Here is a 104068-nt window from a genome sequence, read left to right as displayed (position 1 = left end):
CACCAAGGACTCTGGAAAGTGCTTCTTTAGTGCTTTCTCACTTAATATGCCTTTCATTTGTATGTCATTATCCTAATAAAATGAAAAGAGTTCTATTATTTTCATTTTATTAAGTGAGAATGTGTTCCACTGCAATACAATCAGTCTATCTGTGACATTAATCTTATTAGTCAATTGGGTAGCAACTAGCTCCATAAATTTATGTGTCACTTCTTTCAGCAAGGACTCTGGAAAGTGCTTCTTTAGTGCTTTCTCACTTAATATGCCTTTCATTTGTATGTCATAATTTGATGTTCAAATAAGTTCCTGGGTAATGATGAATTTTGAAAAATTTCTAAGTTGGTTACCAACTAAAATTGTGGGTGTTGGGGGTTTAATATTTCTTCTCGGAGGTTCAGTGCCTCTAATAGATAAGGGGTAGGTCTTTTTGGTTGCAAAGGGGAAGAACCTGTTGAAAGTCTTCCTACTTTTTGATCAAGTCTGGGGAAAGAAGGGCTAACCAAACTTACGGGAAATTCAGTTGTTGACAGGGATTAAGTCTCTTTAAAGCTAGTAAGTAGAAGGTATTTTTTTCCATACATGCTTTGGATGTCTTCTCTGATCTTGGACAGGAGTTGTTGTTCTGGAGGGTGTGTTGGAAAAGTTTAGGTGAGGTTGTCTAGTCTCTTTTCTCAGAGCATTTGCAATTATAGGTACAGGAATATTTTTCTCCTGAGCTATTTTTATAATCTGACTTCTTTGTTTTTTATTTGGCACATAGATTTCGGTTTTCAGAAAGGTGTGAACCACCACAGTTTGTGCATTTTGTAGGGTTTTGGCAATTGATTTCCAAGTGACCCCTCAAAGTACAATTTTTCCAGACAACATATGTGGCAAATGGGCAAAATTTTTGTGTGTGCCCTAGTTTTAAGCAATGCTTACATTGGATTGATTTTTCATCATATTGTCTAAAGGCAACTCTTCCCCCAAATATGAATAACTTTTCTGGTGAATATTCTCCTTCAAATACACACAGAACTGAGTTGCTAGATACTACTTCATTTTAATCATTTCTTTTCTTAAGTCTTGTTGTTGACTTTAATTGACAGTTTGACAGGGTAATTATCAGTAAGGCCTTCTTGGATATCAGTATCTCCATATAGATTTGATTCATTATAAATGAGTAGCCTAGTTTCTTTTGAAGAATTTGTTCTTTTGGTTTGCAGGTTACTGCCATGTTACCAATCTGTTTCAGGTCCAGCAAAGGGGTCAGACAAACTGCATCATTTGCAAATACCTCAGCTTCTCCATTTCTAATAATGAATAGGTCAAATTCCCTGCTCAATTTCTTAAAAACATTCATTCTAAGAAAATCAATGTGTTTTTTTTTTTCAAATTTTGGGGGTGGGGTATTTGTATTTGTCTGAGCTGGTGAGATTACTACAGCAAACATTGGGATGGATATTTCATTACCAGGGGTTGGGGCTGTTGAATCATCTGAAGTTGTGGATAGTTTAAGGCCATCAACCTTACTTTTTTGGTATTTTTTTTCTTATGTTTTTCGACAACTTGGAAATCATCCCATGCCAGATGGTATACACTATCTGGTAATTGACAATTTAGGTCCCTCAGCTGGGGTTATCCTACAGAGATCATTGTACCATCACTAGAAGTGGATGTACTTGATGGCAGTCTACATTTTTTCGTTACAATTTTTCGATTCTCCATGTTTGTAGGGTCTGGGGCATGAGAAGGAGAAATAGCTGCATCACTCCAGGGAATAGCCTGGTTCCCTTCCCTAGAGGGGTCAGGTGGATCTTGTTTAGATATCAGTCACAGAAAATCAATATATCTAAAAGGCAGTACACCTATTAAATAGAAAAAAGATAATACTTGATGAAAGGCAATCCTTTGGGTGTTCCAACAATAATATATTTGATAAATATATATAATTGGTCTATCCAACTATTTCTACAACCAATATCTATTCTATTTGAAATTCGGGGAATTCAAAAGTGCATTTTGTATGCTCTTTTTAAATATGACTGTATGTAAAAAGTACGTAAATATGCTCAAAAGATTCTAATTGTACCTGTAACATTCATTTCCCTTCTAAGATCACCTGTAGACTAGGTTGGTAGATAAAGGTTGCTGTTCTTCCCCTAGAGAGGGTTGTGAATCTCTGGGGTGCACCACAGGCACCTTCTCTGTCTAGAGCTCTTCAGGAAGAAATCCAGTTGCGTGGCCTCACCGTTAGTAGAAGGGTGGTAACGGCCTTGCCATCCTAACCTTGGAGGACGCCGGCTAACACGCAGAAGGATTGCCGTCGGATTGGGGACCCGTCGGTTAAATATTTTCCAACGAAATGATAGAAATGGCAGAAAGAATTAAAACACCAACTTTGGCTACGGCATTCCCAGAAAGTGATACGTTGGAGGCTACGGCGACCCCGACGAAAAGTGAACTAGCCGACCCCCTGTTGAAACATCGACAATCCCTAAGTGTGGGGTGCATGAACGTATGTTCATTGAAATGCCCTGCGACCCGGCCCTTCATTGCTGGTGAATGTGGAAGATATTGCATAGACATTCTGTGTGCATCCATATCCTAGCTAAATGGACATTTGGAAGATGAGCCCGTCTCTGCCCTTAGTGGAAAATCCGAATCCCCCTTTTTCAACCCTGGTAACGCAGGGGTTGGTCTCTTCCTCAGTACTAAGGCAGCAAAATCTCTAGTTGAGTGGCAGCCCATCTCACCTCGTTAGGCTAAGGCCCGTCTTAAAGTACCCTGTTCAACATCATTGTCATCTCAGCCTATGCACCAACCAGAGCCCCGGACGAAATTACAGTTGACGAGTTCTGAGATGCCCAGACCCAGTCATAGAGAATAGTCCCAAACCGTGATCTACTCATCCTAGGAGTTGATCTTAGCGCCCATGTTGGAAGCCGCGAGGCAAACCGCGAAAGAGCTGTTTGAAGATTTGGATGGGGCGACAGGTGCAAGTGTGGAAGGAGACTCGTAGAATTTGCCAAGCAGCATAATCTTGTATTGACAAATACGTTGTTTCAATACAAACCATCCCAGAGGGTCACCTGACGCTTTCGAGATGGAAGAGTTCAATCGCAGGTGGATTACTTGCTAATATCCTCCCGATGGCGAAGCTATATAGAGAACTGCAGAGCCTACCGTGGAGACGACACAGGAGAAAAGAACGGCTCCGATTATATGCTGCTAAAAGCTTCCCTGACCATAAAGCTTGCCTTCAGGAAACGAAAGCAACCTCCTCCGAGATACAATATAGCACGTCTTCATGATGAAGCAGTCCCAGAAGAGTTCCGCTTGTAATTATCGATCCGCTTTGACATCTTACCCGTGGACGACGATAACGAACCAACCACCATAAAGATAGAAGACGAGTGGAGGAAGCTCAGAGACACCTTTAAAAAAGACCTTGGAAGGCTAAATTGGAAGCGGGAAAAGTGGATCTCAGAAGACACCATCAAGCTATTAAACCAGAAACAACAGACCGGAAATACCAGGTCCACAGTGTTCAAAACAATGAAAAAAGAATGCCATAAATCCGCCCGCCGTGACAGACAACGCTACTGGGACCATGTGGTAGCAGATATTCAGAAGGATGCTAGTCTTTCAGATACCAGAAGGCCTTACCAACTACTAAAAGAAGTAACTGGGAAAAGAAGAAAAAAGATCTCAACTGGAGTAAGAGGCGAAGATGGAACGCTTCTGTTAAGAAAAGATGAGATAATCGCAAGATGGCAGTACCACTTCCAGAAGCTGCTGAACCCCAGTCACAACATCTTTTCCACTCAAGCCCCTCCCATTAATAGCGCCACTGCACTCCAGCCAAGCAACCCTAACCTTAAATCAGTACCACCAAGTCAACAAGCCCCATACAGCAACGTCAATGCTCACCCTCGCTCAATACAAGAGATCAAAGAGGTAATCACGAAGCTGAGGAATCACAAGGCGCCAGGCACAGATTCTATCCCGGCAGAAGTCTACAACGCTGCTCCTCTTGTCGCTGAGAAACTACATAAGCTCTTCTGCTCAATCTGGTCTCCGGAACGGTTTCCCCAGGAATGACAAGACTCAGCTATACTGCCTGTCTTCAAGAAAGGCGACCGCACTGAATGTAAAAATTACAGAGGGACTTCACTTATGAGTATTGCGGCAAAGATCTTTGCAATGATTCTCCTTAACCGATTCTGCAAAGTCTATAACGAAAGTACCCGCCCCAACCAATCTTATTTCCGAGATGGCATGGGCTGTATTGACCAACTCTTCACCTTCAGACATATTTTTGAACATAGAGCTTAGAAACGACAAATCCCCATCGCTATCTTCATTGATGTCGTTACGGGCTTCGATTCATTCATCAGGGAGGAATTTGGGTGGCAATGAAAGAGGACTGTGTCCCACCTTAGATCATACGACTCATTCAGGCTTACTATCAACACACACGAGCCTGCATCAAGGTGAATGGCGAACTTTTCCGCTATTCGATATCGACTTTGGTGTGAGGCAAGAATGTATACTCTCTCACAAACTATTCGAAGAATAGTATATAGCGAAGAAATTCAATGCCGCACTGCATCAGCTTCCGCTGTCTTTGCACAGCTGTGGAAGCCGCTATGGAAAAGGAAAGAAATCCACCGGAAAACAATAATTCTTATTTACGATGCCCTCTTCCAATCAGTCTTACTGTACGGCTGTGAGACGTTGCCCTTAAAAGTCACCGAGGCACACGCGCTCAACACTTTTGAACACATATGCCTGAGGAAAATATTGGGGTTACGACTCAGCGACCGAATCCCAAATACGATCATCCGCCAACGATTTGACCAGGAGTACGATATCACATCTATTATTCAACGCCGCCGCCTGTCCTGGTTCGGCCATGTTTGCGGAAGACCAACCGAGACTTTCACAAATCAAAGCCTACGCTGAAAACCAGCACCTGATTGGAGGAAACGACACGGAAGACAAGCCAAAACTTGGCTTAACACCGTCAAATTTTACCTAGAGTCGATTGGCCAATTCCGGAGACATTGTCACAGATGAGACCCTTCATGGCTTGAAATTATCACCCCACTAACCCAAGACCATAATCTGTGGAATTCAACAGTATGCCAGATCCCGTCGCCAGGGAGAGCTACATAGCTTGTGTCCTGATCCAGGTACAAGTAAAGTAAGTAAGTAAAGTACACAGGGATTTATTAGTTGACTTATAAACTGTTAGACGTCTCCCAAGAGTCGCAGCTTTTCTTTGTGGGAATAAAACATTCCCCTGGATAACTCCTCTGCCATGGCCATATAAGTTTGGGCTTTAGGTTCTATTTTTCTGTAAGTCATCAAATTTGTCGTTCCAAGCTCCAATTAGTAAGAAAGTTTCTTCATTCGACTATTTCTAAGAGTCTTTACAAGCTTCTTTATCTTTCTTCGTAAGTCCCATGGCTTTCTTTTCAAATCTTTTGTGCCGTAAAAAAACGGAAAATTTTAACGGCAGTTACAGTCTACATAACCCAGTTTTCCGTCCCAGTTTTCCAGAAAACGCCAAATGTAGACGTGGCTTTAGTCGTAAAAGGAATCCTTTAAAAATCGCAAAAATGTTCACATAGAAACGGTTCATTTCAGCCGTTGAAGTGCAAAAAATATTATGAGCTACTTAAACAGCATATGCATAGGAATTGGCTAAAGTAACTTCTAGAAGCCAAGAAAAATTTTATAAATTTGCCATTATATTCACACGCCAAATACACCGTCATGCTGCATGGTAATTTCAACGCCCAGTACCAAATATGATTATGCAATAGTGACTCATCGGGAGGCAGATTTTTCCTATTAGAGAGAAGTTTTAAATATGTTCAAAACACCTTGAGTCACATATCATTAAAATCCAAATAAACAGACATGTCTGTTCAAGCCCTTTTGAACTCCACGGTCATCTTTTATATAACTACACACGTAAACTCGAGGAAAACGTGACACAAGCAGCAACACTCAAAAATCTATAGGGTAAAGAGACTTTTTTCAGATACTTTAATCTCTTGATTTTCAATAAATGGTAACGTTCTTGTAATGGTAATGGTCTTGTTTGTGTTTTCCTGATGACTATTGTGGTGGTCAATAAAACTCAGAAATCGCAATAGCATACCTTTTAACTCAGTGTGTGTCACATAGTTAAAACAGTTTTGTTCTTTGAGTATAGCAGAACAGAGAGAAGTTCGGACCCAGTTTGTTTGGAGAAAGACGAAGAGAAACAACTGACAACTGCTTCATGCAAACACTTTATGGCTTTAAATTAGACACAGTTTGGAGGCCTTAACTAGCACAAGATTTGAACAATGAAAGTCTCAATGCATGTAAATGGAAGTTTTTTTTTGGCTTTCTTTCTCCATTGTAACGGGCAAAGGTGTCACAACAAGGGAGGGGGGCAGCAGCCTAAACGTTTTGAGTCTCATCTAAACGTTTTTGAGTCTTCATGCCCGTCTCGGGAGGCTAGGCATGGCCAAATGACGCCTAAAAAGGCATCCTTTTTTTCTTCCGCCTTTTTTCAGGTATTGCTTTCATAAAACCAAAGGTCTATCTGATCATTGAACCTTGATGAAACCTGAGATTTGTTGGTGGAGGGTCGAAAAGTTAATTTGAATCAAAATTCAGCGTCCTGGCTTCAATGCCTGCTAAATTTTAAAGAAGTCTTGAGAACTTCACCCTACATTAGCTGCTTGTCTGGCTGGGTGTTTTTATGCTTATATTCCATTTTTTATAACCACATCGAAAAAGCGCACGACATGGATCCAGTTTTAACAGAGGGTGAGCCAACATCGTCAAATACTGTTACGCCTTCTGAGCCAATGGAGCCATTAGCGAGGGAATCTATACCGTATCTGAGCCAAATTGGAAGTGTGCGATTCGGACGCAAAGCTAGCTGATGGTGAACCGTTTTTGCCAGTAAGTGTGTCTATTTCCTTCGTTTTACCACCGAATTCGGCTCTGTCTCATCAATTAAATGTCATGAAGTCACATTTGTTCCAGCCGACACCACCTCAAATAGAAAAGCCTAGCTTTAACCTGGCATCGATTTGATAACGGAAACCTACCATTGAATCCGTCTTACGATTATGGATTACCCTTGAAACTAAAGGAATGACAGTAAAATCAATTCTTTGCAGCATATGCATCATGTTTTCCAACGGAGAGTCGAAGTTTGTTTTTGGATTCACCAAGGTATGTCCATGAGAAAATCCAGGCACATAAAAAGTCGAATGGACATGTCGCTACAGCTCAAGCATATGCTCAAGCTGAAAAAGGTCGAGGCATTGGATGGTATATAAACAGCGCTTTGGCCAATGAACGGAAACAACAGATCTTGCAAAAAAAAATCAAGTACTGAATCCTTTTTCCCAGGCTGTAAAGCTGTTGGGGAGACAAGAATTACCTTTTAGAGCACACGGCGACCAGGAGAGGCTTGAGATTCTAACAAAGCTGGAAATAAACCATGAAAAATTGGTTGAGGTCATACTTTTGCTCTCGAAATATGGTGTGCCTCTTAAGGAACCTCTGGAAAAAGCAATAGAGGATAGCAGAAAAAGGGAATCAAACATGGATGCGAGCGAAAAATCTGGAAACAGAGCTAAGCATAATGGCTCCATCGTCACTTTTCTTTCTAAGACGACTGTTCAAAAAGTGATAAGGAACATTTTGAAACCCATGCGGAGAGATATAGTGAACGAAATCGGCGAAAAAAGATACAGCATCCAAATGGACACACCTTAGGACATTGGGGTTATGGACCAGGCTTCTATCGTGTTAAGATATGTAAAGGGTGAAGAAATTCACGAACGGACCTTTGCTGTCATACTTGTACAAGATTCCAGCAGCAAGGGTATGAACAAACTTTTACAAGCCAAGATCAAAGAGCATGGACTTAAGCACAAAACAGAGCTGGGGAATCGTGTGGTAAAGTAAGTTTATGGTTTTAAAGTGAGATTATAGTAGATACCTTATTATTCCCTTTCTAGGGGTATAATTATGGTCCTAAGGTAAGTAAAGTTTGGTAGCGTGCCTTAAGCTTTGACCTGACTAATTTGGCCTACCAACTGGGGTTAATCGAGAGACTTAAATAACGTTGTGTAAAGGTTAGGTATATAATACTTTTATTTATGCAACACACAACGATATAGGGTCTGACAATATATACACCTCTGGGACTAGTTGTCCCAGGTTATCAATAATTATAATAATAATATGATACGATATAATATAATAAGACATTTAAACACTTACAATATTTGAACCACAGTTCATATAATTATCCAGTATGATCATTCTCTATCTCACCCATTATAAAAACCCGGACCGAGGTGCGAATGCTCCGGAGAACGTTTTTGCAGATATAAACATAAGCGAAGTCAGAATTAGCGGGAATGCGGGTTAGTCTGTTTCCGATTGTTTCCAACAAAGTACATGGAAACAATTGGAAATAGACTAACCCGCATTCCCGCTAATGCAGAAATAAGTGGAAGGAGCTTTTTGTTCGCACCGAGAACGAAGACCAGAAATGATCTGCGATAAACTTACTGGATAATTCTATAAACTGTGATTTGAACATATAATCCAAGGTATTTCTAAGGTAGCAAAGGGACAGAGGTTTGCCTGGCAAGTGGATTAGAGCCAACTCAGTCTAAAAAACCTGAGTATATATATATATATATATATATATATATATATATATATATATATATATATATATATATATATATATATATATATATATATATATATATATATATATATATATATATATATATATATATATATATATATATATACAACTGTATTAATCCGGCCAATTGACCCACTTAGCCACGGAAATGGTTATGTGTGGTCATGGAAAATGGTCTGCCTTGGCTTTTCTCTGTCTACAATTAGCCATGTCTTGATGCAACCTATGCAACCTACTCCAAAATACTTGAGAACTTCAATTCAAAATCAACGGACTCGTTGATTGCCTCCTTCCTTAACTGTAAATAAAAACCGAAAGCTTACTGTGTCATTGGCGTTTAACTGAAAACGAATTATATTAGAAATATGTTTTTTTCCAATTGAAAATAAAAAAAGATTACAGTGAAATAAATTCTTGAATGGATGGATCTTTGAACAATTAATATCATTATACATCAAATATTCAATTTGATGTTGTTTATGCTTACCAAGACTGTTCAAGACGCATATAGTTTTCATTTAAGCGCCAATGACGCAGTAGGTCTTAGACTTTTACAATGAGAGAAGGAGGCGATACCCAAACTCTTGTTTGTAGTGATTTTTGTTAGCTTCTTGCTGAAAGCTCATCAGTTCAAAATGTTACTATAATTGGTTATGTTTGTTGGTTGTTGATTGTGGGCTATGTTTGGTGGCTACGTTTGTTGGTTTGGATATGTTGGATAATAAATAGAGTTACTAGCCAACGCCGCCAATGCCACCCCTGTTTCTATTTCCCATGATGTTTTTTCTATTAAAAACCTCAGACGCCCATTTTATAAGAAACCTTTTCTAAACATGCTTCCCAGGTGGTAGATGTAATGGCGGCACACACTTTAAGGCCAGCGCATCTTACGTAATGATTGCGCAACCATCACTGTCACGTAATACATCTTCAATATTTTCATTTTTTTCGCCCGAAACGCTCAAAGCAGTTAAAAAAACACGACAAACGAAAAATAAAGGGTAAAAGAGGCTTATCGTAATACATACAAAAGATTCATATATTACAGAAAGGTGATGGGGTCCAAGCAACTAGTTCCAGAGAAGAGGGGCTTGATATTAGATGCAAATTTATATTCGATTAAGAACTTCTAAGGAAAATACCCCGTTTTCTTTGAGTTAAACTTATGAATATTTCACAATATCCTGACGATATACGGCTACCTCCCCCCCCTAAGAATCATTTTGAGAGGGCGAGCTTATATTAGTGGAATATTTAAACCATATTAAGAGTTTTTTTTAAGAATTTTAACGAAATACATCGTTTCTTAGACAGGAATGTTAGATTTCCGCCCCCCTCTGCCGAAAAACTCAATTACTACCTCCCGCCTTACCTTTAAGCTCTATAGTGTACTATGTCCACGGCAACGCATGCAACAGTGCCACGCTATTACTGCTCTGTGGCACTCCTCTGACATCAACCCCGTCTCCCCCAAGACATCTTTCAGGCATTTCTTGTTAAAAATCATACTTCAACCATTGATTCCTTGTTTTCACAAGCCAAGCCCATCATAATAGCCTCCGAAATACTCCACACCACCATGGCATTACACACCAGCCCCCTCCCCTCCTTCATCCACATGGTACCATCCCCCCACCCGCCTAGGACATCTCCTACCTTTTCGCTCCGAAAATAAGCTAGTGAGTCTAAATTAAACAAGTTTTTTTTTACTTGAACATCAAGAAATCACCCATTTCTTTGCTAGAGAGTGATACTCCAAGCAATTCACCCCACAATGCCACACTAATACTGCTCTCTGGCAACCCTCTAACATCGCCCCATCTCCCTCAAGACACTTTTTCAGTCATGTCTTGTTAAAAATTATGCTTCAATTCTCTGATTCAAATTTTTGCAATCCCAAACCTATCACAATAGCCTCCAAAACACGTCACACCGCTGTGACATGACACCCCTCCCTCTATCATCCACACTGGCACCAGCCCTCATCATCTTTTGAGCATTTTCAACCCTTTCTCACTGAAAAAGCTAGTGAATTTAAATTAAAGTGTTTTTTTACTTGAACACCGAGAAGTCGCCCATTTCTTTGCTAGAGAGTGATACACCAAGCAATTCACCCCATAATGGCATTACTGGACTGCCACCCCAGTTATCGCCCTATCCCACCAAGACACTTTTTCAGTCATTTCTTGTTGAAAATTACACTTCAATCCTCTGAATCAATTTTTTGCAATCCCAAACCTATCACAATAGCCTCCAAAACACTTTACACTACCATATAATTACACAACAGCCCCCTCCTCCTTCATTCACGTGGCACCATCCCACCCCCACCTCCCTAGGGCATTTTCAACCTCTTTGCTCCGAAAATAAGGTAGTGAATCTAAATTAAATGGTGTTTTTTGCTTGAACATCGAGAATTCGCCCATTTCTTTGCTAGAAAGCGATACTCCAAGCAATTCACGCCATAATGCCGCATTACCACTGCTCTGTGACACCCCTCCGACATTGCCTCATCTCCTCCGAGACATCTTTCAGGCATTTCTTAGTTAAAAATTATGCCCTTAAATCCCGTGATTCAAGCTTTACAACCCAAGCCCATGTTTACAACCATGCAACTGAGCCCGTTTAACTGAACCATCATTTAACAGAACCCCCCGATTTTTGCATAGCCTCCTTTTGCCTCAGTCCTCACGTAACCCAATGGGTATTTTTTCAGCAAAAATATCAAAGCGCGCAAAGGGGAAATTTTATTTCGAGAAATTATTGGTCCCACCCACCCCTGGCAGGGTTCCCGGGATTTCAGGTGGTCCAATATTTCTTCAGTATTGGCAAGATTCCTACTCTTTTTTGGTGCATTGTTTTTCTGGAAGATTCCCAGGATTTCCGTAACCAGGTCTAATGTGGATGACGCCATCGTATGTGACAAGCTAGCCTCCAGGAACCCATGGGGGAATCCCCGAGCACTGTGCACACGTGGGAGCAGCGTAGTAGCGGCTCTCATCTTACGCAACAAAACCTAATGGGAGAGGTTGGAAGATAAGTGGGTCATCTTGCGAGAAGGTACCCAAACCGTTAAAAGATATACTTATGTGCCAGAGCGGAATGACACTGCGACACTGTTTTTACACACATCTGAGGGCAATTTTAACTAAGGACATGCTAGCACTCGAGGATTTCTTAAACAATTATTTAACATATTTTAGGAGTTGGACTCAGCATATTGGAAGCGCCAGGAATTAAAATTGATATTGACTATAAATTACAAATCTAGTTAAAAGTACCTTTAAACCAAGACTGAAGTTGGAGTTTTACGCCCCCCCCTCTTGCCCCTCCTAGCAATCATTTCCAGAGGACGGATTGATATTAGAGCTAATTTATAGCTAAATTTCATTAGTGCATGTTGGCTGATTTCTACAATTTCTTCTTGATTTTGTCTTATGAATTTCTCAGGCGTTCCTTGTTTTGGTAATGATTCCAGAGGTTGACCATCATTTTTACGCTTTGCCCCTGATTTTTGTGATGGTCTTGATTTATATGGTTGCCGCCGATCTCTATGGTTCGCTTTTGATTTTTATGAATTTTTCAGAGTTTAATTGTTTTGGTGATAATTGTTCAGAAGTTCACTGTGATTTCTACACTTAGATTATGTTTTCGATGGCATGGTTATCTTTTCTGTTGTTTGGTCCGGAGTTCAGGAGTTGACACTGTTTTGTAGATAAGCACCTTATGATTTTTCTTGGAATACACGGCATTTCTTAGCTTTAATATTTCATAGCGATAAGGCATAATCGGAGGTAAAAGAAGACTAAAACTTATATTCTATTTATAACTCGCCTTTCCCTCTTCATGCTTTGTAAGAACGTCAAGGATTATGATTTTGTTTACCTGGAGCATCAGCCTTTCTTGGGTTTAATGTTTCTTCACAATAAGGCCTAATCGCGTTTGGTGGGGGTAAAGGAAGACTAAAACTTATATTCCTTAAACGCGCTGTTTTCTGCTAGACCTGGCAGGTTTTCCTAAACACTAACAAGTTTTCTGTTAGAAGTAGCAAGTTTTTCGTAACACTAACAAATTTACTCTTCAAAGTAACAACTTTTTCTTAATACTAACACAGATTTACTTAATACTACCAAGTGTCTTTTAGAACTAACAGGTTTCTCATAATAGCAAAAATTCTTTTCTAATAGTAGCAAGTTTTAAGTCATAGATAACAAATTTCTCTTAGAACTAACATTTTTTTGTTTATGCTGATATGTTCTCTGTTAGAAGTAACAAGGTTTTCTTACCAAAAACAAGGTTTCTTTTCGAATTAACAACTTTTACCTTGAAACTAACAAACTTTTACTTAACACTATCAAATGACTCCTGGAAATAACACGTTTTTTCTTAATAGTAACAATTTTATGCCAATGCTACCAAGTTTTCTGTTAGAAGTAGCAACTTTTTCTTAACACTAACAAATTTTCTCTTCGAAGTAACAACTTTTTTTCTAATAGCAGCAACTTTTCCGTAAGAGATAACAAATTTATGTTAGAAGTAAGATTTTTCTGTCTATACTAACAAGTTTTTGTTAGAAGTAGCAACTTTTTTTTAACATTAACAGATTTTGTCTTTGAAGTAACAACTTTTTTCCTTAATACTAGCAAAATTTTTCTTACTATCATCAAATTTCTGATGGAGGTAACAGGTTTTTCTTAATAGTAAGAAAGTTTTTCTAATAACACCAAGTTTTCTGTCAAAGATAAAGATACTTTTCTTAGAAGTAACAATTTTCTGACTAAGCTAACAAGTTTTCTGTTAGAAGAAGTATTTTTTTCTTAACACTAACAAATTTTCTCTTCAAAGTAACAACTTTTTTCCTTAATAGTAACAAAGTTTTTCTAGTATCAACAAGTTTTTCCTCAAACATAACAAATATATCTTAGAATTAACAATTTTCTGCTAATACTACCAAGTTTTCTGTTAGAAGTAGTAACTTTTTCTTAACACTAATAATCATTTTGTTAACACTAACAAATTTTCTCTTCGAAGTAACAACTTTTATTTATAATAGCAGCAAGTTTTCCATCAAAGATAGCGAATTTATCTTAGAAGTAACAATTTTCTGTGTATGCTAACAAGTTTTCTGTTAGAAGTAGGAACTTTTTCTTGACATTAACAAATTTTCTCTTTGAAGTAACAACTTTCTCCTTGATAATAACAAAATTTTACTTAATACTATCAACACGTTTTCCGTCAAAGATAACACAATTTTTTCTTAGAAGTAACAATTTTCTGACTAGGCGAACAAGTTTTCTGTTAGAAGAAGTAAGTTTTTCTTAATACTAACAAATTTTCTCTTCGAAGTAACAACTTTTTTCCTTAATAGTAAAAAAGTTTTTTCTAATAGCAACAAGTTTTCTGTCAAAGATAACGAATTACTCTTAGACATAACAATAATCTGTTAATTCTACGAAGTTTTGTGTTAACAATAGCAACTTTTTCTTAACACTAACAAATTTTTTCTTCGAAGTAACAACCTTTTTTTCTAATAGCAGCAAGCTTTCTATCAAAAATAACCAATTTTTCTAAGAATCAACATTTGTCTTCTCATAGCAGAAAATTTTCTGCGAGAAGAAGTAGTTTTTTCTTGAAACTGACGAGTTTTCTTTTCAAACTAATTAATTTACTCTTTATACTTATAGAGTTTTACTTAACAATCTCAAGTATCTCTTGAAAGTAACAGATTTTTTATAATAGCAAGAATTTTTTTATAATAACAGCAAGTTTTCTGTCAAAGATAAGATACTTCTCTGAGAAGTAACAGTTTTTTTTTGTCTATGATAACAAGTCTTCCGCTAGGATCAGCAATTTTTGCTTAACAGTAAAAAATTTTTTCTTGGCAGTAATAGCTTTTTCTTTAGTACTAACAAACTTTTACTTAATACTATCAAATGTCTCTTGGAACTAACAGGTTTTTTCTTAATAGTAACAATTTTTTCTATTAGCAGCATAACCATAAAACATAACCAAGAACCAACAATCATAACCATCAACCAGCTTGTCTATTATCCTGACCATACTCCATTTAATTACATGCATACACATGGGAAGCCTGCCAGGGTTGGGAATCTTGCCAGCTGGAAACAGGGCTCCCGTAGGCATCTTGCCAGGGCTGCCGTTGGAATTTTGCCAGGGGTGAGAATTTTGCCAGGGCTGTCACAGGAATCCGTGGAGGGCTGTCACAGAATCAATAGATACGATACTACTGTTATTATCTTCTATTTTTGTTTTTCTTTTTTTCAATTTTTTTAGTTTTGATAACGATAAAATGCTATTTTCTCACCCTTTCTAATATGTATCTTATCTTTTATTATGACCCACCATGGCTTCAGCATTATAATATTGTCATTACTTAAATTAGATTTAAAGTTATATGGGAAACTGTTTGATTAATTTGAGTTTAAATTCAATTCCTATTAATAGCTAATTTACTTGGATAACGTGGTTGATTTAATATTTATATTCTGGTTTTAGGAATACCTTGAATACATTATACATAACAATTTTGGTTTTAAACTTTCACATTTTTTTTTCAACACAAAACATTTAACATATTCTTTCAATAATATAAAGCCATTTATGCTACATGTGACACTTTCTTTGATATTTCCTAAGCCTAATTTAAGTTCTGAGTTTATCTCTCTTGATGATTAATTGGTAGAAGAGTTATTTATACTGCATACAATTCCCAAAATAATAGTTGACCAGTTATGGTTTGGTTTCCGATGGTGTGAGCTGTTGGTATCAGGGTACAATTGAACTGGCTTTGAAATTTGCTACCTTCCAAAACTTGTCAAAAAAATTGATTGAAAATTGGCTCCAAAAAGATGTAACAAAAATTTTTTTTCCAAAAAAAAAAACTAAGCCAGTATCTAAAATCAATTTTTACATTAGAATACAAATAAAGCAAAAATTGTTACATATATAGTAAAAAAGCACTCAATTTTGTATATATAACTTTATTTTTTTTGTTAAGCGAGTGGTTAATTACTTTTAATTACTTTTTTCTCTTTTTACTTTAAACACAATACTTACTTTAAACCCAACATGTTAATTTAATGTACTTCTATTGGTAATTTATACTACATAAGCTATGTTTTTACATAACTTAATTGTTTAAAAACAAACAATGATTATGTACCCTTACAATTTAATATTTACTTCAATTTTTATTCTCTGTGCCAATTTTAAATGAATCCAATTAGACATATAATCCGATATATTACTAAGCGGAACTACCGCACAGAAATACATTGTCTGCTGTTTCTCTTATACGCTAAAAATAAGGCTTTTTTCGAAGAGCGATATAATAACAGCTCTTAGGGGCTATTCACTCTTTTTGTAACGTTATTTTACAAAGATAAATATTGTATCTGCTATTTATATATGAAGTAAAAATCTTCCCTAACAAATAGAATTATGCACTATAACAGAGAACTGTGACTAGCCGTTATTTAAGGGCCTAGCAACAGTTCTTACAACACGACTTGCTATTAAAATTTAACGTATGCAATTTTTACAATAAAAATACCATTATTATTAAATTTTAGCAAAATACATTTATAACTAAATATGTTATCAACACTAGTTATCCTGATTATATAGGTTAATTATTCGCATTTTGTTTTAATATTTGTTTTCCAACTTTTCTTTTGTTCTATCCTGAACACACTTGTCTCAGTAATTGCTTTCAGCTTACTCTATGTCCGTTTGTTTACACAAACTTTTTAATTCATTTTAATTCTTTTAGAATGTCCGGTAAGTGAAACAGTTTAATAACGCATTTGCCTGTCATCTCTTTTTTTCACCTTTAATGTCCATTTGGGCCAAGGCTTAGCATACAGCTTAGATTTGATAAGCTCAAAATTTAGCGATTCGCCTTTTTACCTGTTATGACTCTGTCAATTGACTTGGGCTTGTACTTTAAAGTATGCTTTTCACGGCTGCTTTTGGGTAGCTCCTTATAACGTTGCTAGGTTCTCTTGTCATCGGCTACAGCTAAAAGGACTATTATGAACCAGGACACACAATAATTAAATATTTATAACCAAACTTTTTATTTGTGGCTACAGTTTTCTCTTGGGTTCTTTCCTTTATCAAAAAGGTGGCCCTACTGCAAGGAATATATCCTTGCCTTCTTTTTTACGTACGGTAGTTTATTTTAATACATATAAGCGATATAACTGTTTTCGTTTGAGCCTCCCAGACGTTTGGTAAACCTGTCTTAAATTTCAACTTCAACTTCGGTTTTTTAGTTTATCCATGTGTCTATTAAAATTGCTTATGCCATGTTAGTCGTTTTTCAAAAAACGACTTCCAACTGAAAAACATAATTTTCAACTCTACCTGAAGCATATCTTCAGTATTTCTGTTTAATCACGGCCAGGATTAAACCTTTGGTCACTAGGTGCTTCCCTAGCACAATATACCACTTATTTGAACTAATTTAGTACAAAAAGCTCGTACTACTCTCGTTTGGTCAGCTGAATATGCACGCATACCGCAGTTTAGCTGGCTTCGCTCAATTCTTTTACTTCACTTCCGTCTGGCTATCAAGAAATCTATGATTATTTACTTCAGTGAAGCCTCAGGTTTTTTGTAAGTCTTTTTCAGCTTTGTCAGTACCATAGGTCTTTTCTAAGCCTATATTTATATTTGTCCTGTTTTATTCACTAGATTTTCATATTTATCAAATACTCCCAACCAGAAGTGTTTCTTAGCTTTCTCAAATCGCTGATGTATTTTTTATTTTACTTTTACTTTACTTTAAATTGTTATTAATTTATAATAACTATGTACAAGTATAATTTAATTTATAAGTAACTATATTGTATGTACATACAATACTATGTAAACTATGTACTATGTATATATATATATATATATATATATATATATATATATATATATATATATATATATATATATATATATATATATATATATATATATATATATATATATTGTTTTTACAGAATTTGCTCGGGCTAAGATCCATATTATATATACTTGTACAGAGTTGAATAAGCATGTATACAAAACCACTGCCTAGATGAACAGATTTAAATCCCCGTTTTTATATATATTTTGGAACTTGGCACTTTTTATTTCAATCTTAATTATTACGTCTATAAAATTCTAAAGTATTTGGCAGATTTTATGAAAGAACTAATCTCTTTAAAGCGGAAATACTCCTTTGATAACAAATCGGTAATGTGATAGTTTAAAATTTTGTGCTTAAATAATTGATTTTTTTTTCCCACACTAAGTTCCCGACTTGTGAGGATGGCTGCAGAAATTTGGGGTAGAGTATAATTTAGTCTATTCTGTTCGCAGCTGTCTTGATCTGTTGGTGAAATTCTCCGGTTGTATAAAATTTTGTGTTTGGCTTAATTTAGTTACTTTTGGAATTTTTTTCCTTTAAGGATATGATCATTTTCATCCTTTTTTACAAGTTTTTTCATAGCTTTTTCCCACTTTTTTCCTCTTGTAAATAATTTGGTGGCTTAAAATTGTAGCAAACCGTGGAAAACATAACAGAAGAGCTCTTGGGCTCTTGTTCTCGACTTTTTCTGATCATTCCGTGCTTTATTTTTTGGGTGTTCATTCTGTTCTTAAGCTAAAGGATTTAAAAAAGATTAATATTACATATTTCAAGTTTTTCAAATTTCTTCTTTTTCTGCCACCATGGACTAGAAATCGGTATCTAGTTAATAATTTTTATGCTACGGATGTAACTCAAAAGCTCGGTGTCTTACACAAAAAGCTTTCTGCAGATGCATTTTGTAAATTTGGCCCTGACCACGGTCTTTTACAGTTCTTTTCATAGTTTAATTTAATTGCTAGTGTTTGTTGAGTTTTTTTTTGTTTTGTTTTTCTTTTTTTATTATTATGTACTCCACTTGTACTACTTTTTGTTAGTTGTGGGTAATAAATGATTGATTGATTGATTGATAGCTACTTATACTGAAATTTCAGCCATTTTGTACACATATCGCGAATAATGTAAACCCTGGCTGCATTTCCCATTAATTTTAATTTTTATTCCCGTCACAAAAAAATTAAAAAAAAACAAATGTATATATATATATATATATATATATATATATATATATATATATATATATATATATATATATATATATATATATATATATATATATATATATATATATATATATATATATATATCTATATATATATATATATGTTTGTGTGTGTGTAATTTAATATACATATCAAAAGAATTGCCTTTTAATGCTGATTCTAATTATATGTAATTTATTTAGTTTAACTACACCCATCAAAAGTTAAGAGTCTTAGAATTAGAGTTAAATAATTACAGCGAAATTTGAAATCCAGTTCCGGAAACATTTTTAGCGTCTAGCCTAGCTATGACGTATCTTTAGCTGATTTTGCCTCATTTTCGTAGACAGTTCGAATATCTGTAAATTATGTCTCCTGAGGGACTGTATGCTTTTTGGCTTATTAACATATGGATAAACAAAATGTAAGAGGTTTGTGCAGAGTCTTTTTACACGTTTTTTTCCCAAAGATTGTTATTACTTTATTTAAATATTAGGCGAATGGATGCAGTGCTTTATCTACCCTTTTCAGTTTGCGTTTCCTCTCGTTAGTTTTGCATTCCTAACTTTACTTTTTCGCCTTGGAATATTGACAAGTCTTCCTTTGGTTTCTATAGTGTGGCTTACAAGGTTCAGAGTTTGAGCGTTGTTTCGTTGTGTCATCAAATGTCTATAATCTCTAACCCTCTTGACGTTTCGCCTTTTGCATTAACGATTTGGCCACTTGCGCTGCCGAAGTTGGAACTTGTTGCTAATTTTGGTTTTTTAACCGTTCTCCATAGCTTTTCTCTTAAAATATTTTTCTTTGATGTACCAGGTTTAGACATATCCGTTTCTGTAGAAGAGGTGTATGTTTCACAGGCTGTTAGCTCTCATCTTGTAAATGGTGTTTGTTCAGCAAGCCATTCCTGTGTTAAGACTGCAGGCGAGTCTAGCGTATGAAATTTAGACAATTCTTGTATTTCCTCCAATTATTCTTCTTCTTTGGACTTAACCTCTGGTTTTATCTCTTGAACCGCTAGGTTGTCTTTGGACTTTTTCCTCGTAACTTTCATCACTACTATCCGATGGGCATTGAACATTAGCCGTTTTTGCGTTTGTAGCCAAGACAGGGCCAAATGTTCCTTCCACTCTTCCCAAGTATTGTGGTCGTTAAAAAGGTCATAAAATTTACATGGTCTCCTCATATATACTGGTGCAATTGTTTCGTCTCTTTTTTCATCTGAAGAAATAGGCTCAGATTTCCATGGTTTTGAGAAAAATCCTTTTTTCATTCTGTTATGGTGTACTACTTCCTCCGATCTTCTATCTTGGTGCTTCAAAATATACGTTAAGTTATTTGGCAGCATTTTTACTATTCTAAAAGGTCCGTCCCATTTCAGTCTTAACTTTTTTGTCCCTTCTAAGTTGGTTTTTTGTACATAAACCAGGTCTCCTAAGCTATAATTAGTCTTATTTTGACTTATCGTGTCATATGTTTCTTTTTGTATTGTCTTTGCATCTTCTAAATTCTCTTTAACGTGCTCCATAGCTTTTTTTCATACGCATACTCATTTTTTGGTTATATTGATCAAGATTATAATATGTTCTATCCTTTTGTATTTCATCCATGCAAATTGTGGGATCCCTCAAATATTGTAAAAATATGGAGTTTATTTAAAAAAAAAACATGAGTAAGCCGTATTCACTGCAAAGACTACAAAAGGTAAATGGCCAGCCCAATTTTCATTTTCCTGCCTTGAATGTATCCGTAGCATATACGCTAGCTCCCTATGCTTTCGTTCAATTTTTCTATTAGCGGAAGCCATATATGCTGAAGTGTACCAGCGTTTTATACCCAAATATTCTCTTACTTCGGCTAGTATTTTTCCTCTAAAGCATGGGCCATTGTCATTAAGTAAAATCCGATGGAAAATCCTATGTTCTAAAAACAGACGGTTTACTAAAACATTTACTATAGTGCCGGTCTTTTCCTTTTAAATTGGGAAAGCGTAAAAATATGAATTGAAATGATCCACTATTGATAAGACAAAGCGATCCCCTTTTTTGGAAACTGATAAACCTTCCCCTGCACCCCAAATGTCTATAGAAACTAATTCTCCTACCCCTGAAGGTGTTGGGTTTCGGCCTTAGGCAACTTTGGTGGCGACTTTTGCTTGGCACATTCTTGACAGCCTTGCATGAAGGTTTTTACTTTTGAGCACATTTTTGAAAAATAAAGATTTTCTTTTATTCGTCCAATCGCCTTTGCTTCTCCCATGCCGCTTATTGCATGTGCCATCTGTAAAGTTTCTCCTTCTAGTGATTTTGGAAATACTGGAATAATTTTTATTTCATATTTTCTATACTCCTGGGGCGCTCTGTAATATCTTATCAAAAGATTTTTACTCTCATCTAGATCAAAATTATCTTGGTCTTTCAGAAAACGTTTGAAGTGCTCAGAAAGCTCTTTTCCTTTAGTAAAACGGATTTCATGGCAGAACAAGAATCATCTTTATCTTGACGTCGCAAAATATTTTCATTAGATAATAATTCCGCATCGACAAAGTCGTTTTGGATGGCGGTTATCAAATTTCCTTCCGTACCAGGGTTCCGTGATAAATAATTTGGTAGAATAATTGTACGGCCTTTCTATTTTGACCTTGGGTGTTGTTTACTATTTGATTTCTAGACCTAAATTCAGGAATATTATTTGGTGCCTACCAAGTATTATTTGTTCCCTGCCTTCTTAAATTCCCCCCCCCCTGTGTTCTGATTTGGTGTCTTTTTTGTATGTCGGGCCTTCCTTCCGTATTATATGCCAACAATCTGCCACATAGTGATTCGGTATGCCACAATAATAACAATTGAATCTTCTCCTAAATTGTTCGTTGGTTGCCTGGTTTTTACGAGGTGTATAATTACTTCTATAATTTTTTTTATCTTTCTTTGTTGGTTCTCCTACTATCTGTATTTGGTTGCGGGGTGCCCATATTTTCTGTAGCTACTAGCCGCTAACGACTCAAGGTCGTGGTATCTGTCGGGTACTTCCATAGACGACGACCCTTGGCTTCCGTTGCGCCTTTTTGGTTCACGATTTGGCTCCCAAAAGCTCACACGTTTTTGCCCCCCTTCCATTGTTTATAATTTCTTGCTTTTCTGTGCTATTTATTGACGTTTGATCAAACTTTTTCATAGCCTCATCAATTTTTACCTCTGTTTCTACTAGGTTTATAGCCTGTTCGAGATTTTTGGGTTTCCGTGATAATATTACCCTTAATAACTTTTTTGGTAATCCTCGTGTAAACGTATGCAATTGTACTCCTGTATCGTCTTGTCACTTCCGCCGTTTTCTAACTGTAAGCATACAGACCGACAAATGTTGGCTGAATATTCCCTAATACTAGTTGAGGTATTGAATGTAACTGTCTCGGTTCTTAGCCTCTCGGAAACACTAGTTTCTATGAACCTTGATTTAAAAGATTCTATTAAAGTGCTGATGTCCTTGGCCTCTTTTTCCTTAATTGACTCAAAACGTTTAAGCACGCTTCCCTGAAATCTAGCTGCAACGCATTGATCTTTAACCTTATAGTCAAACGCCTCAGTTAGTTCATCAAAAATTTTCAATTTTTCGATGAACTCTTCGACATCCGAAATTCCCGTGTATTTCAGTTTAATTTTGGCAATTTCAAGCACCGTTGATAGGGAAGTCATTTTTTCATCTGGTAAAGCCATTTCTGTTCCAATATGCAATGTTTATTTAGTCTTCTCGACCCAGTTTTCCCGCAAGCCACCAGCTTTTGTAAAGTGAGTTTAAGGTTGTAAAGTGAGGTTATAGTTGATACTTTATTACTTCCTCTATAGGGTTATAATTATGGTCATAAGATAAGTAAACTTTGGTAGCATGCCTCATTCTTTTACCTGACTAATTTGGCGTACAGACTGGGGTTAATCGAGAGACTTAAATAACGTTATGTAAAGGTTTGGTATATAACACTTTTATTTTTGCAACACAAAACGATACAGGGCCTGACAATATATAAACTGCTGGGACTTGTTGTCCCAGGGAATCAATAGTTATTGGAATACTGTGATACGATATAATATAATAAGACACTTAAACACTTACGATATTTGAACATATAATCCAAGGTACTTCTAAGGTAGCAAACGGACAGAGGTTTGCCCGGCAAACGGATTAGAGCCAACTCAAGTCTCAAAAATCTTAGTATATATTTGAAATATCAACCGCATTAATCCGGCCAATTGACGTACTTATTGAGAAAAATGGTTATTGAGCAAGTTCCTTTCAAGCCCACACATTCTAGGATGTGTACTTTTATGTTAATAGAAAGTGGTATTTCAAAACTTTGCATTTTGTCTTTTGCTTCTTAATATTTATATTAAAATCAAATTCTGACTTAATTATTCGGCTTTACTACAATCGTTTAACGGTACTTCTAACATCAGGGGTCAATTTAATGGACTTCATTCTCAGATTAAAAACCGTGTTCCAGATTCAAACCGTGTTCCAGATTGGGTTTATATCATTTGCTACAGTCACGTTCTAAACCTTTGCGTTGTTGATTGTTGTACTGCAGCAGAGGTGAGGAATCTCTTCGGCACCATGAACAAAGTTTTATCTTTCTTTGATGATTCAGATAATCGAATGGGCCAGTGGTCATAACAAGTAAACACCAAAAAAGAAACACAGTCGAAGTTGTAAAGGTTATAGAAAATTGATGAAACTCGTTGGTGGGAAAAGGATCACTTGTTTGTTTGTTTTCCTGTGACGATCGCCTGTACTTCGATGCAGTGCACGTTTTGTTTTCAGCGAAAAAAAGCACTTTTTTCATTCATAAGCTTTATTTGAAGGCGACTCACTGCGGACTAAGTTTAAGGAGTGATTGACTTGGACTCGAAGCTGAATATGGAGGGGCTGATGTGCAAGATTAAACTTCCTGCAGTTTGTGCAACAATTACATAATTTGAGTATATTGCCTGTTTTTAAGGCGAAATATGTGCTCATGAGCTCATACTTCAGTTTTTCTGGTGTACGAATATCTCCCGACGATTTTGTTTTCTGAAATCAGCTATGAAAGATTCTTCAGCAAACTGAAGTTCATTAAGACAAGATTATGAACCACAATATCCGATTATCTCTTGGAAGCATTCTTGTTGTGTGAGTGGGAGCTGCCTGATTCAGTGCAGTTTGAAGATGTTATAGGAAACTTGAAAGGAAATTACAAGCCTTTGCATCGTTTTTGTCAGTGCTGTAGTTTTTTTCTCTTTTAGTCCAGTTCTTGGAGAGTCACAAAAATCTCAGCGGTGTTCAACATCCTTCTGAAGACGATAAATGCCGTGAACAATCTTTGATCGAGATTTCTGTGATGCAAGACGAAAGCTGAAAAATTTATACAGCTTAAAATACGTTGTCAGTCTCCCTTTGTGTGAAAACCAGAGCAAAATCGAGTCCAACCGGGCATCAGGGAGATCTGGTGCAAAAAACAATTAGCATAATCTATCCTTTTCCTATGGTAAACCTTTTCTTTTACTTACCGAATAGTACTAGTTTGCCTGGCGGTGCAAATTTTGGCACAAATGGCGCAGAGCGCAGTTTCAACTCATTGCGGAGTGCAGATTCAACTCATAGAAAACCGCTAATGTATTACCAGCAGCACTAGTAAGAAGCTTGCCCTCGTTGTCAACTATCAGCTTTACGCTTGTATTATCTTTGAGCACTATCTTCTCGTAAAATTTTACTCTTGCTCATCCACTGTTAAAATAGTTGAATATTTTCGGTATTCCAAAGAAATTTAATCTATCACTGGTATGACAACACACATATGCGTTTCCAATAATGTCTCTATTAGTGCTGGTTTCATAGTTCAGATAATCCTCTTTGCGAGCATTCAGTGCTAAGATAGCTCAATCATGTACACACACTCTGGAGATAATTCATATTCACTTTTACCCATAATACAACTGTTTGTTCTACCAATGCGCTATTAGCACTGATTGAAAACGTACAATAAACTAACTTGTATCCTTAAAAAAATATTCTTTTAAACCTACCTATTGGCACCCCAGAGGCAGAAGTGGAAAGATCAATTTTATGATAACCATGCAATATCTTTGAGCGCTAGCTTCGTTGAAATGTTACTCTTACATTTCCACCGTTATCGCACAAGATTTTTTTTTATCATTCCATAGAAATTAAATATATCACTTATAAGGAAAGACACACTTACATTTATCCAATTACGTCACCATTAGTGATTGTTTCATAGTTCAGTTATTCATCTTTATGGACATTCAATGTTATGATAATCCATCATTTGTAGATACTTTCTAGGGTGTAATTCACTGTATTCATTTTTAAACTCTATGTAATGCCCTGGAAAATGTACAATGTTATCTTGTTTTGTCTCAATTAGCCCATCATTAAATTGAGTAAATGCTTTGGGGGCCGCGATGAATAAGGTTCTTCAATAATCCAAGGCTGGAGAGTTCTATTTCATTATATTATGACAAACCACTGAAATTAAAGCAAATTTGTATCAACAAAATGTTTGAAACACTTATATAATAATATATTTGGCTTCCAAGAACACAACTCAATGGAATTAAAGCGTAATGTTTTTTTGTATAACAAAAAGAAAATGCTTAAGAAATAATATGATTGGCTTGCAAGAATACAAAGAAATGAAAATAAAGCACAATTTATATCAGAATAATGTTTGGTAACACTTAAAAAAAAATATGACTGTTTTCCGAGAACTCAAAACCAATGGAATTGCAGCACGCTTCTTATCGAGAAATGATTAAAAATGCTTAATGAATAATAATTGGCTTCCGAGAACATAAACCAACGGAGCTAAAGCATAATTTTTTTTCGAAAAATGTTTGAAAAGGCTTAAGGAATAATTATGTTGCACTTACAAGAACGCAAGCCAATGCAGCTAAAGCATAATTGTGTTGAAAAAATGTCTGAAAAGTCTCAAGTAATAGTATGATTGGCTTGTGGGAACACAAACGAATGGAATTAAAACCGTTTTTATCAAAACATTTTTGAGAATGCTTAAGGAACAATATGATTGGCTTCCGAGAACACAAACGAAAGGGATTAAAGCACACTTTTTATTAAAAACTGTTTGAAAATGCTTAATGAATAATGTGATCGGCTTCCGAGAACAAAAACTGATGGAGCTAAAGCCCAATTTTATCAAAAAATGTTTCAATATTCTTAAGTAATAATATAATTGGTTTCCAACACCACAAACGAATGGGGCTACAGCAATATTTTTATGGGAAAATGTTTGAAAATTCTTTAGAAATAATATGATTGGCTTCCGAGAACACACACCAATGGAGCTAAATGACAATTTTATCGAAATTTTTTTTGAACAGGATTAAGGAATAATATGATTGGCTTCCAAGAACGTAAGCCAATGTAGCTAACGCATAATTTTGTTGAACAAATGTCTGAAAAGCCTCAACTAATTGTATGATTGGCTTGTGAGAAAATAAATGGAATTAAAGTCACTTCTTATCGACAAAATGTTTGAAAATGCTTAAGGAATAATATTATTGGCTTCCGAGAACACAAACGAAAGGGAATAATGCACAATTTTTATTGAAAATTTTTTGAAAATGCTTAATGAATAATATAATTGGCTTCCAAGAACACACACTGATGGAGCTAAAGCACAATTTTATCGAATCAATGTTTGAAAATGGTTAAGGAATAATATAATTTGCTTCCGAGACCACAAATGAATGGGGCTAAAGCAAAACTTTTATTGAAAAGTGTTTGAAAATGCTTAAGGAATAATATGATTGGCTTCCGAGAACATAAACCAATGGAGCTAAATAACAATTTTATCGTAAAAAATTTTTGAACAGGGTTAAGGAATAATATGATTGGCTTCCGAGAACGCAAGCCAATGTAGCTAAAGCACAATTTTGTTGAACAAAATGTCTGAAAAGCCTCAACTAATAATATGATATGGCTTGTGAGAACACAAACCAGTGGAATTAAAGCCACTTTTTATCGAAAAAATGTTTGAAAATGCTCAAGGAATAATATTTTTGGCTTCCGAGAACACAAACGAAAGGGACTAAAGCACAATTTGTATCAAAAATGTTTGAAAATGCTTAATCAATAATATGATCGGCTTCCGAGAACACAAACTGATGGAGGTAAAGCACAATTTTTTCGAAACAATGTTTGAAAATGGTTAAGAAATATTATGATTTGCTTCCGAGACCACAAATGAATGGGGCTAAAGCAAAATTTTTATTGAAAAGTGTTTGAAAATGCTTAAGGAATAATATGTTGGCTTCCAGGAACACAAACCAATGGAGCTAAATGACAATTTTATCGAAAAAAAATTTTGAACAGGGTGAAGCAATAATATGATTGGCTTCCGAGAACGCAAGCCACTGTAGCTAAAGCATAATTTCGTTGAAAAAATGTCTGAAAAGCCTCAACTAATAATATGATTGACTTGCGAGAACACAAACCAATTGAATTAAAACCGCTTTTTATCGAAAAAATATTTGAAAATGCTTAAGGAATAATATTATGTCTTCCGAGAACACAAACGAAAGGCGCTAAAGCACAAATTTTATCGAAAAATGTTTGAAAATGCTTAATAAATAATATGATCGGCTTCTGAGGAAACAAACTGATGGAGCTAAAGCACAATACTATCGAAATAATGTTTGAAAATGCTTAAGGAGTAATATGATCGGCTACCGAGAACACAAAATGATGGAGCTAAAGCACAATAGTATTGAAAAATTTTTTGAAAATGCTTAAGGAGTAATATGATTGGCTTGCGAGAACACACACCAGTGGAGCTAAATGACAATTTTATCGAAAAAATGTTTGAAAATGCTTAAGGAGTAATATGGTTGGCTTCCAAGACCACGAACGAATGGGGCTAAAGCAAAATTTTATCGAAAAGTATTTGAAAATTCTTAAGAAATAATATGACAAGGCCGTATCCATGGGGAGGGGGGGTTTACCCGGTTTGACCCTCCCCCCCCCCCCCCGAAAATTTTGACCGAGTCGAAAATTAGTCTAAAAAAACCTGTAAAGACAAAACCGCAGGATGTTAGACAAAGTCTACGGGAAAAAGTCGGGTAACCCCCCCCCCCGAACAAAAATCCTGGATCCACTCTTGTAATATGATTGGCTTCCGAGAACACACACCAATGGAGTTAAAGCACAATTTTATCGAAAGAAATTTTGAAAATTATTACAGAATAATATGATTGGATTCCGAGAAAATAAACCAACGAAGCCAAAGCGCATGTTTTTATCGAAAAATGTTTAAAAAAAAAGCTTAGGGAATAACATGATTGGCTTCCAAAAACACAAACGAATTGAGCCAAAGCATAATTTTTATCGAAAATACATGTTTAAAATTGCGTAAGAAATAATTGGTTCTCGAGAACACAAACTAATGGAACTAAAGCACAATTTTGACCTTAAAATGAATGAAAATGCCTAAGAAACGTTATGATTGGCTTCTGAGAACACAAACCAAGTTGAAAAATGCTTGGAAACGCTTAAGAAAAGATATAATTAACTTCTGAGAACACAAACCAACGAAGTGCAAGCACATTTTTTTTTTTTTTTTTAATGTCCGAAAAAGCTTAATGAATAATATAATTTGCTTCTGAGAACAAAAAGCAATGGAGCTTAAGCACAATTTTATCGAAAAAACGTTTGAAAACGTTGAAAAAGGAATAATATGATTATTTACCAAAAATACAAACCAGTGGAAATGAATCGCACTTTTCAGCGAGAAAATAATTGAAATTGCGTATAAAAATAGTATGATTGATGTCCAAGAAAACAAACCAATGGAGCTAAAGCACAATTTTAGCCAAAAAATTTTTGAAAAGGCTTAAGAAATAATATAATTGGCTCCCAGAAGCGAAAGTATGTTCCCCAAGGCTATTAATATTGACATGTATTAAATCACAGCTCATTACCAATGAAACCTGATCTCCCCTGAATTCATATTAAGCCAAAGTTTATATCTCCTGAGAACAGGAGCTCGAGTGCTTGTGTCACTGGCCATTCGGTTAGGAACGGGGTCATTGGCGTGGCTCTGTAAACTCAGCCAGAGTCGACTCAGCTCAAAATGGGTACCTGGAGAATTCTGAAGCTAAACACAAGAAGTGTCGGATAATTCGGGAACGACCATGCATTGCACTTCTGGCTTAAGGTGGAAAATCAGAAACTTGCGCACCTTCACTACGGAGACTATTGGTCAGCATGCTAAAAAGTTTTTCTCATCTTAGTCGAGTGGTTAGCCTGCAAGACTCAAAATCTTGAGACCAGGGGTTTTAGTCCTGATGTTGGTAGTTATTTGGTTAGGAACAGTGGTCAATGGTCTGACCCTGTAAGATCAACCAGAGTTGACCCAGATCTAAATGGGTACCTGGAGAAATATGGAAAAAACATGGGAAGCGTCGGATGATTTGCCTCTAACCACGTATTGCACTCCTGGCCGAAGACTGAAAAGCAGCAGATCAGTAACTGTGCTACGCAGACCTTTGGTCAACGTGCGAAAAAGTAAGGAAGTAAGACTTTAGTTTGTATTTAACAAATAATAGAACAAAATTTAAATATTTTGGTGCAGTCATTGTTCTAGCTGGAGCAGATTCTGCACCAGCTTCTATTTGTCGTGGGCAAACTGCAGCTGGTTAAACCTCACTGGAGCAATTGAAAATATTTCAGCAGTAACAACCAGACCCGTCATTGAGAAGTGACACTCGGCTGTTGCGCTCGTGGCTGGTAGCCCATGAACCAATCGTGCAAGGGATGACCCAAGTGGGATGCACTCTCTTTGATCCTTCCAGAGTGCTTGGCATTGGTTTTCAGTTTTGGACGGCTTTGAACTGTTTAGTGTTGATGCTTCATTCGTTAAAGTTAGGTACTAATAGACTTGTTTTCTAACTGCTTCCTTTGCTCTTGTAAGAACTATGAGTTTCTCTGATGAAGAATGGAGTTCCGCCAAAATTTTATTCTGAGACCGTTGTTGTGATGATACCCATGCCTAAGAAAAGAAATTAAACATTAAATCTTGCAGTTCCAAGAAGAAATTCAAGTCTCTTATTGGTATTTCACGATGAATCAATTTGCAAACAAAAGAAAGAGGAAAATGCTTAAAAAAGCTCAGCGAAACCTGTTCAAAATGCGACAAAGCATATACCCTAAAATAAGAAGACACAAAAGAATTCAAAAATATAACGAGATAATAAAAAATTATGTTTCATGACCATTTTTACATTCATGGAAGTTGAAAGAAAGAACTTGCTTCAGTACACAACTTTTAATTGTGAGCAACATTATACCACTCATGTCTTGCGAAATTTTGTGATACTCTATTAGCGTATTTAAACAGTTAATTAAGGTCAAACAATCAGCTGGTGTCTGCAGGTAACTTATGCAGTCTTTGTCTCAAGTTTACATTATAATTGCGGTTTCAAAAGGCAAACTCGAAAAGGTCTTAATGTCACCTGAAGAGACCTTACCCCACTTAAGATGGCGTATTTAGGATTTTGATTTGGGGGCCCACCCAATGAAAGCTATCAAAATTCATAAACCTTCCAGCAGCCCAGTCTGCCACTGTCTGTTCAGACTCATTATATTAATTACTTAATGTCTTTATGTCTATTTATTGTACCTTACTACAAAGTCTGTTCACATTGTACTACCATATGAATGCTACCACTGCTACTGCTATCAATAATAATGCTCCAAAAGCTCCTGATATTACTTCTGGTGCAATGGCTGCAACGATTGCTAATACTAGGGGTATTTGTAAAACTTTTGAGGAATAGTGAGGGCGCTGTTAATCTGAATCGAATCACTGTGTGTGCATGTGGGTTATGAAAAAGGTAGATTAGCATTATTCCAGCAGCGTCTTAATCTGAAACTTCCAGTCCTCCAGCTTTACTATAACTTTAGAAACTGCTTCTACTACTACTATTGCTACTAGTACTGCACCTATTCACGGCTTACTAGAAATATTATATACAGAAAATCGTTAATCTGAACTAGAGTTTAGATTGCAGGGTATACTGTGCAAACGTCAGCATATTACATTCAAATAGGCAATGGTCAATTGTTTAATTTTGTTTATATTACAATGTCTGCAAAGAGAGCACGAGGGAATTGAGCCGCTTGAATTAGGAAACTGATACGAAAACGCCTGAAAATTTAGCCCATTTAATTCAGACCGAATTCCAGGATAAATTTTAGAAAGGTGCTTATTGGGGAAGGGAAAACAAATTGCTTTATTCTTATTATTTATTTATTTATTTTATTTATAACCCACTGTACAATAATGTAAAATAGTGGAGTAATACAAACACAAAAAAAAAGAAGAAAAAGAACAACGACAATCTAACCACAAATATAATCACTAATAAAAAAAACGGATAAGACTGTGATGTGGGCCCAACCGAAAACTAGCATCCTGACTGATCTTCGCTTGCACCATTTCAAGCGAGGACAGAATTTCTGTTGCACCATAACGACCAACAAGGCGCCTATTGCGCACAGCAAGCGGCAAATATAATAGGAACTTACAATATCTAAAATAATTAACCTTCATTTGTTTCAGATCATGCTTAGTAAAAAGTGGATACAGCCCAGAAGCGGATAAAATCGCATGGTCACAGAAACTACAGTAGAGTTTAGCAAGACCATGCCTATTAAAACGTCCACGGTTTGCAACAATTTTCCCATAACCAGCTTTAAGCTTATCCTTCGAATCACAAATAAATTTACGTCGGATACTTCCTACAGATTCACAAATGGAAATACCAAGCCATTTAATAACAGGGACCCTAGGTACCGTAAAAGTATTGCAAGCAAGGGGAGTAGCAGGGGGATTAACAGCGTTAAAGAGTAAATATTCACATTTCAAAGTATTTAATGATAGGCCTATTTCACTAAGCATAGATCCCACCATGCTAACATTCCATTCAAGCCTCCTTTTGGAACGACTAATCAGGAGGAAGTCATCAGCATATGCTAAATAAGACACTTCCGAAAAACCAAAAAAACAACTGGAGGGACTCTTATTAATCACACTCGAAATACAAGCATTAAAAATATAAGGCGAAAGAACTCCTCCTTGCCTAACTCCGCTTTTAACAGGAATATTTCCAAAAACACCTTCATTCGATTTCAATCTAACATATGAATTCGAATACCAAAAACGTAGCAGAGAAATAATCGATGGGTTTATACCAAGCTGATGTAAAGAATAAAAAGCCTGAGGGTGCACAACACTGTCGAAAGCTTTAGATATGTCTAAAGCACATATATGTAATAATTGACCTTTCGTTTGTGCATCCTTAAAAGGAGAGCAAGCACCCGATGTGCATAATGACAAGAAATCCCCTTTCTAAATCCAAACTGATTAGCATCATAATTCACAAAATCAATAATATAAGGAAGAAGCACATATTCAAAAAGTTTGCTAATATTGCAGGCGACAGTAATAGGCCTATAAGAATCACATTTATTTACATCTTTTCCTCTCTTTACAATTGAGGTAACAGTACCACATAGGAAACTATCAGGCACTAAAGAACAACAAAGACACATTTGAAAAAGTAGCTGCAAATGTTTTACTAGTTCCGGAGAATCTTCCCGTAAATGAAAAACGCTTATACCATCAATATCAATAGACTGAGACTTCAGCCGCCTGATCGATTCAGTAATTATATCAGCTGACACAGGAAGGACGTGCTTTTGTTGCATTTTTCCTGGAAGGCACTTAGCAAGGAGTTGGGAATATCGGCTATGTACAGCGAAATTAACACGGGAAGAAATATTAGAATAATGTTGGATCCAAGCTGATTGCGGAATATTATCACTCTTATAATCAGTAAACTTAGAAGAATTCGTCACAAACTTCCACTCTTTCGAACTGTTTGGAAAACTAACTCCAGCTTCACGAACTGACCGCAGTTGTCTTTTATAAGCTGTTTTCGTTTTAAGTTTAATATAAAAAACAGTACCACGAGAGGGATGCCCACAAGCAATCCAAATACGTAACCATAGCTTGGCCCGATTTTTCACTTTTTTCAAAAGAGGGTCATAATTCCAAACAAACTTTCGCTTGTTTGACCAAATACGTTCAATTGAGACAGCTACTTGTTCGTTTTTTTTCAAACATAAAATGATTTGATGATAATACGTATTCAATTGCAAACGAGCACTAGGTGAGCTAACTCAACAACAGAGGAGGTTATAAGGCACATTAATGGTACTCTGCAGGCTTGCAAGCGTGGCCACATATAAAGGCCAATCCCAACGATTCCAATTTCGCCGTTGAAACCACTTTTTTTTTACAGATTGGGGAGCATTTATTATTAGTTTAGATGTGACTGACACACACAGAGATATGGGAATGTGATCAAAATCTCTTTCATCTTCATCAACATGGACAGTTGAAGTTGTAACACCAGCAGAGCATACACAGTGGTCAAGGTTAGACCGGGAGCCGCTGGCATGTATGTAAGTAAATGGAAGATCTTTTGTCAGAATCCGGAAACCAAGGGGGAGGCACTCGAGCAGTGAATCGGATCGGGGGAGGATATTGTCATATCACAGTTCATGTCACCCATTAGTAGCCAATCATAACCAAGTTTCTCAATACCCGATACCAAATTTTTCAGTTTTTTGCACGCTTTAACAAAATGGGTGAATGACGCAAGATCATTCTTATTATGCGGCAAATAAACATTGACTAGTACAAGATGACCAATCCTGACGGCTAAATAAATATCATCAGATCCGTAACACTGTGGGGAAAGGGAAGAGAGTTTCCGATTCAGCACGCAAGCCAATCCACCGGAGGAACGACCACGAGTTCTTCGGGCATTTGTAGAAAAATCAATGTGGCCGGGGCTACGTCGAAGGAAATTTACGCTCACAGCCGGCAATAAATGTTCTTGAAAAAGGACTACGTCAAATGTATCAAGAAGATTATCAATACAAATGTCCTTATCTTTGGTCTCATTATTATTAAAAGAACAAATAGAGATAGGCAAAGATATCTTTTGGCAATACCTTTGGTAGCAATAGCACGCAACTTGGGACATCGCAAACTATATGACACATGGTCTCCACCGCATTTAGCACATTTAGGGGACAACTGACTGGGAGAGTCCTTTGATGATTTGTGGGGATCAGAGCATCTGGAGCATTTCACTACTGGGCTTCTGCAATTGTCAACTACGTGGTCAGGAGAACGGCATCTATGGCAACAACGCGGGATCTGAAAATACTCAAAAACGCGCAAAAATTCATAATCAACTTTTAATCCAGTTTTAATGGCATTGATCTTAGTTGCAACATCTGCAAACGAAATTCTGAGTGCATGGGAAGTTCCAAGCCTTGTTACGTCAGAGACTCCAGGGTATTTAGTAAGGCGAGAGATATCGTAATCAGTGCCTATGCCCTTTAATAGACCAAAATATTTCTTTTCGATAAGTTTGGCTTTAGAGTTCGCTAAAACTGAGGGCACAGCCTTGCAAAAATCATTCACGGCCACATTATCAATTCTTACAACAAGTTTATCGTTAGACGACCATATGCTGCTAATTGCCTCATGACCGGAGATCTTGTCAATTACCTCTCTACGTTTTTCTGGGTTATTCAAAACCTTAGGCACATTCGAGATAACAACTGTGGCTAGATTATCATTCGCGGGGACAATAGGTAATGCCGGGAACTTCATATCATAATTTGTGAGTTTAGAATCAATAACTTCTAGAGTTCGGCCAATATTATTAATCTTGGTAGCTAAGCGTGAATATGCTACAGCCGGTATGGTAGGAACTTCGGTTGGAAGTTGGATCACATAAATAGGAATAGTTATGTTCTCAGAATCACATTTCTGGATTAAATCAATCATATCTCTGATATTGTTTCTAATTGCTTTATTCCCAACGCGCTTAGGACAACAGTCATCTGGAACTGTACCTGAATAAAGTTCAATCTTTGCAGTTGAAACGGCCGAATTCTCGAAAAAATCAACCGCATGACTCACAATAATATCGTCGTCAATTCCCGCTTCGAAATTCACTTGGATAAAGTTCAAAACAGGCGAATAAACATACCTGTCATTATCGCTTGCAACACTCATAGTCCGCTTTAAACCGGTTTATCTAAGCAGGCAATTCACATCACGTCTTGTCTTGGCAAGAGCTAAATGAATTATGTAACATTACCTCTGATAGTCTCCATCGATATATGTCTCCAATAGGAATTGGTATCCCACTGGCCTGGTCAATATTTAGAGCATTTTTTGCAACTTTATCCGCCTGATGGTTACCAGTTACACCTGAGTAGCTTGGAACATAGTGAAAGTAACTTCTTGTGCCTCCTGAAGCAAGAATATCAATAATGCTAGGACAATATTGTGTGGCTATATCCATCTTATACTGAGAAGCTGAGTACAGCAGCTATAGGCTTGACAAAGAATCACAATAAACTAGAATATTTTGTAATTTATGAATCAAAGGTTGATTATTCATAAGGTACTCTAAGGCCATGATTATTACATTTAACTCTGCAGATATTAAAGACATATTATCATACATTCTCTTACTCATTGCAACATTAAGGTGTTACTTCTTCGTCTTCTATTTCACACAGGCGGGCTTCTCAGTTGATACTATTTAGCCCTTTTCCTTTTGCTTCACTCTGTGGGCTACAGAGCTACTGGCTTGGTTGCCTCTTATTTATTAGATATCCTCAGATATCTTTCAGTAGGTCTTTTGACCCAAGGAGTTCAAATATAAGATGATAGATATCGATTTCTGTGCTCTGTGTGCAGGTATAGTTGGCTAGGCTCTTGGCTGATAGTGAGATTTTGTGGTGTTTAAAGCACTTTAACAGTTTACAATGCAAGGTATGCTGTGCAGACGTCAGCGTATTAAATTCAAATAGGCAATGGTCAATTGCTTCATTTTTCATATTACAATACCTGCAAAGAGGGGACAGGGGAACTGAACCACTTGAATTAGGAAACTGATAGGAGAATGCAAGAAAATTTAGTCCATTTGTTCCAGAACGAATTCTATGATAAATTTTAGATAAATCCTTATTGGAAAAGGGGGGAAGAGTAGGATTATTCTTATCAAACATAATATCTGATAGTCTCCATCGGTAAATATCTCTAATGGGGATCGGTCTCCCACTTGGCTGGTCAATATTTATAGCATTTTTTTGCTATTTCATCTACCTGATGATTACCACTTATACCATAGTGGCTAGGATTATACTGAAGATAAATTCTTATACTACTTGAAGCAAGATTATCAATAATACTAAGACAATGATAAGTATCAATATCCAACTAATACTGAGGAGCTGAAGACAGCAACTCAAGGTTTGACAAAGAGTCAGAATAAATTATAATATTATTTGAATTAGCAATCAAAGGTTGGTTTTTCATAAGGTGTTCTAATGCCATGATTTGACATTTAACTCTGCAGACATTATAGATACATTATTGTACAATCTCTCACCCATTGCAATGTTCAGGTGAGGAAGGAAAGCACCACTTGCTACCTTCTCATTCAGTTTGGACCCATTAACAAAAATTTGGAAATGTTTTTTATAAGTAATTGTATTAAGTTCAGCAATTTTTTTCTGGACAAAAGCGATGGGGGTTAAATCTTTAGTCCACTTTGAGAAATCAGTATTTATTATGGGAAATGACCAATTCCATGGAGGGGATTGGGGGAAAGTAGGTGCAATAGACTTTGAGGGTACAGAGAAATTCTTCTGAATATTGGCATACTCATCTGCAATGCCTCTACATATGGCTGGATTTCTTAACCAATTATGTAGGGTGTGTGAGCTATTTGATTCAATTTTTGTAAGATGTTTTATCAAGGGAAAGCTACGTCTCTCCCTTATTGTTGTTAATCCACTCTCCATAAGCAGAAACTTGGTGCTTGTGGGTTTCCTAACACCAAATATGAGACGTATTATATCATTTTGTATTGTTTTAATGTTTTGCATCTGGGTGTTTGCACATGCACCATAGACGATGAGCCCAAAGTCAATATGGGGTCTTATATATGACTCATAAAACTGGAGTTAGGTTTTCTCCTTACAGCCCCAGGGTGTGGAAAGAAGTCTTTTTAGTATACTTGTTTTTCTATAGCATTTTTTATTGTGTTTGAAATGTAGAGGTGGAAGTTAAATTTTTGGTCAAGCATGAGACATAGGTAATTAATATGATTATCATCTGGAATAGTTGTTCCATTTAGAGTTAGTCTTGCATTAACATGATTTCACTTTCGGTGAAATTTGATTATTTTTGACTTGGTGGGTGCAATGGGTAAATCTGAATATTGAGAAAATTTTTCAAATTGGAAAAGTGACTTTTGCAGCTTTGACTGTGCAATCTCAAAAGGTGTTGCCCGATGACCATAGAACCAGATCATCAGCATATTGTAGATTCATGTGGGGGAGGTTCATGTCCCAGAGATATAGGGCAAAGAGGAAGCAGCTGAGGACTGCTCCCTGAGGAAGGCCTTTGGTTATTGTCTTTTGGGGTGTAGAGGCTGAACCTACACAAACAATGAAACTTTGCAATTCTATGAAAGATTTTATAAAAGATACTAGCTTGGGGAGTAGTCCAAGGTTTGCAAGTTTATTTAAAAGGATTTGGTGGTTCACATTGTCATATGCCTCTTCTAAATCTAGGAAAGCTACAAGTAGGACATTTACTTTTTGAGAATGATTCATTTATTGCATTTGTTAACAATATGAAAGCATCTGTTGAGGAATGGTGTTTCCTGAAACCAGTTTGAGTATGATGGATCCTATTATTATTTTTAACAGATCAGAGACGTTGACAATAGACCATTTTCTCCATTGTTTTTCCCATCCCAGGATTAATCAGTATAGGCCTATAAGACTCGGAGTTGTGTTGGGGTTTATTTTTCTTTAGGATTTGTAGGAGGGACGAACATTTCCGGATAGTGGGGAATGTAGATGAAGGCAAAGCATCACTATAACAATTTGAAGTTCCTGTTTGTATGAAGGGTGAGATTCTTTATCCATGTAGGGTGTATATTGTCATAGCTGCTGCTAGTTTTGGTCCTAATATGATGTATTGCATTATTCAGTTCCTGGATTGAAAATGGTCTTGTTATACACTTGGATCCTGGGCGAGGTTGGTAACTTGAGTTCATAAGAATTGGGGAGGTTTTGCTGCAATTATTTGATTTTAGCTTATTAACAACAAGATTGGCAAATAACTTAGCTTGTTCATTATCATTGTCGTAACGGGTATTATTATGTATAAGCTCATACAGGAGTGGGTTGGGGGAAGTCTTTTTACCCCAACCCAATATGTTGCTTATGGAATATGTGGCTTATTACTTTATGTATAATTGGCTCATGTGTTTCTATGGAGAGATTATTTGCAAAATTATTCCAGTAGTTATATTTAGCATTTATTATAGTCCTATTTAGATTAGATTCTGCTTGTAATTTTTTTTAGACATGTAGCAGGTGATGTTTTTTTTAGGAGTGTTCTCCTAGTTGCCTTCTTTGTTCTCCATCTATTTTGGCACTCATTTGTCCACCATGCTTTGGGAAGGTGTTTGGGGGAGGTTTTCCTGGGTGTTGTCCTGGGGTTTGTATGATTAGCTGTATTTATTAACAAAGATGCCAAAGCTTTAGCATGTGCGTCAGCTGTTGAATTTGAAATGCATGAATTTTGGGTGAAACTTATAATTTCATCATTTAGCTTATTTTCGAACATAGGTCAATTTGCTTTAGTGTTATTATATTTGGAGGTATGTGATAGAGTTTCAGCAGGTTCATTTAGGGAGCAAACTATGGCAAAGTGGTCAGTACATAGACTATCAATTTTGCTTACATAAATTTTATTCAAAATATTTAATGACATAATTTGTAGGTCAATTGTAGAGAAACTGCCACTTTTGGGGTTAAAACATGTATTCAGGTTTGGAGGGGTAGCAACAGCTAATTCATTATTATTTGAAATCATATGCTTAATGAACTTACCAGCTTTATTTGCTGGTTTATTCCCCCACAAAAGGCTGTGGGCATTAAAGTCTCCACAAATAATGATGTATTTCAACATTTTAGAATTATTTATATAACTGAAGAAATCCATGGCATCTGTAGTTAGGCCATTAGGGTTATATAAGCTTATAATGTAAGTTTTTTTTATTATTCACCCAAACACTGATACCAATTGAATGAACATCAGTTACAAAATCTGAAAAGTTGATGCCACAGGGTTTTATATTATTATTAATTAACAAAGCTACTCAACCCCCTTTTCTCTCTGATGATCTATGCTTTCTCATGATAGTAAATCCCAGAGACTTAATTTGTTGATTTTGGGCTAAATGAGTTTCCTGGAGGCAAGCAATATCAATGGATTTATTATCCATAAGAGATATTAGTTCACTTTACTTATTTTCTGTAAGTGATCTTACGTTCCACTGGAGCATTGATATATATTGTGTTATTGGTTTATTTTTCATATGACTGTGTATCAAGGATCAGCTTTGGTAATAGTAAAGCAAGATCTTCTTTTGCTTGAATGAGCATAGGATTAGTGATGTAGATATTTGCCAATTCAGCAATGACTGTTGTTTTCTGTAGTTGTTGTATATTCATGGCCTGAACTGCATTACAGTTTAGAATGAATAAGCATATATTTGAGGTTTGCATATTTGGTTGTGTATCCGGTTTGTCAGTTAAGGGATTAATTGCTGGTAGTGTTTCTGGTTTGTTTCTTTTTCGGAAGGGGGAGGCCAGACCGACCCCATCTCACTGGACGAGGAGGCTTGTTGGCTTGGTGATTCTTTCTGATAGGGATAAGAGCTAGGGGGCTTAGAGGATGGTGTTTTGTAAGGGGTACTTGATGCATTTGTAGTATTTGACTTAGGAGTTTTGGTTGATTTCATTATGGGTTTTATTTGGTGTGGTTGGGCAGCATTTGCTACCATAGCTACAGAAAGGTATGGAATAGCCTTCTTTGTTGCTATTTGGAGTGTTAGTGCTCTTTTCTTATATGCAGGGCATAGTGATTTATTGGTAGATTCCTGTGGGCCTTTATAATTGATACATGTAGGCTGAGTGTTGTTGCAAGTTGTCAACTCTTTACGATGGGAGCCTTTACAATTACTACATGCTTGGAAAATTTAATTGCACTTGTTTGTTGTGTGTCCCAGTTTGAGACACTTCTGACACTGGATAGGTTTTGGCTTGTATTCCTTGTGCGGTTTGATTTGCCCGAATAGGAATAATTTTTCTGGGATATTAATTTTTTCTTCAGTGTAAATAAGAAAGATCTACTTGTTTTTAGGCCATTAGAGTTGGGTTTACCCAGTTGGCTGGCATCTTCAACAGGGATTGTGTTACCAGCCCTATCTGAGAGCCCTTCTTTTAACTCCTGAATAGGTATTTCTGGGAGAACATTACAAACTACTAATTTTGTTAGGGATTGTTTTGGGTTCCATGTAGATGAGTTAAGCGTGGTATTCTGAAGGGAAATTTGGTTGATTATTATATCAGCTGATTGCTGATCTTGGACTGCTATAAATGAAGATCGATCACGGTTAATGTTAAGAGAGAACATTGATTATAACAATTGAAAATTGCAACCATTATTACAGTAATCTTTGTTATCTCAAAAGGGGTTTTAGGAAAAATTTTGAGGTAAATACCTAAGTTTTGGGAAGGAGAATCTTGGGCAAGGGGAGGGGAAATGTTTTTGATTGGGGAGATTTTTTTCCTTTTTTAGGAGCTCCTAGAAAGGGCCTCTTGAAACCTGTTATCATCTATAGTTACATTAGCCCCAACACTGATCATTGTCCTATTCTCAGAATTTGAGATATCATATGAGCTTTGTGATAGTGAGCTTGACCAGCCAAGATGGGGAATAAATAGATCAAATTCATAGTGTTTGGGGTGGGATTCAGGGGAACTTTTTTAGGGGGAGGTCTTTGCATTGCCTGTTGGAATAAGCTTTAAGCTAAACAAGAAAGGATAGTACTATGATACCAGACCGTCTGCACCCTACTATGGGGAAAACTTCACCATCCACAAAAGAAACACCACAGAATGGCCCTGAGGAGGATTTTGAGTACGATTGGTTCGGTACAACTACTGATAAATCGAGACAAATAATTCACAAGAAATTTAGTTGTAAATTTCTTGAAGTGTTGCTGTTATTTCTTTCTTCTATTTAACAGCAGGCGGGCTTTTCAGTAAAACTATTTAGCCCTTTTCCTTCTGCTTCACTCTGTGGGCTACAGAGCTACTGGCTTGATTGCCTCATATTTATTAGATATATTCAGATATCTTTCAGCAGATCTTTTGACTCTAGGAGTTCCAATATAAGATGATAGATGTCGATTTCTATGCTCTGTGTGCAGGTATAGTTGGCTAGGCTCTTGACTGATAGTGGGATTTTGTGGTGTTTGAAGTATTTTAACAGTTTAGAAAGCAAGGTATGTTGTGCAGACGTCAGCATATTACATTCAAATAGGCAATGGTCAATTGTTTCATTATTCATATTACAATGCCTGCAAAGGGGGGACAGGGGAATTAACCACTTGAATTAGAAAGCTTATAAGAGAATGCAAGGAAATTTAGTCCATTTGTTCTGGAACGAATTCTATGATAAATTTTAGAAAGATACTTATTTGGAAAGGGGGAAAGGATAGGATTAATCTTATTAAAATTAATATCTGATAGCCTCCATCGGTAAATATCTCTAATTGGGATTGTTCTCCCACTTGGCTGGTCAATATTTATACCATTTTTTGCTATTTCATCAGCCTGATGATTACCACTTAAGCCAGAGTGGCTAGGAATGTACTGAAAGTAAGTGTTTATGCCACTTGAAGCAAGATTATCAATAATACTGAGACAATGATAAGTGTCAATGTCCAACTTATATTGAGGAGCTGAGGCCAGCAACTCAAGGCTTGATAAAGAGTCGGAATAGATGATAATATTATTCAATTTTTCAATCAAAGATTGGTTTTGCTTAAGGTGTTCTAATGCCATGATTATGGCATTTAACTCAGCAGATATTATAGATAAATTATTAAATAATCTCTCGCCCATTGCAATTTTCAGGTGAGGAAGGAAAACACCACTTGCAACCTTCTCATTCATTTTTGACCCATCAACAAATATTTGGAAATGATTTTTATAGGTAATTGTATTAAGTTCTGCAAATTTTTTCTGAACAAAAGCAATGGGGGTTAAATCTTTATTCCATTTTGAAAATTCAGTATTTATTATGGGAAATGACCAATTCCATGGAGGGGATGGGGGGAAAGTAGGTGCAATAGACTTTGCTGGTACAGGGAACTTCTTTTGAATATTGGCATACTCATCTGCAATACCTCTATACATGGCTGGATTTCTTAACCAATTATGTAATGTGTGTGAGCTATTTGATTCAATTTTTGTAAGATGTTTTATCAAGAGAAAGCTACGTCTATCCCTTATTGTTGTTAATCCACTCTCCATAAGCAGAAACTTGGTGCTTGTGGGTTTCCTAAGACCAAATATGAGACGTATTATATCATTTTGTGTTGTTTCAATTTTTTGCATCTGGCTCTTTGCACATGCACCATATACAATGAGCCCATAGTCAATATGGGGTCTTATATGTGATTTATAAAACTGGAGTAAGGTTTTCTCCTTACAACCCCAGGGTGTGGAAAGAAGTCTTTTTAGTATATTTGCTTTTCTATAACATTTTTTTATTGTGTTTGAAATGTGGAGGTGGAAATTAAGTTTTTGGTCAAGCATGAGACCTAGGTAATTAATATTATTATCTTCTGGAATAGTTGTTTTATTTAGAGTTAGTTTTGCATTAACATGGTTTCGCTTCCTGTGAAATTGGATTATTTTTGACTTGGTGGGTGCAATGGGTAAATCTGAATGTTGAGAGAATTTTTCAAACTGGAAAAGTGACTTTTGCAGATTTGACTGTGCTATCTGAAAGGTGTTGCCAGATGACCATAGCACCAGATCATCAGCATATTGTAGATTCGTGTGGGGTAGGTTCATGTCCCAGAGATATAGGGCAAATAGGAGGCAACTGAGGACTGCTCCCTGAGGTAGGCCTTTGGATATTGTCTTTTGGGGTGAAGAGGCTGAACCAACACAAACAATGAAACTTCGCACTTCTATGAAGGATTTAATAAAGGATACTAGCTTGGGAGGTACTCCAAGGTTTGCAAGTTTATTTAAAAGGATTTGGTGGTTCACATTGTCATATGCTCCTTCAAAATCAAGGAAAGCTGCCACTAGGATATTATTTTTTGAGAAAGATTCATTTATTTAATTTGTTAGCAAAATGAAATCATCTTTTGAGGAGTTGTATTTCCTTAATACAGTTTGAGTGTGCGGGATCATGTTATTTTTCTCAACAAACCAGAGGAGTATGTGATAAATCATTTTCTCAATTATTTTCCCCATCACAGGTGTAATCATTATGGGCCTATAAGACTCAGGGTTATCTTTTGGTTTATTTTTCTTTAGGATTGGTAGGAGGGACGAACATTTCCATATATTGGGGAACCTAGAGGATGCCCAAGCGTGATTATAACAATTTAGCAGTTCTTGTTTGTATGAAGGTGTGAGATTCTTTATCCATGTAGGGTGTATATTGTCATAGCTGCTGCTAGTTTTGGACCTAATATGATGTATTGCATTATTCAATTCCTGGATTGAAAATGGATTAGTTATGTACTCGGATCCTGGGCGTGGTTGGTAACTAGGGTTCATAGGAATTGTGGACAGTTTGTTTTAATTGTTTGATGTTAGCTTATTAACAAAAAGAGTTGCAAATAGGTTAGCCTTTTCAATATCATTGTCATAATGGGTATTATTATGTATAAGTTCATACAGGAGTGGGTTGGGAGAAGTCTTTTTCCCACATATGTGGCTTATGACTTTATGTATAATTGGCTCATGCATTTCTCTGGAGAGATTATTTGCAAAATTATTCCAGTATTTATATTTAGCATCTATTATAGTCCTTTTTAGATTAGATTCTGCTTGTAATTTTTTTAAATATGTAGTAGGTGTTGGTTTTTTTATGAATTCTGTCCTACCTGCCTTTTTTATCTTCCATTTATTTAGGCACTCATTTGTCCACCATGCTTTAGGAATTTGTTTAGGGAATGTTTTCTTAGGTGTTGTCCTGGGGATAGTATGATTAGCTGTATTTATTAGTAAAGATGTCAAGGCTTCAGCATGTGTGTCAACTGTTGTGTTAGAAATGCATGAACTTTGGGTGAAACTTGTAATTTCATCATTTAGCTTATTTTGGAAAATAGACCAATTTGCTTTAGTGTTGATATATTTGGAGGTATGAGGTGAAGTTTCAGCAGGTTCATTTAGGGAGCAAACTATAGCAAAGTGGTCTGTACACAGACTATCAATTTTATTTATGTAAATTTTGTTCAAAAAATTTAAAGACACAATTTGTAGGTCAATTGTGGAGAATTTGGCACTTTTGGGGTTAAAATATGTATTTAGGTTTGGAGGGGTAGCAACAGCTAATTCATTATTATTTGAAGACATATGCTCAATAAATTTACCAGCTTTATTTGCTGGTTTATTCCCCCACAAAAGGATGTGGGCATTGAAATCACCACAAATAATGATGTTTTTTAACATATTAGAATTATTTATATAATTAAAGAAATCCTTGGCATCTGAAGTTTGGCCATTAGGGTTATAAAAGCTTATTATGTAGGTTTTTAAATTATTCAGCCAAACACTTATACCAATTACATCAACATCATTTTCAAAATCTGGAAAATTGATGCCACAAAATTTTATATTATTATTAACTAATAAAGCTACACCACCTCCTTTTCTCTCTGAAGATCTATCCTTTCTCAGGATAGTGTATCCCAGAGACTTAATTTGTTGATTTTGGGTTAAATGAGTTTCCTGGAGGCAAGCAATATTAATGGAATTATTATTCATAAATGATATTAGTTCATTTAGCTTTTTTTCTGTGAGTGATCTTACGTTCCATTGGAGTATAGATAAACGTTGTGTTGTTGACTTATTCTTCATAGGACGTTATATCAATGATCATATTTGTTAAATTAAAGCAAGATATTTTTTTTCTTTAATGATCATATAATGTGGGATGTAGATTTTTGCCAATTCTGCAATAATTTTCGTCTTCTGTAGTTGATGTATGTTCATGGCCTGAACTGTATTACAGTTTAGAATGAATAAGCATATATTTGTGGATTGCATTTTTGGTAGTGGATCCTGTTTGTTGGTTAAGGGATTGATTCCTGGTTGTGTTTCTGGTTTGTTTCTTCTTGAAAGGGAGGGCCAGGCTGGCCTCATCTCACCGGAAAACAAGGCTTGCTGGCTTGGTGATTCCTTCTGTTAGGGATTTGAGCTAGGGGGCTTAGAAGATATTGTTTTATATGGGGTGCTTGATGCATTTGGGGCATTTGACTTGGGGGTTTTCGTTGGTTTCATTACAGGCTTTATTTGGTATTGTTGGGCAGCATTTGCTTCCATTGCTGCAAAGGGGTATGGGGTGGCCTTCTCTGTTGATATTTGGAGTGTTAGAGCTCTTTTCTTGTATGCAGGGCATAATGATTTATTTGTAGATTCATGTGGACCTTTGCAATTGATGCATGTAGGCTGGGTGTTTCTGCAAGTTGTCAGCTCTTTAGGATGGAAAGATTTACAATTACTACACTCTTGGAGAATTTCATTGCATTTGTTTGTCGTGTGTCCCAGTTTGAAACACTTCTGACACTGAATAGGCTTAGGTTTGTATTCCTTGTGTGGTTTGATTTGCCCAAATAGGAATAATTTTTCTGGGATATCAATTTTATCCTTTAGTGTGAATAAGAAGGATCTACTAGTTCTTAGGCCAGTAGAGTTAGGTTTTCCAAGTTGGGTAACATCCTCAACTGGGATTGTGTTTTCAGCCCTATCTGAGAGGCCTTCTTTTAACTCCTGAGTAGATATCTCTGGGGGAACATTGTAAACTACAATTTTTGTTGGTGATTGTTTTGGGTTCCAATTAGATGCAATAATTGGGATATTCAGAAGAGATTTAAGGTTAATCATTGTATCTGCTGATTTCTGAGCTTCTACAGCTATAAGCAGAGATCCATCACGGTTAATGTTAAGAGAGAACATTGATTTAAGCAATTTAAAAATTGCAATTCTTATTGCAGTGATCAATTTTATTTCAAGGGGGTAGTGGGAGTAATTTTAAGGTAAATTCCTAAGTTTTCGGAGGGAGGTTCTTGTGCTGGGTGAGGGGAAATTCTTTTAATTGGGGAGTTTTTTTTCGTTTTTTTAGAGCTTCTAGAGAGGACCTCTTGAAACCCATTATCATCATTTATGTTTGCATTAGGACCTACAGTTATCATTGTCCTATTCTCCGAATCGGAGCCATCATTAGAACTGTCAGATAATGTGCTTGACCAGCCAGGATGGGTATCTTTCACTATGGAATTTGATTTGGGATCTGGGGGGACGTTTTTTTTGGAGGACTTCTGAACATTGCCTATTGGAAAAAGCTTTAAACACAAATATGAAACTAAAATAAGAAGGGAAAATAGATGATATCAAACCGTCTGCACTATACTATGGGAAGGATAAACACCACAGTATAGCCCTGAGGATGGCTTGAGCAGGATAGGTTTGGTACAACTACTGATTAGAAGCGATAATAATCAAGAAAATATATTTTGATTTTCTTGTACGGTTGCTGTTGTTGTTGTAGCCATGAGTTATTTATTTAACTCATGTTATTTATTTCCAACCCTTGTTTTATTATTCTCTTTCTTCTTCAAAGTTTAATGAGCTGAACTGATACCATTAGATTTAAACGACAAAGGGAGCTCTCCATCTTGAACAGCCATACCAAACCAAAATCAATAAATCATTGCGAAAAGATAAGGCTGAATGAACAGACCGGCTGCGCAATGCTGAATTTTTTCCACGCCGGCACATCGTTCATTGGCGGGACGCCGCCGATAAATCGGGTTCTTAGGTGGGATTCACAGAAGTGAATGGATCAAATCCCTTTCTTGGTGTCCACCGTCATTTGTTTATTATTCGAAGAAGATGAGGAATTTATTACAGGACACATTCTGGGCTGCTGTGAATTAGAAGAAGGAAGAAGAATGGGCTAACTGTCCCTAATTTCGAAAAGTTCTGTATGAAAATGAATAAAATTAAAAAAGAAACATTAATTTCTTCTGTTAGAAATCACCCAGTAATCTGGAACATGCAATTAAAAGGATACAAAGATTTTGGAATAAGAGAAAATACATGGAGATTGATAGCACAAGAAGTGAATGAAGAAGGTAGGCCTAGAGTTATGGCTAAACAGAAAGTGATTCACTACAATTTGTTAAACAAAAGAAGAATTAAATTTGGTAAATATTTACCAATTTTAATTGGTTTTGACCACTTCTAAAGGAAATATGTTAATAAAATGGTACATTTTTCACAGTTTGGTAAAATTCTACTTTAGCTAGCCTACTTTTTGTTATCTTGGAAAGGGATGGGTGGGTAAAGTTCTATGAAATCATAGGCTATTATTGAGTTAGGACTAAAGTGAATACACAATTTGATGCCTTTTTTTATGCTGATTATGAATATAATAAGCATTTCTATTGGAAATTAATTTCAGCCCTCCCCCTATATATGCCAATTCAGGGTTAGGTGAGGTATAGCCTATATAGGGGGGGGGGGCTGAAATTCATTTCTGATAGAAATGCTTATTATATTCATAATCAGCATAAAAAAGGCATCGAATGGTGTATTCACTTTAGTCCTAACTCAATAATATGATTTTGTAGAACTTTACCGATTTGTGTACAGGCTAAACTATATCCCGGGAAGGTATTTTGAAGCTCATATCTCCATGCCTTCTCCCTCTAGAGGGTCCTGAAATTTGCTTACATGATAGGTCTATACCTATTGAAAATTTGACAAAACAACATTGTACCTTAATTTTCAGTTTTGGTAAAAATTTAAAATTGTGGCACCTGATAAGGAGACATGTTAAGAAAACAATTCTTACTTTAAAATATGTATAATGATCCTAGTTCTTATATTATCCAAGGGGAGAACTTTTATCATCAAGTCTTTCCTTTAAAAATCCTTCTTTTTCCAGCTTAAGAGAAAAAGTTTCCTAAACCACCACACTGAGATTCAATGCCTAAGTCTTTTGAAATTGCCACCAAATAAGTTGTTTTATAGATAGCATTTAGCAGGTGTGACATAGCACATGTTTAAAGAAAAAGCAGTGGCATATTGAAATTATAGAAACTGTGAATTCTGTTTGAAATCATGCCATTAACAAAAAATTTATGTGTCTTGTGTGACAATAAAATTATGTCTTTTAGACTATACCATCAAGGTCAAGGTGATGTACAGTAATTATTAATAAATCATAATGTTTTGCCCTCATTGTCATATTGAATGCTATTTTGATGAATCACAAAATGGATTCCGATGTACAAAAACAAGAATGAAGCAACGTGGACATAAACTTATTAAAAAAAAAGTGCACTTTTAGCCAAAGTATTAATACAGGGATTTGGTGCAAAAATGCAAACATATAATATCAACAAATAGTGGAGATTATGCTGATTTTTTCCAATTTAGACAGAGGAGCTCATATTCAGCAATTTATGGTTGATAAGATTGGCATATCATCAGCAACTGCTGTTGATTGGCAAAGTTTTTGTTGCAAAATATGCCTTGACTTTATTGACAAACACAGTTGTAAATTGGGTGGTCCCAGAAAAATAGTTGAAATAGATGAAGCAACAATAAGGAAAAGAAAATACAATAGGGGATACTATATTGAAGGACAGTGGGTGTTTGGAGGTATTGAGAGAGACACTGCAAATTTTTTTATTGTTCCTGTTCCTGACCAAACTCCTGACACTCTACTAGAAATTATAAAAGAGTGGATACATCCAGGAACAACTATAATTTCTGATTGCTGGAGCTCATACAATAGATTAGGCATGCAAGGTTTTCAACACCTAACTGTCAACCATTCTTTGAATTTTGTGGACCCTGTGACTGGGGCCCACACACAAAATATTGAATGTCTATGGCATTCAATGCGTGCAGTGATTCCCAAGTACGGGAGATCAGACAAACATATGGCTGGATATCTTGCCAAGTTTTATTGGAAAACCTTTTTTCCCAATAAAGGGGCCAGACTGCATCATCTATTACTACAGGCTGCTGAACTATACAAACCAGATACTCATCATCCAGATCAAAGTTTACCTGGCACCAGCCAATAAAAATCAAATTTTTCATTACAAGTGTCTCTATTTAATCATCTGTCAAATTATAATTTAATCATCTATATCATCTGATCATTATGAATTAATCACCTCTTCAATTCCCTCTGATTGTGAAACTGCTAGATCATCCTAGAATCAAAAAAGGTAATTTTTATATTATTTCATTTCTTGTCAATTCTATGCATATTTTGTAGTTTCGCCACTGCTCATTAAAAAAACAGTTTTTCTCCAGTGTCCATTAAAAAAAACTCATTAAAAAATAATAATATTGCTGTAAATATACATATACATGCAGAGTATATAACCCCACCCCTCTGATGTGCAAATATATACCCTGATTTGGATATATTTAGGGGTTGGGGTACAGTTCATTTGCTTATATTTAGGTTCAGAATGCAATTTTTGTTATATATTTTCACATTAGGAGGTGGGAGTATATACTCTGTATGTATATTTATAGCAATATTTTGATTTTCGCCACTGCTATTAATATTTTGTATTTGCACCACTGCTCATTAAAAAAAAAAAAGTATTAAAAAGACTGGCATGAATGCTATCTACAAAACAACTATGGTGGCTATTTATAGCAGCAATTTCGAAAGACTCAAGCATTGAATCTCAGCGTGGTGGTTTTAGGATACTTTTTCTCTTAAGCTGGAAAAAGAAGAATTTTTAGAGGAAAGACTAGGTGATGGAGGTTCTCCCCTTGGATAATATAAGAACTAGGATCATTATACATATTTTAAAGTAACAATTGTTTTCTTAACATGTCTTCTAATCAGGGGCCACAATTCTAAATTTTTATCTCAGTTTTTTTTTTCTCTAGCTTTAGTTCTGAAAATACGATTTGTGTTATTTGAGTAGAACTTTAAGCCATATCAATGTTTTTTTTCAAAAACCAGTCTACGTATTGTCATACGGTATCTTTAAAACCTTATAAATTGGGATTGAGCTATTGAGCAAAGTGATGAAGCTGAAAACAACTTTGTTGTAGCCTAGTCTACTTCATTCGAACAGAAATTATATTATGTAAGGTTTCACTTTAATAAAACACAGATTTTTAAAGGTCAAGACCCTCTAGAGGGAGAAGGAGTGGAGGTAGGTACTTCAAAATACCTTCCCAGGACTTAATTAAGTTGGAAAAAGAAGGAAAAAAGAGTAAAGACTTGATGACAAAGATTCTCCCCTTGGATAATATGTTAACTAGGATCATTATACATATTTTAAAGTAAGAATTGTTTTCTTAACATGTCTCTTTATCAGGAAGACCAATTCTAAATTTATACCCATAATTTAGCCTGTAAACCCATCCCTGAAAGTTTCATTTTCATAATCTAACCCCTTTCCAAGATAGCCAAAAGTAGCTAAAGTATAATAAGTATATACCCTGAATTGCTGACAGCAAATTTTCAAATTGCAAAATTCATTTTTTTACAGCATTTAAAAAAATTGAAATGGTAGGAAAATGGTTTATATTTCAGTTTCCCAGTAAATGAGGTTTAAATTGTTATAAATAAGTATTTTTGGAATATATTACTCTTGAACAACTTATTTGTAAACTAGTGATATGTTTTTAACCACTTTTCAATAGCTTAACTAGTGTTGAAACTTCTTTGTGTGGTTACAAGAATGAAATACCTGTGGGGCCCCTTTAAAGGCTCAAGATGCAACTAGCCCCAGAAGCAATTCTTTAATTATGAAAGAGCATAAAAAAGGCATCAAATGACATTTTCACTTTCATCATAGCTAAATTATATAGCCCACTAGAAACCCCTAAATTTTCTTTGCTTTATGCTTTTTGAAGAGAACACAATTAAAAGAAATATTAGTAGACTAGGCCTCATTCAATTTCCTGGTTGATTCTCTTGGTTAATGTGCAAATTTCAAATGGGCCTTATGATTTAGCTAAGATGAAAGTGAAAACATTATTTGATGCCTTTTTTATGCTACTTTCATATTTCAATAATGGCTTCCAGGGATAATTGCATCTTGAGCCCTTAAATGGGCCCCAAATGTATTTTATATGAATAACAAAAGAACATAAAAAAGCATCAAATGCTGTTTTCACTTTCATCCTAGCTAAATTATATGGTTCATTGCAAATTTACCATGAAATTTACCTACCCCACCCCCTAATGTGCAAATATATACCCTGAATTTAAATATGCCCTAAATTGTTGATGGTAAAGTTTCAAATTGCAAAATTCAGTGCTATTTTTGTCAACTGTATTCAAAAAACTTGCAACAGTAGGAAAACAGTTTATATTTGAGTTGCCTGATAAATGAGGTTTGAATTGTTTTAAATAAGTGTTTTTAGAATATGTTACTCTTGAACAACCTATTTCTAAATGAGTGATATGTTTTTAACCACTTTTCAATAACTTAACTAGTTTTGATAACTTCTTTGTGTGGTTACAAAAATGAAATAACTTTGGGGTCTCTTTAAGGGTTCAAGATGCAGTTAGCCCCAGAAGCAATTATTGAATTATCAAACAGCAAAAAAAAGGTATCAAACAATGTTTTCACTTTCATCTTAGCTAAATTATATAGCCCACTAGAAATTTACCCCTAAATTTTCTTTGCTGTATGCTTTTGAAGAGAACACAATTAAAAGAAATATTAGTAGACTAGGCTTTATTCAATTTCCTAGTTGACTCTCTTTTGGTTGATGTGAAAATTTTTAGCAGGCCTTATAATTTAGCTAAGATGAAAGTGAAAACATCCTTTGATGTTTTTTTTTATGTTCTTTCATATTTGAGTAATTGCTTCTGGGGCTAATTGCATCTTGAGCCCTTAAAGGGGCCCAAAGGTATTTTTTAATGAGTAATGAAAGATCATAAAAAAACATCAAATGATGTTTTCACCTTAGCTAAATTATATGGCCTACTGCAAATTTACCATGAAATTCACCAACCCCCTAATGTGCAATTATATACCCTGAATTGTTGATGGCAAATTTTTGTATTGCAAAATCCAGTGCTATTTTTGTCAACAGCATTCAAAAAACTTGAAACATTAAGAAAACAGTTTATATTTGAGTTGCCTAATAAATTAGGTTTTTGAATAATAAATTAGGTTTTTAAATTGTTATAAATAAGTATTTTATAATATCTTACTCTTGAAAAACTTATTTATAAATTAGTGATATATTTTTAACCACTTTTCAATAACTTAACTAGTGTTGATAACTTCTTTGTGTGGTTACAAAATGAAACACCTTTGGGGCCCCTTTAAGGGCTCAAGATGCAATTAGCCCCAGAAGCAATTATTGAATTTTGAAAGAGCATAAAAAAAGGCATCAAATGACATTTTCACTTTCATCTTAGCTAAATTATAAGGCCCACTAGAGATTTGCCCATTTCTTATTTTATGCCTCTTTTCAGTAAAATAGTCATTACCTTAACAATACACTGCCCTCCCCTTGATGGCCCATATTAGCCTTTAGCCTAATCAGTAGTTTTTCTATTAGTTAAATCTAGTCATTTGTCATGGTTCTTTGTGAAAACAGTTTTTGGTAAAATTCTAGTTCTTTTTCTTTGGAGAAACGGCACTTGGGGTCTAAAGATAGTCTCCTTTTGGCTTCATACAAAAAAAATTCTGCTAGTTTATTTCATTCAAATATTTATATTCTTCTTTCTAATTATACTTCCACTTAGACAAACTGAAGCAGGTTTCAGGTCATGTCAACCATGCTAAACTGTGTCATTCCACTTTAGAAAACAAATAATCTCCTGGAATAGCATTCTTTCCTCATTTTCTGGCAGCTTGATGATAAGCGGTTCACTTGTGTAAGGCTTTATTTTCAATCTTGAAAAAATATTTCTTGTTTTATCTGTGGACTTTGCAATACTTTTACAGCTAAAGATGGGGTGCTGTGAAGTCTCAGGGACTAAGAAACAAAATCTACAATTTTGGTCTTCTTTTTTTTTCCAGTTGTATTCTTCTTTCTTGAGGATCAATGTATCACTTTGAATTTGTAAGTATAGGACATTTTCTTCACATGAAGGAAAAATGAGTACTAGCTGTGGCAGATTCTTCTTGGGAATTCCTCTCCAAATTATGTCACATAGAGTTTTTGATTTTATTGTTGGTTCTATGTGGATGTCTGTTGTTTTATTTGCAAGTAAATTGGCTACCTTGTTATGTTTAATACCTTGGTGACTTGGCACATGATGTAAATAAAGTTGATACATCTTTCTTGAATACTCCATATTAATTTCCTGAGACTTGCTATATCAGAGTCTATTACAGACCTAAGGACTTGGCTCATGAGCTGTAAGGCAGAGTTAGAGTCTGAGAGCAAGATCACCTTTCTCAATTCAGGAGGTTTTTTTTATTAATGGCAGTTAGAGTTTCAAATATAGCCTTTAGCTCAGCCATAAGGATGGATGTGTAATTTGGAAGCCTAGTGGATATATTTAAGCAATATTCAGGAATCACTGCAGCTGCTGCTGCCCTGCCTCCTTTCAGTGACCCATCTGTAAATATTTGTATGAAATTTCTGAAGCAGACTGTGATGTTTTGCTTGAAAAAAGCTTGCACTTCACTGGGAAGATAACTTGACTTTTTGCCTGGAATGAGCTCCAAGCAAGTTTCAACTGGTGCAAACTTCCTTTTGGGGGGCTCTTGAAAATGGTTAAATTGGATGACATCATCTTTCCGTGTCAAAACTAGATCATTAAAGAGCACCCAAGACCTACTTTGGGCATCTGCTTTCTCTAAAGGACTGGAGGTAAAAGTTATTTAAAAAAGTAGATGATTATAGACAATTGTTTGGATATTTGTGAGATATTTAACAGTCAACATATTTCTCCTGTTTTGTATTGTTGGCATTCCAGAAAGAACTCTAAGTTTGTAACTTAGTGTATGATTTGGGAGACCCATTGCTAACTTTATTGCCATGTTCTGAATAGTTTCCAGCTTTGCCAGACTTGTCTTGCAGCAGCCTCCAAATACCTCTAGAGCATATTCTATCTTTGAATGTATAAACCTCTTGTAGAAGTCCAGCATCACAGTTGGAGAGCTGGCCCATTTTGTGCCTGCTAGTCATTTCATGATCAAATGTCTCTTTACACAAGATTGTTTTACTGATTCTATTTGATTCTTCCAGGTCAAATTAGGGTCTAATATAACTCCCAAAAGCTTTGGTGGGGTATCACACATGATTTGCATACTGTCCAGCCAAATAACTGGGGGCTGAATGGATTTTTTTTTGTGAAAAACTATAGCCTTGGCTTTTTGGCAGAAATTGGCAGGGAATATGCTTTTGAGAATACCAGCAGCTCTGTCATAATTTTTTTGATTTTGTTTGCCAATTGGTCCCAAGTCACATATTACCAGATCATCTACAAATTCAGCTCTTCCAGCAGTGTAAAGAACAAGGAGCTATATGCAGAACCTTGTGGTAGACCAGTATCAAGTTGGATTACTTCAGAATAATCTTTGTTTACTCTGACTTTGTAGCTACAGTCTGACAGGTAATCAAATATGAAATTTACCACCTTCTCAGGAAAATTTATACATCTCAGAATATCACATAAGATGTATCTATTTACATGATCAAAAACAGCCTGAAAATCAACTAATATAGCAATTAATGGTTTACCTTCACTTTTGGCTTTTCTGCAGGCTCCTTCAAGAATAACAACATAATTGACTGGGGATCTACCCTTCCAAAAGCCTGACTGAGATTTTGGCAGCATTTTGTTAACTTCCACAAACCATGCCAGTCTTCATTGTATTATATTCTCTTGAATTTTACCCAATACTAGCAATAGAGAAATGAGTATAGGATTCTAATTTATCTAAGGGTTGATAAGGCTAATTAACTGGGAAAACTATAGCTCTTTTCCACACCTGGGGGAAGGTGTTTCTTTCCCAGGATGCATTATAAACCTGAAGAAGCATCATTTGAAAAACATTACCACTCTGCCACCCATTTGTTACAGACTTTATCTTCTCCTGGAGCTGCAAGCATATTTAATTCACTGAGAACATCATTCAATTCTGAAAGGGTAAATGGGAGAATTAGGTTTTCCTTATAGATATAGCAATCTATATATTTCGCTTTATAGTGCTGTTTGTAAACACTTGGTTTTGTGAAATTATTAATTATCAGGTCTTTCTTAAAACTAACTGCTAATGCCTCTGCCTTATTGTTGTATGTTAGAAGATTAATTCCATTAACAGATAAACTTGGGATTGTCTTACTGCTTTTCCTATTACTTCCTGCCATTTTGTTTATGAAACTGCGTATCTTGCTTGAGGGAACATTGAGTGAATTTCTGAGGAAAAGTCCTTTATTTCAATTGTTTTGCTCTCAGTACTGCCTTCTTCACCAGTGCTTCAGCCTTTCTTAATGACAAAAGTGTTTCAGTACAGGGGTGTTTCTGAAATTGGTTCCTTGCCTTCTTTTTTGTTTCTACAGCTTTTTTACATTCTTTATTCCACCAAATTTTTGCCTGCTTTTTTAAAGAGTTTATTGGGTGTTATACCCGTGAAATTGCTGATCTTGCTGCACACTCAAGGATGTGAGAAATTTTTGTTGCTTGGAATTCCAAGTCATCTTCGTCAGTCAGCTCATTGTAATTTGCTTTATCTAGTTCTTGCCTGAATTGATTCCAGCTTCCCTTCCTTAGATTGTACTTATATGTTGGTTGATTTGTATCATATATTTGGTTGTCAATTTGAACCAACAGTGCACTATGGTCAGTTGGCAGTTCTAACACTGGTGATATTTCAATAATTGGTATAATCCAAGTTGGGCCAATTTGTAAATCAATTGTAGAATATTTATTACCTTTTATATAGTAATGAGTTGGGAGCCCAAATGGCATAAGAATGGTGAGTCCTTCTTATTCAAATATCAAATTTTCAATGAAAGAGCCAGCTTTTTTTGATGAGTTGCAATTCTCCCACATGCAACTATGGGCGTTAAGATCACCAAACAAAATGGTATTTTTGTCATTAATCTCTTCTCTTAACACCTCTGTTATATTATTATTTCTGTTTGAATTATAGAAGGATGTTGTCTTTAAGGGTTGCTGCTTCTTCATATTTATAGAGACACTAATGACCTCAATTTCATTGGGATGATCCATGGAAGCCAAGACTGAACAGGAAATCTGATTCCTAATAAAAATTGCCACACCACCACCTCTCCTACCTGTTGATTCATCCTTTCTATATATGCTGAAACCAGGTATTGTTATCAGTTGGAGGCTGTGGAGGTTAGTCTCTTGCACACATATTACATCAACACCATACCCACAAATCCAATTAACTAATTCATTTAATCTAATGCTATTTAAAGACACCACATTCCATTGAAAAATTTTAAGGCTACTTACAGTTTGTTGTGGGGAAATCCCTTTTGTGATTATCAGGGCCATATCTAGGATTTTTGTTCAGGTGGGGTTTTACTAATTTTTGACTTTTTTTTGGGGGGGGGGGTTACTAATTTTTTACTCAGTTTTCGACTAATTTTACTGATTTTTACCTAGGTTTTACTAATTTTCGACTTATTTTCGAGTCGGTCAAAAATTTCGGGGGGGGGGTTCAAACCGGGTAACCCCCCCCCCTGGATACGGCCTTGGTGATTATACTATTTTGTCTTTGGTGTATCATTGCTCTATCCTCCTTTGGTTTTCATTGCTTTTTGTTGAGCATGGCATTGTTGGAACTACTGTTGGGGTGCTTTTGTCTCATTGAGTTTTGGCATGATCACTTCTAAATGGAGACTTTCCATTTCAGCATTGGCTACTTTCCAGATTTCCAGAGTTTAGCTAATTTTTTCTATCTTTGAAAGGGGTTAGGTTAGGAAAATGATACACTCAGGGGTGGGTCTACAGACTAAAGTATGTCCTGGAAAGGTATTTTGAAGTACCTACCTCCACTCCTTTTCCCTCTAGAGGGCATTGACCTTGAATGACCTTTAAAAATCTTTGTGTTATGAAAGTGAAAAACCTTGCAAAACAGATTTTCTATTTAAATGAAGTACAAGAAAACTATTTTCAGCTGCACAACTTATCATTGCTCTATCATCCTTTCTTTTTCATTGCTTTTTGTTGAGCATAGCATTGTTGGAACTACTGTTGGGGCTTTTGTCTCATTGAGTTTTGGAATGATCACTTCTGAATAGAGACTTTCCATTTCAGCATTGGCTACTTTCCAGATTTCCAGAGTTTAGGTACTTTTTTCTTTCTAGGAAAGGGGTTAGGTTAGGAAAATGAAACTTTCAGGGGTGGGTCTACAGACTAAAGTATGTCTAGGAAAGTATTTTGAAGTACCTACCTCGACTCCTTCTCCCTCTAGAGGGCAGTGACCTTGAATGACCTTTAAAAATCTTTGTGTTATAAAAGTGAAAAACCTTGCAAAACAGATCTTCTGCTTAAATGAAGTATATGAAAAATATTTTCAGCTGCACAACTTTGTTCAATCCCAATTTGTGGGGTTTCAAAGATATGCAAATACATTTTCTAAATTTAGAAAAAAAACCATTGATATGGCTTAAAATTCTGCTCAAATCCAGTAGAGTCTTGCTAATCCAGGCCCCGCTAGTCCAGACATCTGGTTGATCTGGAATGATGTACAAAGAAAAAGAAAAAAAGTGCTGTTAAGAGGGAAAAATCTAGGCGTGTCTGTTTGCTCTTAGTTCTTGGAAATCTTTCTTCCCGTTTTCACTGTATTTGTTAATCGGTAATGCGTCACTCTTGGGGTTGCTTTGTTTTTTTTCCCTTCAGTCTATAGATACTTGTCCTAGTGACAGGCTCTTGTGCTGGTGTTTAATATTTTTATTCAGTATATATGTATTTATGAGTTTTGGAAATGGATAAAAAACATAAAAAAGTAACTTTATCAATGGAGCAAAAACTCCAAGCTTTATTACGTATTGATGCTGGTGAATTATTGACTAAAATCGCGCAAGGTTTCGGAGTGGGAAAACAAACCGTTTCTAGTTGGGAAAAAAATGGAAAGAAATTTAATATTTTTGCGCGAAAATGGTGAGTAAGAACAGCATTGGTAACAGAAGCATATTGAAGAAACTCAAATTTGAAACTTTAGACAAGGCCACAGTTTATATAATTATCCAGTATGATCTTTCCCTATCTCACCCATTATAAAAACCCGGACCAAGGTGCGAGTGCTCCAGAGAACGTTTTTGCAGATAGAAACACAAGCGGCATCAGATCTTTTCACGAGTAGACAAGTCAGACGCGAAATAATCGGAAACAAGTGGAAACCCGCTATTACGAATAATGCATTTTGTAACCCTCTTGGACGCTAAACTTACAGTTATAATAGAAATAATCGGAAACAAGTAACCCGCTAATGCAGAAGAAGTGGGAGGAGCTTTTTGTTCGTACCGAGAATGAAGACCAGAAATGATCTGCGATAAACTTACTGGATAATTCTATAAACTGTGGACAGGGCTTTGTACATTTGGTTTTGCCAACAACATGATCAAGGCATTCTGATTTTGGGTGTAACATTGCAAGCTATTGCTCTAAAAATGAACAAAAAATTACAAGGCGATCTTGGTTTTACTGCAGGTGTGGGATGGTTGTCTTGATGGAAAGCTCGACATGGTATTCGTGAAGGAAGTGTAAGTGGTGAAATTTTATCAAGCGGTAATAGAGCAAGTGAGGACTTTAAGATGAAATTCGAAAAATTTGTTAAAGATCAAGACCCAAAGCCTTGTCAAGTGTTTAATGCACACAAAACAGGTTTAAGTTATAATATGCTTCAAAAAAGAACATTAGCCTCAAAGCTGGATTCTTCAGCCAAAGGTCATCAGGTAAAGAAAGAAAGAAAGAGTGTCTATGCTTCCCTATAGTAATGCTTCTGGAGATTTGAAAATTCCGCTTCTGATATATCAAAATTTTGAGATAGCCATTTTGTTTGAAATAGTCCAATGACCAGATGACAAAAACTTCAGGGTCAACATACCCCCCCCCCCCCCAAGAAAAAAGACAGGAGAAGGGTTGTAACTTAGGCCCAGGAGACATATATGGTTTTTATGGAACAGGCGGTTGTACAAAATTTGAAGGGGACTCAAATGATTAGAATTTAAAAGTTCTAGCTCCCTTTTTAAGAGTAAAAATGATCTGATGCCAACTAGCCTCCCCCTCCCCCCACCAACCCGAAGGTCGCAAAAGCTCCAATATTTTTCCCTCAGAGATACTTCATATGGAAAGGATGGTCATATAAACTTTGGAGGGACTCATTCGATCAGAAATCAGAAATTTTAGTGCCCTTTTTATGAGTCAAAAGTAATTGGAGGGCAAATAGCCCCCCACACCTTTTTTCCCAAATGCAACCGATAAAAATTTTAAAAGTAGTTCAAAGATCAGGTAACAAAAACTCCACAGTTGACACAAACCCCCAGGGCTCTGGGGCAGGCGTTGTAAGTTATGCACTGGGTGCTTATATAGTTCTTCTGGAAGGGCTGCATGTATAAACTTCAGAGGGGGTTTGTTTGATTAGAAACTCGAAATTCTAGTTAATTTTATAAGAGTCAAAAGAGATTGGAGGTAAACTAACCCCCCCCCCCCCCCCAGAAATAAGTTGAACTAAGGGTTGTAACTTGTGCCCTGTTGGCATATAAGGTTTTACAGAAGAGGTGGTCCTATAAATTTCAGAGGGGTGACATTCAAAGTTCTTATTCCCTTTTTTAAGTGTCAAAAGCGATCCGATTGCAACAAGCCCTTTTTTTCCCAAATGTATCCAATCAAAATTTTGAGATAGCCATTTTGTTCCAAACAGTTGAAAGATAAAATAACAAAAGTTCTTGGGTTGACCCAACCCCTCAGAGCCTGGGGCAAGTGTTGTTAGTTATGCAATGGTGGCATATAAGGCTTTTATGTAAGGAGTGGTTGTATAAACTTCAGAGGTGAATCATATGATTAGAAATCAAATGTCCTAGTTACCGTTTTAAGAGTCAATAGTGAGCAGAGGGCATCCACCCCCCCCCCCGTCCCCCCTCATAAACCCCCTCTTATTTTCCAAATGCATTTAGTAAAAATTTTGAGACAGCTATTTCATTTGAAAAAGTCCAACGATCAGATAAAAAAAAACTTCGGGGTTAATATGTCCCCCCCCCTGAGCCTAGGGAAAGGATTTCAAATTATGCCCTGAGGCATATTAGGTTTTTTGTCGAAGGAATGATCATATAAACTTCATCAGGGACTCATTCTGTTGGAAATTGATAAATCCATCCAATCAAATTTTAGAGATAGCCATTTTGCTAAAAATAAATCAAAAGATCCAATAACAAAAACTACAGGGCCAACACAACCGCCCAGAGCCCAGGGGCAAGTGTTATATGTTATGTCTTGGGGGCATATAAAGGTTCGTATGCGAGGGTTTTGAAAATAGTTCAAAGATCAGATAAGTCCAACCTTCACCCCCACTCAAAAAACTTATGAATGCTATTTAATTCCAAAACTTAAGGGAGCTGACTCCTGACCTCTCTGCATGACCTGACCCCCCCCCTCAGATAAAAGTTAATAACAATGTTTTATTCCAAAAATTATGGGAACTTACCCCTGGCTCTCCATGCCCCTTCCTCCCCCCCCCCAAAAAAAAATACTAACAATATTTTATTCCAAAACCTATGGGATCTGATTCCTGGTCATCCATGGTCTGATACCCCTCCCCCCTCCGAAAAAAAATTATCAATGACTGATAAATCATGGGAGCTGGCCCCTGGCCCGCCCTCCATGGCCCGACCCCCTCCCCCCTAAAAAAAAAACAAAACAAAAAAAAACAAAAAACAAACAAACCTATTAACGATATTTTATTCCAAGAATCATTAGAGCTGACCCCTGGCCCTCCCTCCATGGCCGGTCATTAGAGTGAAATTAAACCTTGAACTAATGATCTTTCAACAATTAATAGCATTATATCGAACATTCAGTTTGATTTTATTTGTACCTTCCAATACTATTCAAGACACATATAGTTTTCAGTAAAGCGCCAGTGATGTAGTAGGTTTTAGACTTATACAGTGAGAGAAGGGTGCGATACCAAACTCTTCTTTGTAGTGATTTTTGTTAGTTTCGAGCTTTATTTGCATATTCGATTTAAGATTCATTCGTTGTAGGATTTATTTATTCATTTGTATTAGTACATGTTCTATGTCTGTTTGCTATGATTGTTTATTTAAAGTCTGCCCGCTTTGGGTTTCAGTTATACTTCAATAGCAAAAGATTTTTGTTAGCTTCAAGCTTGATTTGCATATTCATTTTGAGCTTTACTCGTTTTATGATTTATTCATTTATATTAGTACCTGTTATGTTTTTTTTTGCTATGATGGTTTATTTAATTTCTGGTCTTTTTGGGCTTCATTTATCCTTTAATAGTAATTTCTGGTAATTTTAAGTTTGAGCTATTCTAAGCTTCTGTTTCTACTGATCTTAAGTTTAATTAAATAAAAAAAAAACAAGTTTTTTAAACTGAAAGTAAGGAGCAACATTAATACTTAAAACGAACCAAAATTATTCCGTATATAAAAGGGGCTGTCCCCTCCTCAATGCCTCGCTGTTAACACTAAAGTTTTTTATTATTTTAAAAAATAGAGTTGTGAGAAAGAGTCAAACTTTAGCGTACAGAGCGTGTCATTGAGGAGGGCAAAGTCCCTTTTCTGTACAGCATTATTTATGTTTATATTAAATTATAATTTAGATACTTAATTTCATATAAAAAAAAATGTTTTTTTTTTTTAATTTATTATAGTTATTTTTTTAAATAAGATTTTATTTTTTATAGCAGGCATTTAAAGATTAAACAAAAATTTAATAAAAATTTTAATTTTCTTTTGCTAAATGGCTGTCTCTAAATTTGGTTTTGACGTAATTTACAAATTAGCTTACGTAACGAACTTCTATATTCGTATATTTTTCTTCTGGCAAAAAAAAATACAAAGTTGCAGATTTTTGCAGATATGAGCTCGAAACCTATGTAATAGGGTTTTTTGATACGCTGAATCTGACGGTGTGATTTTCATCAAAATTCTTTAACTTATAGGGGATGTTTCCCCCCTCTTTAAAAAATCAGGTAAATGTTCTCAGGCTCGTAGCTTTTGATGAGTAATACTAAATTTAATAAAATTTATATATTTAGAATCAGCATTATAAGCCCATTCTTTTGATACATTTATTGAATCAAAATTCCGTTTTTAAAAGTTTCGATTACTATTGAGCCGTATCGCTTGTTTTTTTTTTTTTTTTTTTTTTTTTTTTTTTTTTTTTTTTACTTATTACGTATATGAGGGGGTTCTCCCCTTAGTCAATACCACGCTCTTTACGTTAAAAGTTAAAACATTTTTTAATTCACAATTTGAAAAAACTTGTTTTTTTTAATTTAATTTCTGATCGTTTTTTTAAATAATGCTTGGAAATCTGACGCCCCCTTCATAGAAATGTCCCTTACCCCAAAGAAACTTCCTCCACGGAAAGATTCTCCCGAGTAACCTCCTCTTCCAGCCCCTCCCCCCCCCCCCCAACAGAAAAAAATCCTTCCTGAAAATGTCTGTATACTTCCCAATAACCAATACAATATGTAAGCAATGGGCAAAGTTCATAATTTGCAGCCCTTCCCCTGGGAACTGCGGGGGATTATGTCATCCAAAAAGACATATTTATTAGATTTTCGACTTTGCTGAACAAAATGGCTATCTCAAAATTTTAATTGGGTGACTTTGAGAAAAAAATTAGCGTGGGAGGGTGCCTAGTTGCCCTCCATTTTTTTGTTCCCTTAAAAAGGGCACTAGAACTTTTAATTTCCGTTCCAATGAGTCCTCCTACGATATTCTAGGACCACTGGGTCAATACGATTACCCCTGGGGAAAAAAAATAAACACGCATCCGTGACCTTTTTTCTGGCAAAAAAATGGAAAATTCCACATTTTTGTAGATAAGAGCTTGAAACCTCCACAGTAGCGTTTTCTGATACGCTAAATATGATGGTGTGATTTTCATTAAGGTTCTGTAACTTTTAGGGTGTCTTTCCCCCTTTTTTCGGAAATCAGCCAAATTTTCTCAGGCGCGTAACTTTTGATGGGTAAGATCAAACTTGATGAAACTTAAATATTTGAAATCAGAATTAAAATCTGATTCTTTTGATGTATCTATTGGTATCAAAATTCTGTTTTTTAGAGTTTCGGTTACCATTGAGCTGGGTCGCTCCTTACTTACAGTTCATTACCACGAACTGTTTGATATGGGCTTAATTTTCTTTAAAAAATTCTTTTTCGGAAAGTCTTTTTTTTAATTAATTAAAAGAAAAAATAGTGTTTTAGTGATAAGAATGAAGTAAGGATTTTATTGTTATTGTAGATAGTTTAGAAGGAGAATTGTACACTTAGACATCAATGAACTAGGGTTAACCGATCAATGAAATAGGGGTTCTTCAATAAGATTGAAATGGGAATTTTATTTTATTTTAACTAGTTTTGGAGAGGAATCATGTACCAAAATAACCACATACTTATAAAAGCATTAAATATTAAATCAAATGGCATATTTTCATTTTATTATCTCAGTATGGTATGCAATAGCATCTTACCCAAATACAAGTGATCACTAAACAACACCATAGACAATTTATCAATCATCAATCTGGAGTTTCACAAGGAAAAATGTTTAGATGGCTCCAAGCCGCAATTTAAGGTAAATGTTAGGGTAATAAATCTTGTAGCAGATGGCTCTAATATCACCAGCCACTATAGCATTGGTGTTTTACCCACTAGTACTTCCAATATTCCGAACTTTTTCTGGCTTAACCAGATTTCTCCCCAAAATATTCTAAAATTGGCTCTCTGAAATGTCCCTGAAAATTAACATTCATAAATCAAACAGTTCATGGTAACGAACTGTAAGTAGGGAGCGACCCGGCTCAATGGTAACCAAAACTCTAAAAAATGGAATTTTGATACCAATAGATACATCAAAAGAATTAGATTTTAATGCTTATTTCAAATATATAAGTTTCGTCAAGTTTAGTCTTAGGCCTATCCATCAAAAGTTACGCGCCTGAGAAAATTTGGCTGATTTTCGGTAAAAGGGGGCAAGACCCCCTAAAAGCTATAGAACCTTAATGAAAATCACACCATCATATCCAGCGTATAAGAGAACCCTACTGTAGAAGTTTCAAGCACATATCTACAAAAATGTGGAATTTTGCATTTTTTGCCAGAAGAAAGATCATGGATGCGTGTTTACTTATTTTTTTTTCTTCTTCCCAGAGGTGATCGTATCGACCCAGTGGTCCTAGAATATTGCAGAAGGGAGTTCTAGTGCCCTTTTTAAGTGACCAAAAAAAGAGGGCAACTAGGCCCCCTCTCACGCTTATTTTTTCCCAAAGTCACCCGGTAAAAATTTTGAGATAGCCATTTTGTTCAGCATGGTCGAAAATATGACAACTATGTCTTTTAGGATGACATAATCCCCCGAAGTCCCCGGGGGGAGGGCTGAAAGTTATGAACTTTACCCAATGTTAACATATAGTATTGGTTAATGGGCAGTATACAGACGTTTTCAGGGGGCATTTTTTCTGGTAGGTGGGGGGGGGGTTGGGTGTTATCTGGGAGGATCTTTCCAAGAAGGAAGTTTTCATGGGGGAAGGGACATTGCTGTGAAGGGGGCGCCGGATTTCCCATCATTATTAAAGAAAAAAATCAGAAATTAAATAAATAAAAAAGTTTTTCAACTGAAAGTCAGGAGTAACATCAAAACTTAAAACGAACAGAAAATATTATTTTTATCATTGGGTTCACACCCTAGTCAACACCTCGCTCCTTAAGCCAAAGATTTTTTAGTACTTTCATAAGAGCTATTTATTCTAATTAACAACCTTTGTGATTAAGGGGTCATTTTCAAAGAATTGGAACAAAATTCGAATTTCAGCTTAAAGAGGAATGTATTGACTAGGGGGCAAACCCCCGAATATACGTATTAAAAATCTATAAATTTAGAAGTTCGTTGTGTTAGTTAATTCGTAAGTTACGTATATTTATTACTAATAAAAACGTTCGTAAATAAAATTAAACAAGTTTTGAGAAAGACATTTAATCAAATAAAAGTAAATTAATATGCAGATTTTGTTTTAATTATTCATGCAGGGTGAGCCATTATCAAAACCTGCAGTAATTCAGAAACGTTCAAAAATTAAATAAAAAAAACAAGTTTTTTTTTAGCTGAAAGTAAGGAACGACGTTAAAACTTAAAACGAACAGAAATTACTCCGTATATGAAAGGGGCTGCCTCCTCCTCAACGCCTCGCTCTTTACGCTAAAGTTTAACTTTCCCACAACTCTTTTTTTTTTAACAATAAAAAACTTTAGCGTAAAGAGCGAGGCGTTGAGGAGGGGACAGCCCCTTTCATATACGGAATAATTTCTGTTCGTTTTAAGTTTTAATGTCGTTCCTTACTTTCAGTTAAAAAAACTTGTTTTTTTTTATCTAATTATAATCAGGATTTGGTGTGCAATGGAACATATTTCAAATGATCATGGTAAATATTTCAAGTTGGGCTTAAATCACTTTGTCAATTTGATGAGGTTCAATATTCTATGTAGCTAAACATATTGAAGTCTATCATGTAGAATTTGTTCATAGATAATTTTGCTATTTCAGTCTAAACCTAACACAAGTCCAAAGTCTTGCTCAAATAATTTAGTCAAAGAGCAAGGATTCCAAGTTCTTCACTGCATCTTACTTCTGAAACTAATGAACAAACAAAATAAGAAAGATTTATGATGTACAGCTTCACCAAAGACTAGCTTAAGTTACAAAACTAGGTCACTAATTGATAGTAATATTCTCTCTATTGAACTGTACCAAGTTGATTAAGTCTTGTCTAAAGTTATTCTGGTATTTATAATGAACAAAATACTAATATAGGAAACAAAATAATAATTAGTGAAATAGAACTTCGTTATTAGCTTTTAAAGTTGCTGCGTTATTTAGAGTAAGCGGAGATGAGCACAAAATAATTTCAGAAACCTTGCCTTCTGTAAGCTATTAAATAAAAAAAACAAGTTTTTTAAACTGAAAGTAAGGAGCGACATTAAAACTTAAAACGAACAGAAATTATTCCGTATATGAAAGGGGCTGTCCCCTCCTCAACGCCTCGCTGTTTACGCTAAAGTTTTTTATTGTTTAAAAAAATAAAGTTGTGAGACAGAGTCAAACTTTAGCGTAAAGAGCGAGGCGTTGAGGAGGGGACAGCCCCTTTCATATACGGAATAATTTCTGTTCGTTTTAAGTTTTAATGTCGCTCCTTAATTTCAGTTTAAAAAACTTGTTTTTTTATTTAATTTCTGATCGTTTTTTAGTTAATGCAGCTTTTATTTGCATAAAAATTTTACTTTTCTTTTGCTAAATGGATGTCTTTACAAATTAACTTACGTAACTAACTTCTATATTCGTATATTTTTCTTCTGGCAAAAAATACAAAGTTGCAGATTTTTGCAGATATGAGCTTGAAACCTATGTAATAGGGTTTTCTGATACGCTGAATCTGACGGTGTGATTTTCATTAAAATTCTTTCACTTGTAGGGGATGTTTCCCCCTCTTTAAAAAATCAAGTAAATTTTCTCAGGCTCGTAGCCTTTGATGAGTAATACTAAACTTGATAAAATTTATATATTTAGAATCAGCATTATAAACACATTCTTTCGATACATTTATTGACATCAAAATTCCGTTTTTAAAAGTTTGGATTGCTATTGAGCCGTATCGCTTGTTTTTTTATTGTTTTTTTTTATTACGTATATGTTATTACGTATATGAGGGGGGTTCTCCCCTTAGTCAATACCACACTCTTTACGTTAAAAGTTAAAAAAAAATTTGATTCACAAACCCCTGAATCACAAAGGCCGTGTAATTAGAATGGATAGCTCTTTTGAAAGCACTAAAAAAAACTGTAGCGTAAAGAGCGAGGTATTGACTTGGAGGAGAACCCCCTCACATACTTTATAATTTCTGTTCGTTTTAAGTTCTAATATTCCTTCTTACATTTCAGTTGAAAAAACTTGTTTTTTTTATTTAATTTCTGATCGTTTTTTAAATTATTCTTGGAAATCCGGCGCCCCCTTCATAGAAATGTCCCTTACCCCAAAGAAACATCCACTACGGAAATATTCTCCAGAGTAACCCCTTCCTCTAGCCCTCCCCCCTCCAGAAAAAATCCTTCCTGAAAATGGTTGTATACTTCCCAATAACCAATAAATAATGCTGGCAAGTCCGGAGCCCCCTTCATGGCCATTTCCCTTCCCCCATGAAAACTTCCTTCATTAACAGATCCTCCAAAATAACCACCGACCCACCCTTACCACCCACAACGAGAAAAAAAAACTCCAGAAAACTTCTGTATACTTACCAATAACCAATACTATATGTTAACATTGGGTAAAGTTCATAACTTTTAGCCCTCCCTCTGGGAACTTCGGGGGATTAAGTCATCCTAAAAGACATATTCATCATATTTTAGACCATGCTGAACAAAATTGCTATCTCCAACTTTTGATCGGGTGACTTTGGGGAAAAAAATAAGCGTGGGTGAGGGCCTAGTTGCCCTCCATTTTTTTTGGTCACTTAAACAGGGCACTAGAACTTTTAATTTCCGTTCCAATGAGCCCTCCCACGATATTCTAGGACCACTGGGTCGATACGCTCACCCCTGGGGGAAAAAAAGGCGCTTAACTTTTGATAGGTAAGATTAAACTTGATGAAACTTATATATTTGAAATCAGCATTAAAATCTGATTCTTTTGATGTATCTATTTGTATCAAAATACCGTTTTCTAGAGTTTCGGTTACCATTGAGCCGGGTCGCTCCTAACTTACAGTTCGTTACCACGAACTGTTTGATTTTCTATAACGTTATACCTTATTAGCGTTCTGCAAATTTGGTTTCAGAAACCTCCCTATTGTGGCTACTTGAAATTTATTTTAGTTTCAGGGTTTATTAAGTTGTTCTTTTAGAGTTAGTGGTATCTGTTGTAAGAACAAACAAGTAAAATGTAATAACAAAACATTCATTTATTGATTTCATTTGTGTCTTCCTGTCTTATTCGTTAAATTACAAATAGAGTAATCTATCACTTTCCAGACAAATATGTTTGTTATTATAAAGAAATAAATTGAGGCCAGTGAGTGAAACTTTCAAGAATCTGCTCAAATACCAAATTCTGAAAATCTCTGGAAGTTTTATTCAATTAGCTTAACTTCTTTTTTTTTTCAATTTAGAAAGTTGGTCAAGAAGCAATTTTCTTCTGATTTTGTGAATTTACAACAAACTTGAATATCTTAATTAAGGTATTAAATTTTGCTGAATTGGTAGGATTTTATTCTTCTTGCCATGAATCTACATTCCTGGTTATTTCTTGGATTTGATAACCGGTTTTGCTGTTTTTATTGCATATAAAGTGACTGAGCTCCTAATCCCAACACTCAGGCGTATCTGCAGGAGGGTGCTTGAAAGATCATTTCTCAGTTTGTGTTCTTTCTCATTAATTTATTTTTTTCAAAACAAGTAATTTGTTAATTGTCTCATAAATTATTAGTTATGAAATTTGCCTGTTTTGATGTTTGACACACATACACCCCCCCCACCCCTTGAACTAAACATACGTATTTTAAATGGTTGTATCCTGAATCTGTTGGTTTACATTCTTTTCTTGTGCTCATCATTTGTCAATAGTGTTTTCATAATACCAATTTGGGAAGACAACAACGGAACCAGCATACTCATTGTTTAGCCTAGAGCTATATCCAGATATTAGCGGGAGGGTTGCTGTGATGCAGTTAAACTGGAAGTGATTCTGAAAATACAGTAAATCACAATTTCTTAAATTTACAAAGTAAGAATTTTGTTATTCAGGTGTTTTTTTTTTTTTTTAGAACATGACATAAAGCACACTGCTGCCCAATTTGATTGCATTTCCTGCAAAATTTTGCTTATATAAAAAAACATGGTGGCTTGGAGGATTGGGAGTATTTTTCTTTGAAATGCAGAACATAATAGTGCCAAAAATTAATCAGCTTTAGTAAGAGGTAATGCAAAAGATTTAGCATAGATGCAAAAAAAAAAAAAAATGTCAGCTTTTCTATAGTAGGTGAGGTCGGGGTTAATCCAGACGTGGGGTTACTGAAAAAAGCGCACTAATTCCGAGGGTAATATTTTTAAAAATCTGAAAATGAATGACAAGTTTTATCATCTACCTGTAATTCTTCAAATGTGTTATGGCAAGTTTATAATACCCTAACTTTTCCCTCTACCGCAATTCGATCAGGAGTTGCTATTCAAAGGAGAAAGACCAAAAGGCAACTGTATTAACTCTAATTTACTGCAAAACAAAAAGATAAGAGAAGTTGCATGCTGTCCTTCATTTCTCTTTTAATATCTTACTCAGTTTTATAGTGTTTTACTTCTTTCAACTGTTCTTACTCTCTTATTTTTAATTTTATCTTTTGAAAATGGTTTTGTTGTTTCATTTTTGTTATTTTATTACATACTTTGAATATATTTGATATACTTCATATACTGTTAATATAATTTATATTTATCTAGTTTTTTACTGACTTACTAATTTATAAAATCTTTTGCATTCTTTGTGTATTTTTTTTTCTCTCTTGCAATAATGTTATTTTTTGGCCAATTTTTATTAGCCACGGATAGAATCAGGTGGTTCTGATGAGCTCAAGATTAGTCTTTGTGGATCATCAATTGGTGAGTCACTCCACTGTAGCATAGTTGAAGGGTTTGAACCTTTTGATCCCAAAATCCTCAAAGATCTTGTTCTGGGCCCAATTTTCAATTGGTAAAGGACAAAAAGGAAGTTTTCTACACAGCAAAAGTGGTGGGAATCCTCGACAAAGACACAAGAGTGCCTTTTATCGGTAGACAGGTAAACAAATTTGTATTTTCTGATATTCATGATGAATCAGAGGTATCAAAAATTGACTTAGTGACGAAGCTACTAGTGTCATCAACTGTAGGTTGGACCAAAAGGGCTAAGCAAGGGTTTTACATTTGAGCACAATTTGTCACTTTTTATTCGTATGAGTAAATTAGCATCAAGCGGGCGTTTTTTTCGGTGCGATAACCCACATGTCCATGTCCCCTCCATCTTTTTGTCAAAAAAAAGAAAAAGAAAATAGAATTACTAGCACAAGCAAATATCTAAGCTTGAGCAGTACCTGTTGTAACCAATCATGGACCCCACATTTGAAAGCCCCATTTTTTGTCAACATTCTTGGCCACATTCCTCCCTTAGCAAGTACCGCTAATGCTCTATTCTTCGTGCCAAGTTCACTCAGCTCACCATTGCATTCTAAATTATCCTGCTCAGATTCTCCTCCAATCTCCTCTTTCCCAAGTTTCCTCCAGAACTTTCTCCCATTGCAACTCCAATCCTCACCTATCAAAGCTACCAAGGAGTTGCCTCCTGGTTCAGGCCTTCATCCTTTATTTGGCCAAAATAATTCCTGCCTCTCCGCCCAGATTCCCTTCATCCTTCTTTCTACTATCATATTGGCTAGTAGTAAGGGTGTATAAGATTGAAAAGATACATGAAAAGATACATTGAATTGCACAAGAAAACCCACGCCTTTGACACTATACTTAGGCATGCAAATTTGAAAAGTTGACTCGTTACAAAGTGGTCAAGCATGTTATGAAACTAAAGACAAAGTTTTATTGCACAAGAAATTTCACAATTTTTTTTTTAAAGCTGGCACTATATAAAGTGCTCCAACATGTTTTGAGAGTATGCACGAAATTATATAACTCAACCAGAGTGTTTTTCGAGCCAACATCCGTTTTTTATTCGTCCTTGAGATTCTGTATAAAATGTTCATGCCTTAAAATTTAATTTTCATTGTGTTTTAACATATTGTAGATAGTAAACCGCATATTATCAACTTTGAAACAATGGATACTTCAATTTTCAACGTGAGTGTAGCTTACTGAATTTCTAAATTTCTTTCCAAATAAAAAATCATTTTACAAGTAAATTCAAATTTCAGGGGCATAGGCCCCCCTCTCCTCCAACACTACAAACCCATACAATAGTATGAGTATACTCGTTAGAAAACGCAAAGTACGCTTTTTTTCTATTATGTAAACAAAAACCCATCCCCCACTTCTCTGTTTACGAGCATAATTCTGTAGTTTTACTTATCTCGTTCAAAATGTGCATTTTCCCAATTGTGTATTTAGGATATTTCGTTTTTTTCCGGTCTAACTAAAGGCATCTGTGTTTGTAATTAAAGAAATGGGTCCCTTTTGCAAGCAAAACTTCACACGTGTCCTATCTGAAAACAAATGCTTGGTGATTAAGACGGGTTTTGTGTAATTGTATCCAGAAACTCAGAATTGATAGGGAGCAAGATGGAACGATGCCACATTGACTGTGTGTATGTGTGTGTGTGTGTAAAGCCTCTGAAATGCGATGCATAAGTGATGTTTGAACAATGTTGTCAATTTAAAATATGGTATAGCGTTATTGTATACTAAAAAAAAATTGATATTAAAATCATTAATTAAAGAATAGTACACTAAACTCAGAATCAACTTTAGGGGGTAGTTTATATTATGGGCAGATGTTTTTGAAATCTCCCGTCCCTCCAAGCTAAATATTTTAAAATTTCTGCATTAGATTCACTTTTATTTATTTATGAGTCACTAAGACATATAGTGATACGACGAATATACTTGAATTTTTTGGGCAATCAATAGCATGGAAGGATGTTTTTGTAATCTCCCTTCCCTCCAAGATCAGATATACCGAATATATGAATAGGTCGCCCTGTCCTATATTTCTGTATCAAAATGAAACAGAGCGCTTCAAATATCATACTCGAGTTTATGGGGTAAATTATATTACGGGGAGATGTTTTTGAAATTCTCCGTCCCCCCTAGCTCCTAATTTCCAAATTTACGCATTATAAGACTTTTTCTAAATTTACGTTTAGATAAGAAAAAGAGCGATACAAATATAATAATCGAATGTTGAGAGCAAATAATATTATGGGGGACGTTTTTTGAAATCCCCCTTCCCCCCAAGCTCAAATTTTCCAAAATTTTACATTAGAAGCCTTTATTAATTATTTTTAAAGCGCTAAGACATAGAGTGCTACAAATATCGGAATCAATTTTAGGGGGTAATTTATATTATGTGATGATGTTTTTTGAAATCTCCCTTCCCTCCAAGCTCAAATATTCCAAAATTCTAAATTAGAAGCCTTTTTAATTATTTATAAGGCTCTAAGACAGAGTACTACAAATATCAGAATCGACTTTATAGGGCAAATTATATTATGGGTATATGTTTTTTAAATCCCCCTCCCCCCCAAACTCAAAATTTTCCAAAATTCTACATTAGAAGCCTTTTTAATTATTTCTAAAGCGCTAAGACATAGAGTGCTAAAAATATCAGAATCGACTTTATAGGGCAAATTATATTATGGGAAGATGTTTTTGAAATCACCCTTCCCTCCAAACTCAAATTTTCCAAAATTCTACATTAGAAGCCTTTTTAATTATTTCTAAAGCGCTAAGACATAGAGTGCTACAAATATCGGAATCAATTTTAGGGGGTTAATTATATTATGGGGAGACGTTTTTTGAAATTTCCTTTCTCCGCAAGCTAATAATTTCCAAATTTCCACATTAGAAGTATTTTCAATTATTTCAAAAGTGATAGGACATAGAGTGCTAAAAATATCAGAATCGACTTTATAGGGCAAATAATATTATGGAGAGAGGTTTTTGAAATCCCCTTCCCCCAAACTAAAAATTTTCCAAAATTTTACTTTAAAAGCCTTTCTTTTTAAATATTTCTAAAGTGCTAATTGTTATAGCACTACAAACATCAGAATAAACTTTAGAGGGCAATTTATCTGTAAAAGAGGAGTTATTATTTCCTTACTAAATTTTTCTTCTTTTTTAAGGAGGAGGAAGATTCCTACAATAACCCCCCCCCCCCCCCGAAAAGAGAACAAGATGGGGTGATACCACATCGATGCAAGCTGCAAGACCATCCATCATCAGATATGCTAGCTCTATTACAAGTTCCCTGGACCAGCCAGGAGCCTCTCAGGCCAGTGCCAGCTCTGCACAAACTTAAAAAATGCTAGGAGGAATTGAGTTTTGTCGATGGTATGGAAAAATGTTACGTGTTAAATATTTGGGTAAACATACGAGTAGAAAAATGGTTCACTATAAATAAGGCTATTATATCTTTCTGAACTTTCTGTGGGAGATGGTGGGTAAGTATTTAGTTTAAATAATTCTAGGAGGAATTGAGTTTTGTGGATGGTATGGAAAAATGGTACGGTTTGAATATTCGGGTAAACATACGACTAAGAAACGCTTCACTATAAATAAGGCTATTACATCTTTCTGAAATTTCTAGGGCGGGGGTAGCTATTTAGTTTAAATAAGTCTAGGAGGAATTGAGTTTGTGGATGGTATGGAAAAATGGTAAGTGTTAAATATTCAGGTAAACATACGACTAAAAAACGCTTCACTATAAATAAGGCTATTGTGTTTTTCTGAACTTTCTGTGGGAGGCGGGGGTAAGTATTTAGTTTAAATAATTCTAGGAGGAATTGAGTTTTGTGGGGGCTGGTATGGAAAAATGGTACGTGTTAAATATTCAGGTAAACACACGACTAGAAATGAACATGATTTTTCAACTTTATGAAATAATGCTTATTTCCCATAGAAAATAAACCTTTTTTCTATAGATTAATGAAATAGCAGCGCCATTGAGTCATTAAACATCAGAATTTACTGTACCTGAATCAATTCTAGCACCACCAATGGAGTTTAGACACGAACCTTCATTAGTTCTAGACAATATGGAGTGGCATAGGGGTTTTCTTAATGATTGTTTTGGGGACATGGCAAGCCTAGACGATTTAACTTGTGACATTGACATGATGGAGGACCCGGAGTGGGCAGATAGATTTATGCGTGAGTTCTTAGGGGATCTTACTAGTGCATCTGAACCGGGTCCTCATAAAGAAATTCCATCACAGGACAATACAGGCTGGCTTGATCAGCTTTCCCCAAACAGCCTGGAATATGTACTAACAGGCCTAGGGGACTTCATGCCATCTCCATCCATTGCAATTGAACAGACTGGGGGTGGTGCTATTGACAATTCTGTGTCACCCCCCACCATTCCGCTTAATGATATACCTAGTGCTAGCAATAGTAGTAGTAACGATACAGCAACAACAACAACACCAGCATCCCCTCTTCCAGATTTTTTTCTGTCCAACTCTGCCTTGCACCACACAAAAGTCTACAGCGCCAATTTCGGTGATCCCTTCAACTCTCTAGTATCTTGGGATATAATAACAGATCCCTCGACCATTAAAATTTTATATAATACTACTTTTCGTGCCATTCTTGAAAACCAGATGGGGGTGTGGGGGTGGGGGTCAGTGTAAAAGCATCAATAGCACTAAAAATATTTTTTTTAAATGAAAATTCGGGTGAAGTGTATTCGAAATACTTTCACACAGAGATGTTGGCAATTCACCCGCATTTATCAAATTATGAGGAGGTTTTTTCTAAATTGGGATAATAGTATTCAAAGTAAGTGGGAAAATTATAACGAGTGGGGTAGTGGATCTGTGGTTTTATTTATTGAAAGTTTAAATGTTAATATATGTAGGTTTAAAAAGGATTTTATTGTAAGAGGTGGAGCTGGAGAGAGGGCTATAATTTTAAAATATTATTTAGATTTAGAGGGGTGTAGGGGGATACAACGAATCTGTTTCAATACGAGGCTGAAGTGTTTCAAGTATGCATTTTTAATTGCTGCATACAGACCTCTTCAAAAAGATGTATCTAGGAAAAAGTTGGATAAAATGGCAGTTAATGGTAGGGAGGGTTCAAAGTTCCGCGAAGTAGATTTCGATTTTTTAAAGGGACAATTTCCTGTGACACTAAAAGGAATAGATACTTTTGAGTTGGATAATGCACATTTAAAGATTGGTGTCACGGTGTTACAGTATGAAACAGAATTTGAGGGGAGTCAGCGTTCCAATAAGAAGGGTGTAATATTTTGAATGCGGCTCCTTCTATTGAATCATTGGAAGATTGGGTGTGGCTTCTATACAATCGACACACAGACTCCGATTTAATTGGTCATTCCCATAGAATTACCGATATTAGTAGGGTTTTGGGGGAGGGTAAAAAGGGGAATGTATGTTATTACTGCCCAACATGTCTCTCAAGATTTCGCTCTGATTTAAAGTCAAAGCATCACATGAAACACTGTAAACGTCATGGATACCAGACTGTGGAGACGGTAAGCGGAGATAAAGCGATATTACGTTTTAAAAATTTCCAAAACACGCTCCTGCAGAGCAATAAGATCGCTTTAGACTGCGAAGCTAAACTGACAGACGTGTGCGATCCGTCAAATTCAAATCATTTTAAAATACATGAAGCCATAGGGGTCTCTTACGCTAATGCGCAACGAGATTCCAATAATAACATGCAAGTGCTGGATGTAGTTGAGATGTTGAGTGACGGTGAAGACTGCATGCGCTCGCCATTGGTCAGTCTAATCAAAACAGCGAACGGTGCAATTTCGCGCCTTCGTTATACAAACTATCCTATGCTCTTATCACCAGATAACATAGCGGCCATTAAAAATCGTAAAATGTGTTGGGGTTGCAAGGGAGAAATTGATGATGATGTAGGGAATAGTAGGTGGGGAAAAGTGGTCGACCATGATAATGTGTGGAAGAATCTTACATCGGGAAGGAGTTACTTTAAGGGGGTAGCAAATCAGTCATGCAATTTAAACGCTAGAGAACAATATTTCGTACCTGTTTTTATACACAATTCCAATTACGACTTAAAGTTTGTTCTACCGGCGTTGGCCCGCATCGCTTAGGGGGGAGTTGTAGATGACGCATGGATAGATGGTTATTTTTCATATTATATCATACCCAAATCATGGGAGAAGCTACTGCTTCTAGAATTCATGTGGAAAACAGTTGACAAGGGTAACACGTGCCTGAATAAAATCCTTTTTTTAGACTCTTTCAGCTTCTTCCCCAAATTCTAGAGTCAATTGATTCGGGTGCAGAAAAGTGACAATTTTGATAGCTTTCCCCTCCTCAAACAGCGCTTCCCCGATAATGAAATGTATGATATAGTAACGTGTAAGGGTATATATCAATATGATTATTACAACTCTGGCTCGAGGCTAGATGAGGTGTCACTATCGTCCATTGAAGCTTTTTACAATTCTCTTACTGAGAGAGAGTGCACCACTAGTGACTATGAATTTGCTAAGAGGGTTTGGGCAAAGGGGGGATGTAAAAATGGGTAGGATTATTGTAAAATTTACTTGGCCAGTGACGTACTCACTCTTCTTTACATTGTTTGTAAAAATCCATATAAAATCTATTGAGAACGTGCGTTGTAGTGAGTTCAATATTTTTCCACTGCCCATCTATGAATGGACTCGATGATTAAAATCAGCAAAGATGAAATTTGTCCAATCTCCAACGTGGATCATCACCTGTGTTTAGGGCGATCAATGAGCGGTGGGTTTGTTTTTAACGGGGAACGTATCATGAAAACTGATCCGACAGAACAGCATAGCGATGAAAAGTCGGACGCAGTTTTTTTGGATATGAATTCTCTTTACCTATCGGCAATGTCTCACTACTGTTTGCCGTCTGGAAATTATAAATGGCTTGACAATCCATGTGCTTCGAATTTCCCCGAAATTGCTAGTGTTGAGGAGAATGGGGCACAGGGATGGTTTTTTGGAATTGACGGTGAAATACCCATGGAAATACATGACTCGGTAAAAGACTTTGTTTTTCCGTGCATAAATAGACCAGTGGGTAGGGATTCTCTGAGTTCCTGCAATCTATTCAGAATCGAGGATGGAAGTATGCACTGAATACTTTAAAAACAAAAACTTTTTGCCGACGTCAACCCGAAAAAGAATATCGTCGTTCATCACGCGCTACTGAAAAGGATCGTGTCCAATGGTTTCAAGGTCACAAAGATTCATCGAGCCCTCCAATTTGATCAAAAGCCCTACATGAAAACGTTTATTGACACCTTTGTCAGTAAGCGTTCAGAAGCGAAAAAGAAAGTTGAAAAAGAAGTCTAAAAACTTATTTTGAACTCAGCTTTCGGTAAAATATGAGAGAGCGTACGAAACAGAAGTCGATGTGACATTGTAACCAACCCCAAAGATTTTGCTCGAATCATTACAGATCCAAACTTCATATCGTTCACAATAACAGGCTCTGATATGCTGCTCCTACATCGCCTGAAAAGAAAAATGGTTTTAAATAAAAATGTTTCCGGGAGGAGCGCAATAACGGAAATAGCCGAGAAATTCATGTAGTCATTTTATTATAATTTTTACAAGGTACAGTGGCCGATTGAGGGACAAGTTTAAGTGTATTACGGGGAGACTGATTCACTCCTGTTAAAAGTCAAAACTGAAAATCTATTGAATGAAAATGGCGATTATTTATAAAATGGCGATTACATTAGCTCACGAATGGACTACACTAATTGGGACGAATGCCTCTACCCAGAGCTAGTGAAACGCCAGACCCCAAATCAATTGTTAATGCTAAAATCTGAAACGGGTAGCGATCTGATATCCAGTGGTGTGTTTCCTGGTCCGAAGGTATACTCTGTGAAAACGCACAGCAAGGATATCAAACAAGTTTGCAAGGGGGTACCTACACACTTTGTAAAAAATTATTTCGCCATGAGTGTGTGTAGAAACTGTGTGGTACGTAGTTTAGTGCCAAGAGCGAAAGTCATGGTGATTCGCTCTTTACAATTTAAAAGATACACATTTAGTGTTTATAAAAACACCTTGTCGGCCATATCATACAAAGTCTGTTTACTTGAGGTTGGTGTGAAGTTACTACCACACGTTCATTATTTAATTTCAGACCGTGTTTAATGTGTAGCGTACATAAAACAACTCGGTCTAGAAAAATTAACTTAAATTTATTTAAAAAAAAGAGTAAAAATTGGATGGGAGGGTTTTTTGGGTAATGGGGTGTTTTTAAATTCTTTTTTTTTCTTTATCATAAACAATTTTCAATGTGTTTGTGTGTGCAAGGCAGGTCAATTTCCACTATTTAATGCCCCGGGCCCGCCGTAGCGGGCCCCCCGGGCCGCCTTCCCGGGGGGGGGGGGGATCCCATACCAAATGCTGTAAAAAAATGATATTATTTCAAGTTCATTATTCTAATAAATGTTGTATTTTTTCTATAAATAAATAAACAAAAAAAGTGTGTATTTATTTAAGTGTTTTTTTTCTCTGTGTCTATGTAAATGTTGTATTTTTTATTGTAAATAAATCTAAAAAAAGTGTATTTTTTCATGTTTAATGTGCTTTCAATGTAGTATTTTTTAAGTGTTGTTACTTTTTTTTGCGTATAATAAAAGAAAATATGATTTTTTTTCGTCTCCTTATTCTCATTCTTTAACGGAGTAGTAGTAATAGGGAAATTATTTAGTCATTAGATAGCCATAGTCTACAGTTAGTTGTCTGGGTGAACTGTTAAAGGGAACATGTATCAATTTAAAACACCATTCAGATCGCTTCTGTGTGGGCCGTCATTGTCAGGCAAAACAACACTCTTAACTAAAATAATTAAAAATTGCGATAAATTGTTTGTGGAAAAGTCGAAAAAAATATACTACTGTTACAGTATTTGGCAGGATTCATAAAATGTAAGCAAAGCAATTGGTACGATGGAATTGGTGCAAATATAATTCGATGATGGACTTGAGATTTTAAGCATTATTGAACGAAACTCTTGTCTGATCATTGATGATCTGGTTGAATATATTAAACATTGACCCCAGGAAATGCTACAACTGTTCACTGTTCGCTCTCATCATGAAAAGATTTCCGTTACTCTCGTTCTATACAATCTCTTTCATCAGAGCAAATGTATGTGAGCACTTACATGGAACTGCACCTACTATATCATCTACATAGTGTCTCGTGATTCTAGCTCCCTAATGACTCTCAATAAAAAAATCGGTCCAGGCAACCCCGAATGTCTGGGCTTGGTATACAATAAGGAAACTAATGAACTCTACGGTTACAATCTATTAGGTCTTAATAAAAATCCACCCAAGGATCTGCGTGCGTTCACAGATATTTTCGACAATGAAATTACAGTATATCTCCCCGTGAACACTAAAAAGACCTATTAGTTTCTATCATGACACTGAAGAAACTACATGAAAATAGACGTCTGTTTTCAGTTTTAAGCACTTCAAAACCCCCCCTTAGGAAAGGCATACTCAAACATTGTATTGACAATGATTTCATTAATCTAATATCTGAACTTTGTTTAAATTTGACCGAGGGCAATGTTCAACTGCCAGAAGTAGTTAAGCAGCAGGCAAAGCAACATCGTTCCATTGTACGTACATTGGCCTCCAGAAAGAAAGGAAAGAATTTAGAAAGTAAAAGTCTTCTTTAAGTGAATGTTGGCTTTGTTATACTCTAAATGTCAATAATCGCAGGATTTATAAAGAGATTTCTCTAGAGAGAGAGAAAATGGCAAAATTCTATAAATTGACTCCAAGAGAACTCGCTCTCCCACCCGTGGAACACTTTGAGAACAATCTGAGTAAATTCCTTGCAAACGAGAATATTGAGGATGATAAAAACTGCTTTTACTTCAAGATGCACTTCGCCGGGTGAACAAAAATAAGCCCTATCAGTCGAAGACTAATGGTATTGATCACAAAAAAGAATAATTTCCTCAGGATTCTGCTGGTGCTGCTGGAACAAAATTAATGACGGAAGAATTGTGTTCAATTGTATTGAAATTTATAAATCTTATGCCCCACTCATATTGTCAGCAAATTTCACGACTTCTCACCTTTCTCATGGAATGCGGCCAAGACAAAATTTAAGTTGAGAGCAATGGGAAAGGGATTATAATTCAGGGCAAGAGTTATAATCTACTTGATTTAATCTATGATATGGTTACAAATCGTAAAGGACTATTATCATTTGACACTCATCTATACAACTTTCTAAATACATTAAACTTCCACAAAAGTCTTATTAGCAATAGAAAAATTCTAAAAAAATTAAATGAACATGCATCATCAACAACAACAACACCATTAAAACATGAACATGAAGAAGAAGATTTTAAATCAATCTTGGAAAATACTAGCACACCTAGTGGAAACTTGACAATGGTGGCAAGGAAAAAGTGAAAACGTATCATGTCACCATCACCCACCCCAAATACTATACAACAGGGAAGCAGTTATTACTCTCCTTGTTTAAGTTCAAAATAGCTGAAGTTCTGAATGGTCTTTATGAAAATATTGGTGAAGTAGGGAGTTTCAGTCCACCCACCACTCTTTCTAAAGTCACGGGTGTTCACACTAAAGGTGTACAAGACTATCTACAAAATGAATCAAGTTAGACTCTGCATAGAAATCATAGACTTCGTGCTAATCAATATCGAAAATAGTGGTCGGCACCGTTTCTGTTTTTGGCCAAAACAGAAACGGTAAAAAACGGCAATGAAAAAACGGAACAGAAACGCAAACGGTGAAAAAAAAAAACGGAAATCCGTTTCTATTTTTCCGTTTTTTTACCGAAAAACACAAACGACCTGTTTTTTAAAAAACGGCCGTTTTAACAGATATTTCTGTTTTTTTCAGTTTTTTTTTTCAGATTTACGAGAGTAAAGTGAATATTTATTAATATAGATTAATAAAAAGACCAAATATACAAAAAGACCAAATATATGAAAAGACCACATAAATTAAAATTTATCACTTAAAAACATTCGGAGTTCAAGTGACTTTGCAGTCATTCGTGAGCACTGCTTTCGCGTAAAGTACCCAGCAATACTAAATGCACTCTCACTGGGAACTGAAGTTGCAGGGACTGATAGATGCATACATGCAATTTCACTTAACTCCGGGTAATTGTAAAAGTAATCAGACCAAAATTCTAGTGGATCAGAATTATTTTGTCCTGATCTTCGTCTCTCGCTCAAAAACACAGGAACTCTCTCCTCATATGCCCTGATAATATTTGCTGCCACGCGGTCAATGCTCATACTGTTGGCATTTTGCCTGGTAGAGTTCATCCGTAACCCAGTCGTGTCAAGAAACTTAGAAAACAAGCTGTCTTCTTGATCAAGAGTCTCTGGTGACCCTTTTCGGTTAGTCCCTGCCTTAGTAGGAGCGACGTCAATAGGGAAAGATGTGGAGTTCAATTGGATTGGATCGAGTTCTTCTGTGCTTCTCTGCTCGGAGATGAATTTCTGGAGAAGCGAGGAGATGGACTGACGAGCTGACTCTCTGTCTACATGTGTCATTTTTTCATAAATTGCAGGGTCCAAAAAGCCAGCTCTTGTGAAGAGCATCATATCAAACTTAGGACTGGCTGAAAAATATCTCCTGAGCTGAACAACTAGAAGTCCCTTCAGCCCATTGATTGACTCATCCATAATACTAGTATCTGGAGTCTGACAAAACAACAGTAATCCCTTAATCATCAGCACGACTTTGCTTGCCGAAACATAATTGTATCCACTAGCTATCACTGTTGCCTGTTTGAACGGGCGAAGAACCTCAATGACAGCTTACATGATGGACCACTCATTGCTGTGAAGTTCGAGCTCTCTAATCCTAGCGTCACATAGATTTTGGTTGAAGAAGTCGCGCATTGGCTCTTTACGGGCACAATACATTTCTATAATTGTAAGTGTGTTATTCCATTGAACATTCATGTCTTTTATGATGGATGGACTAAGATCATATATCTTGAGAATAGCTTCAAAAAGATCGTGGGATTTGGAAGATACTTTCAGGATTCTAACCAGCTTTCGTATTTTTACCAGTGCTGGTCCCAGCGTCAATACTTCACTAGAGACACCTCTTTGTCTAGGTATTGAGCTCTCACTATCGCTGTCAAGGTCTGAATCATTTGATTCTGAGCTACTATCTTCATCATTACCGCAGTCGGTATACTCAGTTTTTTCAATGTCATCATATCCTACAATCAGGTCAGGAAAGTCATCTTATTCAGCAGTATCAACGTTGTCATCAGATTCTGAACTGGATCCTGAATCATTTAGGTGGGGAACACTCACTAAATCTGTCTGGTTTCTGCATTCCCACAGCTTAAGGGCATTAGTCACCACATTATGCAGGTTGTGTGCAAAGCATGAGCTTCGCATAATGTCACCGTCTCTGAGAGCCTTTACTATATTAGCTCCTGAATCAGTAATTATAAAGTAGACTTTCCGTAGAATTCTGAACTTCTGGAGGCTACTACGGATTGCACGAAGAATGTTGGCGCTAGTGTGAGCAACTATGAGTCTCTTAAACGCAAGGATTCTATGCACCAAAGTTAGCTAGGCGTCAGTGCTTTTCATCACATAATGAGCTGTAATACCTAGAAAGCCAGACCCCGTTCTTGAAGACCAGCAGTCTAGGGTCAATTTCACTTTCCGGACTTTCTGGAGTTCAGCTTTGAGCTGATTGACCTTCCTTTTCTTTGCTGTAACTAGATGTCTTGCAACAGTACGAGCTGAGGGGCCAGTAAGACCTCCTGTAAGTTTAGAGATTAGAGCCTTTACTCCTGGTTTTTCGAATATTGAAATAGGAAGCTTGTCAATGCAAACCGTTTTGCTACACAACTTGTTCAGCTTCAGCTGCTGCTGCTTTATTGACTTCAAAAAATTTCTTATGTCCCTTTTCTTTCCAGTGCCTTCAAATCGAGTTGGGTTAGTTTCACATGAGGTGATCGGCATGCTGAGCTGAGACAAGGCTGTAGAATGTGACTTCTTTGGAACAGTACTTGGTTTAGGTTGTTCAGCAATTTTGTGTTTAGCCAAACAATGTTGCAGACCCCTTTGTTGACTTCACATCTTTTTTGCAGGTAATTACAGCTGCTCCCTTATTTTTGGTCCCATGTTGCTCCCAGAACTTGACTTTCTTTGACGGAGGGCTCTCTCCAAGATCTGAGTCAGAACTTGATGAAATATTTGATGCCAGATTTGATGCCATTTATGACAGCATGTGTATCGGTACCTGTAAAGCATATCATTACTAAGTGCATGGAGCAGTGCTGGTCGAGTGATACTTCTGTGATTGCAAACAAGAGTATTAAAGAAGAACAATTCAAGGAAAAAAGACACTTCTCTGTAGGACAGAGCATAATTTTATTCCATAAGCAAGTATATTTTTTCCGTATTTGTGAATACTCCTCATATGGTATATTAAGGGAAATAAAAGTATAATATTAATAATAGCAGGAAATAGTAAAGCGTAGGCCCAGGACTCTCTGATGTAGCTAGAAGATTTTATAATGCAGATAATATATTGAATAATTAGACCATTGGAAATAAGCTGCTCCAAATATTTACTAAAGTATATGACATTTGCAGGGTAAAGAATATCGAGGCTATTCACATTTCCTTCCTGGGTGCTGCAAGTGAACATGCCTAAAATTAACATGTCAGGGAAGGTGCCCAATGGATATTCTTAAAAAAAATTACATTCTATAGAATGTAAAAATAATATCCAACTACACTTAGTATCAAGATAAAATATCATGTTAGAGAGATAATAGCATTTTTAAGACTCTTACTCCTTTACCTACCTAGCTGAATATTTGACTGCCTATGCAATATCCTATACAGAATATATACCTAGTTGGATAATAACATAGCTTAGTGTTTCAGATATATATCCAAATAGGCAGATAAGAAGATTGTCTAAACAGTTTTGGGTTAATATCCAACTAGCCAGATAAATTGTTTCTCTTAGGCACAGCAAGAATAGCCTATCTACATAGTTGGATAGTAATGTAGCTTAGTGTTTCTGATATATATCCAACTAGGCAGATAAGAAGATTCTCTAAGCATTTTGGGGTTAATATCCAACTAGTTGGATAATTCATTTCTCTTAGGCCCAGCATGAACATCTAACTAGGTGGATAATACCAAGTCTTAACACTCCTGATGTATATCCAACTAGGAGGATAAATACATTCCATTATACAGTTGGGATAATATCCAACTAGCCAGATAAATTGTTTCTCTTAGGCACAACAAGAATATCTACCTAGTTGGATAATAATGTAGCTTAGTTTTTCTGATATAAATCCAACTAGGCAGATAAGAAGATTGTCTAAGCAGTTTTGGGTTAATATCCAACTAGCCAGATAAATTGTTTCTCTTAGGCACAGCAAGAATAGCCTATCTACATAGTTGGATAGTAATGTAGCTTAGTGTTTCTGATATATATCCAACTAGGCAGATAAGAAGATTCTCTAAGCATTTTGGGGTTAATATCCAACTAGTTGGATAATTCATTTCTCTTAGGCCCAGCATGAACATCTAACTAGGTGGATAATACCAAGTCTTAACACTCCTGATGTATATCCAACTAGGAGGATAAATACATTCCATTATACAGTTGGGATAATATCCAACTAGCCAGATAAATTGCTTCTCTTAGGCACAACAAGAATATCTACCTAGTTGGATAATAATGTAGCTTAGTTTTTCTGATATAAATCCAACTAGGCAGATAAAAAGATTCTCTAAGCAGTTTAGGGTTAATATCCAACTAGCCAGATAAATTGTTTCTCTTAGGCAGATAGAATATCTACCTAGTTGGATAATAATTTTGCTTAGTGTTTCTGATATATATCCAACTAGGCGGATAAGAAGATTCTCTAAGCAGTTTGGGGTTAGTATCCAACTAGCCAGATAATTCCCTTAGGCACATCCTTAGGCATTTCCCTTAGGCACATCCGTTGGTATCAAACACCCGTTTTCTAGAGTTTCGGTTACCATAGAGCTGGGTTGCTCCTTACTTACAGTTTGTTTACCATGAACTGTTTGATTGTTTTTAACTAGCAAGATAAAACTGGTTTTCTTTTAAAATTTAATTATTTTCCTAGTTGGATAATTTCTTATTTGCTTAAAAGGATTTCTCAGATAGCTAACTAGTTGGATAATTTTGGCAATAACTAAGTACTGTTGGATATTATTTTTACATTCTGTAGAATGGAAATTTTAGATATTATCCATTGGGTATACTCCCAACATGTCATTTGGAAATTTTATACCCTCATGCTGAAGGGTAGGTCATCAACATGTTCAGCCTACTCCTTTGTTTAACAGTCCCTTGATTATGAATTGCAATCAACTAATTCAATTATGTTGATGGGAGAAACCAGGGGTAAAGGTGCAGATTAGTTCCCCCTGATAAAACAACTTATTTCTTTCTGTATATTATTCAGTCAATTGGGCTGTAAAGTTGCAGATATACTGTCCGGTAGAAACAAGATAAAAACAAATCTCTTACTGTGGCTGGGTTCCAACCTTTTACTTTTCGTAAGCCTAGTAAGCCCTGCAGCACTAGCAGAGGCAAAATCAGCAAGATTCGTTGAGTAGCTCCTATATATGATAATTGGATATCAAAGATTTTCTATAGTCCCGCTTCTGCTAGTGCTACAGGGCTTACTAGGGTAATGAAAATTAAATGGCTGGAACTCACCCTGTATATCCTGGTTCTGTTGGTAGGGCCTCTGTGCCCTACACTACAGGGGGAGCTAATCTGGGTGAAGGTACAGTTTAGCAACCCCTGATAAAAACAACTTATTACCTGCTGTATATTATTCTGTCAATTGGGCTGTAAATTTGCACAGATAGGGTTCAGTAGAAGCTGGATGTAAACAAATCACTTCTTAGTGTATATCCTGGTTCTATTTGCAACGCCTCTGCACCCTACGCTACTGGGGTAGCTAATCTGCACCTTTACCCAACCAGGTAACCATCTACTAACCAAGACTAACCAAAGGTGTAAATCCAAGTAGACTGCTTTAGATTAATTTTTACTATGGCGAATGTTTTCTTCAATAGCAAATCTTTTCTTCGGAAGACGTAAAGACAGCGCTTTTCGATAGATGGCAAGTATCGCTAATCCAATAAAAGTCGATAGACTGCGCTATGGTGCTATTCATAATCAAAACACGGAAAATGAAGAAAAACGGGTTTAAAAAAAACAGAAATGGCAAAAACGGCTATAAAAAAAACGAAACACAAACAGGAACGGTACTAAAAAAAAACGGCTACCTTTTTTCTGTTTTTTTCCGTTTTCCCAAAAAAAAACACAAAAGAAACCGTTAGAAAAAAAAAACAGAAACAGAAACAGAAACGGCGCCGACCCCTAATCGAAAAACTAAAGCCTTTTTCCCATTGCATATAATGCAAGCAGATCTCCTAACTTTAGATGAGATTCAACAACGTCAAAATACACCGTACAAGTACATTCTACTTGCAATCCGTGTTTATAGTCGTTATACATATGCCATTCCATTGCGATCAAAGAGAGGTGTTGAAGTTGCTCAGGCCATTGAAAGTATTCTCGAACAGGATTCATATAAAAAAATTCAAACGGATCGCGGTAGTGAATTTGTTAATCCTCATGTTGCAAAAGTACTAGTGAAATATAGTACACTGCTCTATCATAGTCATAGTCCTTTAAAGGCTGCAATGGCCGAACGATTGATAAGAACTATTCGACTTTTAATTTCAAGATATTGTACATTTAAAAATACACCGGCTTTTATTCATGATTTAGATAAAATCATGTCGATCTATAATCAACGACCTCATCGATCATTGTCCAACTCTACCCCAACGGAAGTTCATCATTCTGATCATGATACAATTGACACCATTTTTAAACAATATTCTAATGAAACGAGTGTAAAGAAGAAAAATAAATTAAAGGTTGGTGATACTGTTCGAAATAATAGAAAAACTAATTTTTTGGAAAAGAGGTGTTACTTGTGGTCCAGAGAACTTTGTAAAGTGGCGAAAACCCTAGACACTAAACCCATAACTTATCGTTTGCGCGATAACAAAGATGAAGAGATTCTCGGCGGCTTTTATGACTATGAACTACAAAAAGTTAGAAATAATAGTGAAATCTATCAAATTGAAAAGCTATTAAAGACACTTACTCGCAGGGGTAAGAAACAGTTACTTGTTCGGGGGCTATGATACAACTCTGATTTTGATTCTTGGATCGGTGTTTAATATATTGACAATGCCAAGTGATTTCTATGTAACTTTCATGTCCAATGTTTCCGATCCTCTCTACAACGACTTGAATACGACAAGTAATTTTTGGACGAAACTCTCCCCGCCATCAAATTTGACGGTGCGTATGAAGTGGCTCTTGTTGACTGTATTCTCAAAAATACCTTCGACATCCTGAGAAAGGATCGTTTGTATGATATGAAAGTTATACCATTCGACTGGACTCCCTTTGTTGACTATGAAATGGTTGAAGCACTTAAATCTAGCGAATATCCACGTGTTAAATTAGAGTATATTGAATATGATAATATGAAAAATTTGTGTCGTACAATCAATAGAAAAATCTCATATCGTAGGAATGGAACATTCCATTTTAAGTATTCATTGGAACACGATAGGATTTACATTACCTCACCTGTTGACACTGAAATAATTATTCTCAATGATAATCTGAGAGACGTTCTTGGCTTTAAACAGAATATGATCAATGGGAGAAATGCTGGCACCGTTTACGGGATGGATCAAGTTGTTTTTGCTTATTATCCACCTGGTTTCACCTCGGACACTTGCATATTTCTCTATGCATCCTTAGTGGAAATATCGAGAGTTGGTAATTCAAATTTCCCCCTCCTCCGTGTTCTTGAACGAAAAAAATCTCATGAACTTGTTCATGACTATAATATATAGCATCTCCAGTATGTTTCTGTAAACACTTCGTATTTGGAACTGTCAGTTAACACTAAGAAGTGAATTGGGTGATCCTCTAGCAATAACAAAAGGCTTAGCAGTGATTACATTTCATTTTCGACCCATTGTCAGCGACAGCACAATCACCTAAAATGAACAATAGAAGAATTCAATTTGTCTGCCCCGATATCGATTGTTATGTTGGTGCTTTGAGGCCACGTCAAATAGGCAATGGATTGGACTACTACAAGGGGCGTACTACAATGTCTGGCTATGGTCTTGGTAGCTGGTTTGCTAGGCTATTTCGTTCTGCACTACCCCTTGCCAGAAAATATCTTGTACCTGCTGTATCAAATTTTGCTGCCTCAACACTACAGGACTGGGGGTCGGGCAAGAATTTCAAGGAGAGTGTTAATGAAAATATTAGATCTTCAGCAAGAGCCGTTGGTGAGCAATTAAAATCTCGGCAAAATGGGGAGGGGCTGAAAAGGCTGCGTGCGCGTCATTCACTCATCAGTCTCAACCCAGGCGGGAAGCGAAGGACATCAACAAGGACTTTGAGGAATAAAACAAGGAAGACCAATAAGCAGCAGAAGAAGAAGAAAAAGAAAAGGATTGTTAGATCAAAGAAGGACTTCTTCTCTTAAGATGACTGATCTCCCCTGCAGGGAATCATATCCATCAATCAGTTCCTCATTGAATCTATTCAATGCTGAAAATGTTGATGTCAGTGTCAAGTATGGCTACTATAAACAATTTCACCCCCAACAACCCCTCTCCGAAAATATACACTCTCAAATATTTTCCAATGAAGACTATTTCATTGATTTGTCATCAACATTTATTGATTTAAATGTTGCGGTGAAGAAAAAGTCAGATAATACAACTCCAACTGCTGGCGATGGTCTCTCCTACGAGAACTGTATTCTACACAATCTGTTAAAACAAATTAATGTATTTATTAATGGTACATTGGTGAGCACTAGCAATAATTTATCCAACTATGCAAGCTACATACAATTTATGATGATGACACCAAAGACATACAAGGAGTTGAGAGGACAATCATTGGGCTATGAATATCGACCAGGTGTTGATACTGACGGCGAGTTGACTACTGCAGTGACCCAGGAGTATCATCTGGTTGGAAAATTAAATCATGAGATATTCAATATATCCCAATGGCTACCCCCCAATGTCAAGATTGATATAAAGTTACAGCTGGCCCCGTCAAATTTCATTTTGAGAAAAACACTTCCTGCAGCACCCGATGCAAATATCATTATCACATTGGTTATTCTCCACGCCCAAAAACAACAGGATATGAGCTCATTTACCTTGGCATTAGACAAAATAAGAACAAATAGCAACAACATTAAGCTTCTTGTTCCTCATACGATCACCAATCAACATCATATTGCCACCGGCTCTCGTAGCTATAGCAATTCATCATTTATCAATGGAGAAATCCGATCAAAATTGACTTTGGCCTTAGTGAAGAGTGGCAGTGCCGTTGGATCCTGGACTGCATCTCCCCATGATTTTAATTTTTTTTTGGTCCATCTAGCCTTGTGTGTAAAGTGAATAGTATTCCACTGTACACTCTATCATTTGGCAAAAAATCCTATAGAACTCTGTATGAGTTGACCTTGCAATCCCTAGATCATGATTCCCAACTATTTGAAAATGGAATAACTGATTCAATGTTTTCAAAAAATCATGGGGTAATTGTTTTGGACTTGTCGGGGACTCAGGATATGAGCATAGTACGAACAGGGAATGTAAGTTTAGAGTGTACATTTGCCAATTCTTTGACTGAGAGCATCCCGCTAATATCATTTCGTCAATTTGAAACCTATTGGGAGATCACACCCGACTGCAGGGTTCCATTAGACTTATCACCATGAAAAGACACCAAAATATAAGAATATTTAGTATGGATCCAAGCAGGTCCTAGTGCGATTTCTTTTGTACACCTTCGGACTACATTGAAAACATTCCAAGTGTTAACAATACGCTAATCATTGGTACTAACAGTCTATCTACTTTGAAGACTAGCCATTGGCTTTGCATCTTTCAAACGGCGAAGAATATTTAATTTTTTGATCCTCTTGGCCTATCGTATAAATTCTACACTCCATACATCAGCAACTTTATTGAAAGCAGTGGGAAAACCATTATTCAAAATCAACGAAGAGTACAGGATTTAACGACCAAGACATGTGGCTTTCACGCACTACTCTTTTTCATGTTCAGATGTCGTGGCTATGCCTACAAACAGTTTCTCGACATCTAGGTTGACTTACCTCGATTGAACGACTTTCTAGTGGAAAATAAACTTACAAGCGTATTCAATATTGATTTTAGTGCCCTACGAATAAAGTGTTCTAAAAATGTATGTGAAATTGTTTATTAATAAATGATAAAAATTTATATACATGATAAAACGACTTTTCTACTCTTTAGATTTCATCTTCTACTAGGTATAGGTATTTGTCGACAACAACTAGTGTTGGTAGATTATCTGAATTCACCGTGTACTGATTCTGATGTACTGCAATGTCGGGGTCACATTTTCTACAGTAGAGTGTAACTTCACTCTTGTCATATCTCTTTGTATAGTCAATGATACTATTCTCATTCATTCTATAGAATTCACATGTTTCAATTCGCTTATTTGAAGCAATTTTACAAACAGTGTCCTCAAGTGTCGAATCACATTCCGTCACATCCAAATGAAAATCAGTGGGCTTATAATCATAACACCCATTGTCTTCACAACGATGACGTAGAAACCATTTTCTTTTGTTGCTCCAACAGTTAAATCGCTGACCCGGCTCTTCCTCCCAGAACAATCTAAAACCAGGACGATACTAATCTCGTAGCAATAAACTAAAATCACGTTTAGGGTTCTTTCCAATCATACCGGGTTATATATTCTCCCACTGATTACATTTATCATAGTGGCAGTTCAAGCGTAGGGTTCCTCTAGGATGAGAGTCACACATCTCTTCAAGACATGAATTACAATCTTTAATTTGTACAGCATATCCTCTATGCAATTTACTCGGGTTGCATAATCTACACTTTTCATCATACTCATCAATCATTGTGCAATTCTCACATGATGACCAGCTGCCCAGTGTGTACATACATAGCGGACATGTATGGAACATTTTTTCATGTGTTGACTCTCTCACTGCCACAATGAAACTGAGCTAGCAGCAATACAAAATTGTCTGGGATAGAGAGAGGGAGAGAGAGTAAATCATCCTTGAACACCATCTTTATCATGAAAAAAAAAAGTCCTAGATTTATAAACTAGTGTTTAAAAGCATATCCACAATATCATTTTGCCGTAACCGTGATCAATATATCAATAAATTGTGTAAATACATTTGGACCACGATGTAGAAGCTACATACAATAGTCTAATGATGGAGAATCAGTTTTCATTATATCAACAATCATTCCCCGAGAAAATATCTTCCTTTGAATAGATAGCTCTAGAAAATCGTCATCTAGAATCAAACGTTTTTCCATCAACACTAGATTCCTCATGATTCGCTCTTTCTCAAATCTATCCATTTTTTAGAGTCCTAACACTCTCACAACCAACTACAGACTAACCAGAATTTTTTATACTCTAAAAAATATAGGCTAATCTACTATAGAAAGAAAAATACCTTTGATTTAGCAAAACAATTTTATTGAGCATAATTACAATAATAATATTCACTGATGAATTTTGTTCTCATCAATATATTTCGATAGGACATCTAATGCTGACCGAAGTTTATTTATATGGATAATATTCACTTTTCCAGCAAAACATAGTTGCTCCTCCTGCTTATATTTGCTTAATGATATCACGTATGTAGCATACATATCATCCCATTCAAGGCATAGTCTGCAGCCTCCGGTTTTTTCCACAACCACATTTGGCAATCGTATATCATTACTGCTACCGGTTCCATCATTAATCTCCAATAATGTAAATGCACTACTCATTTTTTCTCTACTAATATCCTCTCAAATAAACTATTCTCTCTGAATTCAATTCTCCTACTAATATGAATTGTAGTGAAAACCATTCCTTTTATTCAAATCCCAATCACCAATCAAGTTATCGTATATTGAGCAACCTCTAATGTCTCTGATTGGTTCCTAAAAAATATCTACGTCAAACGATACATTCATGTGCAATTCTTATCAATAACAAAAACCTTGCCAAGTTTTTTAGAATGTTCACGTGTAAGTGTAGTGTCACACGCGTGGGTTTTCTTGTGCAATTCAATGTATCTTTTCAATCTTATACACCCTTACTACTTTGGCTTCTCATCCCCCTTTCCCTTTCAAAGCCCCACTTAAGTCAAATTATCCCTACCCTATCCCTGCAAAAAATTAGCCATGCATTGTATCCCTTGTGGTTACCCTATCAACGTGACTGGTTTGAGAGATCTTGCATGGGAAGTTATTCTATAATAAACACTTCTTGTTCTCCCTTGCTGTCAACTGGAAAACACAATCTCCCTCCTGATTGCTCTCTTTCTGTATCCTTGTCCCCTCCCTTCTCTCAACAACCTATAGGATTCAACCTCCAACCGTGTCATTCCAAGATCCCAACACAGAATGTTGAAACCCTTTCCGGGAAACACCCAAATTCATCAAATGTCAAGTTCTCAAGTCGTTTTGGTTTTCGTAAATTTCTTGTTACCAATGCTGAAAGTCAAAATTTTGACAAGCCTTCTGAACTTGAGGTTTTATCAGATTCACCTCTAATAGATATTATCCCGAAGTACAGTCCCTGTTCCATGATGTCCCACTTAGTCAAATTATTCAGAGTATTTTAAGCTGTGTCCTCAAGATCACCCACTTGAAAAAAAGGTGGCAGTATTTAGGTTTTTTTTTACTAAGAAAAATCTTCACCTCAAAATAATTCCAGTTGCTAGTTTATCTGAGTATGACGAAATCCTTTGTCTAAGTATCAGGCTGAAGGTACTCCCTGGTCCCGTTAATATTATTACAATAACTGTCTTTTATTACTCACCAAACCAAAATGTTCATGAAAACGTGGATTCATCCAGCAATTGCAGAAAAGTACTGATTTTACTATTTCTAAGCATCCAAGTGCTGGACTTGATTAGTTGGTGATGCCAATAATCTCAAGGTGGATTCAATTTGTTCTTCTCTTAATATTAGGCAATAGTTAAAATTCCAACAACTAGGGGAAATGCCTCTCTTGATGTTCTTCTGACTTAGTGAGAATAATGAATGATTTTAATTTCCACCCTCAGCTTTGCCCCTGTTGGGTGGGAGTTATCACATGTCCATCCTTTAGTCTCCCTCTTTAAACTTTGAGAATTCTTTGTCAATTACCTGTGGCTCTTACTGCCCTCGTAATTACTCTGGCCTTCTTTCTCTTGGCACATGGCTGAATAGAAAATACCATACTTGTCCAATATTTTCAGTTTACAAAATCATGATGAAAAAATTTCTACTTTCCGTAAAAATGTTAAATATTTAATTTCTTTCCCAGAAAAATACTTCTCTAGTGATAAGCAATCAACCCATAAAGGACAAAATCAACCCAAAATCAACCCCTACATCAATCAACTCATAAAGACACAATTAGATCCAAACTAATGCTGTTCAGAAATGGCAAATTGGTTGGAGCTAGTAAACTACGAAAAATACTGAAGAAATTAGTAAAGTTATTCGATCCTAATAAAAAATTAAAGTCAACGAATTGTTTAAAAACAAACCAAAAAACTGATATTCAGAGGTCAAAAATTTGGGTGGCAAGAGACTTGGTAAGCTAGATTTCAACCTACCTGACCCCCCTGAAGCTACCTCCAAACACTTTAACAGGTTCCGTGCTTCCATTGTCTACAGCCTTCCTGTATTGTCTTATCAATTATCAGCTGATGATATGTCCTGTTCTTTACCCTTTATTTTTCCTTTGGAGATCAAAAGAAGAATTGGAAGACTAGGAAAAACAAGTGCCTGCCCTCTTAACATCACTTTTCCCCTTGTTAGTCTTACTGTGATTTCCTTTCAACGCCCTCGTCTGTCTTTTTCGGTGAGATTGCCAACTCAAGGCAATGTCCACAGATAAGGAGGCAGGGTTTCATAAGCCCCTTAAAAAAGATGTAAAGCCTAGTTTTTTAAGGTGTTTGCCCTATTTCTCTCACTCCTACATTCTTGAAACGGTATGAAGGATCCCTTGCAGACTGGTTAAAAGAACAAATGCAACCTATTACCGACCTGAGGGGATTTGAGAACCTCAAATCCACTTCAACTTCCCATCATCTTGTTTTTTCATCTTGTGAACACCATGGAAAAACTCTTGAAAAGCCTAATACTTGGCTAATCTTGGTTTATATTGATCTACAAGAACCATTTGTTCTTGTCAACCACAATATATTAGTTGAAAAACTTGCCATTGAATTCTTCCCTGGTGAATTTGGTTACCTCCTTTTTATCAAATAGATCACATGTAGTTAAATATTTGAATCATTATTTAAATCTTCTCCATGTCCACAATGGACTGCTCTAAGGTACTCTCCCAGGACCCCTACTTTTCTTAGCTATAACTAACAGCCTGGCTAAGGATTTCTGGACAGATGGAAACTTGTCAATGACCTTATCATCATTGAAACTTCAAATAAAATTTTTATCAGCGACCCTGTGAGAATCCTAAATGACTTTGCGCAAGATGCCTCGAACTTGAGCGTGACAGTAAACTCTTCTAAATCCATGAAAATGCTAACTTTTTTTTTTTTTTTTTTTTTTTATATATATATATATATATATATATATATCCCCGCCCAATTTTCTTGATCCTATTGCTCCTGAAATCTTGGGTCCTCCTTTAAGTTACTTGGTGTCACAATTCCTTCTAATTTAAAGTGGGGTATCCATGATAAAAATATCATCCACAAAACTAATGCATCTACCCCTTTCCTTAGGCTTATAAATAAATTTGGTATCCCCTCTTCCCATTAATTAAGGATTTATATTTCCTTTGTAATTCCTCATCTCGAATATGCTTGTCCAGTTTGGCACCCTGGCATTCCCAGAGAAGTGCCAGATAAAATTAAATCCTAAAAAAAGAGTCCTACGAATAACAATCAAAGAAAGTAAAGTCCCATGCCCTCTCCTTCTAAAAAAAAAGCTAAGTTAGAAACGTTTGAGCACAGGAAAGGTATTTTGTGCCTTTTTTTTTCTTTTTTAATGCAACAACAAACCTTTACACAGAACATATTTTCCCCAAAAGACACTCGTCATCAGATGCCACTCTCCTCAGACTGTTTCCCTGTCTGCTCCTACTTTGTCTCTTGGTTGCTGGTGTGCCTCTAGTTATGAAAAAAAAAACTTTGTTCCTTACAGTACAGAAAAAAAAACATTTCTCTAGTTTCACTCTTCTTATTAATTGGTAGAACCGCTACCCAAGTTTTGTATTTGTTCACTCGCTTTTTTCCTTTCTCGTTAAATGTCCTTGTTTTGTTATATATATATATATATATATATATATATATATATATATATATATATATATATATATATATATATATATATATATATATATATATATATATATATATATATATATATATATATTACTATTATTTTAGTTTCATCGAGTTTCACTTGTTTTTATGTATTGAACATGTAATGACCAATCTCAGGTTAAATAATGACTACTAAATGGATTTTCATTCAGTTAATTTTAACTTTGACATTCTTTTGCCAGTCTTTCAGTTTTCTTTGCTTATTATGCTTCTTGTTGCCCTGTATTTATTGCTCCCGAATTTGAATTCGGCTCTTCTGGACTTTGTGATGGCAATTTTATTGAAGTAATAGCTTATTTTAACTAATAGCTTTATGTATCTGAACTAATAGCTTTATGTTTTGAACATGTCATAACCAATCTAAGGTTAAATAATGACTACTGAATGGATTTTCATTCAGTTAATTTTGACTTTGACATTCTTTTCCCAGTCTTTCAGTTTTCTTTGCTTATTATGCTTCTTGTTTGCCCTGTTTTTATTTATTGCTCCTGAACTTGAATTCGGCTCTTCTGGACTTTGTGATGCCAATTTTATTGAAGTAATAGCTTATTTTAACTAATAGCTTTTATGTATCTGAACTAATAGCTTTATGTTTTGAACATGTTATTACCAATCTCAGGTTAAATAATGACTACTGAATGGATTTACATTCAGTTAGTTTCAACTTTGACATTCTTTTGTCAGTCTTTCAGTTTTCTTTGCTTATTATGCTCTTTGTTTGTCCTGCTTTTATTTATTGCCTTTGAATTTGAACTCGGCTCTTCTGGACGTGTGATGGCAATTTTATTGAACTAATAGCTTATGTATCTGAACTAATAGCTTTATGTTTTGAACATGTTATGACCAATCTCAGGTTAAATAATGACTACTGAATGGATTTTCATTCAGTTAATTTTAACTTTGACATTCTTTTGTCAGTCTTTCAGTTTTCTTTGCTCATTATGCTTCTTGTTTGTCCTGCTTTTATTTATTGCCCCCGAATTTGAACTTGGCTCTTCTGGACGTGTGATGGTAATTTTATTGAACTAATAGCTTATCTTAACATCTTGTTCTTTCCTACCTTTTCTTGATTTTTTTTTTATCATTGATTTCTTTGGTTTTTTCTAATTATTCAGTTTTGTTACCGATTTAATAGTATATTTGAAATTAAATATAAGTTTTCCATATGATGCTATCAGTTGTCTTAAGTCACCCCAGGCTCTGCCCAAAGGAACTTCATGAAATGGGATAAATTTGGAAGTTAGCAAAAAAAACGTCAATAACTCTAGAACTTATTATCTTGGTAACTTTGTATGATTTATGCAAAAATTTACCTTGTCAGGATAAATAATTGCTTTCCAGGTGTGACTGCATTCTAACAATTTGTGGAAGCACTTTCTACTACGGCTACAATTTAGTTTTGTCATGCCATTGGTATTTGGTGCCACCAAACTTTGAGACATGCTGTAAATACGCTTCAAACAAATAACAATAAGATATACCACCAAGGTGAAAAATTTAAAATAAAAAAAGCAGTATCACGCTTTTCATTGTAATTTCTTCTTTCCTCAAAAGTATTTCCGAAATTCTGAAAAATTTAATTTTATTCTGCTGTATATATATATATATATATATATATATATATATATATATATATATATATATATACAAAAAAAGAGAGAGAGAGAGAGAGAGAGACACACACACACACACACACACAGAGAAAGACATATATATATATATATATATATATATATATATATATATATATATATATATATATATATATATATATATATATATATATATATATATATATATATATATATATATATATATATATATATATATATATATATATATATATATATATATATATATATATATATATATATATATATATATATATATATATATATATATATATATATATATATATATATATATATATATATATATATATATATATATATTTGTTGTAAAGAGTCGAGTTTGAGGTGTAGTAGCCCTCTTTGCACTTAGGATAACTTTGGACATTAAAAAAAAAATAAGTGTTTTCAAATTAAAGTAAAGAGAGACGTTAAAATTTAAAACGAACAGAAATTATTCTTTATATGAGGGAGTGGCTACTGCCTCCTTCTCAACCCCTCCCCCCACTCTTTATGCTGAAGTTCTAATTTTTGTCACTATTCTTTAAGAACGAATGCTGAAATACAAGGACCATTGAATTGGAATAAGAAGCACTATAAAACTTTAGCTCAAAGAGTGGGGGGTATAGGAGGAGCATCCCCCCTCTTATACCGAATAATTTCTGTTCGTCTTTAGGAACAGAATGTCGCTATTTATTTTCATTTGAGAAAATATTTTTTGAATTCACCATAAAATAGTCTGAAACATATAATATTCATCTGAAACATTATATTCATCATATAATGGTCTGATGTAAATTTACTCATTTTGAGGTAGAGTTTACACTCTAACTTACAAATCTGAGAATCCTGGTTCTGTAATTATATATTCAATAGTTTTAAAATCGTATGATTGTTTCGGAAAAAATGTCCAGAGGATGACCTTTTTTAACGCAATGTGTAGGAAAACAATAATAATCAAAGATAAAGCAATAAGAGAAAAATGTAATCAATCTTTATGTTGTTTGCTCCTTCTTTAAACTCATGTGAAGATATTAATGTGCACTTTTCAAAGATAAAAATGCAAGATTAATTTGCTTGGGGCTATCACAACAAACACACTTCGATTTTGCACCTCATAGTCACTAAATATAAAAACAATTAGTGACATATACGAGTAAATCCGGCGTAATCCGAGTAAATGTGGCAATTTACGACAGGATAGAGAGGGGAGTTCGCTATTGACATTTTTGCTATTTGAGTGCAAATTCCCTTGGGATTTAGTGATCAAATAAGTACAAAGTTTTTCATATAAGATTTAGAGGATTGAATTTCTTTTTATTGTGTGCGGACCCAGAATTTTGTGACATCTATTCAAAAGGAATAACATGCAAAAGAGGTGGCGTGTAGGGTATTAAATGCAATAAATTGTCTCATTTTAGCTGTGGGAAAACTAAGTAATCAAGTGACTTGAATAAGACCTTTCTGTGCAAAAAGATTCTCCGAAAACCTTTATTGTGTCTAAACGAAAGTAGAAAAATAACAACGAGAAGAACCATGAGCAATTTGAAGCGAATAGTAGTTTCCCGGATTAAAACTTGTTGGCAAAATCACCAGCCACTCCTGACGCAGCACCGGGAATTCTGGCTTCTATAGACTATATAACGGTAGAAAGAAAAGACTTCTGAGGTCCTGATCTGAGTTGCCTTTTATGTGACAAGCCGGCAAAAGACAGTCACTCGTTTGATTTACATCAAAGCGCTTGCGCTGGAATTGAAGCATACATAGTTCTCGCTCTGTGGAAGCCCTTTGGACAATTCTTTCTGTTTGCCTGTGAAAAGTGCTTATACCAGGTTAATAAAACCCTGTCGAACTGTCCCAGTACCGATACATATGCTCAATTCAGTAGCTTTGTCACTAGTCAAACCACTAAAACCGAACTAGAGTGTCTGCAATCCCTTTGTACAGATGAAGAGGCTCACATACCGGATCCTACCCCTGAGTTGCTTGTTTGCAAGTTTTAAATAAGTGGTGGCTGCAGAAAGGCAGAGAACCGGACGTTTGTTTGCGTTTGCTTGGATTTTTTTTTAAAGACAGCTGTCCTGATGAGTGTTGTGTTCTGACTCACAGATCTCTGTGTATAAAGTTTTCTCATGGCCTTTGTTTCACGAGGTATTGACTTAATGTGCACCGCATTTTCCCCAGAAGGAGAAAGCTACTTTCAGAGACAGTATTGCGAAATCCAAAAAATGGGGAGCGGAAAATACATTTCTGTTGTTGCATCAGTTTCCCATCTTGGGACCGATTCATTGTGTTGGCAAGCAAATTCGAGACGGCGGTGCAAAGTCCTTTGTTCATCCATAATTCATTTCCAAAAATACTAGCGTCAAATGTCCTGTCGCTTATGAACAAAATGAAAGAGGTTGAACTATGCTTGAAAAATGAACTTGTTGATATTGCTTATATCTGTGAATCGTGGTCCGCGACTGAAGAGTATGTTGCATTTGATGGACATGATACCTATTTCAAACCAAGCATGACGTCTGATGATATTACAGTAACACATGGTGGTGATGAACGTATTATTTATCGATCCTTAATACAAAGCAGAGTTCTCAATTTCAACAATATACCAAATAAGCACTGTTTTGAAGTCTTATGGTCGTGGTGAAGGCCTAAGAAGCCACCCAAGGAAGTGACATCACTAATGGGGTGTGTTGTTTACTATCCACCCTGCGGCCCCTATCGTCGACACCTTATGACTTACTTACAGCTTTGCACTGGTAATGTACGATCCTTGTGTCCTAACGCCGATATCAGTGTGTGGTGGCTTTTAACGATTTGGATCCCAAATGGGTAAGCAGTTCTGTGTCGCTTCAGGTTGTCAACGTGCCAACAAGAGGTAATCGTACGTTAGATCTCATTTTTAGCAACTGTCCCGAATATTACAATACCCCAATTACACTACTTCCGTTAGGTGTGAGTTACCACCTGTGTTTTGCTTGGGTACCTAATCAGTGTATTCCAAACAGGGGCGGTTCAAGAACAATTCTTGGGGGGGGGGCAATGTGACAAGGGCACCAATGGGCGAAATTTTTTTTTGGGGGGGGGGGGAATGTGACAAAGGTGCCTATAATTGGCTAAATTGACAAATTTATCCCTAAAAAAGAGTGAAAAAAGAGACAGAGGGTGCCAGGGCCTCCCGGCTCCCTCCCCTGGATCCGCCAGTGATTCCAAATAGACAAAAAAAAAAGTGATTTGGAGGCCCTACACACCTGAGATAGTAAATCTCTACAGGAAATGGCTCTCAGCCTTGGATTGGCATGGTATCCTTTCATTGTCTGATGACGACAAAATGGTGATTTTATTTTGTAAAGAACTGTTTAAAAAATACTATCAAATTTTCCCTCAAAAAATTGTTTGATATCTGATCAAAAACCATGTAATACCCAAGATATCCGGGAGCTGATAAAATTAAGAAATGAATTGCATTTAACTGGACCCGAGGAAGAATTCAAAAGATTAAAAAATACGATTGTGTATAAAATAAGATGTTCGCGTTACTGTATACATGACGTACCTTTTATAGAAGTATTTTGTATCCATTTGTTTTTAACTGGTGTAATCCGTTTAATACATGGTTACTATTATAATCATGAACCGTGTGATTTATTAAGTCACTACAATACTTGGAGCTAACATGAGCATGTCAACATCAAAAATTCTATTTGTGACTGATTTTAATCTTATGATCTTGAAGTAGCACTTGCTACTTAAAATTTTTGATGTTGCTGTTTTTTTTTTCTTTGTTTTCCTTTGTCTTTTTTTAACATTGACATGCTCATGGTAGCTCCGATTACTGTAGTGAATAAATATATTCTACTCTATAAACTATGAAAGTCTAAATAGGAAATAACATTATAAAAACATTTTTAATTTCACGGCTTTTTCCCCTTTTTAATGCCCCCGTACGGTGGGTGTCTGGACCAAGCTTGTTTTTCGGTGGGGAGTGGGGGGGGGTGGCTGTGCTTTAGTTTTCTTTTTTTGTGTATTTTGTTTTCTCCCTGCATACCCAACCATTGAGTCTTTGATATGGTTTTTATTTGCTGTTATGTATTTGCATAGGATGACTTTCTTATCCTCCTAACATTATTTTGGAGAGAAAACTTTAAAATTATGAATATTAATATTTCCTTTTTGTTTCAGTTGAACTATGTAGAAAAACATGGAAGCATTTACGAGATACCTTCACAAAAGAAGCAAAGAAACTGAAGGACTCAAGCAACGGGTCAGGGATCTTAAAGAGAAAAGCATGGGAATGGTTTGAGAGTATGTCGTTCTTGTTGCCATTTAGTGTTTTGGGTGAAAAAATGGAGTGTAATTCGACTTTTGTGGAGTGTAATTCAACTTTGGAAGACCAGGATTGTGATACTCCAGATGAGATAATCGCATATAATTCAGGCAATTTAGAACTATCAAATGCAGAGGCTGCCGAGCATGAAGAAGTTCGGCCTGTCAAATCTGAAGACTTCGAACTATCAAGTGCGAAAGCTGCAGAGCATGAAGAATTTCGAGATAGTGATGAGGACATGATGTTCCTGAAGAGCCAACATGCAGCTTTTAAACGTATGAACTTGCAGAAAAAAGAGTTTTTAAAACTAAAGATACAGAAATTGGTATATGAAACAGAATTTGGTGATTCAAGTTGAAGTGTGTATTGATATTTTACTGTCTTTTTCAATTTTAGTTTGTTTCGATACAAAAATAAGATAAAATGTAAGCAACTATTTATTGGCTCTGTAACCCTGTAAAACTCCAGACTGAGAAGTCAAGAAGATTAAGCAAGGGCGTCTGATTAATAGAACGTTACTACAACTGCAATGTAGTGTCCAGAAATTACCATCCTAACCGGTAAATTGTTAGATATAAATCATAACAAAATCAGAAATTGGGTAATTTACTTGGGTATAACTTGAAAAAGGATTTTTATTGTATCCAGATGAGAGAGACAATAATGAATGCCAAGAATTCAGAGTATGTTCACGCTGGGTTTGTTAAAAAACGTCTGAACTTTTCTCTACCGCCCACCCCACCCAAAAATAGAGAAACTAAAATTCAAATTTGGTATACAAGTGATAATAACACGTATATATATACGAGGTATATGTATTACCAAATAACCTACAACTGACTTTTTGTCACTAATTTAAAAAAAAAGCTATTAAAGCAAGGTTTTGCAAAGAAAACTAAAGACCATATTAAAAACCTTAAAACGAGAAGACATATAGTTGAGCTTCAAGGCCCAAACGAGCAGGAATTCCTATGAATGAATGAATAGAATCTAAAAGGGACAGTTGAAATGGCCAATCAATTTAAACTTAAAAACACAGAAATGACTTTAAATGGATAAAAGAATTTTAACAAGAAATAAATAATTAATGAATAACAGAACTAAATAGCTGAGAATAACGAGGGTAATGTCAGCCAGTGGACAAAAAAGAAGCGAAAATGACAAAAGCAGATATTTAGGCAAGGACCTCCACCGAGCCGTCTTCAGTACTAAAAAAAGAAGAAAAAAACTTATCTTTTCAATTAAACTCGAACAGAGCAGAAGAAAAAATTAATCAAACAAGCCAAAAAAGAAAAAACTAGAATAAACGAAAGACCATTCACCAATTAGATTGGGCAGCAATTCTCTGCTTAGTGATTGACTTAGCTTGGCTACTGGCCCCATTTTCATTAAAGGTGTGGTCATGTGATCTTAATTTAAACTGAGAAAAACTGTAATTTGTATCTGTTAATATTAAGTAAATTAAAGTAAATTGAGATTATAGAAATATGTGCAATATCTCTATTTAAAGCAAGGTCTTAATTTATGTATTTCTTTTAATTTAAATTGCATCCCTAAAAGATTGTTGTAAGCCATCTGCTGTAGATATTAAAGTTGCCTCATCACAAAAAATAGATGATCTGGATTTTCAAAAATGCGGAGGGCCAAAGCAGAATCAAAATCGTAATTTTATTCTTATTTTCACATCTCAAAGAATTCTTGTGTTCATGCAGTCGTTATCCCAGCTGTTGACGAGTTCTGCCAATGTAAAACTTCCCACCTAAACACGGGACTCTAAACACCACTACGCAGTATAGAGTCAGTTTTATTCTTTCCGGAATTGAAAAACGTTTAACCTTTTGTTCATTTTGAAAGAAACAAAGAGATTATGTTTCTTTCAAATATTTCCAAGTTTGTCGCTGAGTTTCGGGATATATGGCAGAGAGGTGAAGGTTTTGTTTTCAATTGCCGGAGTAATTAAACAATGGAGGATGGGTTTATTATTTTCGCGTTTTGCCTTTTTTTAATCTTCTGACTATCAAATTCTCTATAAGTTTAATGGGTTAACCATCACAGAATAAGATATTTTTAACATAATTTAATTCAGATGTTACATGATTGTGTGAAAAGTTTTTTAGAACTCTCTGGACGGAAGAGATTACAGAGAGACTAAAGAGATACAAAGAAAATTAGAGGAAAATTTTGCTTGGTCAGATTATAAGACTTTAGAAGTCGATCCAACAATGTACCTTGTTCGCCTTTGCAAGAAATTTTAGTCGTATTTTAGGTTCAGAGACAATTGTTTACCGACGGGAACCGTTTTGTCTCCCTATTTGGCAAATTTGTATATGGATTTCATAGAAAATTCTACTTTCTGGTTCCGTTGAAACATTCTGGTTCCGTTTTGTTGGCGATTATTTTCTCTGTTTGAGAACATGGGCTTGATTCACAAAAAAATTTTTGGTGCATTTAAAGACTTTCGATTT

At 35.7% G+C, this 104068-nt stretch overlaps 1 protein-coding gene across 2 annotated transcripts; it reads left to right on the top strand.

Moving 5' to 3' along the window:
* The first annotated feature begins 47047 nt into the window (after nucleotides 1–47047).
* Nucleotides 47048–102731, top strand: LOC148954243 (uncharacterized). 2 transcript variants are annotated; one of them, XM_089087001.1, is made up of 2 exons: nucleotides 47048–47271; nucleotides 101459–102731. In XM_089087001.1, the coding sequence occupies exons 1-2, from the start codon at nucleotides 47124–47126 to the stop codon at nucleotides 101959–101961; spliced, it is 651 nt and encodes a 216-aa protein (XP_088943127.1). In that variant the 5' UTR covers nucleotides 47048–47123; the 3' UTR covers nucleotides 101962–102731. The 2 variants fall into 2 exon arrangements, with proteins under 2 accessions (XP_088943127.1, XP_088943126.1); XM_089087000.1 differs by having other exon boundaries at nucleotides 47048–47343.
* The last annotated feature ends 1337 nt before the right edge of the window (nucleotides 102732–104068 follow it).

This window comes from Artemia sp. Qi Xiang Cuo, chromosome 3, assembly GCF_049724085.1.
Source record: "Artemia sp. Qi Xiang Cuo chromosome 3, ASM4972408v1, whole genome shotgun sequence".
In the NCBI taxonomy this organism is placed as follows: domain Eukaryota; kingdom Metazoa; phylum Arthropoda; class Branchiopoda; order Anostraca; family Artemiidae; genus Artemia; species Artemia sp. Qi Xiang Cuo.
The sequence above is the reverse complement of the archived record's forward strand: the minus strand, read 5'-3'. Positions and strand labels throughout refer to the sequence as shown.

Coding starts and splice junctions, on each gene's coding strand:
- LOC148954243 (XM_089087000.1), top strand. CDS start 47,124: ATGAAAATGAATAAAATTAAAAAAGAAACATTAATTTCTTCTGTTAGA. Junction 47,344..101,458: donor CAAAAGAAGAATTAAATTTG/GTAAATATTTAC, acceptor TTTTTGTTTCAG/TTGAACTATGTAGAAAAACA.